This window comes from Strongylocentrotus purpuratus, unplaced genomic scaffold, assembly GCF_000002235.5.
Source record: "Strongylocentrotus purpuratus isolate Spur 01 unplaced genomic scaffold, Spur_5.0 spur5_scaffold_1, whole genome shotgun sequence".
Classification (NCBI taxonomy): Eukaryota; Metazoa; Echinodermata; class Echinoidea; order Camarodonta; family Strongylocentrotidae; genus Strongylocentrotus; species Strongylocentrotus purpuratus.
Window position 1 is genome coordinate 12,261,929 of NW_022145594.1, and position 144,179 is coordinate 12,406,107.

The 144,179-nt window shown below is 38.4% G+C and overlaps 5 protein-coding genes across 8 annotated transcripts; 4 read left to right on the plus strand and 1 right to left on the minus strand.

Annotated features, from left to right (window-relative positions):
• The first annotated feature begins 16,553 nt into the window (after positions 1 to 16,553).
• Positions 16,554 to 27,464, plus strand: LOC584839 (ubiquitin). 2 transcript variants are annotated; one of them, XM_030977701.1, is made up of 5 exons: positions 16,554 to 16,612; positions 20,634 to 20,750; positions 24,835 to 24,921; positions 26,414 to 26,516; positions 27,045 to 27,464. In XM_030977701.1, exons 2-5 carry the CDS (start codon positions 20,648 to 20,650, stop codon positions 27,136 to 27,138), a joined length of 387 nt encoding a protein of 128 aa, XP_030833561.1. In that variant the 5' UTR covers positions 16,554 to 16,612; positions 20,634 to 20,647; the 3' UTR covers positions 27,139 to 27,464. The 2 variants fall into 2 exon arrangements, with proteins under 2 accessions (XP_030833561.1, XP_030833562.1); XM_030977702.1 differs by lacking the exon at positions 27,045 to 27,464 and adding an exon at positions 26,851 to 26,929.
• A 7,265-nt stretch (positions 27,465 to 34,729) lies between these two features.
• Positions 34,730 to 102,623, plus strand: LOC586207 (multiple epidermal growth factor-like domains protein 8). The gene is made up of 44 exons (XM_030978526.1): positions 34,730 to 35,573; positions 40,788 to 40,951; positions 41,350 to 41,565; positions 51,293 to 51,476; positions 62,656 to 62,750; positions 64,645 to 64,861; positions 67,181 to 67,367; positions 68,397 to 68,545; positions 69,129 to 69,290; positions 70,321 to 70,525; positions 71,415 to 71,493; positions 72,485 to 72,665; positions 73,963 to 74,126; positions 74,561 to 74,764; positions 75,591 to 75,809; positions 76,721 to 76,972; positions 77,285 to 77,388; positions 78,072 to 78,200; positions 79,272 to 79,379; positions 80,455 to 80,703; positions 81,371 to 81,528; positions 82,200 to 82,410; positions 83,495 to 83,717; positions 84,241 to 84,376; positions 85,004 to 85,254; positions 85,857 to 86,101; positions 87,038 to 87,224; positions 87,994 to 88,168; positions 88,338 to 88,498; positions 89,052 to 89,196; positions 89,596 to 89,848; positions 90,582 to 90,714; positions 91,474 to 91,681; positions 92,851 to 93,071; positions 93,514 to 93,772; positions 94,561 to 94,738; positions 94,791 to 94,904; positions 95,676 to 95,871; positions 96,518 to 96,682; positions 97,111 to 97,241; positions 98,234 to 98,360; positions 99,469 to 99,580; positions 100,212 to 101,110; positions 101,595 to 102,623. Exons 1-44 carry the CDS (start codon positions 35,048 to 35,050, stop codon positions 101,838 to 101,840), a joined length of 8,928 nt encoding a protein of 2,975 aa, XP_030834386.1. The 5' UTR covers positions 34,730 to 35,047; the 3' UTR covers positions 101,841 to 102,623.
• A 4,099-nt stretch (positions 102,624 to 106,722) lies between these two features.
• Positions 106,723 to 112,280, plus strand: LOC115920923 (neurofilament medium polypeptide-like). Of its 2 annotated transcripts, none has more exons than XM_030977703.1 (3): positions 106,723 to 106,850; positions 107,700 to 107,979; positions 110,107 to 112,280. In XM_030977703.1, the coding sequence occupies exons 2-3, from the start codon at positions 107,710 to 107,712 to the stop codon at positions 111,439 to 111,441; spliced, it is 1,605 nt and encodes a 534-aa protein (XP_030833563.1). In that variant the 5' UTR covers positions 106,723 to 106,850; positions 107,700 to 107,709; the 3' UTR covers positions 111,442 to 112,280. The 2 variants fall into 2 exon arrangements, with proteins under 2 accessions (XP_030833563.1, XP_030833564.1); XM_030977704.1 differs by having other exon boundaries at positions 106,730 to 106,850; positions 107,697 to 107,979.
• A 3,166-nt stretch (positions 112,281 to 115,446) lies between these two features.
• Positions 115,447 to 118,381, minus strand: LOC100890719 (stress response protein NST1). The gene is made up of 2 exons (XM_030978527.1): positions 118,226 to 118,381; positions 115,447 to 116,689 (listed from the first exon to the last, which is right to left on the minus strand). Exon 2 carries the CDS (start codon positions 116,539 to 116,541, stop codon positions 115,447 to 115,449), a length of 1,095 nt encoding a protein of 364 aa, XP_030834387.1. The 5' UTR covers positions 116,542 to 116,689; positions 118,226 to 118,381.
• Positions 118,382 to 124,866: 6,485 nt separating this feature from the next.
• LOC577339 (protoporphyrinogen oxidase) lies at positions 124,867 to 136,998 on the plus strand. Of its 2 annotated transcripts, none has more exons than XM_030977705.1 (9): positions 124,867 to 125,131; positions 127,960 to 128,094; positions 129,046 to 129,294; positions 130,090 to 130,237; positions 131,020 to 131,225; positions 131,621 to 131,693; positions 132,388 to 132,620; positions 134,348 to 134,540; positions 135,312 to 136,998. In XM_030977705.1, the coding sequence occupies exons 1-9, from the start codon at positions 125,006 to 125,008 to the stop codon at positions 135,431 to 135,433; spliced, it is 1,485 nt and encodes a 494-aa protein (XP_030833565.1). In that variant the 5' UTR covers positions 124,867 to 125,005; the 3' UTR covers positions 135,434 to 136,998. The 2 variants fall into 2 exon arrangements, with proteins under 2 accessions (XP_030833565.1, XP_030833566.1); XM_030977706.1 differs by lacking the exon at positions 124,867 to 125,131 and adding an exon at positions 125,273 to 125,433.
• The last annotated feature ends 7,181 nt before the right edge of the window (positions 136,999 to 144,179 follow it).

Below are 144,179 nucleotides of genomic sequence, written 5' to 3' on the forward strand. Positions count from 1 at the left end.
GCGAGAATCTCCTATTAAAACATTGTCGAGTCCAGACGCTAGTATACGTAGATTTGCTGCAGAGCCTATGTTTTTAAGAAAGTGTTGTGTAAACTGGGCACATCACTTCAGCGATAAGGGGGTTGGGGGTAGGGGGAATTTCGTAACTATTACACCCGACCCTTCATAAAAGTTTGTTTAACGAAGACCCGATGAAGCGAGTAAGGCGCCTTTTCTTATAGTGTGAGCCCTATAAATCTGAGTTTGAAATGTAAAATTGATGTGCGTGCTTTTTAATTTGTTAATGTATACCATATCACTTTATCAAAGTGGCGTACGCAGGATCTTTTCAAGGGGAGTGTTTTAATATTTGAAAATCGCACCGAAAATTTCGCAACGACTCAGCCAGCCGGTGAATAAGCGGGGATTTGGGGGGGGGGGAGGGGGGGGGGGGGGTAAGAGCACATTATTTTTATTTTTTGCGTCCCGAAAAATTTGGGGTAATTTGGCCGACCGATATTTTGTTCAGTGAGGGGGGAAGGGGGTAAGGCCATCTCCTTTTTGTTTTCTTTTTTTTTATCAAAAAAAAAATGAGGGGGCGGTTTCTTCCAAAACACACATTAACAAAAAAATGAGTGGGGTTCGACCACCCCCTCCCTCCTGCGTTCGCGCCTGCTTTAGGAGTATATCTTACTACAGTATTTTGTAAAAATCTTCTTTACAATATTTTTCTTAACTCCATCCCGAGGTACAATAATGAAATTTAAATAACTTTCTGTAATCCGTTTTATCCACAAACTTTTTTTTTGATGCTTGTTCGGCATGTGATTGCTATTTTCTGTGTTTTGTTAAAGTTTGTTTATGTTACATGCCCGGCCTCTTTGCCAACAGGCCAAGTAACTGAAACGGAAATGCAAACTGTGTTTTTAATGGAATAATAATCAAATAAATGAATGAATAAATAAATATATTCACACCCAGGACACTCTCCCTCTGCTTCAAGATTATTTATTTCGACTTGGTGAGTAGGCCTACCCTGCTCGAATGTTGATCCATAAGTGATTACGGATTTTCTATCTATTTCTTTTACGACAGAGTTTCTATATGACAGTGTGTGCAAACTTATACTAAAGTATATCTTTTTAAAATGAACAATTGTTTGTGTATTATTTGGTATGTGCTCGAGTGAGATCTTTTTTAAATAAATGAAAAGGTGAGCTTTGATAAGTTCGTGTAAAAAAAAGGTAGTAAATTTCATCTTGACTGTTTTGCAAATGAAAATAATGCTGAACAGACGTAAAATTTGGTTTCATACTTTTTGAACTAAATAATAAACAAAGAATCGTTCATTTTGGAAATAGATCCTTTTGTTTATATTTAAAATGTCCGTCCCTTTTATAATCCAAAATTTCACCGTAAAAGAAAAATGTATATTGTCATTTCGCCAACACAACTCCAAAACTGCAATGCTGAACATTTTTTGCTTTGATATTATTTTATTTTTACGGTTAGGCCTTTCGTGATAGTTTGGGAGGTGTTTGGTTTGGAGGTAAATGAATTACTCGTGGAAATCATCAATTTATGTTTAATTCTTAGCAGCACTGGTAATCTAGAGGGCAGTGTAAGCACAAAGTAATGTGGTAGGGAAAGGCAGTGTCGAGAGGGATGATAAAAAATAAAGAAAATGAAAATAACTTTCAGGTCGGGTGGTATTTAAAAGTGGGATAAAACTATGACAATGATTTAAGAAAATATTTAACCCATAACCGTGCAGAATCGTCATTTTCGAAGCGCATGGTGATTTCTGAATTACATTGAAGAAAGTTAATATTTTTAGTCTTTATCTCACAAAGAAGCTGCAACAACAACAACACAATTAAATGCATATCATTATATGAACAAATCCAAACAATAACAATCAATTACCAATTTTTATTTGCTTTCCATTATTTGATTTTAATTGTGATTTTATTTCTGCATTTTTCCAAATACAATAACTGAATAACAAAGAATTAGGTATAATACAAATATGCAAACAATGATAACTTCGATACTCCTTATAAGTATCGGCTTATGATAACTTCATGTCAAAATGATTTACAAGACATAAACATATAATAACGAACTTTATATCTCTATAACATATTATTAAAATTATAACATATTATTATAAATCTAAAATATTATCCGAAATATATGAGGGCAAAGACCAGGAAATTATTTAAGAACACTAGAACAAGAACAAAACAATTATTTTTACTGGGCCCAAATTATGGAACAGCCTGCATAACGAGCTAGTTTAAAGCCCCTCCATTAATTCTTTTAAACGAAAGCTCAGATGTTTCCTTTTGAGTAAGTACGTATAACATTAATGTTGTTGTCGCGCTGGCTCGTACAGGTGGTTATACAAACTTTGTTTTTGTTGTTTTATAATGCCATTGATTTCATCAATTTGCTTTCTCCTCTTCTTCTTCTTATGCCTCTCCTTCTTTCACTTCTTTTTCGTCTTCCTCCTCTTCTTCCCTCCCTGCGTCACCTTCTCCTACTTATCATTATTTTATTATTTAGGCTACCCACTTTTTACATTGTGTTACCTTGCCTTTCATATCTATATATTTCAAAACTTCGTACTTATTTTCCGTACAGTATACTTGATTCGAAATCTTTATAAAAAAATTGTGTGTGAAATCTACTTTTATACGCTTGTATAAACAAATTACAAAATTAAGAACTTAAATTGTTTTTTGATGTAAATGTGGAATTAATAAACATCAAACTTCAAACTTCAAGTAGAGTACACAAAAGATAGGATAGGCAAATATATAAAAATGTAGCGGGACATCAAAAGCCAAAGGCCTACTACATGCTTGTTAGATATATCAAAAGCAGAAACTTAAAGCTAATTGAACTTGAGCCCCAGGATAAACAGAAGCTCAACGCTTTGTGAGCCTTATAAATGAATACTAGCAGTATTAAGAGGTTTATGGTGATGCAGAGCAGCAAGGGGAGTATGAGAGGATGAGAGGAAACAGAAGAGGGTGAGAGAAAGAGAAATGGGAGAGGGGAGAGAGCGAGATCAGAGAGAGAAAGAGAATAAGGTGTGAAAGAGTTTTCATAGTATTTGCACATACTTCATCATGAGATAATTGTACAAATTTTGTCCACAAATAATTCATCTAATTCATGAACATTTTGAGATGAAATAATCAGTCTAATGAAAAGTCACATTCTTAAAAAGACAAGGTAAAAGGCATGATTTAAATAGCAACTCGAAAGTTCCATAATACCATTATTTCTTTAATTAGCAAGTGACATTGACCCACATGCCAGTGTACTGCGGCAACCTAGCAACGATACATATAGAGAAAGTTTGTAACTAAATATATCATTTTAAATGTACAAGTCATTAATAAGCGTGTTTATCCTGCGTTCTGACTGTTCAAGCTAGAGATAGAACACGTGTGAAAAGCAATACAATTGTTTTACATATTGGAGAACAATTATTGAATATATAAAAAGAAACGATATTTCAAGAAACTTGTTTTTCTCTCTTCAAACAAGTATTAAATGTAAGTGTTAACCTATAATTTTTTTTCTGCACTAGCATGTTTGATGTACTTAATGCAATCAATTTTGAAATATTTCTCTTTCAACGTTATAACCAACATAAAGACTCTCGACGGGTATACATTCAAGACACCTGTAAAAAACTTAACAATTTCACACATTTGGCAACATTGTTTAGTACGTCACATGGATAAAGCAAATTTTGAAAACTCTCTTGGAGTCGGAATGGATTCCGATGAGTCCCCTAGTATTCTGAGTGCTTCGCTTTACAATGGAGGCGCGATAGCTCAGTCGGTAGAGCAGTGGTCTCGTGATTCGGTGACCCGGGTTCGAAACCAAGTCGATGCGCTAGTGCCCTTTGGAAAGGCATTAATCCTCATTACCAGGTCCCTCGAAGAGGAACTAAAGCCGTCGGCCGTCTGGTTGCTTACTTACAAGCATTTATGCTTACTTAGCAGTCAGGGAAAATAACCACCACCACCATTATGGGGGCAGCATCAACAGGGGGCTCCCCCTTCTCTCTGCAAATTATGCTCTCGGCCATGCTGTATGCTTCCCCTTATCACTATCTCCTCTTCTGAGTCATCCGATTGATTAAAACTTGTACTGAACTCACCTACTGGTAGGTCCACCCTCCTAACTGACTGGAACTCATCATCAATGATATGATTAGGATCATCAACCTCACTTCTTTCCCTCGGGTCAATCCTTAACAAACGCCTGCAAACAAATTTCTCCTTGCCACCCTTTGCTGGTTTGATAGTGCACACATCTCCCTCCTCATGCCATATTACAACATATTTGTCACTGGGAGGCCAGTGCTGAGGAGTATGTAATACGGGTTCATTGTATCTTAAGACAAATAAAAACCTACCTAATGACATATCAATAATGGCATATACAAATACATGTACATTCACATATTAACATGTGAGTATAATGCATACACAGTATTGATGAATAATAATATATGATTGAGAACGTACTGTTCAACAATTAATTGTCAAGACAATATTTGTGGTCTTCGTGTACAGTTTGATTATCCACACATTTTCAATCGATGTCTACTCACACCGTAGTTGATTAATGGCGTAATCATGATTGCCAACAGATCTATGAAACCTTTTTCCTTGAAAAGGACTTCATAATCTTTTTCCTAAAAGAGCGGCCCTCTAATTCCCCGGCTCGCCCGCGATCACATACAGCAGCGGACAGAAGCAGAAACTATAGAAGTTATCTGTGTCTCCGGAACAGCATCGGTATGGTGGGCGAAGTAGATCTCTCCAAGCACGACGATAAAATTGGTTTGTCTTAGCGAATATCAGCGCATTGCTCCAGAACGGAATCAGATGAAGGTTAATAAGGCCGTATTCGAAGCCCTTGAAGTTAGAAATGGGTTGCCCACTGTGTGACAGAAATGGAATAAAGGAGGAAACCATGATACAAGGTTGACTGCGCTTATGATCACAATTGTCTTGACGCCCTTATAGTCGATATGACGACCTCTTGCATTCTGATTTTCACCTTGTGGGAGCGCCTTTTCAAGTGCAGCAATTGCCCTCGATTGCCTCATTGAAATAACCATAGATTTAAAGTTCAAAAGCACTCCAATTACGACAGGCAAAATTGACAAACAGAACAGAACAACCAGGACGGCAATCTCACTTCCAGTTAAGCTGGGGAGCGAATCGTCAGTGCAAGAAAATACTTTGTTAACGGGAGAACGCGGAACGAGCCCGATGGTGAAAGATATTAGTGGAGTTGTCAACACGATAGCTAAGCCGATTTTAGCAGAGCGTAGAGTGACAATCGATGGGTATCGAAGGGGTCTAGATATTGCAATGTATCGATCAACGCTGATGCAAGAGAGCGCATTTGCTGAAAGAATCAGGCAGGTGTAGAAAAAATTCAGGAGGCAGTAAGTCCCTTGCCGTGGCCACGATAAATTCCAATAACCCAGCAGTATTTGCAGACAGTACCTGAAACATCCTACTAAACCCCCTGTCAAATCGATCAATCCATTGCAGAGGTAAAAGAATCTCGAGACATCTTCAAAGACACCCTTGTGCCTGTGAATGATAAGCAGGGAACACACATTCGTAAAAAGAATAAAGAGTGCTGTAGACATCAATACAACGAGGAAAAAAACGTCCAGCTCTGATAGAGAGCTGCCACTAATGTTCCCACAGGTTTGGTTAGCAGAAACGGTTGGATCCATTTTAAAGGAATTCCAGAGAAGAATATTTTGTAGATCTGTACACTTTGTAGTGCAACTGTCTGCCGTTATAGCAATTCATCCAATCGCCTGACATTCTTCGGGGAGGTATATACAAGTAGCTTCATGTGGGACCCACCATATAAAGAGATGCAAGTAATCAATCCCAAGTTTGCAGTTCCTCTTCGTAAGACAGGGCCATGATGTTAGACCAGTCTATGTTAAAATGTTTAACAGGAGATGAAAAAATTGTTCACTCTTTCCGTTAACGTGTTTGGGTAGCAAATACGTTCAGAATGATGGATTCTGATCCACCCAAAAGCACGGGATAACATTTCGTACTTAGTAACAAAATAATTAAAATCCTCTCTAGTTTGACAGTACCAAGCAAAAGACAGTGGTGTGTAACTTCTCCAGCTCAGCACATGCTCACCAAACAAATTATCTCCAGGCTCCTCAATTTGTGTGACGGCAGCAGCGAAAAACAAGAGAAAGGTACTCTTAATCATGTCGACGTCAAATTGAAACGATGGAAGGCGTCGATACTGCGACAAAATGACAGGCTTTGACTGTCGATCGTCTAACGAGACAAAGAACCCTTTATTGTAGTCATGTCCGTTATTATTTAAGACGAATTCGAATATTCATTATATCACATTGTCACTTTCATATTGGCATTGATGACGGCCTATCAGGTTTAAATTAAAAGTTTCATTTTTAATGATTTTTTAGCATCAACCCAATATCCTGTAAAGTGGCATATTGCCACGCAATCCTTGTTTAATGATAAACAACAAAGTCTCCTAAATGTTCCCTATTCATTCTGAAAGAAACAATGACACGTACGAGATGTCAATGATATGAAAGGCGCCTGCATGTCCGGATGTCAATGATGCCGAACCATCAGTAAATCTTTGAGGCTGTTCATCACACCGGCAGAGATATCTCTGCGGTTTGGAAGGTACAACGTCGTTTCGGTCGTAATGACAGCGAGCCACGGTGGTCCACGAGAGATAGCACGGTCTAGCGCGCGCTAGAAAAAAGGGGGTGTTACGATAGACCGCGCTATCTCATTGCGGTGTGAACAGCCTCTAAGAGAACTCGATTAAGGTCTAGTGTCTATCAATTCTGAAAGAAAATTATGATATGTCAATACATACGAAAGCTTTCTGCATGTCCCAGTATATATAATGCCGAACTGTGAGTATTCAAGCAGCTGTAGAAAAACGTCAGGAGGTAGTAAGTCCCTTGCAGTGGCCACGAAAAAATCCAAAGACCGAGCACTATCTGCATGCAGTACATGCCTGAGACAACCTACACAGTTCGGAATTCCAGTTGAAACCAGTAGGCAACTGGTACCAGTTAAAACCAGTATTTAACTGGTACCAGTTGAAACCAGTACATTCAACTGGTTTTTAATATGGAAATTGAAACAACGCTAACTGGGATCAGTTGATTTACCAGTTGATTTACCAGTTGATATTTCCAGTTGATTTACCAGTTGATTTACCAGTTGATTTACCAGTTGATTACCAGTTGATTTACCAGTTGATTTACCAGTTGAATTACCAGTTGATTTACCAGTTGATTTACCAGTTGAATTACCAGTTGATTTACCGGTTGATTTACCAGTTAAAAACCAGTTCATTATCCAGTAATCATTCAACTGATAATCAATAGGCCTAATCATAGCATCTGACCACCAACTTGACCATATATACAATCTCTTGCAATTACCCCCATCACAATAATCATTTGAAGTAGATTACAGATGTGTATTATTTAAAGTAGACGTTTACAGCTCGTGCATACATACGTATATACAAATGTATACACTTTGTTTCCTGGTTAGTAATAACATATATCAATATATTTAATTTTACGTCTTAAATTAGATAAAAAACATGATCAGGCATAATATTTCGTCAATGATCGACTAAGAAAATATAAATCACAAAATTGATGTGCATTGTCACATTTACTTGACGGATAATGATAATTATGTTTTCTGTGAAAACATGCAAATTAATCATGAATAGGCATAAGATACATTGAATTGTTTTTTTCAACTGGTTTTTCAACTGGTATTTTACTGGTTTTCAACTGGTAAATCAACTGGTAATCATCTACTGGTTTTCAACTGGTAAAGCAACTGGTAATCACCTACTGGTAATCACCTACTGGTTTTCATTGTGTGCCATTTTGTGAATGAGTAAACTGAATATAATTTTATGTACATAGTTTTTTCTTCCTCTGTGTGGCCATGCCTTGAACCATAATGCATGGCCCTATATAGCCAATTTTTTCTTTTGGGGACCGGGGGAATGCAATGAATTATTGATAATTTATTGCATGTTCTTTGCTTTTGTATTTGTGGGGGCTGTACCCTACCCTAGCCCCCGCTGCGTAAAGTTATGGTTTAGTGGCAAAGCAATGGCCTCGTAACTGTTAGACCCAATGATAAAAAACCGTGTCGATGTGCTATATTAATGCCCTTTTGTGAGGCATTAACACTCATTACTGTCAGTTATGACTTAATGACACACACATGCTTTAGCAGTCACGCGAAACAAACACTCACATATTATTATTTAATAAAATCTGAGAACGTATACTATTATCTAGATCTATTAGGAATAAATCATTGTCTAAATCATTTCATAAATTGGGGTAAAAAGACATTATTCCACCTTTATGACCAACAGTATATTGACCAATGTGTTATACGTAAGCATCAAAGGAAACTATATTTTCACCAGTTATAAACAATTTCATACATACATTTTTTAACGTTTCAACCGGCTTCTAGGGCCTATATTACTAAATCCTTACTATACTTTGCAACTAAAATGCTCTCTATGTAGCTGTCAATTACATATATGCACTATAGGTATTCACATAGGCAGCGGAGCGACTTACAAAGTTGGGAAGGCACCAACAAAAAAGGGCACTTTCTGGGAAAAGGGGAACCTTCAAAGGGAAATCCTCAAATCGAAAATAAACAATATTTTACACATTGGTATATATACCCCTATATTATGATTACATTATCAGGGATGATTTCAGTATTCGTTAATCTTTTTACATCATATAAGATATTGCTTAAGCATCATACTTTGCAGTTGGATATGATGGTCTGAAAATTCATTTGTGAGGTCGCAGTGCGAAAAATTACATCTTATAAAGAGGAAAAACCCAATCCTGATGGGGTTATAAGCACGTTCTCATAACGGAAGACTAAAAAGACCTTTGATAAGTTACATACTTATAACATCTAGGCTATAATTACGAGCGAGCGTAGCGAGCGAGCTTTGGGGGGGAATTGCTCTTAGTCGCTTGAAATTAGGGGCACGTTTAATGATGAGAGGAAAAGGGGACACTTATCGAATGGGTTAAGATACTTAATAGAAGGAAAAAAAGGAGCATGAGTCAAAGTACAAAGGCTAATAATCAGAGGTGAAAATGGGGCACTTCTTAAACCTAAAAAAAGAGGCACGCACCAGGGATAAAAAGGGGACTTTATAAGAACGGGAAATAGGCATTTGTCGACGGAAAAAAGGCACCCATCAGATTTTGATAGGGGCATTGATAAGAAGTGAAAATGGACATTTATGACAAAGGGATAGGTTCCTTATTATAAAGGAAAGTGGGACACATATCATGTTTAAAAGGGTAATTATCAGAGGTAAAAAGGGGCACTTATGAGAATGAAAAAGGGGCACTAATGATAAAGGGAAATGTGCATTTGTTGAAAGAAAAGAGGCACCGATCAGATTTTAATAGGGGCAGTCATCGGATGTGAAAGGGGACTTTTATGAGAAGGGGGAAGTGGCACTTATTAAAAAGAAAAAGGGGCACATGTTATAATAAATTGGGCACTAATCAAAGATGAAATGGGAAAAGGGAAGGGGAAAGGGACACTTATAAGAAGGAAAAAGAGCATTTATTTAGGAAGGACAAGGGGGACGTGTCAAAATAAAAGGGGCATTTATATAAGATAAAAAGAGCACTTATCAGGATGGGAAGGGGCACTTGTCAAAGTAAAACGAGTATTTCTCAGAATTGAATAGGGTCATTTACAAGAGATAAAAAGGGGCACTTATGAGAATGAAAAGGAACTATTTTCATAGATTAAAATGGGCATTTATGAGAAGGGAAAGGTACTCATTTTTAAATGGGGGCACTTATCATAAGGAAAAGGGGCACTTATTAAAAAGGAAGGGGGCACCTGTGAAAATATAAGGTGCGCTTATTAGAGTAAAAAAGGGATAGTTATTAAAAAGGGAAGGGGCCCCTCTCATATTTGAATAGGGCAATGATCAGAGGTGAAGGAGGCGCGTATTAAAAATGAAAAGGGGCGCTTCTCGTACCTGAAAAGGGGAACTTACTAGAGATTTTAAAAAAGCACTAATTATGAGAATGGAAAATGGACACTTATTGCCAAGGAAAATGTGAACTTGTTAAAGGAAAAGGGGTACGTGTCAAAATAAAAGGGGCACTTATCAAAGGTGGAAATGGGAAGGGGCACTTTTAAAAATTAATAGGGGCACTTATCAAAGTAAATAGGGCACTTTTCCTATATAAAAAGGGGCACTTCTTACAAAGTTAAAGGGGCACTTCTTACAAAGTTAAAGGGGCACTTTTCCTATGTAAAAAGGGGCACCTTTTGTGTACTTGAAATAGTGGGGGCACTGTTTCATTTACCATTCACTTTGTTGTACCTTTCACCACTCAAATGGTATTCATATACCATTCATCATTCAGACTACCCTTCGTTTATCCTTACATTTTTGTGTACATTCACCACTCAAATGGTATAATAATTGAAATACCATTCAGATACCCTTTGAGTAATACCATTCACCATTCAGACTACCCTTCGTTTACCCTTCATTTTTTTGGTACTGTTCATCACTCAAATGGTATAATTGAAATACCATTCAAATACCAGTAAGTTACCCTTTGAATTATACTCTACCACTGAAGTACCCTTCAATTTACCCTTCATTTTTTTTTACCCTTCACCACTCAAATGGTATCATTCAAATACCATTAAGATACCCTTTGAATTGTACTCTACCACTGAAATACCCTTCAAATTACCCTTCATTTTTTTGTTACCCTTCACCACTCAAATGGTATCATTCAAATGCCATTAAGATACCCTTTGTATTAAACTCTACCACTTAAATACCCTTCAATTACCATTCACCATTCAGATTACCCTTCATTTACCCTTCACTTCTTTTTGTAAGGGGTATATTCTTGAGATGGTGTCATACGTACATTTAGCTGGAGGGCTGAGATGAACATAAACATAGACACGGCACAACTGCCAGTGATAGATGGTGGAAGCAATAGGTCCAGGTCACAAATATTGTTCAAGTTTTTGCAAGGCAAACACCCGATACGTATATGACAGTATCAGTACACCACCTCAAGAATAACACTTCGTTAACTCCTTGCTTCCTTCCTGGCTTCCTTTGTATAAAAGACTTTAAACTATTATTGTACGCAGATGATCCAGCGTACTACTCTATTCAAATCCTGATCCTAAATATATTGAGGAAAAGCTCAGTGAAAAGCTGTCTACCCTGCCCCCCCCCCCCCCCCCCAGTGTTATTTAGGGTACGCATTATGCTTGTTCCCTCTTTTTGAAAGCATCCCCTTTCTGAGGACTGCCAACATTTCCGAACCCCCCTTTCGCGGGCTTTTCGCGGGCTTTTCCTGCCTTGGAGACCCCGGCCCCTAAATCATGAAAAATGCTCACTGTAACCCCCTAAATTCAGAATAATTTCTCAGGAGTCCAAAGAGATGAGAGAAAAGAAGAAAAACACCCTCTTTTTAAAGAAATCTCCGGGTGAAAAGTTAATACACCCCTTTTTTTACAATTCTCGGGCCGGACTTTGTCGCACGAAAAGTACCCCTTTACCGGACATTTTGGTAACATGCATGGGGTCCGTCCGTTCTCGGAGTGGGGGGGGGGGCGGACTGTCTACGTGTGTCGATTGACTGATAATAAGCTTTCTTTACACTTGGGAAAAACCGAAAGCATTTTGTTTTGTTCTAAAAGTAGTTCTAAAAAGTCATTTGAATTCAGAGTGACACACAATAATCAATTAATCAAGAGGAAAGAATATGTGAAGTATTAGGCATTGAGTTGGCTAGCGCAATTTCATTTTCATCTTTAGTAGAATCAGTTGTAAAAAAAAAGCAAATTCTCGTCTGAATTTTTTGTACAGATATCAAAGTTGTATGGATTTAACAAAATGGTGAGATTCATCAACAGTACTGTTCTGGTCCAAGGTTTCATGTTGGCTACAGCGAACTTTCTAAAGTTGGTTTTCTTGAAGTCAACCAAAGATCAAATCAGCTCGTATTGCATCACGTGCATAAAATATATCATACTAGAAGTAACTGGATTTTTTTTTATTTGATTTATTTACCAACAGCAATACATTTCATACATTTTATACAATAATTACATATACAGAAAGAGAAACTATTGGTTGGTAAAAAGGGGCCAGATAATAGCACATGTGCTAGTCGAGCCTAACCCCTTAAACAAAGTATATTGGTACAAATCAGTTAAGAGAATGTAACAAAACAAAAATTAATGAATTTACTTTTACAATCGATGCCTTAAAAAAAACAAGAATCAGTACTCAACAATGTCTTAAAATATACAAACTAATAATGTAAAATATGAATTATGAATTGTGTACACTTGATATTTCATTCATGACTTGTTCAACAAATGACTTGTAACAGAATTCCGAAACCTATTTCTAGACCTTGTCAGTCTGACACAGGCGCGGATCCAGGATTTCTTAGGGGGGGGGGGCCCAAATTTGAAATTTTGCGAGCCAAATATTCGTACGTAAAGGTGACCAGCAGTGACGTAATGCAGGGGGAGGGTGGGTGCAGGGTGGGGGGGGCGAGTTTCCCCCTCCCTCCTACGCGAAACGCGGAAGCTTTGACGTTTCATTAAATTATTAGAGAAACAAGACGATTCGTTGAACCGTTCGCGAAAAAAAAATCCTCGTCTCAATTCGAATTTTACCATCCCGCGCGAAGCGCGGAAGCTTTTACGTTTCATTAAATCATTAGAGAAAGAAGACGATTCGTTGTTCAGTTCTCGACTCTTAATCCTCGTCTGAATTCAGTTCTTCCCCTCCCGCGCGAAGCGCGGAAGCTTTTATGTTTCACTAAATCATTAGAGAAATAAGACGATTCGTTGTACAGTTCTCGACTCTTAATCCTCGTCTGGATTTAGTTTCCCCCCCCCCCTCCCGCGCGAATCGCGGAAGCTTTTACGTTTCACTAAATCATTAGAGAAACAATACGATTCGTTGTACTGTTCTCGACTCTTAATCCTCGTTTGTATTCAGTCCCCCCTCTCTCCCGCTCGAAGCGCGAAAGCTTTTTACGTTTCATTAAATCATTAGAGAAAGAAGACGATTCGTATTTCCGGTCTCGACTCTGAATCCTCGTCTGAATTCAGTTTCTACCCTCCCGCACGAAGCGCGGAAGCTTTTACGATTCATTACATCATTAAAAAAAGAATACGATTCGTTGTACAGTTCTCGACTCCTTGTCTGGATTTAGTTTTCCCCCCCCCCCCCCCTCCCGCGCGAAGCGCAGAAGCTTTTACGTTTCACTTAATCATTAGAGAAACAAGACGATTCGTTGTACAGTTCTCGATTCTTAATCCTTCTCTGAATTCAGTCCCCTCTTCCCCCTCCTGCACAAAGTGCGGAAGCTTTGACGTTTCATTAAATTATTATAGAAAGAAGACGCTGCGTTGTACCGTTCTCTACTCATAATCCTTTTCTGAATTTTAAAGATGTTCTTTGTCTGCTCCTTTATCTTCCTACGTCCTCTTCCTGTTCTCTTCTCTCTCTTTTTTTTTTGCCGTTGTTTTTGGGGGGACAGCCCCCACCGCCCCCCCCCCCCCCCCTGGCTACGCACCTGCGGTCAGATAAACACATTTTGATACCTTGTCCGACCCCGGAAGCTCAGGGGTTTAAGGCAATCAATTACGGTCAGATAAGAATTCAGGGGCCCGCCTTAGGACCCCTGGTCGAGGGTGCGGAGCCCCCCGGAAGCTTAGGGGTTTTAGGCGTTTAATTACGGTCAGATGAGCAGTTTTTGTTATACCTTATTATTTTGTAACACTGGCAGGACACTATTTGGCGTTGGGTCCTGGGGGCGGAGACCCCAAAATCAGGGTCTTAGGCATTAAATTACCGTCAGATGAGAATCTAAGGGCCCGCCTTAGGGCCCTAGGTGGAATCCAGGGGGCAGAGCTCCCGAAAGCTTAGGGGTTTTAGGCATTTAATCACGGTCACCTGAGCATATTTTGATGCCTCATTATTGTTGACACTGGCAGTTAACTATTTTTTCTTTCTTGCTCTCTTTCTTTCTTATTTCTCTTTAATATACTTTTTTTAAGTGGGGGGGGGGGGGTCGAGGCTCCCGATCTCCCCACCGTTCCTCGGGCCCTGACATGTAGGAATCTCAAGAATCATATTTCTTGCATGGCTGTAAATTCAGGAATTTGTCATTTTCCAACAAACGCATAAAAAGTATAATTTACTAAAAAGTGAGGAAAAATCTCGGAAAATTATGTCATTTCAGCATTATTTGTAATCCACCGTTATGGAATTAGAAATGAAACACGTTTGAATTTGATTTCCCCCAAGCCCCCTCCCCCCCCCCCTAACAGTACGCCAGTATCTCCTCTTTTTCTTTTTTTTCTTTCCCTTTCCCTTTTTCTCTCTTATTTGTTTGATTGGGGGGGGGGCACAGCCTGGGAGGCAAGGCCCATTCGGTCCTCGATCTCCTTCTTCCCCTTTTCTTTTCTTCTTCCTCTTCTTTCTTTCCCTTTCTCTCCTCTTTCCCTTTCCCTTCTTTTCCTTTCTTCTCTCTTTTTTTTTTGCGGGGGGGGGGGGGGCAAGGCCCGCTCGGCCCCCCCCCCGGATCCGCGCCTGGTCTGACATCAACAGGTAATCTATTCCAAAATTCACTGCCCACAAAAGACAATGAAAATTGACCTTGTGTCGTTCTTAATTTTGGAAGACGTAATTGTCCATCTTCTTTTTGTCTTGTGGAATAGCAATGTTCTATAATGTCACAGTACTCTATCAAAATATGAGGCAAATTGCCATTGACTAGATCAAACATGAAAGTAGAAATGGATAAATCATGTAAATTATACACATTTAGGATTCGCAACCTTTTAAATAATGGATCTGAAGGAGTTCTCCATTCACTAAATGTTATGGCACGAACTGCCATTTTCTGTGAATATAATATACTTCTTAGACTAGATCGAATCATTATATTCGATCCAACTTCGATCTTGTTACCGACTTACAACAAGAAATAGAAATGTTATATGATTGAAATTTGTATTCTTTTGCCGGTTATACCTTTTCATTTTGTATATATTTATGTATTTGTACGTTATAGAAATTCTACAAATTCATCATTATTTTCCTCTTCTTCTTCCTCCTCCTCCTTCTCTTTTCTTTTCTCCTTCTTCTTTTTCTTATTGTACTTATTACCATTTCTATCATCAGTTTAATGTTGTTATTATTATTATCTTTGATAAGTAATTGTTTCTTTTTCTTATCTGTCTGTAAATATTACTATTTCAACTTATTAATGTTGTACATGTCTGTAGGGGAACCCACTGGAAATAAGCTCTTGAGCTTTCGTGGGTTATCCTGTTCAAGCTGACTTCATTTTTATCTTTTATTATTGTATATTGTTGTATGTTCTTTGTTGGAAGCTTGGCGAATAAAAATCAATCAATCAATCTATTATTTAACTTGATTCCTGTATGACTGTCACATGTTTTCTTTAACTTTTGGGATGATAAATCCAAGTCTATATGAAGCTATGTGCTTTTTTGTTGGCCCCTGAATAATATTGCTTTGCATCGTTATTTACTTATGATGCTCTTTATATTTTTTTATCTATTTTATGTATGTTTTTTTTCCTCTCTATTGAAAGTGAAAAGTACTGAACTAAACTAATTAAAGCAGATTTGATTAAAGTAAATTGAAATGAAAGTTGTCACATTTTCTACCACCTAATACTTGACAGTCAGAGAAGAGAAGTGAATGACATGTTTAATATATGATTGAAATTTGTATTCTTCTGCCGGTTCATACTTTTTAATTTTGTATATACTTATGTTTTCGTACATTATAGAAATTCTACAAATTCATCATTATTGTCCTCTTCTTCCTCCTCCTCTGATTCTTCTTCTCCTTCTTCTTTTTCTTCTTGTACGTATTATCATGTTGCTATTATTATTATAATCTTTAATAAGTAATTCTTTTAATTTTCTTATCTGTCTGTAAATATTACTTTTTTAAAGGCAGGCTTTACTACTTCAGCTAGAAGGGATTAGACCACCCAGCGAGCCAGCGAGGTCACTGTGACAGGTGGCTATCTCATTAACTCAGCTCTCATTTAACATAAGAAAAAGAGGATCATGGGGGACCAACAGGCACCGATTGGGGAATTAGTTTTCTATACAGGAAAGTAGCTATACAAGTAGGACAGTGTGCCTTTAACTTATTAATTTGATACATGTCTGTAAGGGACCCCACTGGAAATAAGCTCTCGAGCTTTCGTGGGTTATCCTGTTCAAGCTGAGTTATTTTTGATCTGTTATTATTGTATATTGTTGTATGTTAACTTGGAAGCTTGTCGAATAAAAATCAATCAATCAATCAAAATCCTTGACGATTATAAGTCCAAGGATCCTCTATTTAAACATTATGCTGCCCTCAGCGTCGAGCACCTTAGATGCGATCTTTTTCATTGGAGTTCTACGTAAGTAAAAAACGTGTTCGCATTACAGACACAAAATTGCTCTATTCGCATGCAATTTTCAGTGCTTTTGAAATATGTTGAATATATATAAGGATGATATAAATGTCCAAGCCCATTGTCATGTGTGTATTATGAACGCTGATATTAGATTTACTTGTTAAAATGTTCTTGAAGTTGAAGTCGTTGGTCACTCAAGCTCTGTGAGCCGTACACCGGCCATTTACGTACGAATGTTGTGCATGTAGCTCTGTCTGTGCGTGTGCTGTGGCTATGCAATGGCATGGCCAATGCTGTGCACCAATGGCGATGCAATGGCGATGGCCATGCATGCCCGACTGTCGCTTGCCCACTTCTGAGCAGAGTGCTGTGAAAAACACTGTCTAAAATCTTTATTCTATGGCACATAATTAGTAATCGGTCGTCATTAGGGTTAGAGTTAGACTTAAGTAAAGCCAAGGCTGTGGATTCTTTAACTAAATTAAGAATTTGAGACCAAATGATCAAATCAAATTTAGAGTAAAGGAGCCCGTTTTCGGCCACTTAAGACAAAATCCTATTTTTAGGACCCTTTACTTCCTATTTATTATCATTTTTTGTTCAAATCATGAAGCAAATATTATTATTATTTAAACAAAAAAAGAATCCCAGAAAAAAATCACGAATTGCCATGACAATATTCATTTCAATTTTCACTGTTTTGGAGCCAGTTATCGGCCGAGCGTTTCAGTTTACTGCCGCATGTACAAAGTCAATAGGAAGCGTTCGCGCGCGCCGTGCGTTTCCGCGCTGATGTACAGCACAAGCGGGCGGAGCAGGTATCCCACGCCGGAGCTCCCTGGTGCTCGCCTGGCCGAAGACAGGCACAGCGGTGATCGGAAGTTGGAATCTGAATTAGACAGACATATCGTCATATCGTGTGTGCGTGGCAGGGTCCGGCTGCATTGATTTAATACATGCGATGAGATACTTTTGAGATACTTGAAATAAAGCTGATTTTATGGTACCCATATTTCTTACATACACGCGTAAGAAACTCGATTTTTCAGATTTGGGTAGCGGGACCGCCGATTACATCGCTAAAATGTGATATTTTAGGATATATTTTTCATTGCAAATGTGGTTCTTCAGTGACACTGGCATGATATGGTATGTGTGGGATATGTGTTATGCTATTATGCGATGTATTTTAGAGTGATTTTACCTTGCATCCAACCAATTGGCCGAAAACGGGAGCTGGCCGATTACCGGCTCCTTTACTCTAATTATTAAATTCTGGCTTTTGCAGTTTCTCATTTCTGTCCAAATTAGTCAAGCTTCCAAATCTTAAAAATGATTCAAGAAGATAGTCTACTAAAAATCTCAATGCCTCCTTGATCAGTAGGTAGGGTGTCTGATCGCGCACCCGATGTTGTGTGCTAAAATTCTTCCCATAGAGATTGCACGCATCCCTATGCGTAGGGTGTCTGATCGCGCACCCGATGTTGTGTGCTAAAATACTTCCCATAGAGATTGCACGCATCCCTATGCAGTCTACGTGCATTGCGCGACCATGAAAATTGGTCAATGATTTTATGAAAAAAAATTGAAATTCAAACCTTTGGGGCTTGTGATCCTGAAGGTGAAACTCAATAAATGAGGTGTCATATGAAAGAGCAGGTTTTTCTCCATATTCCCCATAGGGGCGCACCCCAGAAATTCTAAAAATATCTTGGTCAAAACAGCGATTTAAATGTTGTTTGCATCCTAGCTCCAAAATTGGCCACTTTCCTGAGCTGCGCCCCCAGGGCTTATGTCCGGCTAGACGTAAGGAAAATATGTATGCACTTATTTTTTCGCTAGCCCCAAGAGATCACTCGCCCCAACAGTTTAAAAATACCCTTCCCACATTTTTGGAATCAGCTAATTAGGGAGGCGTGAGCTCCGCTCAGTCCAAACCATGGTTACATCGCGTAACATGTGCGCTTATAGTGAATGAAAGTATGGATGGCCGTTCCCACCATAAACCCCGGAAGTGAATACACGTTAAAGTCAATGGCAATATTGCGGAGACATCTCCGCGATATTGCCATTGACTATAACGTGCATTCACTTCCGGGTTTTTTGTGCGACGAACGCTAACCATACTAGTCAATGGCACATGTCGCGGAGACAGCGTAGCTCAAGCTTGCAAGTCGTGCATTGGCTTAGCAGCATGCGTACGATATGCATACGCTTGCATATCGCGCGATACAGCTGTTTGGCTAAATTCAGCAAAACAACATCACTCTGCGTGGACGTCTTTTTCGTCGATTTTGACCAAAATGATATGAATATACCAGCATTTTGGAGGGGCTGTATCTTTTGATTGAAACATCGGTGAAGCTTCAAATTTGAAATGTATTATTCTGATTACACTTTTTATTCAAATATCAAACATAAATGGTGAAAAACGATCCCAAATTGAAAATTGAAAAATCGTTCAGACACCCTACAGTAGGGCAAGGGGTGCTGGTCTGTGAATAAGGATCGTCTTAAACGCGTACAGACACGCCCGCAAAAATAGGATCGTCCGCATTTTCGCTGACGATTCTGATTTCCGATCCGTGGGTTGGTTTTACGTTATGAGCAATAAATCCTTTGGGAAGATGGACAACCTATTAAAGTAGAAGTGAACTGGGGGTATTTTTTTACATGGAATCCGTTTTTCGCATCGCCAGAGCGGGAACCAGAAACCTGCGCTGGGAAAAAAAAATGTCCGCGAAAAATGTGGACGATCCTTATTTTGAGGACGCAATTTGTCCGCTTTTGACAAGATTATCTACATTCTCGGACCAGCGCCCCTACTGCTGAAATGATCAACAATGCCCTCTTGATGCAGATGCAGAATAACTAGTCCAAGGTCAACTTTGAAGTTCATTTGGTCAGGAGCTAATTAGAAGAAATTTTCTTTTTAGGTGCTGCAGGCCTACAACCAAATAGGAAGAAAACTGACAGATTTTTGTATAAAAAATTTGTAGATTTAAAATCGTCCTTACTCTATTAAAGTCTAACGCGTAATGTGCATAGTCGAACCGAAATCGTATTTAGCAAACAAATCTTCCGCCACACTCTCTGCAGAACGCAAATGGTCGGAAGCTAGTGGGCTGGCAGTTTGCCCTCAGAGCTACTGCGCCAGCAGCAGATCCGCTGCGGGCAATTTTACCGGGACTCTATGGCCCGAATTCACAAAGGAGGTTTGTCGACAAATCTCCTTTGTAAATTCGGGCTTAAAGGTTTATGGTGGGAAGATAACGGGCTAGTTTTTTGCCAAAAAACCGCTAGATCGGCTGCTGGCAAAACAAAACTGAAAGTAACTACGTCCAAGAAGATCGTAGGTGTTCTTTAATTTTCAGTGAGAGATTTTACAATTCTATTTGAGATGATTAAATATATTAGACCAACAAATGAATCTCGCGAGTGCCCCATGAACATGCTTATTTCAGGACAAAGCAATCCTATTTCTAACAGTGTGTACAGGTATGTACGCTGGCCGAGAAGCGAAGGCATCGTGATATATTAGATTGTTAGTAATGAGTGGATAACTATTCTCTTTTTGTGTATTGGGTTGTAAACATTTCACTCTCTTGTTTTTCATTTAAGGGGGGGGGGGATTATGTGAATGATTATTTATAAATTCTGTTTACCGGTATTAAGTTTTCCTTTCTGATTCATCATCATCAACTTCAGGTGGCGCTGTAAAGCGCTGCTGTGGTCTTCACGAGAGCACGCCATGCAACTCTTTCACCTGCCATTTGTGTTGCACCTTTCATTCCTTGTCCAGACACTTTCTTGATATCATCCTTTCTGATTAAATATTTTTAAAACATAATTTTTTTTAAATTTAAGCCTGTAAATCATTCACCTAACACCCCCCCCCCCCCCCCCACCCTAATAAAAAGAGTTGTTTTATGCTGTGCTTTGTGCATGGCGTGACTTCGAAACTGTCCTTCTAATATTCAATAACTAAAATATCTAATATGAGACAATCTCTTTGCTCTTTCAGCTGCGTAGAGAACCATGCAGATCTTCGTGAAGACCCTGACGGGCAAGACTATCACCCTTGAGGTGGAGCCTTCCGACAGCATCGAGAATGTCAAGGCTAAGATCCAGGATAAAGAAGGTACTTTTATATTTTGTAGTCAACCATGGCCCATTATCTTGTAACCATCTTAACCCTTACTGTACTGGGGGGGGGGGGGCCTGGGAGGCCCCCCCCCCTCGACATTTTCGGAGATTGCGCCGCAACCGCTTGGAATTTTGAATTGTCGTTTCATGACTTTTTTCCCTCAAGTCTTACGCACATTTTGATACCATTTTCGTCAAAATCGGATATACCTGTACGGCGTTACATAACAATTAGTATGCGCATGTCATAAAAAAAAAACCAAAAAAAATTTAAAATCCATCAAAATTTGCATAAATTATCATTATTAATTACATTTAAATAACTTTTTTGTGTTAGAAAAGAAGTTTCATATGAATAATGAGTTTCAACATTCAAAAAGTGGAGTTTGACACGTTTTCTGTAAAATGCATAAAATTAGCGCATTTTGCATAATTAATTAGGCTAACGACAAAAATTTACATATTCGGAAAAAACTAATTATACCATCTTGTTCCTTACGTAAATATCTACAAACATGCAAATTTTCGTGTTCATCGGACAATCGACGGCCGAGATCATAAGGGGGGGGGGGCCTCCCAGGCCCCCCCCCCCCCCCCCCCCCCCCCAGTCAGTGGGTGCTCAAAATAGCCCAGTACAGTAAGGGTTAAAGGTATTACAAAGTTTTGGCGTGGGGTCATGAATTTGGTTCAAATTAACACATTGGAAGCATATGCGTCCCTACAATATTCATTGATCGTCGTTGCGGTTGAAATCGAGTCTAAATTTATGAAATTATAAATAATATACTTTTTATGTTGTGTAGCTCCCTCTCAAGGTCAAGATATTAATTTAGCTATGAAACAATGTTTCTTGACTAAAATTGACCGATTAGCTATTACCGTTTGGAAATTATATATCACAACTACATATTCTGAGATTTTCATGGTCGCACCTACCATTGTACGGCCATAGGCGCTATTCGAAATTTATCAAAATTTACCGGGAGCACCGGTAAATTGTTATATTCAATTTTTCTCGAAAACAGAAGTGTTTTAGGGGCTAAGTTTTTTAGTGCTTATAATACATCCACAGGGGCATCCAAATATATACAAATTGTAAAGATTCACTATCCACCCAATTTTCAAAATTTCCCAAAACTTTGTATTACCTTTAAGTTCGTGCACATCCTGTTGAAAAGTTTATGAATTCTTGAAACATGTGGCTATTACATGCCCAAGAATTGAGATTTACAAAGGCTTTTTAGAAACTAGCCCTGCATTTGCAAGATTTGTAATTGTGTAGCAACTGTTGAATATCCCTGACAAGCTACCGTAAATAACGTATAAACCGCCCTCGTGTATTAACCGCACCCCTCTTTTTCGCCCTCAAAAAAAAATATATATATATATATTTTGTTTTTCTTCTTTTTTCTTCTCCCCCAGAATAAGTGTTGTAACATCCCAGATATTTTCAATTTCGTTTGAACGCTAGTTAAAACAGGACGGTTTTCTGTTAAACGAAAATTAATCACTTTTGCCAAAGTTTGATAGTAAGAATAGTGGTCGGGATTGGGCAGGTGCTGGGCCGACCAGCAGGGGGGATCTTCACCCACCATTCCTGATGAAAAGCACTGCTTTCGTCCGGCACTAATTTCACATGAAAGCGTAATGAAAAAGTGTACTTACATTCATATTCCTGTCCTTAATCATGTTTTATTTGCAAGTGTACATGAATCTTGATTTCAATTTGACATTAAATGATTATTTTGTCAATATTTTGTCGGTGGTGTTGTGTGAAATTGAGACTCATGCAAGCTGCCATATTGGATTTACAATTCAGGCTCTTTCATTACTGTTGTTATAATTGTTTATTTTTAAGAGGTTAAAAAAAAAAAAAATTCTCGTAATTTTCCAGAATAAATAAATTACAATACCGTATTTTCCGGCGTAAAGGCTGCAGTATTTTCGGGTGAGAAAAAATCAAAAAGTCGGGGTGCGGCGTATACGCAACAACAACAAAATTCAGCGGTCAAAACATCACGTCCATTTGCACGTATGGGACTATAGGAACGGTAGCATGACTAGACAACGGTACAGGACAATTCTAGAATAACTCCACACAACTTACCGACAATTTTATGTTGCATAGTTGACATGAAGACGAAAAAACTTTTTTTTCTAATAAAATCTGCCGATAGATCTAGATCTAAGTCCATACCATTGCATCGCCAAAAAGTAAACAAAGGGACAGGCCGTCTTAGGGAGCTAGCTGCCGCGCAACGCAACTGCGCAGGTCGAAAAATGCTCTTTCGGATTACACCGCACATCGAGGAAGGGGTATTGTAGGATACCAAATCTGCGTACGATACAGTAACTAGCTTAAAAGTCGATGAAGATCTGCTAAATTATGATCATTTTTTAGGTTAACTTCTTGTTGATTTATAAGAATATTGATGAATTTGGTATAGTTTGTAAAAAAAAGAGTGTTCTACAAGAAAATTACGATCATTTTGTTTTGGTCCGTTTTTTTTTTTTTTTTTTTTTTTTTTTTCCTCTACGAAATGTCAAAGTTGGGGGTGCGGCCTTTACGCCGGAAAATACGGTACTACAATATATATTTATTTCATCATTTATATTGTAAAATTTGGCCGAAATTCTTACACTTATGTATCATGTAACCAACACACGTACTTACACACACTCAAAATATGAAATCCATCCAATTACCACCACTAGACATATATTTAGAATCAACAAACATCCATCTTCACGTAAGTTAAAATCATCAATCAACCAGAAATATTACAATAATAATAGTTCAAAAAATAAAATATTGCTTATTTGTAGATTTGTGACAAGTATTTTCATACAAAATATCGCTGGAAATATATATATATTTTTTTGGTCACGTATTTCTTAATCTCACTACATGAATTATCACACGTATGGCAATGCAAATTTTTTTTGTCCACCGCACGTACATAATAACAATCCCAACACAATTATGATTGACTTGGCAGTGACAGAGCACAATTCCAGGCCCCAAATTTCATATTTTGCATCATCAGAATTACATGAAAATTTATCAGATTCAAGATTATAGTATAACATTCACATTAGAAATATTTTTTCTAATGTCAGAACTTCCGATGGATGATTTAAAAAACGTTAAAAACGAGTGTCATTTTCAGGACAATGGTATCTAACTAAGCCAAGAACTTCAGCCTCAGTGACACAATTTGCAGCATGAATTATGTCTGTAACGTGTATAAACCGCACCCCCGACTTTTGATGTTTACCGGCGGTAAAAAAAGTGCGGTTAATACAACGTTATTTACGGTACATACAAGTAACCTCCATCCTAAGCTGACCATGACCCTGACTCTTTAACACCCAAACTCATCCCAGAGACTGTGTCATGATACATGATGGGTTATTCTGTAGTTACAAGAGATTTTTTTGTTTTTTTATTTGTGTGAAGAGATTTTTAATAACCAAGCCCAAGTCAAGATTGCAACAATATGGGGCACCAGTGTCATTTTGCCAAACCAGTGTTTTTGTTTAAAATAATTCTTTCAACAACCAAAAAATACTCATGGATGAAAAAAATGTTAATTTCTCTAACTTTTTTCTTCTTCAAATGTTGCCAAAATTTCACATTTTACTCAATTGTGTGTAATATCCTGTCAACATCCATTATTCGTTAGTCTAAAATAATATTTATTAGCTTCAAATGATAAATACATGTAAGTCCTTCCCCAATTCTTGAATCTGAAAACTTGTTGCATCATCAATCACATTTGAGACTGGGCTAAAAATAATGCTCTAATCTCAATAAAGTTAAAATTATATTTTACACCTGTTGACCTCTTGTTGTTTATCACATTGAGCTGTCTTCTGATGGATTTTGTAATTATTAGCCCTTTCGTGGCTCAAAAGTTTTTAAGGAGAAGTAAAAGTGAATGTACATGTGCTATGCTGATGGACCTGGATCTGAATTTTTGTTCATCTAAATCTATAAATATCACCTGTTCAGAATATTAGATTGCAGACTTATGTACCTGTTGTAATATGTTATCTTATGTTTTTGATACTTCAAGGTATCCCTCCCGACCAGCAGCGTTTGATCTTCGCTGGTAAGCAGCTGGAAGATGGCCGCACACTCTCAGACTACAACATCCAGAAAGGTAGGTAATTTGCAAAAGTTATAGCCATCTTAAAGGCCCACTGTACTACTTGTAGCTACTTGCTCCCTCTATATAGAAAACAATGCCTAATCGGTCATCATTGGTCTCACATGATCCTCTTTTTCTTATTTTAATTGAGAGCTGAGTTGATGAGGTAGCCACCTGTCATTGACCGCGCTCTGTGGTCTAATCCCTCCTGGCCAAACTATTACAGCCGGCCTTTTAAGTATTGTAAAACCAGAAATTTTCAGAAGCATAAAATGTAAGCAAAGTTTAAATGATTGAACACTGGGCTGCTTTCTTTGCCTTTCTTCACAGTCACTTGTTTGCCTTAATTGCAATTTTCACCAATTGATGGGAGGATTGCTTTGCAACACAAAAGCTCTCCAAAATTTACCATGTCTAGTTTTGATTAGCTCAATGACAACCCTTTAAATTTATTTCTGTCTCAAATGTCATAAATAATCATCTAGTTAGCTTGCAAGTAGTTACATTTTTCGGAGTCTGTCATGATCATCTGCTTCAAACCCAACATAAAAAAAAATTGAGGTTGCATTGCTAGGACCTAATGCTAATTTTCATTGGAAGGGTGTTCTTTAAAAAAAGGTAAAGTTATGCAACAAAACAAGTGGTACATCTTATTTGCCACTGATTGAAAGCCTAGACTGCCACATTATTCAGAAATGTATGCGACATCAGACATGCATGTCACATTAGTTCCATAGTCAACCAAAACCGATAGTCAAACTAGATGAATTATGATTGATTTATTCAAATCTGGCCTGAAACCCAGTATCCATAGTTGCTACAGATTACTCAGACATACAGGGCTAAGAAGAAAATGCCAAGAAGCACAGTGATAACTAATGTTTACTTAAATTACATCACAAAAACAATGAGTTTACATTTTGCTGTGGTCTAGTAGATTCGTCTCTGGATCGTATCGTAAACCACAAGGTACAGGGTTTGAATCCCTGCCGCAAGACATTAATCGACATTAGCCGGACTCGACCCAGGTGTAGTAAGTGCGTACTGGTAGGATTCATTCCTTGCATGCACGGTGCTACAGTTGCGGGAGCTAAAGACGAAGTAAAAATTTCCAAAGTCCTTGGTAAGGCCATTAACAAAAATATACATGTTTAGCGTCCCCGCCCGCTTCCTTTGGGGGGGGGGCCGCCTCCTTTTTTTTTTTGAAATTTAAAAAAAAAAAAAAAAAAAAAAAAGAAAGAAAAACACTGCTAAAATACATCTTTTTCTGATTTAAAAAAAAAAATGCCAGCGGCCATCTTGAAAAATAGCCAGACTGTCAGGAAAAATGTACCAAGCGGCCATTTTGAAAAGAAAAAAAAAGTGGGGAGGGGGGCTCCCTGTTTTGAAAAAAGTAGGACACTAAACATGTTTTTTTTTTAATTTGGCCTAGTGCATAGAGACGTTATTTTCATGTGATTTTGGCTATAGACAAAATAACATTTGATAATTTTTCTTTGTGCAGAATCTACCCTTCATCTGGTGCTGCGTCTGCGAGGTGGTGTGATCGAGCCTTCCCTCCGTCTCCTGGCCCAGAAGTACAACTGTGATAAGCAGATTTGCAGAAAGTGAGTCAATAAGGAAAATAATCATGTAGACCAAAGGATATTCAAGTATATCTTAGTTGACAAATAGATATATGTATTTCTTTATATTAGGGCTTTCATATATTAAAAATATGAGCTGCAAGCTTTTTTGAAGAGACACTGCAAGTTTAAATACGCTCTCTCCATAAACATAACAGTATCCTCTAAAAAAAAAAAACTAATAAGAAAACTTGACCTTGTATTCTTTTCCCAGCACAGATGCTATGCCTGTCTTCATTTTAGTTTCTTTCATTAGGTAACCTCTATAAAACCCAAACTAATAATGAAACTTGACCTTGTATTCTTTCCCCGACAGATGTTATGCCCGTCTTCATCTTTGTTTCTTTCAGTATCCTATAAAAAAAAAAGGACCAAACTAATATGGAAACTTTACTTTGTACTCTTCCCCAACAGATGCTATGCCCGTCTTCATCTTAGTTTCTTTCATGAGGTAACCTCTATAAAACACAAACTAATAAGGAAACTTGCCTTGTATTCTTCCCCCTACAGATGTTATGCCCGTCTTCATCCCCGTGCAACCAACTGCCGCAAGAAGAAGTGCGGACACTCCAATGACCTGCGCCCCAAGAAGAGGCCTAAGTAACAGGCAGGAGCAGCAACAGCGACAACAAGCAACAGCAGCAACAGCAACAACAGCCTACCACCATTTGTCCAGCGTATCAACCTCACCATTGTTTGGATCCATTCTTCGCTCAAAATTGTTGCCGAGATACAAATTTTCCTCCAGAAACTTTTAATCGGTCCAGTATAAGTCTCTTGACAACAAGTTATGATTAGGCAGAATTTAAAAATCGGCACAGAGTATATATGTACATAAGGAATTGTTCTACATCAAAAGTATTTCTCTGTATTTCATATTAATATTTCCTTGATATTTTGGATAAATGGTGTAAGCTAGAAAAAGCAAAATATCTTGTGTATGTGTGATTTTTTTTCTCCAGATGTTTGTAATGTGTATATCAGGGCTCAACACTAACAGGTGCCCAAAATCCTAGTTGCAAACCCATTTTTTGTTTTACATAGGTAGGGCTCATGTGTACAAACTCCAAAAACTCAAATCCAGACCCCCTTGCAAATATGAAGTGACAAATTTACCCCATTTGTTCAGGAAGGTATGATTCAGGAAGTTTTGTTTTAGAGACCCTTTGATGATATGTTACACACAATATATTTGCATTAGTGCCCCAAGGGAGAAGGGTCTTGGGCGAAAAAACAGAATTTACGGTGGCTCTTTGCTTGGTTCAGTAGGAGTGAATACGACTGGGAAAATGTCAAAATGAGTATGGGTGTGTGTGTGCTAGAGGGAAATTTTGTAATGCATTTGAATTTACTGTCAAGTGCCTTGCAACAAACTTCCATTTATCTGTTACAACTGTCAATTGCCAGAATGCATACTGCATACTCTTATGTGAAGTGCAATTGGGTTGAACAAACCATATGCATGACATGTTATCAAACACTTACAACAAATACACTTTGTATACATTATACAGTCTTTACTATGACTATTGAAATAAAGTAACAGATGGATTTGGTAGTTTGGCATTAAGACTTGTTTTATTCCAATGCATTACACAAATTGCCTGTTTGAACAAGTGCTGTTGATTGTGTGTAATACTAATAGGAAGTTAATTGTGTCAATAATCACATGGCTTGAGAAAGTCCCAAGGAGCATTGTAAAGGTTGGTTAAATCTTAAACCACTTTGTAAATTTTGTTAAAATGCAGCCAAATTTAAATGTTCAAACCATCAGGGTGGAAGCATGCTAGCATAGGGGAGTAGTCTTTGTCTAGCATTCCTTACATATATTCACACAAACAAATCACCCCAAAAAATGGATATAATACAAAATAATTTTATCTTTTGAAACAAGGAGAGCAACACAAAACTATATCTAACCCATTTCTTATCACTTTCTTTTTTGCTTTCAAAACTGTACTAGTGGAATGTTTTGGAATATTATCTGTAATGTCAGAATTAAGGGGATGATTAGAGAGAAAACTAGTAGATTCATTGAGGTGACAGAATCTGGGCTTCCTTGCATTTACAATTGACATATTCCTTCACCCCTCATAAATACATGTACAAAAACTGAAAAGGTCAAACTCTGGGCCCCCTTGTTGATGGTATCAACCGCTACTATGTACAAAAGAGATAGGAGACTGCAAACTTGGGAGTGATTGAAGGAGTTGCGATTGATCGGATCAATTGGAACTTTTTATAAGACGGGTCCCCAGGTCAATCCATTGCAATGTGAAAGGAACTGTGTGGAAATGATGGGAAACATTGATCAAGTAGCACATTAGCGTTGGTGTATACTGGGAAGTTTTGGAATCATCAACATGATTAACAGCCGAGCCTTGCTACGAGTCGCATGCACTCTACACATGAATTTATACCGGTATATGGGACTACACAAACATGTGGCATGAAAATTGTAGTCCACATACCGCCGTTTCTTGTCATATTTCAAATATGAGGGCATATTTTGAAGAACCATCCTTTTCAATGGACATTTTCTCTATGATATTCTTTCATGTACACTAACATTAAAACAAAATGAAAAAGCCCACAAATTATTTTCACCTTTCCCGAAACTGAATATTCTCTTTATATTCTCTCTGAATATGTTCTACCCTTCTTGTCTATAGAACCAATTAAGAAGTCTTGAACAGTGATGCACCCTGAAATTGTCACAACAATGGCATGACCTTTGACCTTCTTGCTATTGTATTCTGTATTAAAGTTTGAACAATACACCTCCACACTTGTACCAATCTACAACATAATACCACCCTGGGCCCCATTTCACAAAGCTTGTCATCGGTGACAAATGACAACTTTTTTTTTTTATTGATAAGCTACTGAAATCCTTGCTTCTGATTGGTTATCAGCAGATTTGTCACTTATTTTTGTCATTGAAAAAGGCTTTGTGAAACGGGTCCCATGTGTAACTACACTCAGTGGCGTTATAAGCAAAAACTTTTAGGAGAGCAGAAAAAATCAGCATTACCACCAGGCGGCACAATGGGCAATTTTGTTTTTATCAGGGATGATTTCTATATTTGTTTCAAGATTTAAGCATCATACAATGCAGTTTGGTGTGATGGTCTGAATATATTTATTTGTGAGGTCACAGTGCAAAAAAATGCTCTTAGTTGCTTTAAATTAGGAGCACATGGTGGAAGGGAAAAGGGGCACATCCAAAGGGAAAATGACACTTACTAGGAGAAAAAAAAAGGATCATGTTAAAATAAAAAAAGGTTATTGTCAGAGGTGAAAATGGGGCATTTTTCACACCTGATAAGGGCACTCAGCACTTATGAGAACGGAAAAGTAGTACTTATTACAAAGGAGAATTAAGGGCAGTTATCGGAAGGAAAGTGGCACTGATACAGAAGGATAAGGGGACACGAGTCCAAATAACGGGGGCACTTGTCAGAGATGAAGAGGGGAATCTCCCAAACATGAATAAGGGCTCTCACCGGAGATAAAAAGAGACAATTATAAGAGGTGAATGGGCACTTATCAGAGTTGATAAGGGGCACTTCTTATACCTGGAAAAGGTCACTCACCTGAAATGAATAGATGCACGTGTGAGATAAGAAAGGGGCACTTATTACAAAGGAAAATTTGCACTGATAGGAAACGGGGTACGTATGAGATTTTAATAGAGGTATTTATTAGAGGTGTGAGCAGGGGACATTTATGAGGAGGGGAGGTGGCTCTTATTTTTGAAAGGGAGCATTTAACACTAGGAAGAGGGGCACTTATCAGAGATGAAGAGGGGGAATCTCCCAAACATGAATAAGGGCACTCATCGGAGACGAAAAGGGGCACTTATTATAATAAAAAGAGGCAATTATAAGAGGTGAACGGGCACTTATCAGAGGTGGTAAGGGGCACTTCTTATTCCTGAAAAGAGGCACTCACCTGAGATCATTTTCAAGTTCTGGCCCTGAACTGTGGAACTCACTCCCTCCTCACCTTCGAAATGAGAATTCTACTCACAGTTCAAGTCTTTGTTAAAAACGTTTCTGTTCTCAACATATTAGTTTGTTTAATTATGTCTCACATTGTACTACCCTTATATAACTGTTATTATTGTAATATGCTTTGTATTTTATTATTCTATTATTGCAAATTATGTCCTGAAGTATGTTAAACTTTAACTTATGTGTATTTTACTTTCTTTCTTAAACTACTTTATGGTCGTATGCCCACAATTATACAATTTCCACACAACTGCGCCAGGAGTGTCATTTTTGACAGACATGGCGCATTATAAATGTTCACTATTATTATTATTATTATTATTATAAGATAAGAATAGGGCACTTAATTACAAAGGAAAATTTACACTTGTCGTAGGGAAAGGGTTACCTATGAGATTTTGATAGAGGTGTGAGTAGAGGCATTGATGAGAAGGGGAGGTGGCTCTTTTTTTTTTTTAAGGGGCATTTATCAGAACGAAAAAGGAAACTTCATAGCAAGAAAAAGAGGGGGGCATGTGTCAAAATAATAAGGGCACTTATCAGAGGTGAGTAGGGGCATTCATCAAAGATAAAAGGGGCACTTATCTGAAGAGAAAAGGGCACTTGTCAAAGTAAAATGGGTACCTCTCAGATTTCAATAGGGCAATTATCAGAGGTAAAGGGGGCACTTATCAGAGTTGGTAAGAAGCACCTATAAGAAAGTGGAACGGGCACCTATTTGAAGAAGAAAAAAAGAGGCGCTTCTCTTAAGTTATAGGGGGCACCTTTCCTATGTAAAAAGGGGCACTTTGCATGACCATAAATTTGGGAATCTCTTAAAAAGAGAACAATTGACCAGAAAGTGTAAAATCCCCCCCCCCCCCCCCGGGAAAATCATATCATTTCAGAAACATTTGTAAATTGCTGGTATCTAATTAGAAAGAAAAATAACCAATGCGAAGGCGAACATAAAATTTGTTATAATGGTAAAAGTTATTGAGATAATATCAAGAATTATATCCTTTTAATGTAATAAATATCCTAACTGAGAAATTGCAGGAAATAGACGAGTTCAGATATTTCCTGTATAATTTATGTTGATTTTTTTAATTTCATGCCTCCAGCACTAGATTGCACGATACAGGTATGTATACGTAGTATTTGCGCGGAGTACATTAAAGGGATAGTTGAGTTAATAATTGTTTAAGAGCGCAAATACCTTAAAAGTAGGGCCTATATATGTTATTCATCTTATATTCTTATCTTTGACATTTCTGGTGCCCTTTTAGAACCAAACAGAGAGTGTGAGAGAGGGGCAGAGCATGAACCTAATACAAAGGTTCATGGGCAGAGACCGAGACAGAGACAGAGAGAGATCGAATTGGAAAGGAAAATATTGATACGAAAGTAAAGTAATAATATAATATTTCTCATTTATATAGCGCTTAATACAAAGCTTAGCGCTTTACAGATAAAAGATGTACTAAAAGGTACAATGTGAAGACAGAAACGGAGGAAGAAAGGAAGTGGGAGAAAAGAGAGGGGAGAGAGTAGAGAGAGGAAGGGGGAGTGGGATAGAAGAAGGTAGAAATGTTTTAGCCATATGAATCTAGAATACATGCAGTGCTGCACATGGAAATCACATTCGCTGAAAAGCAATTAAGAGAGGCGCAATTAGGCTTTATAGACGGATTTAACTGAAAACAATGTGCAATTAGTCAACAAAGGCATCATGGTGTGTGCACATATACAGGCACGTAGCCACGGGGGGGGGGGGGGGGGGTACGTCCCCCCTCCAAAAAATAAATAAATAAATAAATAAATAAAAAATAAATAAAAAATTCAAAGATCGGCTGAACTTTTTTTTACCTCGATCGATTACATGTATGTGCCCCCAAAACATCAGACTCTGGCTACGTGCCTGCACATATATAAGGAGGGAGGGGGGGGGGGGGGTGAGCTGCCGCAGACAACGTTTCCTTCTGTCTGTCTGTCTCTCTCTTTGTATCCCCCCCCCCCCCCCTCCATTGGCTCTCCGTCCTTACCTCCCGGCACAACCCTTTCCTTTTTCCTCCATCTCTTTCAAAGCTTTCAATTTTTAAAATTCACTTCTCCTAATATGATACAGCTCAAAGAATATACTAGAGTAGACATACATGGCTAAATGCAATTATCACACATACGCTTTACATTGCTTCCTTTAAACCTAGATTTATTTCTCACTAAAAAAGATGAAATCCTATATATGTACATTCATATCACTTCCCGGTAACAAATCCATAAAAGTTTAAAACCGGAAGAAATGCCTCGCAATTACGTGTCATTGAAAAATAGTACTTGGTGCATTCATATTATACTGGACATGACCACAAATCCACAGAATTGTTATACAATTTGACAAGACATTCAGATCAATTTCCATACATAGTTTATAACAATGCCCCTTTTGTAGTTTGGTATACAATGAATACCTAGTTTACATATTTCTTTCACAATAAAAAGAAGAAGAAAAAAAAGTAGAAAAAACTGTACATCTACTGGCTCGAAATAGGAAACAAAAAACAGACAGCAGCTCACACAAAAAAATCCTTACCTAAAGCTATGTACTTAGCTAAGCAACACTATAATGGTATTATGATTCAGAAAGAAACGAGGAAAGAAAATGCTACCACTGGCTAAATCAAAGAATACATTCTCAATAATAACGCAAAAGTGACCGTATTATGTCAATCAAATCAAATTGTGGCTTGCAGTTTCATATATCCCTGATATATTTATTTTCACTTTAAACGATTAAATTCCACATCTTATGTCATTGTGTTTTGTTTTTTTCTCAAATGAAATTCCAACTATTTCCTCATTTAGTGTGTTTGTAAATCACTAAAACATATGAATCGCAATGTTTAAAAAAAGAAGAAAAGAAGCCAATTTAGAGTGTGTTCCACACTAACACAAATATCACGAAACTACATTTTAACTGAAAGATGTACATGTAGTATCATTGCATATAAAAACTTGTGCAATGTCAGTTTACACAATTCTCCCAAACACACGTATGCTATTAAAAAAAAAGATTTATAGGCCTATTCAGTAAAAGGTATTACAGAAAAGTAATACAAAATTCATGAAATGCACAATAAAAAGCCTCAAGAACTGAAAGAGACGGAGGAGGAGAGGAGTGGGAGAAGAAGACAGAGAGAGAGAGGGATAGGTGGTGGAGGAGAGTAAGGAGAAAGAGAATAAGAAGGAGGAGGAGGAGGGGGAGGAGGAGGGGGAGGAGGAGGGGGAGGAGGAGGGGGAGGAGGAGGGGAAGGAGGAGGAAGGGGGAGGAGGAGGAAGAGGAGGAGGAGGAGGAGGAGGAGGAGGAGGAGGGGGATCGAGGAGGAGGAGGGGGATCGAGGAGGGGGATCGAGGAGGGAGGAAGGAAGAAGAAGAAGAAGAAGAAGAAGAAGAAGAAGAAGAAGAAGAAGAAGAAGAAGAAGAAGAAGAAGAAGATCGAGGAAGAAGAAGAGGAAGAGGAAGAGGAAGAGGAAGAAGAAGAAGAAGAAGAAGAAAAAGAAGAAGAAGAAGAAGAAGAAGAAGAAGAAGAAGAAGAAGAAGAAGAAGAGAAGAGGAAGAGGAAGAAGAAGAAGAAGAAGAAGAAGAAGAAGAAGAAGAAGAAGAAGAAGAACGAAGAAGAACGAAGAAGGATCGAGGAGGAGGAAAAGAAGAAGAAGTAGGCCGGAACTTCAAGAAGAAGAAGAAGAAGAAGAAGAAGAAGAAGAAGAAGAAGAAGAAGAAGAAGAAGAAGAAGAAGAAGAAGCCAAAGAAGAAGAAGAAGAAGAAGAAAAAGAAGAAGAAGAAGAAGAAGAAGAAGAAGAAGAAGAAGAAGAAGAAGAAGAAGAAGAAGAAGAAGAAGAAGAAGAAGGTTGAAGAGGAGGAGAGTTAAAAGAAGAACTTGAAAAGAAGAAAAAGAAGAAGGAGAAGAAGAAAAAGAAAATATATTAACGTTCATGGTTCAACTATCTGTACAGTCAACGCGGAGGGCGTCAACAAAGAAGTTTAAAAGGCCCAAGAAATATGCCATCTTTTGTATAAGTCGTATACTATGGACACATTAAAAACGGATGCTGCTATAGTAGAACCCTTTATGTCAGAGTTCTAGAGTCAAATTTCGGCATACAATACGACGTGCACGTAATGCAATGGGATATACGGGGTGAAGTGTAGTACAGTGCAACAAAGTGCTAGAATGAAATGGAAACGAGGATAAAGGGAACGTTTTATCTGGATTAATCACGCAATTTCTTCCAACAGCCATCGTAAAATGGAAGCACGTACTCCATATATGATGGGGAAAAGATGGACTTGGAACGAGAGTAATCTCCAGTAGGAAAGTAGACTTTTTGTTACGTTTCTGCGATTCTTATTTTCGCTATATCGAGAGTCGAAACTGCTTCTGTGAGTGTGTGTGGTTGGTTTTGCGGTTGATAAGCTCGTCAGCTGTTTCTGACGAATTTGCCATCGCCATCCACAAACATGGCGAAAGCAAAGCCAAAGCTGAATCCGTGCTCAGACTCAGAGCACCTACAGTCTGGCTGTTATTCTAAGAAGAGTGAAGAAAACTTGGATTTAATCTTCACTCTGGCTGAAAATGTGAGATGTATGCAGCAGCGAAGTCGGGAGGATAGCAGCCTGTCGAGGTCGAGAAATGGAGAGAGTCGAGCAACAGAGATGTGGAAAAGTGGTCGCTTACGGGAAGGCAGCACATCAAGAAGAAGAGAGTCGGAAAGGAACATGAAATTAAAAGGACACCATTTGTCAGGAAATACCAAAAGGAATACGTTGCAGACAGTTCACGGAATTTTCCCATCCATACCGTACTGGAAGACATTTTTAATTACAGTTTTATTGTGTGTGTTTCTGAAGAGCCAGGCATGTTCGGCAAAGTGTTATGGACTTGGTTCGACTGGTCGTGCCATATTGACTGATCTTCAAGGGTTTATCTCGGATCACCCGAACAAGAGTTATCCAATTTCAACCGAGTGTGAATGGCTAATACAAGGTGAGAAATGGTCTGCCGAACTGCATGACTTTTTGTCTTTTTTAACAGTAGGGTCCGGGGTGCTGGTCCAAGAATAAGGATCGTCTGCATAAACAAGGATCTTCTTCCTAAACGTGGAGAGATGCGTCCACAAAAAATATGGATCGTCCGCTTTTTTTGCTGACGATTTAGATTTCCGATCCGCGTTTTGGCGATGCGAAAAAACAGATTCTGCAATGATATTCTGGACACATTTCACGTTGACCTTGCACAGACACTTTCACATTATGAGCAATAAATCCTCGGGAAGATCGACAACCTATAAAAGTAGATGGTGAACTGGGGGTATTTTATGACGGCGCCAGCGCGCGGATCGATCGGGGAGAAAACCTGCAATGCGTCAAAGAAAAAAAACATCCGCAAACATATGGACGATCTTTATTTTTTAGGACGCATTTTGTCCATGTTTACAAGGATATCCTCGTTTATGCAGAGTTGCAGACGGTCCTCATTCTCGGACTAGCGCATCTTTTTTTGTTTAAATACGAATATGCTGTTCTCAACTTTATGTAAAATTTAGTTTGAATTTTAAAGTCCACCCTGATTAAGTTGGTTTTAATCAAATCAATGGGAGCAGAACAATGAGAGGAACAGGTCATTGAAAATTTGAGCATGAAGAATAAGGCCAAATAAAAAACAAAACATGTTAAGCTTCTGTTTTTAAAAAAAAATACATGTACACTGTAGGAAGGAGGAGGCCCTTTTTTTCTTCTTAAAAATTGCCGCTCGGTACATTTTCCCTGACAGTCGGATGGCCGCCGACAATTTTTTTCAAAAATCAGAAATAGATTCATTTTAGCAGTGTTTTTCATGTTTTTTTTCCTTCTAAAAAAAAAAAAAAAATTGCAGGCGGCCCCCAAAAGGAAGCAGGCGGGGATGCTAAACATGTGGATTTTTTATGACCTAAGAAAGTTATGAATTTCTGAAGTTGCTGCCAATAAAATGCAAATTGGCAACCCTGTGACATGTACTGTACATGTACTTCATGTACATTTCGCGAGCTTCCCTCGCATTTGATTTGCCGTACCAACAAATTTCACAAATTTTAATTTTCCCCAGGCCTCTCGCCAAGAAATTAAAAACGCGTGGCGCGACCCGAGGGAAAATTTGACCCCCCCCGGCCCCCCCCCCCCCCCCAAAAAAAAAAAAAAAAAAAAAGTAAAAATTTGATTTTTTTTTTTTTTTTTTTTTTTAAAATTTAAATTTATTTTTTACAAGTATTACAACTAATTTGATGAATTTTTAATACCATACCTGCCAACCCTTACGAATAATTCATAATATTCTGTTTTTTGGGGGATTTCTAGGCCCCGAAAATCTGGAATTTTCTGATTTTTCAAAAAAAAAAAAAAAAAAAAAAAATTGATTTTTTTATTTTTTTTTTATTTTTTATTTTTTATTTTATTTTTTTTAAAAGAACGCGTGGCGCTAGGTCGGGCCCATCAGGAATCTGTGTACGCGAGGGCCATGATTTTCCCTTTCAAAAATTTTCAATCATGAATATTAAATTCATACTTTGTTAAAGCAGAACAAAAATCAGAGAAGTAGACAGTTTGAACCATTCTGTTTCTCTAATTTTTCGGCTTTCATACAAACAAAATTATTACAAGGGTTGGATTGCCTTTACCGTAGTGATTAAACTGCTAATGTTAATGCTATGCACACTGCACCATGATCCAGGGACCTATGAACATTTACAGGTCCCCACATGTATGTGCATTTAAACTTTACGTGTGTAGTTCTGAACACCTGACCCGCAAGGCCACATGTCCTACATGTACATGTTCTGTATACCAGCGTCTCCTGCATGTCTGTGTGTAGAAATTGACCTGCTTTTCAGTGAATGGAATTTCCACTTTCCGCTTCATTTTTGCACATTTTAACACTTTCTTTTAGGCCAAACAAGTAGACTGTACAGGTATAACAACCAAAAATAAATGGCAAAACTATGTTGTATCCATTCATGAGCTCAAGTCTGCACCTTTCTCTGTAAAAAAGAGTTGGCTTCAATTATTTGATTGATGCTAGTCTGAGCTGCAGGACCCTGCACATGTAGACTGTACATGTAGACTACTTTTGATTGTAACCCAGACACAGATAAACCCTTTTGAATAAACAATGGACCGGATCCCTGCATTGCATCATATTCATTCCAGGAACACTGCTCCTGAGCCCTGTCTGTATTATTGTACCAAGAAGTTGTGTAAACAAGGCTCCTTTTCATCATTTACAACCCCAATGCATGTACCATGGCAAATAGTCTCTTTGTAGCCTAACATGTACTGTATACCCAGGAGTATTAAAAGGCTGTACCCAGGAGTATTAAAAGGCTGTACTAAAGGAGTAAAAAGTCACAGCTCCCTGCATACTTAATGCAGTAAATACATCATGAAGACCTACATGTACAGTACTTTGCTGTACATGTACATACAGTACACATGCAATGTACATGAACATGATGTACAGAGTTTTATTTGATTCATACCAGGGGGATGCACAAAATTAAAAGTACTCTGATAGTGAAAGCAGTACCGTACTTAGACTACAGGTCCTTTAATACACAAACATGTACATGTAGTACTGTACATGTACATGTATGTACATGTATACATTAAGGCTGTGCACAACAGTGTACATGTAATGAGGTCCCCGGGTACACTCCCAGGCTTACAAGCGAATACTCGAGTATTCGGACGACATGTTTTTTTATAATTTTTTTGAATTTTTTTGAATTTTTTTGATTTTTTTTTTTGATTTTTTTTTTGGCCACCACCATACCACTGGGGCAGTATCTCACGTCGCCGAAAACGCATGCAATTTTACTTTGAGTTGCAGTTGAAGGCGCCGATTTAATAATAATAATAACAGTAAACAATGCTGTTTTAAAAACCAAAGATGGCAGAATAATCCATTTTCCTCCAAGTCCAAACAGAAATCCAGACATTTGGTCCCAGTTTCTGAGTGGTGAGTTTGACAGTGCTTGAGTTGGGATGCATTTTTACCGACGGCACCATGCCAGTGGCCGCCGCTCACCCAGGCACGGGTAAGCGTCGGCCTGGACAGATTTATTTATTTATTTATTTATTTTTTTTTGGCCGAATATTCGGGTACTAAAAATCGTACCCGAGTAGTTGTCAACCGTGCGGGTACTCGAGCATTCGACTACACGTCGCAGCCCTAGTATACATGTACAATGTATGTACAGTGTACAGTAATTATAACATGCCCAGCCATACACTGTACAAGACATACAGTACATGTGCATGTTTGAGGCCTACAGCAACTGTACACTGTACATGATCATTTATTGGAACAACAGCAATATTTACACTTTACTTTATGAGCTACTGTACATATACAGAGTCTGTGTGTTGAGACTAGTTTTCATATTCATATTCCTGGCCTGGAAGTCACTTTCACAGTGAATTTGGGGCATGGAGCAAGATCACAAACACACACACACCTCAGCTCAGCCATCTGTACTGTGTATACATGTAGATCTGGTACTTGCCCCATGAACAGTACTGGTATTTAATTATTTGCCATAAGAGCAGAGAAGCATATCATACCTGTATTTTTGGGCACTATTAAAAACATGTGGCTTCATGACCGATGAAGGGGCAAGAAATTGAATGCCTATTAGACCCCGTTCTCACTCACTTCGTTGGAACGCTCTGGAGCGCTCTAACTAAGACCCGCTCCTCAGGAGCGGGTCTTAGGTGAGTGAGAACGCTCAAAGTGGTCCAGGAAGCAGACTTCTGGACCGCTCCAGAAGTCCACCTTCCGAGGTGGTCTCGAGGAGCGGGTCTTATTAAGAGCGCTCCAGAGCGCTCTAACGTGCAATGTGAACGGAAGCGTACGTTGAGCGGAAGTGAGCTAGTGACGTTCCGTGCGAAACATGTAGTACGGTACATACGGTTTGTATTCCGCGCGTGAAAAAATTGACCCGCCTACCTGAGCTGCCATAGCAACAAGACCACTTTGACTCGTGGAGCGGTTTGAGCCATAAAAACTGCTCGGAGTGTGAACGCTCGCAAACCGTTCCTCAAGACCCGTTCCTCTGGAGCGGTCTGGAGCGGTCTAACTAAGACCACTTTCAAAGTGAGTGAGAACAGGGTCTTAGTCAGTCTAAAGTAAAATATAAGTAGCTCATGTACAGTATATGTACATGTACGCAACACCCCCCCCCCCCCCAAAAAAAAAAAAAAAAAAAAAAAAAATACCTTCACGTAATGGTTATTATTTAAAGGCCAAATAACATAAATGTTCTCGTCTCCGCCCAATATGATTGGTGCAGCCATGACTACAGGAACAGGTACAAACAATGGATTTAAGAGTTTCGATCCAATGAAACATCTGACTATAAAACTGTGTGTCACAGAATACCTGACCTACATTATCATCCATTTATTAACACTATTATCATTGATTGGTTTCCATTCCAGTTCGATGCTTTCCCATAAAAACCTATTTATCAAACAGTCCATCTGGTACTGTACGCTTTACTGGTCAAGTCTGACATTATTTGTAACGTACGTGAAAATATCAGGCCTACATGTACATGTATGTATTCAGTGACACAAGAGAGACAGAAAAAGGGAGAGAGAAATTTTTACATTTTTGTTTACTGAATTCACTACTACACAGGTATTACAATCAGATCTTTTTTTTGTAAATGTCTGTCTTGCAAACTCATGGCAACAAGATATTCAATACAAAATAAAAAATTGTACATACGTTTACTTGGACATTGTATGGCACAATTACCCCGTCCCCAACCCATGTTATCCTTAATTTGAGGACCTGGGCTGGATGATCTGTCAACAATAAGATTTGTTTATTTTCATAAATATACAGTTCCGTAGTTATGTTTTGGGCGGAAAATTTAATAATGCCTCTAATCTACAAAGTGATATGAAATTATATATTTTTAAGTTAATCATTTCTTTAATGCAGCATTTGCAAAAACTTGCATGTACACAGAAGGCCATAATTACTCCAGTCTACCTTTATACATTTATTCTCCTGCCAAGTTGTGTATTGTGCAATATCATGAAAAGAAAATATGCTATTGATCTCATTAAAGATACATGTACATGAATGACTATGAAGGCTTTTTTTTAATTGAGAGGAATTGCTTTTAACATTTTATAATCGTCTTCTTTCTCTTTCCAGCTCCAAGCTCAGATATGAGGATCATGTTGACATTCACAAAATTTGCCACCGAATGCGGCTACGACTTTGTCAGTGTGTACGATGGCAATTCTCACCAAAGTCCTATGATCGCCGCTCTCAGCGGTGACTCTATTCCGTCCACGTTGCTTGCCGAATCTGGCCAGGTGAGTTGTTAAAGGGATGCAGAGGGCACTACAATGAAAAACTGAGTGTCAAATTTGAAAGAATATACAATTTAAACAAACAAAATCAACTTTGTTTGATATTTGTGGTGCCCAACAAATGTTCAGTAATTTTTAATTTGAATTTTGAATTTTGAATTTTGAATTTTGAATTTTGAATTTTGAATTTTGAACCAGCCATTGATGAAAACGAGATAGCGCCTTATACATTGTATTCCAGCCAATGCCAAAAAGTGGCTGTTTGTTGCCTTTTTGTTTTGGTTATGATAATGTACGCATCACCAGCCGTGATTGTAAGTCACTGTAAGTGGTTTTTTAAAGTGGAGCTGAATTGGTATGATCGTATTCAATTTAAACTCTCCTTTCCCTGTATGTTTCAGATGCTGATATACATGTACAGTGACCGTAATTATAACCTGCTAGGTTTTGATGCGACCTATACCATCGAAGACTGCACGTATGGATGCTCGGGCCATGGGACGTGCGTTGACCATTCCTGCGTGTGTAATTCAGGTTACCACGGGGACGGCTGCGAGAGATTGAGCTGCCCGTACGAGTGCGGCTCGGAATGGAATCAAGGCGTTTGCCAACAATCGGTAAGAACTTTTGCTAAAATTGAGCATTGTGAAAAGCAGGGCTCCACTCTCTCACAATTTATCTCTTTACTAGGGGTCTAGGGGGCCAGAGCGCAATTTGTTAGGCCTGTGTGTGTGTGTATGTGTGCCTATTCATGTGGAGCCCATGTTTAAATGGATCGTTTAACAATGTTAAATCTGAGATACACGGCCCTACATGTTATCAGTGTCTGTGATGTGGTGTAATATTGAAGCCCTAAAAAATTGCGCTTCAAAATGATCAAGAAGTGCCTCAAAAAAGTAAAAAATCTTTGAGTGACCGGTTTTACCATACTCGTTTTCCCCAATAGACTGTAGTGTTATGAAAACCGTCAGGCGAACGGTTTTCAAATTTTGTAATTCCAATCATAAATATCTTGATAATCAGACAGGCGATCGGCTTGTAAAAGTCATGGGCCCGTATTCTGAAGTCGTGTCTAACTTAGCCACGTCTAAAGTTAAACAACTGTTTAGTTAGACACGACTTAGACAGGACTTAGACGTGAGGTCGTGTCTAAGTCCTGTTTAACTAAATTTCGTATTCTGAAGTCGTGTCTAAGTCTCGTCTAACTAAACAACTGTTTAAGTCCTGTCTAAGTGGTGTTTAACTAAACAACTGTTTAAGTTCTGCGCAAGTCGTGTTTAACTCTTAGTCACGACTTCTGGGCATGCCCAGTAGGCGTTAATTGTGACGAAAGACCCAATGCGCATGCGTGCGCGCACCGGATAAATAAATTAACGCGCACAGCTAGCTGTGCGCGTGCTGGTACCATGGTGATGTGATCGTGACGTAATGACTAGACTGCATGTACTTTGTGTACGTACGTACGTAGTACACGTACTGCATGAGATTGACAAACACACTACTCATCGGTGCCTCAGTGCTCGGAAGAACCACAAAAGAAACTTCTCCAACAGAATGGTTAGTTTACTATAGATTATGGAATTTCCAAGATGTCACCAGTAGATAAGAATAGTTAATATTATCGAGAAAAAAAATTAGGCTACACGAGAAAAAATCCTGCAAAACGTATTTGAAATTTTGGAGAATGCACGTACCATCGTTCTCCCCCGCAAGTTCGGGGTCAGCAAGTACAGTGTACCGTCGGCGTTGAAAAGCAGCAGAATCGCGCCCTTAAACAGGACTTAAACAACCCCTCGCAGTTGTCTAAAGTTAAACAGGACTTAGACAGGACTTCGTGTTTAACTTTGTTTAAACACGACTTCAGAATACCAAAAAAGTTAGACACGACTTCGTGTCTAAAGTTAGACGGGACTTAGACAACTGTTTAGTTAAACAGGAGTTAGACACGACTTCAGAATACGGGCCATTGGGTTCCTGACTGACCTAAAGGTTTATAATTATCATTGCATCATGAGCTAAATCCAGAATTTTGTTTCAGAATCCGAGACAAAGTTACCGGATCCCTTTAATAATTTTGGGTACAATGTACAGTTCATGTTACCAATGGGACAGCTGCAAGAGGTTGAGAGCAGCTCTGACTGAAAATGATTTTAAAGGAATAGGCAATTTTACATGTACATGTACATGGAGGCCAGAAAAATTGAAACACATATTGTGGATGATTCATATTAGGTTTATTAGTTTCTTAATTTGCCTACCTGTACGCATACTGTACAGACGTACAGTACAAACAAGAATAAAATAATAGTTTTTGGCATAATGTCACCAATGACCATTTATAACCACAATCGTGATGTACAGTACATGTACATGATACAAGATCAGCCTGTACAAGATAGAATGTAATATCATTCTTATTGCAAGTTGATAATCTGCCAAGAAGGTGCATACATACATGTACAGTTCATCAAAGCTATTAAAGGTAATACAAAGTTTTGGGAAATTTTGAAAATTGGGTGGATAGTGAATCTTTACAATTTCTATATATTTGGATGCCCCTGTGGATGTTTTATAAGCACTAAGAAAATTAGCCCCTAAAACACTTCTTTTTTCGAGAAAAATTGAATATAAAAATTTACCGGTGCTCCCAGTAAATTTTGATAAATATCAAATAGCGCCTATGGCCGTACAATGGTAGCTGCGACCATGAAAATCTCAGAATATGTAGTTGTGATATATAATTTCCAAACGGGAATATCTAATCGGTTGATTTTAGGCAAGAAACATTGTTTCAAAGCTAAATTAATATCTTGACCTTTAGAGGGTGCTATGCAACATAAAGAATTTATTATTTATAATTTCATAACTTCAGAATCGATTTCAACCGCGAAAACGATCAATGAATATTGTAGGAATGCATATGCTTCCAATATTTTTATTTGAACCAAATTCATGACCCATACCAAAACTTTGTAATACCTTTAAACATGATCTACATGTACATGTACATGTAGCTATGATCAGTCCTATGGAACACTCTTGCTCTGTTAGGGAGTCATTTATTTATAGCAAGCAGCATACGGAGGAAAGCATAGAGGCAAAGTGCAAGGAAGGGAAGTGCACTGTGTCTGCTCCTCTCAGAGCAGTAACAGCCCTGTTTACACCCGTGATGATAGACTGGTTTACTATTACAATTATATTCAAATTGTCTGCACACACTTGCTCAATGATTCCCGACATAGCAACACATAATGTATACAGACTAAAATCCAATGTACAGTACATAAACTTGTACTTGTTCCAGTAGCCTTGTTCACTTGTAAGATTTGCAAAACAGGAAAACAGGGGGAAAGTGCATGATCCACAATGTCTGTTTCAAAAAGTAGGAGGCCAACCTACAATGTAAAGTACATGGACCTTGTTTACATCGAAACTTAAAAAAGTCAAGGTACAAAATTTGTGTCAAGGAAGTTATGAATTTGTAAAAGGGAAGCTCAACTCTTGGTTCAAGTGTATGTTTAGTTTTAATGGTGCCTATCATGTTTGTCTACATTGTATTTCTGACTCAGATTTAAATACCTTAAATCCTCGAGGAGGGGAGGGGGGGGGGGGGGGGTGCTTGAATATGTACATGTACGTGTAGATGTTCAGTACACATACATGTACATTGTACATGTTCTTTTAACATATAAATTATATTGAGTGATGATAAAATCCTTTAAAGTGAGGAAGTGAGCATTATTAATCTAGTGATCATGAAACTTGAACCTCTCTGCGTTCATTGTATTACTGCCAGGAGCTTCATGAATTTATACGTGTACATAGAATATGGAGATATACAGAGATACAATGTACATACAGTACATGTTTACCGATTGTTCACACTGAACATCTACAGGTACATGTATGACGTATCAACATCTGCATTATTATGCGTAATGTGAACGGTGCCATGATGCAGTGTATAGAGTTACATTGGGTTAATGGAGACTTGTCGCCACGGCCGGCGCAGACAAACCACTTGTGATATTGAGTGATGATTCAGAATTTGATCTTGGCAAGTCGATAGTCTTAATCCTCAAGACCTCCAAAGTCATTGTCAGCTACAAACACGTAATGTACATTGTACATGTACGTGAAAAGGCCTCTCTAGATTGGCTCTGTGAAAACATTTTGTTTTAATTGGTTCAATACAACAATTTGTGTTGTATAGGCCATTGTTTTCACTTTGGCCCTTTGGAAAACCACAAAGGTTTCTATTAAAGGGAACATGTAAAGGTATTTACAGTATGCATTTAGGGACACTGATTTTCCGTTTCAAAAAATGGCCTTTTCCGTTTCAGAAAATCTGGAATTCCGTTTCAGATGGGCTGAAAAACGGAAATTCCGTTTTGCCATAGACTTTGTACACATGAAAAAACTAAAATTCTGTTTACATAAGATTTTCATTAAAACATGAACTTGTAGGGTACAAATGTTCTATTGAAGCCGCCACCTTAGACAAGCCACTGATAACCACTCAAAAACATACGGACGGGACTGGATAAACTTGATGCAAAATACTAGTGAAAATATAGACCCCTAGGGTCTAGGCTAGACCTACGAAAAATTGTCAAATGTTAAGATTTACCAACTTCAAATTCGAACTTAGACAAGCAGACTAAAGTCAGCAGAATGTGTCAGAACACGACATATTCCTGACGGAAAGTATGAGTACCGACGTCGACGAAAACATTTCAGTCTTGGCTGTCATGTCCGCGATCGATCGATTTTAGGCGCACATGCCAGCCCCTTTTTCGAACTGTACAACAGCGTGTGTACATCCTCGCCGCACGTAGCGCCCGCTGCTGGCGTGTGTGTGCCTAGTATTACGTCTACGTAATACTAGGGGCCTAGCTGGCATAATAGGATCGTTTCGCTGCTATTTGTACCGCGTTTTGTGTCACGATCTCTATTGGTCCAGCGAAACAAAATGGCAGCGCCCGGTCTCCTATTAGAATCTGACGAATATCGCTAAATATTCGGAATTATTAACCATGATTTGAGGCCCAATATTTTTTCACTGCATAACGAGTCACAAAAATAGTGTAAGTTTTACGATTTTCTTCTTGAAAAATGAAAAGTTTTGAGGTAAAAGGGGTTTTCTGCGATTTTCCGTTCGAAATTGCATTTTCCGTTTCAAATGGTCAATTCCGTGAATTCCGTCCGTTTTCCGTGATCGCGGAAAATCAGTGTCCCTATGCATTGTAGGCTATGAAATGCTTTAGTTTTATGGGATGGGGGGGGGGGGGGGGGGGGGGCTGTGTGTCTGGTGGAGGCTTATAGAAAAGTATGCATCAAATGAAGCACTAACTACTGTACGTGTATCAGTAAGTTTTGTTTTTATAATATTGTCTAGAAAAAAAGTCTTAACAGATTTTTAAAAATGTTTCATGTAAACTTCTTCAAATCACAAATTAAATCAACTGTCCGATTATACAACTGTACCACCTGTCGGGACGCACAGCATCTGGGTAAACTGTACATACATGTACAGTACATACAGATCTACATTGAGTTTCTTATTTAAATCTCTATACACCATTTCTTTATACGCTGTTCGACTAGTGTGAACAGGCTTTCAATCTCATGTTATTGAACAGAAAGATTGTTTGTTTGAGCAATCAGAACCACCTCATTCAAACCACTGCAAACTTTGCATACAATTCGTTCATGACGTACAGTACGTGTACAACTGGCTACCAGTCTCTTATTCAACAGTTCCCCCTCCCTCTCTCTGTATGCAAACACTTGTCTGTTGTCAAACAAATGAGTTTCTGGCCAGTGATCATAATTATGTGGAAGTGCTGCTGGCAAGAGAAAAGAGGTGGTTTACATGCAGAGCACCACTATTTCAATAATCATTTTTTTTTTTTTTTTTTTTTTTTTTGGGGGGGGGGGGGGGTAAATACTGTACATGTTAATGAAAGGTCAGTGTAGTAAAGGTCAATATCCCTGAAATCTTAGGGGGGTTTTAGCCCAGATTTGAGCCATGAACTTCAATCCTGGTATTAGCTTGCATCACCTTTAATTAGGGAGACAAATTGATTAGATTTTGGGTGAAAGAAGGTCATACAATACATGTATATGTCAAAAATCAATGTGAAAGAATCTTGTCTGTACTGTGCAGTAAAAAAAGGAATAAAAAAAGAGCTGTCATAATTTACTCTACATGTACAGGTAGCATGTGGCTGTTTGTTAATTTTTTTAGGGGCTGCTTTAATACCAGAATATGGCCATTGTGTATGTTTGTTTCCATGACACCCAGTTATGAAATAAATATTCCATATAGTGAACATTTTTTAAAAATTCATGTTAGTGGCTCAAATTGTTAAGTAAACTTTGAGTACAGTACATGTTGTATTTAGCTCAGTATTTGCACAGGTGTCGTAGTCAAGGATACAGTCCCATTTGCAGTCAACAACAAATTCTGTAGAAATTTTCAGGAATTATGAATATGTCATGTTCATGCACATCCTATCTGTGAAATTTAAACGTGGGCAGTGTCCTAGTATTCAAATTATGCAAGGAAACCTGTTTACTTGCTAGACTTCACTGTCAGACACTATTGAGTGACTGACTGGCTTCTTTTTATCTTTGGATAAAACATACCGTACACAAAATAAGCTCTAAAGGGTACATGAGCATTTGTCCACATTAAACCCACTTCTTGTAATGGCCAAAACTAAAGTCGATTCTACAAGTAGCGGTCTTCCCCCCCCCCCCCCCCCCCCCCCCCACACAAAAAGACATTTTCCAGCTCTTTTGTTTTGAGGGAAGTTTCTAAATTAGTATTACATGTAGTTACTATCTTTCAAATGCCAGTGGATTTCAATCTTTTCATTTTGTTGGCCTGCAAATGTGACATACCGGTAGTACCTTCAAGACTTGTTCATGTTCTGCGGTAAACATGGGGGGCTCCATATTTGTGGATCAAAGTTGTATACACCTTTACATTAAAAGTAGATTGTTGGACCTTTATTGTGCCCTGCTGCTGTACCTAGATTTTTCTAATCTTCACTTGCTATTCATAGAGAGAACACAATAAAAAAATGCTGCTTTTTACCGCAGCATATTGGAAGGAGCCTTGTGACTCTTCACGACAGGGTAAAAAAATTATCTGATGCAGTAATGTAAAAGTGAGCAGTAGGCCTACATGTACATGTATGCTCTGAAAAGCTGGAAAATGCATACTGGTATACCTTTATGCTTGTCGACCCTTTCTCTAGTTTTTGTAAACTGGAAAAAATGACATTGAAAATCTTACTTTTACATTAGGAAATCAATACAAGGATCTTCTGTAAACAAAAATCAAAACAAAACAAACAAATTACCAAAACAAAAGTTAACAACACTGATTTACATGTAAAGTACATGTACTGTGCCTGTACGGTACATGTAAAATAGAGTAATCATTCCGACAGATTTGTTGTTTTCTGGAAAATGTGTACTTTGAAAAGAGTCTGAGTTTCATGATAAAACCTGATACCTTGGAGAGTCTACCTGTAAACACAGGATCTTGCGTGATAATGACACTTTGACAAACAATGCTCAGCGCTTAGCAACAGGGCCTGAGTGTGCGTCAAGCCTTGGAAGTCACACAGTATACAGTCTGCTGAGAGCAAATAAAATGGTGGTGATTATACAAAGATTTATGGTGTTGCAGATGAGTGCACTAGTTTAAAGATGAAGTTGAGTTCTGGTCGTGCGATTGCATCGTGAAAGAAACGGTGTGGAGTCGACCAGAAAAGGTTGATCATCTACAGTGTAGCATATAAGAATTTGTGTGTATTGCAAGGTTCTGGAATCATCAAAATGATAAGAAATTGGCCAAGTCTTGGTAAAGTTACAAACACTGTACACAGAAAGATGTATATGGGACTACACGAACACGTGGCGTAAAAAACTTACCCCCCCCCCCCCAGAGTTTTACGATGTACATGTACATGACATATTTAGAATATGAAGGCATTTGAAGAGCCTTGCTTTTCAAGTTTTCAGGGAACATGTCTTATCTGATGTTCTTCCACACTTGCATAATAAGAATGATAACGCTCACAATTTATTTTTCACCTCTTCCCAGAACTCAACCTTCTCTTTAAAGTTCATCAAATAATATTGTATTTTAAATAAAATATGATGAAGCGGATCCTAACAAATGATTGGTTGTGAGCGTTCACGTGACTAGGCATTTATTTTGTCTAACACATAATTTTACTATATTTGGTCATTTACATGTACATGTAGTAAATGCTTTTTTAATGACCGATCATTAGTAAAATCATGTTTATAATAAAGCATCATTTTATATTCAAACACATAAAACATCATCTTTTAAAACAAATAGCACACACCATTTTGTTTGGGCACTAGTAAAATTAAGTTACCTACACTTGGTACCTTCAAAACAGTCCAAACACCCTCGGCTATCGCCTTGGGCATGTTGGACTGTTCCAAAGGTGCCTTGTGCAGGTAATTCTGCGTATTATTTGTATACTAATGATATTTGAAGAAAAACGATGCACAGAAGCATTGATCAATACAGTCAGCTGATTATAAAAAATGACATGGCAGGTATTGTAATTTACAACTGTACAGTATGCATATATTTGCAGTTTTTATTCCTGTAGTCACAAAAATACCTATCTTTGTTCTTTGAGATATTTTAATTTTCATTGTTGTTATGTCATATGGCTCAAGACGACCTTTGATGTACCGTACATGTACAATGTAAGCTACAGTATAGTGTACATGTATTGACAGTCGGGATCTGTTTCAAAACAGACTGGTTTCACAACAGATTGATTGAAACAGATCAATGGACATCTATGGCCTATTGATAATGTCCTTGTACCTGTGGTAGGTATTGGTTTGAGTTCGGGAGAAGATGATTAGCTCCATTCATGTGCATTGAGTGGGTAGATCATAAGATGGGCAAAAAAAAAGAGAAAAGATTGTGACGAGGAGAGAAAGAGAGTGAGAGAGAGAGAGAGAGAGAGAGAGAGAGAGGCCGAGAGAAAGAGAGGTGTACAGTGAATACAATAATAATGATCAGCATCTGGATTTATAAATACATTTACATGTACAGGTACTGCACATTTTGTAATAAGCCAATGTCTTTACATGCACCAAATGTAGACTTGTACTGTACATGTGTACATTTGGTGGAGGTTGAGCAGTTACAGAAGATAACCTTTGCGTTTATGTAAACATATTACCAGATCATCTTGTCGTGGGTTAGCAAAGGGTCAAAAGAGAATTGATATTTCATCCTGTATTATCATCGATGTTTCGACAACAATACATTTGGCTGCAGTGTTTACATACATGTATTGCAGACGTGTCATAATGAGACATCTCGGAACAAAAGATGATGTTATCAATCGCCAGTAGTTATGTTATGAGACACCTTGGTATGCCAAGAACTACAGCATGAGATCACACATGATTGCATGATCAGTGCAAGTGATATAATGTTGGATTAAAATCATTTACAGCCACCAAACTTTTACATGTCATTAAAAAAAAAAAACCCAAAACAAAGAAGAAATATACAAGTGCAAGATACATTCAAAAGATTCCTTTGTGCATTCTTTATGGTCTTCAATTCCTCTCATACTCTTTCTATCTTTCTTGTTGCTCTCATTTTTTGATAGTGATAATAATTAGATCAATTTAAATAGCTCAGCTACATGTACATGTACTTTATAATATACTCTACTGCACTGTGATGAAAACAAATCTCCTGAGAGTGAGAGTGCTACTTTACAGACAAACAATAAAACCAACTATTCAAAAGCTCTTGAAAACGAGGGCAGTATTCAACAAAACTTTGAAGACAGCAACAGATGAGGCTATTGTTATGTCTAGTGGTGGGTTGCGCAACTGAAGGCGCAATCTCCAAGAATTTTTTCTTTCTCTCTAGTCTCTACATGTATCTCATGCATCTTCCCCCTCTCTCTCTATCTCTCTCTCTCTCTTTCTCTCCCTCCTTTTCTATTAAAATGTATACAATACATGTACATGTATCTTTCAATGGGGGAAAGGAAAACGATACATTTGAGCGTAAAGTGAGTTACATGTACATTGTACATACATTGTGTAGCTCTGGAACACTCATGTAGATTACATAGGTAATTCTAATAAAGAGCTCTGGTAAAATAATACCCCCTCCAAGAAACCCCCCCCCCCCCCCCCCCCCCAGTAATCTCCTTTATTTTATGTGGTGAATCCAGAAAGAGTTCCTGCAAATATAACACTGATATCCTCTTCATTCTTTGATTTGTTCTTCCTTTTATTATCTAGGGTGTCCAACAGTGTTCATGTTCAGCAGGCTTCGTCGGGGAGGGGTGCAGCCTGTCGACCAACAGCAACTTGGGGTGGGGTCAAACGTTCCTCGTCTCAAGCGGCGCCAGTGAGGGGCTGAGCAAGCGAGCCGGACATGCTTCTGTTTATCATGAGGAGACTGATAGCCTGTGGACTTATGGAGGTAATGAAATTGAACATTGTATCTTTAGCGTAGCGAATGTTGTGATTCATTTCAAGGGCCATCCTCATTTGCATGGAGCTGTTTTAAGATACATATTGTACATGTACATACTGTACATGTACAGGTACCTGTAGAAGCTGTATTCGCACATGAAAGTGGAAATGCAGATGTACTGGACTTTCATTGAAATAACAGATCACACGTTTACATGCTCATTCACAAAATATACATGTACATGTACAGGTGTACATGTGTACATGTACACTGTACAGCATAGAACCCCTTTCTGAAGTCATGTGCTTCAAGATGTTTCTTGCAATATAGACTTTGGAAAGACAATAATACAATGGCATGTACATGTACAATACATTAGGTTATTAGGAATCTCAAACTGACACCGCAATCTCCTAAGTGCCTTGAAGCAGAGCTACAGTGTACATAGCCCTGATTCACTGCCATAGCATTATGGAATAAAATTGCTAGATAATTTTCTATTTTTGACGAAGAATATCATAGATATTTTAATTTAAAAAAAATTACATTTTGGCTTCCTATCAGCCATTCATTAAATTCATGAAGAATGTCTTTTTATGTACTTTGTTTAAAATGGGGATTGTCATGTTGTTGAAGAACATATCTTCTCAATAAAAGAGAGAACATCCTTATTAAATAATGTAGCAGGCTTTTACCAACAGGTCCAATTATGGGGGAAATACATGTACTGTATGGTCCAAACACAAACCTCCCATTGCACAACTGTACATGTACATGTAATGTACATGAAGATTATCTCAATATTAGAGCCTGATGTTAATTGAATCGCTTGGGTTCGTATTATTGTCGTGTTGAGCCGTAGCGAAGCCCGAGGGTCATTATTACTCACATTGGTGCATTTATAAATGAGCCTTGTCAGTAGGGTAAAGACTGCATTCAGAACTGTGTATAAGATCTGTTTTCATTTCCTCTCAAGGGGGTATGAAGATGGGGGCATTCACACCGCAAGCAAAAACCCTGCGTTTTCCCCACATTCCAGAGTTTTGTCTAAAGTTGCAAAGGCAACTACCCGTAAACATGACAAAATACTTCAATCTAGTAAAGCCACCTCTGGAGTGTTGCCTTTTGAAACTCTGGCTAGTTTTTGAAGTGTACAATGTACAGGTTTACATGTTAAAGCACAAATCACTGATGGATTAGTCTGGTTTCTGCTCACATGACTCTTCTTTCTTTATGCACAATCGCATGCAGAGCACTCAGTAACGACAGTTTGTTCATGCCTACACGTACTAGTACTCACACGAACAAAAAACATAAACGTTTCAAAACACTACTGGGGGGTGTTTCACAAAGATCCTACATGTAAGTTGAACTTATCTCTAGTTAGACTACAAATTATGGAAAGCTGTTAGCATCTTTGAAAATATTTTGTAAAAGTTATTTTTAAAGGCTTTAAATGTTGATTCAAATCATTCATATTTTCTTTTATCAAGGAGATTACATGTTCTTGATGTGGAATTTATGTAAAGTCTGAAATATCTGCTGATGAATATATTTCATTTTAAGACTACAAATGGCCCTCCATAAATTTTAAGTCCAACTTAGAATTAAGTTCTACTTAGGATCTTTGTGAAACACCCCCCTGGTTATACAGGTTTTTCCAGTAGTGTAAATTGTAGTTACATTGTACCCCCCCCCCCCCCTCAACAAAAACAAACAAAACAACAATAACAACAACAAAGGTTTATAAAATGGTCTTTTTGTAGTGTAAATGAGCCAAGTGTTATATACCCTGGGAAACCTGGAAACAACATTTTCATAAGTGTGTTGTTGTTTTTGGACAACCATGCAGGAAACCGTTTATGGGATTTTAATGGCTGTGCTTAATTTCCTTGTAATATTTCAAAACTTTCTGAGAGGTTCCTTTGGGAAAAATACACAGTGAGGAGAGGATGGGGGATTGTTGTAGACAGGACTTGATGAATCTATGAAATGTAGATGCAGGCATTGGAAAACTTAAAGAAAGAAAACACTTTACCAAAAACACTTATAATTTTTTTTTTAATTTTTTTTTTTTTTAGTGCCCTTTAAATACTTGATTCACAACATTTGCTATTCCCATTAAATTCATTAAAGCGTTTGGTTGATAAAAACACTTTGCCTATTGAATCTTTTAGCCTTAATATGCTATGAACAAAAAGTGTTCTATTAATTACCAACCTACATACATTGTATACATGTAGCTAGCAGGGATGATCTACTTCAATGCCTTCTAAATTGATCTGGCTACATGTACAGTAAGTGAAAGTGTGCATACAGATGCCAGGGTTAGAGCAATTGCGATCAATCAAAATGGCACTGACGCAAATTTGCACTGCATTAGGCGCTTCATCATTAGCCCATGCAAGCTCTAGCCTAAAGCTATTGCATCAATCAGCTTTTCCTAATAAATTTGTTAACCCCCCCCCCCCCCCGAGCACTATTCCATGATGTTAATTTAAAGACAACCTTTCTTTTATACTAGGAATTGATTTTTTTTTAGAAAGTACCTGTACACCAGAGCATGCTGGTTGAATAATGTTAATAAAATATCAATTTATATAGCGCAGCTACTATTTAAATATTCTTTCCTGCACTGTGATGCAAACAAAACTCCCAACAGTGCTACTTTACAGACAAATAATAAAAACTATTCAAAAGCTCATGAAAACAAGTGTGCCTTCAACAAAACTTGGAAGACAGCAAAAGATGAGGCTTTTCTTATGTCTAGTTTTTGGTTATTCTAAAGCTTTGGAGTGGCCGGACTGAAAGAGCTATCTCTACTAGAGTTACTTTATTGTTTGTGTGAGGTAGCTTTTAATAGGGAAGCAGCTTGTCCTGTGCAATCTCTAAATAACATGTATGTGCATACATGGATGTGATTTAAAAAGATATTAAATTAGACAAATAATTTAGGGCTTGACCCTTTGATGCTTTTGTAAACAAGCAATTTAGTATCTTAAATGCAATTATATGCCTTATTGGCAACCAATAATAATTAAAGCAAGGTTTCCACAAGTTCAATTAGGGTGTCTTCCATGTGAATGACCATGCTATATTGCCCAACAGTGGGCGTTTTTATGAATTAGACCAAGAGGACTTCAGATAATAAATTTTTCTTCAGCTAGTTTCCCAAGTTCAGTCATAAATTGAATGAAAGAAAATGGCACAAGAATTCCCTCTTCACTGCAAATTAGTAGGCTACAGCTGTAGGTGGTGACAATGCTAATTCAAGATCAAGCTTTCCCATTGCAGTAATACACTTTTTGAATGATACAATATTTCAACTGGAATCGGATGCTGATTCTTTATTGAGTTTCCCTCCGATACGATGCCCCACAGGTGTTTGATAGTTTGGTGTCAAACTGTCAATACTTTATATGACGTTCAGACCACAACACTTCAATTACTTGTAATGAGAGTTGTATACTGTACATGTAGCTATACTCTGGATTTCAATTGTCTAAAACTCTGAACACAGCGTGTGTTTTATAGTGGGCTAAGCCTGGCTAACCTTGTATTGGGCCAATGACTGAGCCCAGTATCAGTGGGCTAATCCTGGGCTAATGAAAACACTCCTAATGCAAGGCAACAGTCTGCTTCAACTGAAGATCATGGCTTCATTGGATCGCTTTACACACTGGAAATCAGATATGAGATATTATCTACACAGTGGTATTGAATTAATAAAGGCATGGATATCAGATGAGGGAGAGGAAACAAGTGGAAATTAATGGCTAGGATCCAAATAAATACTCTTCCATGGAATGTTTTTTAATCAGTCACAGGAAAGAATTAAGACTAGAGGAAATTTCCATGCAAATTGAATTTGAAGAAACATATGTTATTATTAAAGTAGGGAAATGTTTTAATCCTGCATTTGCAGGGGGAAAAAACGATTTGACAATGAGATAAAAGAAAAGGAAAAAGGATAGGAAAACATTAAACAAAGTATTCATACATCATTCGCCATGACATGAAATGAATTCCCTGATGAAGATATTTTGTTTAGAAGGAAAACCCAAACTGGTAGCATACACTGTAGCAATATGAATCTGATACTGATTTCAATTGATGTACTACATTTATGTGGGGCAAACATGAATGGATGATTCAGATTACATGTACTGCACAAAATTTATTCACAACAGACATAATACGACCATGACAGGATATTCCATCATTAATATTGTATACCACTTTGTGCTTTGCCCAGTAGTTGTTATCCGGTGCAAAGTAGAACCTTGGTTTTTTTGCCAAGGCTTTTTCTCTCTCTTGATTGGAAAACCATGCTGCATTTGTCTGAAGAAAGAGAAAAGGGGCGGAAAATGATACAATGATTTTCTAGATGATAGTGAACAAGTGGGGTGAAAAGGGCAAGACGTGCAAAGCGGGCAACCTCACAATGCTAAGGGATTCGTAAACATGTTATTGAGAGATCATACAAACTTCAGATCAGTGAGATCACCACAGCTAAATCTTGTTTTTATTAAGCCCCGAACAATGGCAAGTTGAATTGATGGCTATTTTTTAATCCCCCACCTTTTGTAAGGCTGCCTCCATTGTTAAAATATAATATTTATATTGTATGAGAAATGAGTATTTAATATGATTTCAACTTCTGAAAAGAAATATTGCATGAATGAAATCTTAGTAAGAAATTGGTGTTTAAATTGTATGTTTAGAGTGGGGGCCTAACAAACATCTCATACATATTAATAACATTAATAATACTAATACATGTCTTCCTTATCCATGTAAACCTAATCAGTATTAATATTGTTCTCTCTGGGCCTGAGGGCCCTGCAATCATTAGAAAAATCTAGGTGAAAAATGGGACTAATATGGGACTTTCCCCATGTAATGGAAGGGCGTTCAAAATTGCAGAGAGGAAATTAAAAGTGATGATTATTTGCCTGAATAAAAGGCAAATTAATGAAATTAGAAAGCACAGCCATCAGAAATAACAACAAGACTGAGATAAACATGTAGGAGATTTATCTATAACCTTTGAGAAATAATAATACCTCCTGATTGCAGATGATGCATGCATGATTACATCCTTTTCATATCAGATTATATCAGATTGCATTTTTGGCCTTTGGTGAAACGTTGTTGACCATGAAAAATTGACATTTAGAAAGCATTGAATCATATTTCATACTCTCTTGCGTCGGCAGATTGTGATGAATGCTTGCATGTTCTGTCCATTGTGAAAGTACATACAGTATACTGTAGTTTATAATGTATTCGATACATGTACAGTATATGGGTGTAATAAGTTAATACCTGACTCTCAAGGTAAATCTTTTAGTTTAGGAAATACTTTGTATATTGAACAATGAACATACATGTACTTGTGAAGTACACAATCGTTGTTTGGGGAATGTTGGTTCTCTGTGTACTGTACATGTAGTTTTTCTATCTGTCATGGTTGTTTTCTTTAAAGACTTTCTTCTCAAATTTTCGTAAATTAATGCAGGGCTGTTTCCTCTTTTTATTCAAAGCTCTTTTAGATCCTTTACATGCATCTACATCACATGTTTAGAGAGAGTTTGTCAATTAAATCGTAATGAACAGTTATTGAAACCAGCAAACCTGCTATAAAGACCACTTGTAGAAAACCACCTGTTTATAAAGACCATTTATTACGTGATCCCCTCTCTCTCTCTGTTTCTCTCTTCCTCTCTCTCTGTCTATCTCTCTTTCTCGCCGTTTCTCTCTCTTTCTCGCTCTTTCTCTCTCTCACTCCCCCTCTCCCTCCCCTCTCTCTCTCTCTCCCCTCTCTCTCTCTCTCCCCCTCCCTCCCCTCTCTCCCCTCTCTCCCTCCCCTCTCTCTCCCCCTCTCTCTCTCTCTCCCCCTCTCCCCTCTCTCTCCCTCTCTCTCCTCTCCCTCTCTCTCTCTCTCCCCTATCTCTCTCTCCCCCTATTTCTCTCTCTCCCCTATTTCTCTCTCTCCCCTATTTCTCTCTCTCTCTCTCTCCCTATCTCTCTCTCTCTCTTCCCCCTCTCCCTCTCTCCCTCTCTCTCTCTCTTCCCCCTCTCCCTCTCTCTCTCTCTCTTCCCCCCTCTCTCTCTATCTCGCTGTGATATACCGCACATGCTAATGAGGGACATGCAGTAACCCTCCCTCGCTACTACTATTTTGATATTATCATCTTCACCATGACAAAGACACAGGATATGAACAATCCATACACTATACAGAGCGTGTTCGGTGACACTGCATTAATTTACAGTTAAACTAATGGAATCGAGGTCCTCATTGCTTCGTTTTAATGGGCAAATTTAATTGATTAAGCTTCGGGTTTTTTATCAAACATGTTATGGTTGGAGAGGAAGGCCTTCTGCGAGATGATCAACAAACTGTATACATACTGTATTTAAGCTTGATTATAATTGATATTTTGGAATCCAACCTGTAGATTGCAATGAATAAATAAATAAATAAATGAATAAATTAACTAAACTGTGCGTACAATTTACGTGTAACAGTATACTGTATAATAAAATTGTTCATTGAAGGTTTGGTTTACAACGTTACATATTAAAATAAATAATCTTCAGCACAAGATATATTTAATTGAAATGTATCAGAGATGTACACATCTACGGTACATACACATTTATGCCCCCACATGTTAACTTCATATTTTTGTGAACAGATCCAATTTGCATTTTGAGTATTTCTGCTTTAAATACAATTTCATGTACATGTAAGCTTGTAAAATGAAATGCACAAATGCCCACATTGCCCAAATGATTACGATATTCATAATCATATGTTTATTACATACCTGTACATGCGTAATGTACATGTACACAAGTTTTAATAAATAGTTGTGAGTTAATATTATGTTAAAGCTAACACCCCCTCTACATGTACAGGTAAATGTACATTTTTATGCCAAGCACATCTCTCTTAAAAAAAAGAGTGAATTTTCACTCTATTTTCACTTTCTTGGGAGTGACGTCCGTGATCACTTGTTTAGGAGTGAAAATCGATTGATTTTACAGTGCTCTCTAAGAAGAAAAGAGTGAATGTTCACTCTATTTTCACTACATTTTCACTCTCCAGAGGAGTGACGTCCGTGATCACTCGATTTGTTTTAGAGAGTACATGTAGGTCCTACATATTAAAATGTTCTTCTCTACTCTGTACCATGTCTTCAAGTTCAACACACATATTCCTTTATTTAGCCTTCTTGGTATTTTATGATTTATCACATGTAAGGCATCACATATCAAAGCTTGCCATTTCCCCTAGCAAAGGAAACGACCCAATTTTCTGATTAGGTTCTCACATTGACTTCCCCTCAAGACCTCCTCTAGACCTCCCCAAGACCCTCACAGTTAACCCATGTCATCCTCTCTCGTCACATTTCTTTTCTTAAAGAGAAGGTTGAGTTCTGGGAAGAGGTGAAAAATAATTTGTGAGCGTTTTCATTCTTATTATGCAAGGATGGAAGAACATCAGATAAGACATGTTCCCTGAAAAGCATGGCTCTTCAAATGCCTTCATATTCTAAATATGTCATGTAACATTGTAAAACTCCGGGGTAGGATTTTTATGCCACATGTTCGTGTAGTCCCATATACATCTTTCTGTGTTCGGTGTTTGTAACTTTACCAAGACTTGGCCAAATTTCTTATCATTTTGATGATTCCAGAACCTTGCAATACACACAAATTCTTATATGCTAGATGATCATCCTTTTCTGGTCGATTCCACACCGTTTCTTAACTCAATTTCATCTTTAAGTTGCTCTTAAAGTTTCTTTCAGCTAATTCAGGGAATAAATTATATAGGGGATATTATTTTGTTTCTTAAAAGTGGCTTTATACATGGTTTTTTGGGGGCTTCAATGTTACACCATACCCTGGATTTTGATTTTTTGAATAACTTTTGTGATTAAAGGCATTGTTTAACAATGTTTCAAGTTTTACAAATATGAGATGCATGGCCCTATACATGTACGTGTTATCAATGTCTGTGATATGGTGTAACATTGAAGCCCCAAAAAAACTGCGCTTCAAAATGATAAAAAAGTGCCTGAAAAAAGTAAAAATCTTTGAATGGCTGGTTTTACCCTCCTCGTTTTCCCCAATAGACTGTAGTGTTTTGAAAACCGTTAGGAAAACGCAACATTTCATTTTGATTTCCATTCATAGATATCTTGATAATGAGACAGGCGATCAGCTTGTAAAAGTCATGGGGTTCCTGACTGACCTAAAGGTTTATCATTATGATCATTGCAGCATGAGCTAAATCCAGGATTTTGTTTTTCAGAATCAGAGACAAAAATACCTTCTTGCAGCCAATCCAGGAAACAAATTATAAAAGGGTTAATTTTTTGTTCCTTAAAAGTGGCTTTACATGAATGTACAGTACCCTGGATTTTTACCGGTATTTTTTAACATAATTTTTTTGATTAGTTGTAAATCTGGAAAGAGCACCAGGTAAACATGAACAGACAAGATAGTTGTTTCGAATAGCTATGAGGGAAATGCCAATTAAATGTTGCCAATTTGTTGCCAATTTGAGAATTTTAATATATATTCTTTTTGATAGTTCTTGGCATTATCAAAAGCTATATTAAAACACAACACAAATTTAGATGGTTTTTGTGGAAATTATACCGGTAGGCCTACTAATTCTACTCTTGAAGGTAGTAGGCCTTTAGCCCTTATAAATTTGTTAGGGGCTATGAACCATAGATTATCAAGCCAGACAAAATAAGCTGTACAATGTACATATCATGTTAATACATCATTATGATTGTTTCCTATAGAAGTAGAAAGCAGAGATTCGTTGAAGAAAATCATGTGTACATGTACAGGTATGTTCAGTGCACACATCTCAAAACTGTAGAAACACAACAGGTTTTTTACTGGAAATCGGTAGACATGTGTTGACTTGTGATGACTACAGTCTCCCCCAGATCTATATGCAGTCATAGTTCACCCCTCTCTCGTCCTTGCGCCCCTGAATTAATTTGGCTCAATCCGATACCGAGTGAACTAGAAAATAATTGTAGTCCTGTTGAAATACATGTAGATCCTTGCCATAGACGGTATTGATTTTCATCGTCTTTTTTTCAGCACGTCTGCGTCAAAGCCGACTTTAATTATGCCTCAGCTCATGCCTGGCTAAAGAGAAAGAAGTTTAATCATGACCAGGCTTGCTTTGAAGATAGATACAGGTGTATAGCCAGTTCAGACTACCGGTATAAGAAATATTGTACATATGAAACTGGTATAAAGAAACATTGTCTTGACAAGGTCAGTTCACATGACAGCCGGCCAATCATTGGTGCGCTGTCATGTTGAGCCTTGCCCAGTTATACAATTTTTGTCCAGACTAGAACGAGATGCTGATTCTTTATTGAGTTTTTGTTTGAAACGATGCCTAAACAGGTGTTTCATAAATACAATCTTTTGTTTTAAATATATGCGACGTTTCTTTATAAATACAACATTCAGACTACAAGTTTTACTTACTGCTACAGTATATGATAGATTGCTGTAGCCTGAACACAGGTATACCGTAATCTTGATTTTTACAGCTCTAGACAATGCAAATGCTCAGGAATGCGTACTTAATTTTCTTATATGGCACTTTATTTTACATATACACTTGTACTTGTAAATATTGTTTGGTAGCTTAGAATTATCAGGAAATTCGCTCATTTAACCCCTTCACTCTTTTAAATATTGTAACCTTATTTCTGCCTTGGCATATTGACTTCATTTATCTCTAATTTTTGTAATAACTTGATGATGCCATGTGAACCAAGCTACACTGTATAGGAAATGCGCTACATGCAGATCTATTATTTGTATTAAACAAATCAGAACTCTGCTTGAGATACTTCTGTAGTTAAACCGAGTGAAAATAAAGGGCTTGCAATATCTGCTGAAAACTCATTAAACATTCAATTGTTCCTGGGTAACAACACACACCTGTCCTACATGTAGGCTCTCAGTATTTTCATTGAATATTGATGAAATATATATTCAAGCGTTACGGTGGTAACAACATGATCAACGTGATGTATACCGGTCGTCAGTTTTATAATTGAAGGTGACAAAAACTCTTACATGGAATACTTGTTTGCAGATAGTCAATTCAAATGTACATGTACAATCAAACCTGCTATTTCAATCATTCTTATGAGCTCAGAAAGTAGACATTTTTAGAAACATATTTTCATATAATTTATTAAGTAATAGTACCGGTAATCTCGAAAATCATTTATGTTGAAAATAACGAATATGTATCATTTGATAATATGTGGAAAAACATACTGTATGTAGTGTTGCTTAAAAAAAAAAAAAAAAAATCTTGTATTTAATCTGCTATATTTGTTGATTCTATTAGTTATATTTATTATTATATTATATTATTCATTATATTATTCATATATGTTTTGTAAAGTCGAAAGCAATATTGAATAAAGTTGATATTAAAGAAGAAAAAAAAAGTCTCGAAAATCACATTTAATACTTTTCAGTTTTTAAATATTTGATTCAGAATCCACTTCCATCTGCAACTTTTGTTTGTTTTGGTGATATGAAGTTCACAAAACAGTCTTCTTTAGATTAACTACTGTATATAATCAGCTATTCAAGAATGAAATGTTCAATGTTATGATGGAGGTTAAAGCTAAACTTTAGTACTGGTAATGCGATTGCATTGTGAAAGAAAAGGTGTGGAAAGGATCAGAAAAAGTTGATCATGTAGAATGTAAGTATTGGTGTGCACTGCAAGGTTCTAGAGTCATCAAAATCATAATAAATTTGACCGAGTTTTGGTAAAGTAACACGCACCGTACACAGAAAGCTATATATGGGACAACACGCATGTTGTCGGGGCTGGTACTACCTTGATTTCCTTGTCTTTCTATGCTCATTACTCAGCCAGTATACATTTTCTTCCAAAATTGTTTGGCACATGACATTTATTTGTAATCTTGAACATTCGGTGTAAGTTTCGTTTGATTCTGTGAGAATTCATTTTCTTTTTTTTACCAGTACTGGAGTTTCTCTTTAATGTAGCTCTTTCATTGTTTGAAAACTATAATGTGTCCTTTTTTCTTTCTTTCTCCCTCTATCTCTCTCTTTCTCTCTCTCACTATATACACAGGTTTTGATTTGAACAGACCTTCAGATGACCTTGTTCAGTACAGCTTTGAGACGGACGAATGGACGCAGATCACACCCAACGGCAGCGTCAAACCGGTAGGTGACTTCTTCAAGTATTTAGGCCTGTCTTCTTGAGCTTGAGTTTGCCAAATAACCGCTATTTTCAGACTTTGGATATTATCCCGAAGCTCGAAATTGCGTCTTCACCAGACCGTGTCGGTCATCACAAACTAGCTTTGAAAGGGGCTTAAGGGGTCTTGGAAACAAGACCAAGATTTCTTGGATATATTCTTGACCAAATATCCCGCTAATTGCAACTGCAGGCTTATGAAGACGCAAATTAACTGCGATTAAATTAAATTTGCGATTGGGATAGTTACATGTAAAATAGCGGGTTATCTGGCAAGCTCGAGCTGATGAAGATAGGCCTATTGAAACATTCTGTAAAACCTGAAACCTTGGTGTCCATGAAATGTTTGCATATTTTGCCAAATGTGTTTTGCAATTGTTTCAGTTTTCAGATTTTGTAAGTGATTCAGATTCCCGTTGCAATTCAACATTTGAATCACAACTGACACGATATTTGTATTTTGCGATTCTGGAATATGACAAAAATAGATGATATTTGCTTGCATTGAAAATGCGGCTATTTTCATAACCTGCATGTTTGTGATTCTGCTAACAAAGGGGCGTAAATAGCCTTGAAGAAACAACAAATATTTAATAATGACAAGAGTGATTGGTGTGTACCTGCAAAATATATCTGAAAATAAAAACAAGATATAATGTTACAGGGGTCATGGGTAAAGGGTACTTTAAATAGTCTGCAAGGCTGGACTCTGTTTATCACTGAAACAAAAGTCCAAAAAGCCTTGAGCCCAACCTATATGTAGCCAAAGTTGAGAAGGTATGATGGCTCAGTGGTAGAGCAGCGGTCTCATAACTGGGAGGTCCTGGGTTCAAAGCCAGGTTGAAGCACCAGTGCCCTTTGGTAGGGCATTAATCCTCATTACCAAGTCCATATGAGAGGACTTAAGCCATCGATCTTTCCCCTTTAACATCATAAAACCCTTGTAGGCCTGACATGTACATGAATGCACAGGTGCATGTCTTGATCGTTTGAACTAGTGCAAGTTAACGATTAAAAATAAAGGTGCCGTCTATCGAGAATTTCTATTCCATGGTGCACAAGGGAAAAAAGAGGTGTAATATACAAGTTTCTAATTGAGTGACATGTGTCAAACAGCGTGTTTCCACAGAAAACATTGACACGGTATTATCCGTGTCATACCGTGTCATAATAATAATAATAATAATAATAGCCTACCGTGTCATACGGTGTCATACCGTGTCAGTTTTCCTGTGGAAACACAAGCGTGTCGGGTCGAGTCGACCGAGATGCAGATTATCAGATCCACCTCTGGGAGGTGGATCTTGACGTGTCGATCCCAATGAACTCCCTGTAAAATCTCTGTGGAAACACAGCGACGAACCGTGTCTGGCGGAGCATCAGAGCGCGCGAAGCCCCAATCACCACTGCAGCGTGATTGGTTGAAAAATACTCTGAAATGCACGTATACAATAATATGTTTATATACGCGCTGTACGTAACAATGAAAAATGTATGTCACGATAGAATAGCGTGGAATCTTGTGTAGATCTGAATTCACGATCGAGGTCAAAGGTTGAATCTTGACTTCCGATTGACACGGCATTTGCCTGACTTGGAACACGGAATCGGGGCGATTCGGAATGCTGCGCTCTGTGGAAACAGATTGGTTTAATACCGTGTCGCGGCGACACGGTATTTCAATCCGTGTTCCACTTTTTTTCTGTGGAAACACGCTGAAACATTGCTAAAGAAGATGAAGTGAAATGTAAGATGTTGTAGCTCTTAACTCCAGAGGTAATATGAACTTTTTCCTTTTTATTCTGAATTAACCAGTGCATTCATGTATCCTTCAATTCATTCTCCCCTTCCATCCAACAGAGTGGTCGGTATCGGCACACCATGGAGCTCTACGAGAACCACCTCTTAGTCTTCGGAGGGGTCCTAGTCAACGGGTCCTGGTCTAACGAGCTCTGGTCCTTTGACCTGGCCACCCTCAGCTGGGAGCTCCTACCATCCGGTACCGAGTCTGTTCCTCCAGGCCTGGCACACCATTCCTCCTGTATAGTGGAGTATTCCTATCTTGTGATCATAGGAGGTGAACATTCTATACTTCTCCTTTAATATTTTAAACATATCATTCATGAGTTACAAGGTAATGTCTCAGATGGCTCCATAATCTTTACCATAACAATGTTAGTTTGTATACAGGTTACTAGTCCAGGGGGGTGTTTCACAAAGACTAAGATCGGCTTTCAGTTGGACTTACTGTAAATATGGCTGACCATTCATGCCACTACTTTCTCTCACCATTTACTGGCATTGGTCTCTCAAGGGATGTACAAATCATGGTCATATATTTACAGAATTCACATTTTTTGCTAGTTCATTATTGAAGGAAAACATATTTCCTAAAGATCACAATGGTGAGAGCAACCAGTAGCATCAACTGCTTGCTGTAGTTAAGTCCATCTTAAAGTTGATCTTAGTCTTTGTGAAACACTCCCTGGGGCCCTGTCTTATAAACAATTGCAATTAAACGCAACTTACTTGCTTTTGATATCATTTGCAAGTATGTACATAAGAGATAGGAGACTGCAAACTTGTGATGGATTAAAGGACTTGCGATTGATTCGGATCAATCTTAGCTCTTTATAGGACGGGCCTACATGTAGAAAACTTGATTATATTTAACTCACAATTCACTACTTGAACTACTTTTAAAGCTTATCTGCCGTAGTTTACAGGAGGAATTAGACCGCTCTGCAAGGTCACTGGACAGGTGGTTATCTCATCAACTCAGCTCTCACTTAACATAAGAAAAAGAGGATCATGGGGGACCAATGGTCACCGATTAGGCATTGTTTGTTATATAGAGGGCGCAAGTAGCTACCAGTAGTGCAGTGGGCCTTTAACTAGCGTAAAAGTGCTTAACTTCCTTGTTTTTAGTTTCCTTCTACTTTTATTGCTCTATAAATATGCGCCATAAGTTTTCATTGCTTTGTGTTTCACAGGGTACATTTTCCTAGCTCCAAGCGACAAAGAATTTTATGGGAGGTTTATGCTAGATTATAAATCATATGCTGGAAACAATGCTATCTTAAATTTTTATAGGGTATCATTGATTAATTTGGTTTCAAACACCAATGGATATACAATCAGGTACATGGACATACACTTATTGTACTATCCATTGTAACACAGAGATAAGACGCATGCAGCTATTTTTTCATCTCCACTTGCCATTCAGTCGGGAATAAAAAAGGAAAAAGAAAAAAGGAAAACTAAAAGGAAAAACAAAACAAAAAGGAAAAAAGAAGAAGAAAACGAAGGTATCTTTCTGCAGCATGTGTGAACAAGCTGTTATGTTCAGAACTCCAAAGTATTTCATACTAAAGGTACATGTAGTCTACATGAATGAGACATTGAATGACCAAATACCATGGATTTGCCAATGATTTTCCTGTACCATAGCTGCCAACCAATGGGCAATTCCACAGTAACGGAAGGACACTCAGACAAGATTTTTGAACTTCAGGTTCATACTAAAAGAACTGTTTTATTAGTATAAGATGTGAAACAGTACAGATATAATACCTATATAAGTGCCTTTAATTCTCCCCAAAAAAATTGTCATTATAGTTAAGTAGTTTAAGAATGTGCATATTAATTATCTCGGTAACGGAAGGACATAAAAATGGACATGGTTTTTCCAGTTAATTAGTGTTTATCCAAACTTTGTGAAGTTGATGAAGCTTTCCACTTGACTGAAACACATTTTGTTCCCCATAGTTTAATACATACTAATAAAACATTTCTTTTAGTATGAACCTGAAGTTCAAAAATCTTGTCTGAGTGTCCTTCCGTTACCGTGGAATTGCCCCAATCCCATTTTGGAGGAATGGTTCCTATGTACACCTGTATGAGTCCCGCCGCGGCACTAATGTCCTTTGTCAAGACATTGATCTACATTTGCCACACTCAACCCAGGTGATGTAAATGGGTACCTGGCAGGAATTAATTCCTTGAAATGCTGGAGCGCTGTATAAAACGGATGCTAGGCTAAAGCCGGGTAATAATAAATGTGCATCGGAATAGAATCTAGATAGATGGCGCTATAGTAATGCCTATTATTATTATTATTATTATTATTATTATGACCCTCAAGTTCAAACCAATGTTACAAACCCCAGATTGCTCTCCTTTTATGAAAACATCTATGTAATAATTATACAAAATAGAGTGTTTGCCTAGTTTTTCCTATACTGTATGGCCTTCAAGCTCAAACCAATGTTATGAACCCTTGATTCTCCTCTTTTTATGAAAAAATTGTTTAAAAAGTGTACAGAATATATTTTTGCAGTGCAATATTGTCAGATATGCTATACTCACTGTGACCATGCTATTCTATTTCCAGGTGCGAGTCAAGAACAGACCTTCCTGGGTTCCATCTACAAGTATGATCTTCAGTTGCTTCAAGGCTGGGAAGAGATAACTCCAAGAGGGGGGCTGGAAAGAGAAGTTCGGCTGAGGGACCACACCAGCGTCTATCACTACGATACAAAGTCTATCCTCGTGTTTGGTGGATTAAAATCGCCACAGACGTAAGTGCTGTAGATGTCAGATGATATATTCTCCATTGATAATACAGTCAAGCCAGTTAATGCCGATTACGGGTAATATGAAAGGCGGCCACTGTAGAGGGGTGGCCTTAATAGACAGGTGCTACAACACAACTTTCTCTCTTGAGGGAGACAAAATGCATGTCCACTGTAGACAGGTGGCCTTTATAGAGAGGGGGATTCCGAGACAGGTTTAACTGTACTCCATGAAGTGTGAATTTTTCATATTTTTAGATATGTAATGCAGATGCAGAAATAGTCTAAAGAAGTCCAGGGGGGTGTTTCACAAAGATCCTAAGTTGAACTTATCTCTAAGTTGGACTTAGCAATTATGGAAAGCCGTTAGCATTAATGAAACTATTTTGTAAAAGTCATTTTAAAAGCCATAAAATGTTGATTCAAATCATTCACATTTTCTATTATGGAGGAGATTTCATGTTCTCGATTTGGAATTTATGAAAAGTCTAAAATACTTGAAATTTTTGTTTTGAATATATTTTATTTTAAGGCTACAAATGGCTCTCCATAAAGTTTAAGTCCAACTTAGAGTTATGTCCGCTTTAGGTTCTTTGTGAAACACCCACCTGGCCTCTTAATGTCACCAATGAAACAATTTTTGGACTAAAATATATGTATACCGGTAGATGTACATGTAGACTTAGTCAAAGAGAAAGGTATACCAAAATATTACAGCTTGTTTCTAGTAATTCCATGAATGAAAATATACCTGTATGCATAAAATTGCACAATGCATTATACAAAGTTGCCAGTTTCTATGTGAAAAATGTATTTTCAAATTCTTTTAAGTTTTATGTGTTGCCATTTTGAGGAATTTAAGGCTTGAATTTCATATTTGTGCCCGTATTGATATCCATGTGAAATAGAAATGGCTTCATATTCTTTGTGATGTTTGCTCTTTCTGCTTATATTCTTTGTACCATTTTTGATGAAAATGACTGTTCACATAATTAGTCGGTTTAATAATCCACCTTTTGTTTCTGTTTCTTGCAGCCATAACACACTTGTCAGTAGCAGGGTAAGCACAGTGTATGCTTTCCAGTTTGAAGACCGCTACTGGACAAAGCTATCCTCCTCAGGGAGTGTACGAGCAAGGTCTTATCATACAGCAAACATCATAGGCAACTACATGGTGGTGTATGGTAAGAAAAACCTACACAAATTTGTACTCCTGGGACTAGAGAAGAATTAATTTCTTCAAACTGAGATGCCAGTTTCATGGCCCTGGCGATATGTTTTGAGGCCATAGTGTAGGCTTTTTTGTGTACAAAATAGCTAATTCTAGGTGATTTTCAGGCCCTGTGATCAATTCTGACTGGCATCCCTGTTCAAAACTTGGGAAGAGATTGTTGGTGACTGTTAGAATTTCGAAAGATCAAGGAATTGCAGTTGAATTTGATGGCTTCTAATGGTCCTTAGCACATACTGTAAATCAGGCAACTTTTGCATGATATGGTAAAGAGAGTGTTCAGTGTTTGATTTGATTCTCTCTCTTGTTTTTGTGTCCTATTTGTACATTAGGTGGCCAGCAAATGTTAACAAATTATGGCCTTTTATGATAAAGTCTTTAAAGGGACATGTCCAATCCTGCATGCTATAGAAGCAACATCCCTCAAAGTAGTGTGGATTTGATGGAGGTTTCATCAGCCATGGGGCATTGATAATGAGATCATTGGTGGTTCTTTGTAGAGTATGGTTTAATCAATTCTGTTTTGATGTTCTTAGGAGGGAACGTCCACCAGCACCTCTCAAACAATGGCGGTTACGTGGATGTGCAGGATGGGAACTACGGGGAACACGAGAAGTGCTTTGAAGATGGCATAGAGCTCTATCACCTAGGCTGTCACAAGTGGGTATCTCTCAATGAGATCGCAGGGGACTTTCAAGGTGAATCTTTAGATACCTTAGGTATCTTAGCAAGATACAGGGGCACAAAAGGACACGCCCAGAACGTAAAAATGCATATTTGGGACTAATAAATATATATCTACTACCTTTGTATATGTTTTTATTTTGCATATCCATTAGCATCTGGCATTGCAGTACACCTAATAATGATGTCAATCTTATCCTTCAAGGCCCACTGTACTACTTGTACCTACTTGCTCCCTCTAGAAAACAATGCCTAAGCGGTGCCTGTTGGTCCCCCATGATCCCCTTTTTCTTATGTTAATTGAGAGCTGAGTTGATGAGATAACCACCCGTCAGTGACCATGCTGGGTAGTCCAATCCCTCTTGGCTAAGCTAGTGCAGACAGGCTTTTAAGGGATCTAAGCAAGCTACAGGGGCATGAAAAGACACGTCCGGAACGTAAAAATGCATATTTGTTGAAAATTATAATTTTATGGCATTGTGATAGAACCATTATTTTAAGGACATGGGACTAATATATATTATCTACTACCTTTGTATATGTTTTCATTTTGCATTTTCATTAGCATCTGGCATTGCAATACACTTTAATACTGATGCCAATCTTATACATAATTCAAGCACATTATATAGCTCAATGAAGTGTTTAGAGCATTCTTATACTTCTGACATAATGTGATTTTCATAGATGGTTTGAAAAGCTAACATTGTGAATGAGTTTCAGTTTCAGTTTCGGGTTCAGTTTCATTTATTCTCCTCAAGAGATCAACAGATAAAAATACATATATAAATAGACAAATGTATGACAATACATAAGATTAATTATAAAAAAGTGAGGAAGGCAGTGGCCAAAAAGAAAACAAACCTTGTAATAGGCCAACCCTTTAGAAAACAAGATATAATACATAACATAAAACACATCAAAAAGGAACACAAGATAAGATAAGAAATGAAGTATGTAACCTGATAAACAATAAGCAACTATGATGTATAGATGTAATAAGGTGATATTCATTTTCCTGCCCCTACCCCTTGTGTGTCTTAGATCCTAGACAGTACAATCCTTACACCGTTACCAAGGGACGCTTCGCCCACACTGCAGTGGTACGAGACGGCACTACCCTGGTCGTCATCGGGGGTTTCAACGGCGTTACTCAGAGTGATATATTCGCTGTCAAGATGCCTGGCTCGGTCGCTATCAATCCTGCAACAGTAAACGAAAGTTTGAATCCATGTGGCTCTCACATAAGGTACAAGTGCCTAGGGTGACGTGACATTCACTCTGGCAACTTTTTCTCTGGGCTTCATTTCATAATAGATATAGGGGTTAGGATTGCACTTGGGTTTTAGGTTAGCGTTAGGGTTGATGTTGGTTGCTAGCATCACACGTTTACAAGTATCAACTACAACGGCGTTACTCAGAGTGATATATTCGCTGTCAAGATGCCCGGCTCCGTCGCTATCAATCCTGCAACAGTAAACGAAAGTTTGAAACCATATGGCTTTCACAAAAGGTACAAGTGCCTAGGGTGATGTGACATTTTTTCTTGGGGCTTAATTTCATGAAAGTTACATGTATAGTGGTTAGGGTTGCACTTGGGTTTAAGGTAAGCTTTAGGGTTGATGTTGGTTGCTAACTATCAACTACAACAGTGTCACTCAGAGTGTTGTATCCGCTGTCAAAATGCCTGGTTCCGTCGCTACCACTCCTGCAACAGTAAGCGAAAGTTTGAGTCCATGTGGCCCTCACAAAAGGTTCAAGTGAATAGGGTGATGTTACATTTGCTGGGGTTAGGGTTGCCATTGGTTTTACGTAAGGTTTAGGGTTAGAGTTAGGGTTTGTTCTGGTTTTGGGTACAGAGTTGAACTTAGGTTAGTGGTAGCAATAAACTGCAGAGTAGTTGTGCTGGAGCATGTGCGATACAACTATGCATTGCTAGTAATTGAAAGGAAAAAATTACGTACAGAGACGCAAAGCGTAATTTACCCACTAAAGCATCTTATAATGTGTTATAACATTAATTGGGAATTGTTGGAGATATTTGTATATGTATCAAGTTTTTAAGATCATTGTTTAGGTAGATTTAAATGGACTGCCTGTTCTTACAGATGCTATGTTTGATCAATTGTCTTCCACAGTGTGAGTAATTGCACCCTTGATCCAGCCTGTGCTTGGTGTCCTCAGTCTAGCACCTGCTTTGGCTTCTCTGATAGTCAGGTAAGTCTCATTCAACACCAGCCAATGGTGGGTCTGGTGTGGAATCTACACCAGACAATGGTGGGTCTGGTGTAGAATATACACCAGGCAATGGTGGGTCTGGTGTGGAATATACACCAAACAGTGACAGGTCTAGTGTAGAGACTACACCAGACAGTGGTGTATCTTGTGTAGAAACTAGACCAGATAGTGGTGGGTCTGGTGTAGAGACTACACCAGACAGTGGTGTATCTGTTGTAGAATCTACACTAGACAGTGGAGAATCTGGTGAAGAATCTACACCAGACAGTGGTTGGTCTTGTGTAGAAACCATTTCAGGGGCATGTTGTCACACTTTTCCTTATGACGGTTTCATGAAAAAATGCCCAGGGGGTCTAGAGAGAAACATGCATGACTTGGAATACACTTGAAAGTACACTGTAGCCTATTGTCTGTTATCCAGGGCCCTCTCTTATAAAGAGTTGATATCAATCGCAACTTATTTACAGATGATATCAATCGCAACTATGTACATAAGAGATATAAGACTGCAAATTGGCGATTGATTGGATTTATTGGTTGTATAATTAAAGATTAAGTTGAGTTCTGGTCATGCGTTTGCATTGTGAAAGAAACGGTGTGGAATCAACCAGAAAAGGTTGATCATCTAGCATATAAGAATTTGTGTGTATTGCAAGGTTCCGGAATCATCAAAATGATAAGAAATTTGGCCAAGTCTTGGTAAAGTTACAAGCACTGTACACAGAAAGATGTATATGAGACTACACGAACATGTGGCGTAAAAATCCTACCCCCCGAGTTTTATGATGTTACATGACATATTTAGAATATACAGGCATTTGAAGAGCCATGCTTTTCAGGGAACCTGTCTTATCTGATGTTCTTCCACACTTGCATAATAAGAATGATAACGCTCACAAATTATTTTTCACCTCTTCCCAGAACTCAACCTTCTCTTTAATATTACTTTTTTTTTTTTTTTCTTCTTCAGTCTTGTTCTGGGGCCCTCCTCCAGGCTGATTGCCCGGGCATATGCAGTGCTCTGACCACATGCGAAGCCTGCATGCTATGGGGCCAGGGAGCTCAGACAGCGACCTTTGACCCCGAGGTCACCCATGTCAACGAGCAGTGTGGATGGTGTGTGCAGGATCGTGCATGTTACCCTCTATCCGGTGAGTGATCAAAGTGATAACGGTCACATAAACAAAAAGAGAGCAGTAAATGTAAAGACATTGAATATTGAATTATTTTTGTTATGAAGCATACATTTACCTTTTAAAGCTTATCTGTAATAGTTTATAAGAGAGATTAGACCGCCCTGCAAGGTCACTGTACAGGTGGTTATCTCATCAACTCAGCTCTCAATTAAAGGTAAAGACCAGTATTGGAAACGCCCCAATTTAAAAAAATGAAATTGAAGCTCTTATTACCAATCATGTGAAAGAATTTGTTTTGAATATTACATGACGATAACAATTTTGACGGGAAACCGCCTACTAATTGATATATTTGGTAAATTAGTATATCTATATACTGTTGAGAGATACAAATGCACATTTTGTGCATGTGTGTGTAGTCCCATATACATCTTTCTGTGTACAGTGCTTCTAACTTTATGAAGACTTGGCCAAATTTCTTATAATTTTGATGATTCCAGAACCTTGCAGTACATCTATGCTAGATGATCAACCTTTTCTGATCAATTTAACAACGTTTCTTTGACTATGCAATTGCATGACCATAACTGGTCTTTAGCTTTAACATTAAAAAAAGAGGATCATGGGGGACCAATGGTCACCAATTAGGCATTGTTTGCTATATAGAGGGAGCAAGTAGCTACAAGTAGGACAGTGTGGCTTTAAATTGCTAATAAATAAAAGAATATTGGAGGGAAAAGGGACATGAAATAGTGTTTCAGTAAATTTTTGATCCAAACGGTATAAACAGCTTCTTGAAAGTGAAACTTTCTTCTTCTGTCTGATACAAGCAGGATTGGTTCTTGTCACAACATTACACTTCTCAGAATTAGTATACTTGGAATTTTATTTGCATGCATGCCCAAAGTCTTATCCAATAGGGTCATTGTTACTACCTGTGGGCTGTCTGGGTGTACATGACCAACCAGAGATTGACTCATTATAAACAAATTGTTGCTACGGCAGAAAGTGTATCTGCTGACCAATAAACAGTAATCATACTTTTTTTGTGCAACTAATTCATGGATAATTCCTATTTAGCCTGATAGTCTTCAACTTCAGACTTTTTGTACTATTTTGCTTTCATTCCGCTACATACACATTGCATCTTAAAAAACAGTTGAAATAATGTTTGCTTACACAATGGTTCATAATACATAAAACTTTCATTCTTAAACAGCAATAGTCAATCTAAAAAAATTTATAAAGGTATTTCACATGTGTGTTATATGTCTAATATATATTTTTTAAATATCAATATTTCATCACACAGCTCCATCTGGTACATGTGACCCCTCTGCCAGTGACTCTGGTGCATGGTGGGGCCCTTCAGGGACCTTCATCGCGAACTTTGACCAATGCAAGACAGGGGATTTCCCTCCTGGCATGATGATGATGAGATACACACATCCACAGAACCTGTCTCATCCAGACCAGGTATGAGGTCATTATTAATCATATTCCATACTCTAATAGTGCATGGGGTGTTTCACAAAGACTAAGATCGACTTTAAGTCTGACTTAAATATGGCAGGCCATTTAGCCACTCGTTTCTCTCAGCATAATGATCTTTAGATAATATTTTTTCCTTGAATAATGAATTATAAAAAAATATTTAAAAAATTGTAGAATTGAGACCATGGTTTGTACATTCCTTGAGAGACTCTTGATTAGATTCATTGTAAAATTCACTGCCATGGAAGATCTTTTATCATATTACAGCAATGTCTTTCAGCTGAAACTTTCGTGATAGCTGTTCACACCTTAGGGCACCGAAGGGGTTAGATTAGGTTCAGCTTGAAATGCAGAACTCAAGATTTGCTTCAAGACACCACCATTATCTTTCCTTTTGTTTTAACTTCTTCACATAGATATCCATAGTGTCGGACACTCTGGAGAGGATCACCTACTACCCTGTCCTGCAATCATCCGAGGTGGCTGCTGCTGGGTTCTACACCGTAGTCATGAAGGGATTCATCCACCCGCAGGGCGCAACGTCTCCATCAGTCTGGATCAGGATCACTAAGGCTGAGGGCACCCTAGAGATCAGCTCCGATGACAACCCTGCCAATGCAGTGAGTGTTTCTTGCTCTAAAATGGCGATCCACTATTTGGTCTAGATATAATCAGTTCATTTCAGTTTATTTTATTTTTGCACGGCACTAATTTCAGCCAAAGGCTGTTCTTCTGCAGGTTTGTGCAGATGATGAATCATCACATGTTTATGGATTGAGTGTCAATTGGGTTTAAAGGTAGGATTATTGTGAGGGTTAGGGTTAGTAATGTGCGCAACCATTTGTGTGATTGTCTAAGATATGAAACCGATTTGACAGTTACTCCGACTAGAAAACTTGTAATGTATTAATTCTTTGTTATCTAAATCATTTTTCAAAACCTCATTCAGGAAAGATGTATTAATATAAATTCCCATATTCAATGCAATACAAATTTCTTTGAAAATCAGATCGTAGTGGGTTCGTATAGTGTGTGGTGGGCTTTAGTATTAGGGGTACAACCCTTAAAGTGACATGGTAACATTGCCTCAGATTCTGAAACAAAATCCTGGATTTAGCTCATGCTGCAATCATAATTATAAACATTTAGGTCAGTCAGGAACCCCATGTTACAAGCCGATTGCCTGTCTGATTATCAAGATATGTATGATTGGAAATCAAAATTTCATTCTATTGGGGAAAATGAGTATGGTAAAACCGGTCACTCAAAGATTTTTACATTGTTGAGGCACTTCTTGATCATTTTGAATAGCAATTTTTCAAGGGCTTAAATATTACACCATTTCACAGCCACTGATAACACGTAGGGCTATGCATCTCAGATTTAATATTGTTAAACGATGCCTTTAATAACACTCTTCCATCTCTGTTAAACTTCTCTTCACAGGTGAAGTTAGCTGAACAAGCTTCGAGCAGCACGATCGAATCTCCCATCCAGGCCAAACGCAGCCCAGCCTCGGCCCCTATCTTCCCGGACACCAGCCCAGGGACCAGGTACTACGCCACCTTGGAGGAGAGGAAGCCAATCACAGCCAGCATGCAGTACTCCAGCTCAGCCATGGAACTCCTCTGGGATGGCTATGTTGAGAGCGGACTCGTCTACCATGTAAGTAATAACAAGTGTTGATGAGTGATGATTAGGTTGGATTGAGTGCTGGGGGTGTTTCACAAAGATCCTAAGTTGAACTTATCTCTAGTTAGACTTACAAATTATGGAAAGCTGTTAGCATCTTTGAAAATATTTTGTAAAAGTTATTTTTAAAGGCTTTAAATGTTGATTCAAATCATTCATATTTTCTTTTATCAAGGAGATTACATGTTCTTGATGTGGAATTTATGTAAAGTCTGAAATATTTGAATTCTGCTGATGAATATGTTTCATTTTAAGACTACAAATGGCCCTCCATAAATTTTAAGTCCAACTTAGAATTAAGTTCTACTTAGGATCTTTGTGAAACACCCCCCTAAACTCATGGTGATTATATACATGTACATTGTGAGTAGCAATGCGTTCAAAGTACTGATGATTATCTAGTTGGATCGATAACAAGTTAATGATGATTTAGACCAAGTATTATCATAGATAATATGATAAAAAAAAGGATGCAAATATCATCAGATCCACAGTCAATGATTGCTGACTGCTTTAGAAATATTAAATGTTTAGAGTGAGATGGTAAAGTTTATTTATTTAATTATAGATGAAATATCGATGCACACTCCATACTCCATACTTGATGAAATATTGATGCACACTTTATACTTGATGAAATATCGATGCACACTCCATACTTGATGAAACATCGATGCACACTTTATACTTGATGAAACATCGATGCACACTTTATACTTGATGAAACATTGATGCACACTTTATACTTGATGAAATGTTGATGCACACTTTATATTTGATGAAATATCGATGCACACTTCGTACTTGATGAAACAACGATGCACACTTCATACTTGATGAAATATCGATGCACACTTTATACTCTATACTTTTCCTGCACACAGAGCTTCACATCAGATTATCTTCAGCCGTACAAATCGGATTCCTGCACCAACTACTCTACCTGTCGAGGGTGTCTGACGGACGCTGCGTGCGGCTGGTGCCCCCTGAGCGATACCTGTGAGCTACGGGACGGACCTACCTTGTCCATGGACCGATGCGGGACCTCTAATCGACCTATCGAGCATTATCTGGTCTTGGATGAGGGCAACTGCGGCAATTGCAGCCAGCATTGGAACTGTGACTTGTGCACTACGGTGAGTGTCTTTTATTTTGATTGGAGGCTTGCAATTTTTTTTTTTATTTGGTGATCGTAATCATCATGGTAACTGATTCTTAATTTCTCAATCATAACAAACTCTTTATTACCTTGATATTTTCAACAATATTATAATCACCCCAACCAACAATTTTTGTGGTAAACACTATCATTATTTGGGGAAGTGCAAAAAGCTCAGTGGTAGAGCAGTGGTCTCGTAACCAGAAGGTCACTGGTAAGAATTTGCTCAGTGGTGCAATACCCTGAAATGAAGTTTGTAATCAATTGTGTCTCTGTCCATGCATCCCAGGATCCCTTGTGTGAGTGGATGAATGCTGACGTATCGTGCACCAGGCGAGGGCGCTTTGAGACCGCTCTAAAGGATCCAGCGCAGTGTCTACCAAAGTGTCAGGAGTGAGTATAATAATAATAATAATAATAATAGCTCACATTTCTAATGCGCCTTATACTTTGTTTCTAGGCGCAGTACATATTATTACTCCGGTCATAGGATTCAGGATTACCCACACACAATGTTTGCACATTCTCCACTCCCTGGGGAGCATTCCACATTCATATTCCACATTCATATTCCAATCTTCAGCAAATACAGTATAACTTTGTTAATCATGCGATGGCTCAGTGGTAGAGCACTGGTCTTGTAACCGGGAGGTCCTTGGTTCGAACCCAAGTCAATGCTTTTGTGCCCCTTTGTTAATTGCCTCGTTACAAACTATGTCATTCGCCTGATACAAATAATTGTATTTCAATGGTCAAAGTGCGAATTGCATACATTAGGTGTTGTTATGTACGAAAAGCCATCATGTTTGTCCTACCCAGCAACAAATAATGTATGCTACTATTATAAGAAATGCAAGTTGACAGCAATTCAGGGCCCTGTTTCATAAAACGTGTTATTAATAACAAGTTACAATAACTGTTGAAAGCTACTGAAATCGTGGCATCTGATTGGCTGAAAGCAAATTGTAGACATTTAGCATTTGTTATTGATATCAAGTTTTATGAAACAGGGCCCAGAGATCTCACTGTGTGATTGCCTCTCATCCATAACAATGTATTTGTTTTTGTTGTTACAGAATCACAGACTGCACTGGTTGTATTGGAATAAAGAACTGTGCATGGTGTGCTGACACTATGACCTGTCTGCACTTCCCAACCTACATCTCTTCCTTCATCCATGGGGAGTGTTCACATTGGTATGATCAGTAAGTATTACGAAAAGATGATTGGTACTACGATATCGGAGAATCACGTTATTTCGGCTTTCTGTTTCATTCTTGCGTTTTACTCTGATGGGTGCAAGACATAAAGCTTAAAGGACAAGTCCACTCCAAAAATAACTTACTCTCAATAAAAGCAGATAAATCAGACAAACCAATCAAAACAAGTTTGAGCAAAATCGGATAACTAATAAGAAAGTTAGGAATTTTTGAAAAAGTATGTAAAACTATGGAACAATGAGAATCATAACACAATTTGCCAACATGGTTATCAGTTTGTGACGTCATGTCCTTACAACTTATCAATTGCTTTATATAGTTTAATCACATTAATTTCCCTTTTTATCCCCCAAAACTTGATTTCCCCATGCCTTTGCCCAGGTTATATGATTTGTATCATATTGCGTGCATGACATTTCCCCAAAACTTTTATGAATTTTGAAGAATTGATACTATTTTCTGAATATTGTATTTCATAATTATTGATTTTTTTATAAATAGTTTATCAAAATTCAATTTTTCTTAATTTAATAATTAATAATTCTTATTAGTTATTCGATTTTGCTCAAACTTTTTTTGATTGGTTAGTCTGAATTTTCTGGTTCTATTGAAAGTAAGTTATTTTTGGAGTGGACTTGGGCTTTAAGTATGGCTCTTTTCAACGCGATTCTCTGAGTAAGTATTATGGAAAATCCATTCTAAGATATTATAGTACTTTGTCATATCATATCACAGTGTATAGTAAAATTGGTTATACACTTCGCTTTCATCCATGGGGAGTGTTCACATTGGTATGATCAGTAAGTATTATCTAAAATCCATTCATAGATAATACATTTATGTCACAGAGAGTATCTAATTTTGTTTACTTTGCTTATTATATCCATGGGGGCAGTTCATACTAGTTTGATCATTAAGTTAACCCTGAAGGATTATTTTCATATGACAAGATAAACTGCAGCTTTTTTGCAATGAGTGGTCGAGATATCAGCTGCCATTACATTCATTGTCGCCACCCCCCCTCACTTTGCCATCTGTTTGTGCTTTGTTTCGCAGGGAGGACACTGTCTGCCCGACATGTTCCGCTCATCAGACCTGTGATGACTGCTTGGATACCTTCCAGTGTGGATGGTGTGGAAACACAAACGATCCAGACATCGGGATGTAAGTTGCCCTTTATTTCTCTTCAAATTGGCAATACTTGTTGATATGTATGATTATGTAGAATATATATCTCAAAACTCTCCTCTTCTCTTAATAACATAACTGTAAAGCGCATTTGAACATTTATGGAATATGAGCTATATAATACATTGTTATTATTAATTGCCTTTTTTCTACTTTTAATTGGCAATACTTGTACTTGTGTAGTAGGATGTCTGTATTACATGTATATGCTATATCAATGCAACATATACTATTTTCCTGTTGATAAGCTACATTTCTCTGACAAAAAGTCGTGTATCGGAAAATGAATATAGAATGTACATTGATATACATGTAGACAGAAGTTTTGAATTGTCAATGCACATGGGAAAACAAATAATCTTGAATTTGTCAAAATGTTGCCAATAGACTGATTTTTACAGCATCTTCTTTATTTAAATGCTGTATGCTATGCATCAAATGCCATAACGGTTGCTCATCTAAGATGGATCCAGATATTTTGATTGTACGTATTTAACCGCATAATACCCTTCATGAATCAACCCCTGTTATAGTTGTTTCCCCAAATTTGATGGTGTTTGCAGGCACAAAACGCACCACATCATTTGGTATATACAGTTAACAACTAAATTATGCATTTCCTTATCAAGTTCTGTAATGTTTAAGTATGCAAAAAACTGATTTGTCCCCATTTGTGTTTCTTGAGAATATCACATGTTTAAAGCTTTACATCTAAAATTATTAAACAAACGTCCTACATGTAATTCGACCAGTCCATCTTTCATTCTTGATGTTGGAAAAACGAGAAATATCTAATTTACAAGGGGTATGAGTAATTTAGTCATTAACTGTACATTTACACCACTTATTTTAAAACAAAAATTCATTTCCTTCTTCTGCAGTTGTAATCTGGTGACTTCAATGGTCCGTACGCAAATATGAACCTTCAGAAATCACCCGTTGGCCTGATATAGTTATTTGCCCGAACTAATTGTCAACTAAGTGGTACACCATTTATTAGATACATGTACGCAATCTCGTTATAACAACAAATTATTTCCTTCCTCTGCAGTTGTCAATCTGGTGATTTCAACGGTCCATACTCTAATATGAACTGCTCAGCTGTAGTGGCTGAAGCCAACGAGACATCGGTTTTATCGCCCGCTGATTGGTCGTATGAACAGTGCCCCGATGTTGACGAGTGTCGCCTTGGGCGCCATGATTGCCACGGTAATGCCACCTGTCTCAATACCTACGAGGGCTTTGACTGCAGATGCAACTATGGATTCAAAGGAGATGGAAAGATATTCTGTAATAGCACGTGAGTATTAACCCTTTCAGGACACGTTGTATTTGTAGGGCTAAATTGATCACACTTTGTTCTTCTAATTGGCAACAATAATTGTTTGTCTTTTATTGCTTAATTGTTTAAATAAAATGTGATGTCTCTGACAAGGATGTTGTCAAAAAGTTGAAAAATGGGAAATTTGATCGAAAAACAATAATATTCAATCTACCAAAAAGTTGCCACTTTAAAGATTTCATAGCTTATTTTCCTTTTTGACATTCCTGGCATCAAACAAATATAGTCATGAAATAAAAATGGATGCAGTTTCTCAATGGCATTAACTCATATACTTTAACACAGAGTTTTCACTGTTCTGGCTCTGAACAAATGATATGCCATGGTTAACAGCAGCTGTTTGTTGTTGGCGTGTGTGAAAAATGATTGGAAAGTTGGGTTGATGAAAAGTACCTGCATGCAACAAAAGTATACTGCATACTTGTATTGATATACAAAGCTGTGAACTGCAATATGCTTAGAACCCCCCTGTAATATACCACTGCGTTTTTCATGGAGCATATGTAAACAAGCCTTAACCTTGCATTTTTTAATGGTTCTACTGACTCAGCAGAGGGTTAGAATCTTACTTCATACTGACAGACTGGTGAATAACCCATCTCACTCTTTATTTCCCCATACCCAGGTGCTTTCATACGTGTGAGCTTGGGTACTGCAGTGGGATGCCAGACTTTGAGTGTGTCTGCGATCTGGGCTGGACCGGGGTGAGCTGCAACATCAGCTGCGGGTGCAACAATCACAGCACCTGTGTCAATGGCGTGGGTCTGTGCGACGAATGCCAAGGTAATCAAAAGCTTTCACAAATATCCTGGTTTTCGCTCCTGCTTTAGATCATAAAGTACGTTTGCAAATCGCATAAATGCCGTATTGTAATTCAACTATTTCATCAATCTAGATAATGTCAAAGTTTTCTGGTTTCTACAGTATTTCTTGATTGAATTAGTACCTGTGTCAATGGTGTGGGACTGTGCGATGAATGCTAAGGTAATCAAAAGCTTTCACAAACATCCCGGTTTCTGCTCCTGCTTTAGATCATAAAGTAAAACGTTTGCATATTGCAAAATGCTGTATTGTAATAATGCAATCAGCATGTGCCAGCCACTAGAGATCATATAGAAACAACCAACCACTCGATAAACAGGAAAGAGTACAAAATATTGACCAAAGAGGACCCCAAGCCGACAAGCTGGATACAGGAGTCTTATCTGCTACTGCATTGGCAACACGCTGGGAGACGACTACAACACTATGAACAGGGACGGTGTGGCTGACACATTCTGTCAAATGTATTCCACCCCATTCTTTCCAAGCTGTATAAATGACATCTACGACAGCCTCGATCTGACAAAGAACGCTGTTAGTATTCGAAAATACAATGTTTTAATAATTGATTGTGTGAAAAGAATTTTCAACACTCATCACTTCCCTAATCCAATTGTTCCTCTCCCCTGCAGAATGGTCTACCGGCTCACACTGCCAGTACTGTCTACCGGGTAGCTACGGTGATGCTACCACGCCCACTGGCTGCGTGGAGTGTGACTGCCATGGGCATGGCAATGCCAGCATGGGTAACTGTGACGGGACGACGGGCCTCTGCTACTGCACCGGCAACACGCTCGGAGACAACTGTGAGACGTGCGAAGAAGGCTTCTTTGGAGAACCGCAGTAAGTGGGATTTAAAGCTTATCTGTACTAGTTTATAGGAGGGATAAGACCGCCCTGCAAGGTCACTGGACAGGTGGTTATCTCATTAACTCAGCTCTCAATTAACATAAGAAAAGAGGATCATGGGGGACCAATGGTCCCCGATTATGCAGTTTTTGCTAAATAGAGGGAGCAAGTAGCTACAAGTAGTACAGTGTGGCTTTAAGCTGTTGACTACCAATTTCTCTAATTCCCATATGCTTAGTACATGGACCACCCAGTTCCAGTATTCATTGGGTTAAAAAGATATATTGTTGTAGTAGAGGTGCCTTGGTCTGGTAGATTCCTCACCGAACCGTGGGTCACATGGTTCGCGGTTCAAGTCCCGACGCGGCACTCATGTCCTTTGCCAAGACATTAATCTAAATTTGCTGCACTCCAAACAAGTGAAGTTAATGGGTAGCCAGTAAGAAGGAATTCCCTGAATGCTTTTGTGCATTATCATGGTTGCTCAGCTACAGAAGAGTAATGAAATGATGCTTTGTATTAAGTGCAGTAGATTACATGTATATTCAAATTAGTAACTGTGCTATAAAAACGGACATATTATACAGTACTTATGTCTGTGCAGCGCCCTTGGCTACACATACGCATAACTGGAAGATTCTAATAAAAAAAATTATGCAACAAATACATTTCAATCTCTATTAAAGTGATGCGTTGAAATGCAGAAAAGAGAAAGAAAAAGACAGAGCGAGAAAGAGTAAGATAGAGAGAGGGAGATGGAGAGTAAGGTAAGAGAGAGGGTGGAGGGTGAAGAAAAGAATTTAAAAAATGGATTGTATTCCTCATTTGTTTTGTTCTCTTTGATTCTATCAGGGGCTGTGAGTATGAAAGAGGGGAAGAGAGAGAGATGGAGTGAGAGAGAAAGATGGGAAAGATAAGGATTGAGAGGAAAGAAGAAAAAGAGAGAGAGAGAGAGAGAAAGAGAGAATAAGAGAGACAGAGAGAGTAAGAGAGAGAGAGAGAGAGGGGGAGGTGCAGAAAAGAATAAAGAAAAGGGATTGTATTCCTCATTTGTTTTTTTTCTCTTTGATTCTATCAGGAACGAGGGCAAATGCTACCAGAAGTGCAATGGACGATCCATCCTAACCAATGTCCATTCCTCAAGGCTGGGTTCCTACGAGGGTCTTGGGGTACAGGATCCCAACCATGGGTACTGCCTCTGGGTCTTGACCACCTTCGGCAGCCTGGTCCAAGCTTCTGGGGCGCTCAGCTCTCCTGGAGCCATTACACTCACTGTAGATACCCTGGATGTAGAGTGTGGGGTAAGTACCAATCAGATAATAATGATAATAATAATAATAGCTCACATTGATAATGTGTGTGATACCTTGTTTCTAGGCGCAGTACGTATCATTACCCTGGTCATTGGATTCAGGCTTACCCGCACACAATGTGTGCACGTTTTCCACTCCCTGGGGAGCATTCTGGCCAGTCGCAAGGATCTGTGACAGTCGGAGTTGATCATCCCAAAACACTGATTCCTACTCCCACTTGCTTACAAAATATGTCTTTTAATCATTTATTTGTTGTTTCATACAGCCAGTCAGCATACCACTATCTGTTACGAACCTGCTTTCTACTAGGGCCCTGTACAATTAAAAACCATTATACAATAAAAATATGTTTCTACAAAATTTGTTGGTATTCCGGCAAGATATTTCATCAGATGGGTGCATATGAAAATGACCGTTTCCTGTAAGATTTTTTCATAGGTTGTGGGATGTAAAATGAAGACTTTTTACTGTATTTACAATTCATGTGTCTGTTTTTTCTTGCCCTTTTCAGCGAGATTATGTTCATGTTTATGATGGCATCCCTGAGCATCTCTGGGAGAACTTTGGCGTGTCTGTAGCGAGCCAAGAGATTGGGGCTTTCTGTGGACACTCTTCCAGCGCAGCCATCAGAACAACTGCGTATTCAGGTATTCATCTTTGTATTACCTTTGTAATGGATTCTGTAAGATATTTAGAAGTAGGTTTTAAGTATGGCGTTGCAATACATGGACTTAACACAGAAAAAAACAAAACATTGTATGACATTGCCGCTCTGCAGTTGTGATTAGTTAGAAAATAATTATTCATATAATGGGGATAATACACAGTGTACATGTACATACGTACAGGAGACAGGTGTGAAGCAGGATTAGATGTTTAATATTAAGAAACTATGGTTGAGATGGATTTGAACTTCACAGACATTTCTTCATAATGATAATATCCCACCTTACAATGTCCTGTGTTTTTAGGCAGTAGCCTAGGCTTGAAAGATCCTTTTTTACAAGCTTTCTCTTGTTATTTTCAAAAGATAAAGTATGTGGTTTTAAAAAAAATAAAATGTATTGGTTACTGTATCATCTATTTTTTCATATAGAGCAAATTACCAGTTACACTGTAACTGACCAGAGCGCTTACATTATCATTAACCAGATCACTAGATTCAATTACCAGTCTCCCCCTTGTTAGTACATGTACATGTAAAATTCCAAGTGTCATTCAAACCAACATGAATATTGAATCAAATTAAATCAAACCAACTTTTCCTTTAATAGGTGTGATGACCATTGCCTTCCAAGCCAACGTCAGCGCGACGTCGCCGACCCAGGGCTTCACCGCGGTCTACGACGTCCGTACCTGCCAGGAGGATTGCGACGGTAACTGGCACTGCGCTAACGAGGACGAGGATGAACTGGAGGACGATCAGGTGTGCGAATGCAGGGCGGGATACACAGGAGACGACTGCGAGGAGGAGATATGCCCCGACGACTGCGGAGTGCTGGAGGGTCGTGGTGCATGCAATGATGTGAGTACCTTGAGAAATATGTAATAGTAGTAGTAGTAGCTCTTGGTGAGAAAAGAAAATGTTCGAGTCGTCAGCAGGACAGGGTTGTTGAAGACATGTAAAAATCATTGATATAAACAATAAAAAGTAACAGACCTAAATTAGAACCTTGAGGCACGCCACTTTCAATGGTCTTTATAGAAGAATGTGCATCGTCTATGAGAACGTATTGCTTTCTATTTTGGAGGTAGTTCATAATCATTATTCTTTTTTATAATAGCAGATTCAGAGGGATCTCCCCAAGCATGGGTGGTTTGAAGGCACTCATTAAGTCCCACAAAGTTTTAGAGTATAGAATAGGTAGCCAAGAGTAAGAATAGACTTGCTCTTCACCTTTGAAAGTGGATGATCAGATGATGTATCAACAATTTTAAGACATATTCTTGAAGCAATTTCATTGTGTTTGTTTACATATTCATTTCTCCATTGCCACCTGCCTATATTATCTTGTCATAAACTCTCACAATTTTGAGTGTTACTAGAGCTCTGAATGATGAATCATATGAAATATAATTCTAAGACTCCAAGTAATCAACAACATAAAATTTCCATATCCATTCCAGCATCTTCTACTGTGCATCTGCAATGAGGGGTACAGCGGTGCTGCGTGTGACATCATCACAGCGCCCTCTAAGTCCCAATCAAAAGCAGTCTGGTCACTGCTCTACGATGCCGATCGGCTGAGCTCTAACGCCAATATAGGCCCGACCAGTCGTATGGGCCACACCATGGTTGCTGACGGGGGTGGTAAATTCTGGCTGTTTGGCGGATACTCGCAGGACAATCAACGCTTGAATGATGTCTGGAGGTATATATTTTTATGAAGATTATTAGTTTTTGTGATTTTGCCGTGACATTCTAAAATGTCATTTATACCAACAAATGAAAGAATATTTGCATCTTTATAAAGTTCTACTAGTTCTGAGCAAGGTTAATATGTGGGATAAATTCCTATATTTGTCATCTTTTATATTTTTTTCATTCATTCTTGTAATAACTTTTCAGATATAGTCTCAATTTCATTGCGTCAGGGCAAACTGATTTAATTTACTTTACGAGTACAGTTTCTCAAGTTATTTGTTGGTTGTGGTTAACTTCAGGCACTTGCCAACTTAGTTTCAGGGTTATTAAATGAGTTTCTACATGGTGTACCGTGTAAAACTTATCGTTGCCTTTTCCTTGGTAATCAAAAAGTGGTAGGACATGTTTATCCTATTAGCTGTCAGTTTATATTATTCATGTGTGTCCAGAATTTCAGGGACAGAATTGTCAAAGTACAGTCAAACCTGCTCTAGTGGCCACCTGTCTATAGCGGTCACCCATATGTTCTCCCTCTAGAAGGAAATGCATATGGAAGAATCTGTTGAACAAAGCCACTTGTCTATAGTGGCTACATTTTCCCTCGGGTGGCCTTAAAGGCCAGCTGTACTAGTTCAGCCTGATGGGATTAGACCACACAGCGAGGTCACTGACAGGTGGCTATCTCATTAACTCAGCTCTCAATTAACATACGAAAAAAAGGGGGTCATGGGGGACCAACAGGCATCGATTGGGGAAGTTTTCTATTTAGAGGGAGCAAGTAGCTACAAGTAGTACAGTGTGGCTTTAATGGACAGAATTTGACTGTATATGTACTCTTTCATAATCAGTGCAATGAGAAAATCTGTAAAAATTGTGATTTTCCAGCACACAAACACATCAACAATTTTTGCATTACATGTGTACCTCCTTCCTGAATCACCAGCTATGATGCATCTGCATCCCAGTGGACGCACCACCCTTCAGGAAACTCACCCTCTGCACGTAACTACCACGCAGCTTCGTTTGTGGCTCCGGATAGGATGATCATCAGCGGAGGGCTGTCCGATAGCGAGGTGCTGAGTGACTGGTGGATCTATTCATTGACACAGCGCACCTGGTTGGAAATATCGGTGAGAGTATGTCGTCTTTTAACCCTTCTGGCTCTTCACAGGCGCAGCGTTGTCTATTTGGAGCCAGAAGGACGTTGACTTTTATAATTTAACGAAGAGTTAATGCCCTTCTGGCCTTGGAACAGTTTAGGTGGAAAATATAACACATGGGGCAGAGGGTTGAATTTTGAACCCCAAATATCATGGTAGCACCCCACTTTTTTTCTTAATTTTTTTTTCTTAATTTGTTTCTTTTTTACATTTCATTATTGTTCATGTTGATGACAGTTATTTAGCTGAGTCCGTTTAGGCGTAAAAGTAGCTTTTATATTTTTCACTTGTAATCACTACAACAAAATGAAATAACAAGAGAATTGTGGACTTCACAATTAAGAGTACACTGTACATGTAGGGGCCCCTTTTTCATGCATCTGTGTAGCTTTTCACTTCAACTTGCCATTCTTTTACACCTGAAATACCCTAACACCCATAAAGTTGGAATACATTTTTCTCACATCTTTTAATGAAATGATTCTGACAGTGTGGTTTATTCTTGATGGATAAAGTCAATAGCTTCTCAAAACCTTATAGATCATTCTCTATGACTGTTTAGATTGATCTATAGAGTTCTAAAAGGATGTAAACTTTATGTACCAAGAATATATCGTGTTTTCACAAATTTATCCCCTCTTTACAGGCAACTGTAGTCTTGTTTTGCCACTGTTTATTTTTTAGGCGGTCTACTTTGGTGTCAACAAGGTTTTAAAGATGATTTTATTTCTCTTTCCAGGCTCCCATTGACGATCTCCAGATTGCAGGCCATACAATGAACATGGTCGATGACACCACCCTGATCGTCATCGGGGGTTACTCACCTACGATGGGCCTCCTGGAAAAGATCATCAACTTTGACATCTCCACACTGACGGGTCATTTCAAGTCATCTCAAGGCACTCCACCAACAGGTAATAAAGCACGGAAGAAAGATAGAGAGTTGATATTGATATTGTTGTGTACTATGCAACATGTATTAAGCTATTTACGTACTCTCTTGAAATAAATAGTTTAGACCGTATGCCTATTTTCAAATGGTATCATGCAGTTTTTAAACCAATCTTGTGTATTGTTTTACAGGTCTGTTTGGCCATTCGACTGTCTGGCATAATGAGACTAGTTCTCTCTATGTGTTTGGAGGCTACCGATTCCACTTGCAGGCCCTGGCTATCTCTGACAAACTCTACGCATTCCATGCTCCGTCTGCAGGCTGGAGTATACTGCCTTCAGAAGGCTACAAGGTAAGTTTACAAAAAGGAGAGGAGAGGAGAGGAGAGGGGGAGTGGAGGGAGGGGTGGAGAGGGGATGAGAGAGAGACAGATATTGATACAGTTTGATAAACTGGAGAATGGGAAAGGATCAGATATAGGAGAAAAAGAGGGGGAGGGTGAGACAGACATAGAGAGAGAGAGGAAGGAAGGAAGGAAGGAGACAGATTAAGAGAGATCGATATATGTTGAGACATAGAGATAGATGAACAGAGAGAGAATGAGCTCAAGAGACAGAGTGATAAGAGGATGTAATAAACTATGGTAGAGATACAGACAGACAAACAGACTTGAGACAGAGAGACAGATAGAGAGCAAGGTAAGTTAATCAAGGAGAAAAATAACAGCAAGAGAATCTGTGCATTTGACTGGAACAAAATTGTGATTGCTATGTTAAAAAGAAAAGATATTGCGAATAATTAGTGACAAAGGACATGAAAGCAAAACCAATTATATTGTATCCATCTACTTATCTGTGCATGCATCATATGGCACTTCAAAATTCTCTTTTTCTTTGCTTTGACAGCCGGAAGCACGCATGTTTCACTCTGCGGTTACTTTCTCCAAGTACATGCTTGTCCTGGGTGGCTTTGCAGAGGGAGAGGAAATCAATGATAACGTACTGGTCTACCACTACTCCTGCAACAGATGGCAGTCACTGGATGGACAAGGTACTGTACCCAAAGATAATCCAACATTTGCTCCAACCATTCCTATTTTTTGGTCTTCAAGCTACTGTTTTGAACCCTAGTTTCCTTTCGTTTTCTGAAATATTATGTGTGAAAAGTTTACAAAATAGACTACATTCCTAATTTTGGCTTGAGAGACTCATAATGTTTGCTGTGAAAGATTGGCATGTACGCATTTAGTTTGGCAACATTGCAAGGCTTTATCTCGTCAAAGCTATAGGGTTAGGGTTGGAGTTGGTGGCATATGTAGATGAATGCCTTGCCATTGTACATTAATGTTGCGACGTGACTCGAATTGCAACTATGTGATACACCCACAGTCTGGCGACATATTCACTAGACCATGACACCTCAACATCAATGTGTTTCTCATTCTCCTAGGATGGTCTACTGGAGCACAGCCCAGACCTCTCCACAGCCACGTTGCCACAACGAAAGACGACATGGTCTACCTCTTCGGGGGCTACGACGGCTCGACCTACGGCTCTATGAGCACGGCCGACATGCCCTCTGACCTTTGCACCCTTCAGACCACCAGTGATGGATGCAAGGCCACGCCCGGCTGCTCGGCCTGCGTCAGGAGCAACTCAACGTTGGTGGCATGCTTCTCAATTGAGGAGGATTCGTCTGTCAGGTGAGGGCTATTTCCTGTCACAAGGTTATACAGTGGCTTCCTCAAAAATGTGGATTAATGTATTCATTGTTTTCAATCTCTTCTCAGCTGCGAGTCTCCCAACCAACTACTGAATGGAACTGTGTGTCAAAATGCTTTCATTGAACGTAGAAACCTCAAGTTTGAGTTATCATTACATGTGGCTGTAAATGGCTAGCAGTGATGAGATTCACCAGCCAAAGGTACTATCAACTTGATATCCTTGTTTCAGCCAATTCTGCAAAATTAATTTCCATGCTATTACATGTACATGTATATCCGTAATCGTCTGAATTTTCAATCCCTCCTCAGCTGTGAGTCTCCCAACCAGCTAATGAATGGGACTGTGTGTGATAATGCTTTCATAAAAAAAAACCTCAAGTTTGAGATATCATTACATTTGGCTGTAAATGGTTAGCAATGATGCCGATCACCATCCTTGTTTCAGTCTCTACTGCAAGACTAATTTCTGTGCTTATATATCCGTAATTGTCTGAATTTTCAATCCCTTCTTAGCTGTGAGTTTACCATTCAGCTCCTGAATGGGACTGTTTGTGACAATGCTTTCATTGAACATTGAAATCTTATCCTTTGAGTTATCATAAATGGTTTAATAGCAATGATGAGGATCAGGCACTATCACCTAGATATCCTTTTTCAGCCCGTTCTGCAAAAGTAATTTCTTTAATTGTCTGAATTTTCAATCTCTCCTCAGCTGTGAGTCTCCTAACCAGCTATCGAATGGGACTATGTGCGACAATGCCTTCATTGAGGGTAGAAACTGTAGCAAGCTATCCATCTGCAGTGAGTGTGTGACGGTCTACCCCTCCCACCCCTCTGCTCAACAGGTAAGATCTCATAAGTATCTAGCATATTGTCTGTTTTACCAATTATAGCGAGAAGGGAGTTAATTAACTCATATAAATGAATACAATGTCATGTAATTTTGCATTGAGTTAATAATAATAATAATAAATAATAATACATTATGTTTATATAGAGCTTATTACAATGTTTCTAAGCGCTTTACAAAGTTGTACTTAGATAATAATACATTCAATAACTATAATTAATATATACTAATCAACCTACAATTAATTCAAAATACATACATAAGCACAGATACATCTAGTCAATACATATAGATACAATAGAATACAATTAATTTTAGGGCGAAACATTACAAATTCAAATTAAGGCAATTATATTACATCTACCGTGAAAAACACATTAAAGCTACAGACTAACAGGGAGGATTAACAGGGAGTTAATGTATTTCTGACTTCACAGACCACACAGGTAATATTATCTGCTAATAGCTGGAATGGCATTAACTCATATACCTGTAATTCAATGATTTGTGTCCTTTTTGCTCTAAAGAGATAACATTTTCTGCTTTGAGCCAGAAAGGCTTTAACTGTCATTTTTTTACATTGAGTAAAAAGGGTATGAATGATATAGTTTTTAACTTTACATATGTTCAGTTCGATCTTGAAATTGAAAGCAACTTTTTGTTGTTAAAGGGAAATGCCAATGAAATAAATAATAAGTTGGTAGTTATAACAATACACATCCTTTTGTTTCTGTTGTATCATTGTTCCTTCCAGACATGCAAGTGGTGTTACAACTGTCCTGAAGGAGCTTGCATCCCAACGGCTGCTAACTGCATGGAGGAACATAACTGTCAAGTGGAGACGCAGAAAGAGTATCATGATCGCAGTGTCTGCTCAGAGACGATCTGTGAAGCCAGTGATTGTACCAAGTGTACCTCGGGTAGTAGCCCCTGCGTGTGGACCAGGCAGTTCAAACGCTCGAGTAAGCCTCTCACTTTTCTTGATGATAATCTTGAGATTATGCAAAATCAAATGTTACATAACTTACTTGGCAAACTTGGATGCACAGTATGATCCTTTGGTCCATCTTTTGTACACACTGTAACATGCAAAAAGTTGCTGTATTGCACGGTCATGCACAACTTCAGAGCTGCCAACCATTATGTTTTTCCTGGAATTATTTTTGTTCTCCAAATTAAGGTAGTACGTTTTTCTTCATAAATTATGATTTTTTAATTGTTGTTTTGTTTTGTTTTTTGTTTTTTGTGCACATACCAACCACATGTCAACCAAATGCCCTAAAATGTTGATCAGTACTTCAATAGAGATTTATGAGGAGTACAAATTTACAAACAGTAAATTAGTAAATATTCTCAAAAAGAATGAAACTCAGATAAAACCCCCCAAACTACCTACTTGTAAATAAACTATAGATCCTATAATATGGAAATAACAGCATGAGGAATGGACATTTCTGAATTGGAAGTGTGTCGCACGTGGTTGTAAGTTTTGTTTGAATGAATTCCTTTTTTTGCTTAAAATTCCTTTTTTTTTACCATCATGGGTTCTTTTTTTGGTTGCACAATGTTGGCAGCTCTGCAAATTATCAAGTCAATTCACACCATTTCCAGACCTGCCAACCCGTACGATTTAGTTGTATTTAGTATGATTTTTAGAAGCAAATACGACAGTACGATTTTCCTTAATAAAATATGATTTTTCCAAAAAAAAAAACCAAAAACGATTTAAAAAAAAAAAAAATTGTATTAATATTTTGTGTGTGCGTCCGCCATTTTCAATGGCGAAATGTCCATTCTGTCCTGTAAAGTATCCTACAAGCATCTCACATTGGCAATTTGGGGATGTTTTATTGGTTCATCGAACACACCAGTCGTGACGAAATAATGCATATTCAACCAATGATCAATAAAAAAAATTCTTCCTGTAGGTAGAAACTGTAAGAGGCATTGATCCGCGTAACAATCCGTGTTTATTTTCAAGAATACAACTTTTGTCAGTAAAATACAACTTTTGACACTAAAGAATGCAGTTTTTGAACTCCAGAGGTTGGCAGGTCTGCATTTCAACAAATACTGCAGGGATACCAGTCTTCCTAACAAATACCTATGATGATTCACTGTTCTGTAACAGGTGAAACAAGGCGTCTGCTGAACTACCGTCCCATCTACGACTGGAACTGCTTCAGCAATCACCTCCTCACGGTAGCTCCCAGTCACTATAACATCTCCTCTGTCCCTCCCCTCTCCTGCCCCACCCCATGCCATCAGCACACCACCTGCGGGGATTGTTTGACCTCACAGGGGTCGGACGGGGGCTGGCAGGAGTGCATGTGGAGCCCTTGGCTAAACCAGGTAAGACAACACGTCTTCATTATCTCTCTTATTGATTCAAATTTATTCCATTTCATATCAATTGTTTGTCCAATAAAGGTTAGTGGACAAAGTAAGTTCAAAATTATGAAATGAAACAGGAACTTGATTTTTGTAGGTTCCCAAGGAGAAGGGGAAGTCCACCTTGATATTCAGCTGTTTTTGAAGGACTATTTTGAAGGAATATATTTGCTTTTTTACTGAGGTTGTGTTAAAACATTTTTGCAGTGATTATACGTAGAATGGGTGCACATGTATCATTGAAAAGTTGTCTTTAGAAGATAATTCACCATTAGTTTACAGCAGTAAACTTTTATGAATCTTGACAACTCGCGAAAGTTTATGGTGTACCAGTAGTCGTCCATGAGATCATGAAACACAATTTACTCCGTACAAATTACCAATCTCTCTTACTTTCCTCCAGTGCATGTCGCCGACGTTCCTGCACCTACGCTGCGCCGTGGGCGAGTGTGGACCGGTAGCCCAGGGGGCCTCGGACAACTGCCCCACCCAGTGCTTCGCCAACACCCAGTGTTCTCACTGCCTCCACCAGGCGTGGTGTGGATGGTGTCCCGTGCCCGGTGTCAACGGGTCGGGTATCTGCCTGTCTGGAGGGCTGCTGGGTCCGATCGATGGCGTGTGCTCGAGCCAGGAGATCAGCTCCATCCATGGCCCTCTGCCTCGTAAGTCTCTGTCTCATTTCCCAATCTCATTCCCTGATCTCATTCTCTCCTTTCCTCTCTTTCTCACTAGCTCTTGGTCTTTTCCTTTCAGTGACACAAACAAAAGACACATAGAACAGACCCGGCAAAGGACAAAATTGTCCAATAATTCATCATTAATTTCTCAAATTAACTACAAAGGGATTTAACACTTACAATTAAAAAAAAAAAAATCGTTTATGTGATATTTTTCTTCCACCTGAATACTGGTCCCTATTTTGCTGTTCTTCACTTCAGTCTCTCTGTAATGTTATGCCCACAGAACCCTTTTTTTTTGGGGGGGGGGGGGCGGGGGTGGTGGTGTCCACTTAAACATAAACTTTGTAATTTTCCCTTTTGTATATCAGCTATTGAGAAATATTCACCATCATTTGAGCACCATCAGAAGTTTCTTTAGGACTCCCTTTACAAGGAATGCTGGCTTGGGAAGTTTTTAAAAGTTGTTTCTTGGTTAACTTGTTGTGGTCTAGTGGATAAGTCACCCGATTGCCGATCACAAGGTACAGGGTTCAAGTCCCGCCGCGACACTTATGTCCTTTGGCATAACGTAATCTACATTTGCCACTCTCCACCCAGGTGTAAATGGGTCCCTTATATGCTTGAGCTATAGTTACTTAGGCAGCTCGGCTACAACCAGGGTAATATGTGTAAAGCGCCATGAGAGTCAGAGCCTGGCGGATACCGGCGCTACATAAATATCCATATTATTTTTTATTATAAACAAATATATATGTTTTTGCTCTCTGCAGCTGCCGTTGCTAATGCCACCATGGGGGGCATCTCTGGAACGCCGCAGTGGAAGTACCTCACATGTCCTCCAGAGGATGAATGCGTGAACGGAAACCATGATTGCGGGGAGAACGAGGATTGTACCGATACATACACATCATTTGAATGCAACTGCAAGGCCGGATACGAGAGGGAAAGGTAAGTGTATTGATGATGATGGTGGTAATGATGGTGATGGTGGTGGTGATAGTGGTGATGTTGATGAGAATGAATGCGTAAACGGATATTGCGGGGAGAACGAGGACTGTACTGATACATACACATCGTTTGAATGCAACTGCAAGGCACGATATGAAAGAGAAAGGTAAGCACTTTGATGATGATGATGATGGTGATGATGTTGGTGTCGGTGGTGATGGTGGTGGTGGTGAAGGTGGTGGGGGTGGTGATGAATGTGATCGTGATGGTAATCATAGTTGTGGTGATGCCGTGGTGGTCATGATGATGATAATTACGGTCGTGATGATGACAATTACGGTCGTGATGATGATAGTTATGATGAAAGTGAAGATGATAGTGATGATAAAATGGTGATGATTATGGTGGTGATGATGATGATGATGATGATGACGACGACGATGATGATGATGATGATGATGATGATGAAGACAGTTATGGTGATATTGATGATGGTGGTGACGATTATGATTAGGGTGATGATGATAATTATGATTATGGCGATGATTTTGATGATGATTATTATTACAGGATGATGGTGGTGGTGATGACAATATTTATGATTATGGCGATGATTTTGATGATGTTTATTATTACAGGATGATGACGATATCTATGATTATGGCGATGATTTTGATGATGTTTATTATTACAGGATGATGGTCGTGGTGATGATGTTAATTATGATTATGGTAATGATTTTGATGACGGTGGTGGTGGTGGTGGTGATGATGATGATGATGAATATGATTATGATTATGGCGATGATGATAATTATGATTATGGTGATGATTTTGAAGATGTTTATTATTATGGCATAATTGTGGTGGTGATGATAATAACTATGATCATGGTGATAATAATGATCTTATGAATTATTTGAATTTCTTTTTATCAGTGGGGATGGCCCCTGCAAGCCAGTCTGCACCCAGATGTGTGGTGAGCACGGTGTGTGCGTAGCCCCTGAACAGTGCGAGTGCTTCTTTGGATACGTGGGACACAACTGCAGCACAGAGTGTCTCTGTAATGGTCACAGTAACTGCCTCAGTGAGAGCGCCAAGGCCGTCTGTCTGGAGTGCCGTAATAATACCATGGTGAGTTAAAGGTTGATTTAATATTTGTCCCATTTTGCTTTTAAAGTCACTATAATAATCAAGTGTCCATTAAATACGCAATTCAGAATTTTCTGATTTTATCCAATCCATATTTGTTTTTCTTCTTGTTTTTTTAATTCTTTCCCTTTTTCTTCTTCAGATTTGTTTTCATTTTCTTTTTCTCTTTCTTCTTCTTCTTCTTCCTCTTCTTCTTCTCTCTCTCCCTCTTCTTCTCTTCCTCCTCCTCCTCCTTCTCCTTTCACGTCCTCCTTCTCCCTCTTGTTCTTTCTCCTCCCTCCCCTCTTCTTCTTTCTCCTCCCTCCCCTCTTTTCTTCCTCTTCCTCTTCTTCTTTTTCCTCTTCCTCTTTCCCCCCTTCTCCTCCTCCTCTTTCTCCCTCTTGTTCTTTCTCCTCCCCTCCACTCTTATGCATCTTCCTCTTCTTCTTCTTCTTCTTCTCCTTCCTTCTCAGTACATCATTATCATCATCATCATCATCATAACTATTATTATCTTGCATTCCTGTTTTTATGCACATTTTATGTAAACATTGCGTTATTGGTCCTTGGACTACTACATCGTACATTGAATATTTTGAAATTAATTACCAAATTTGAATTGAATTGAATTGAATTTCTCCTTGTGCAGGGTGAGCATTGTGAGCATTGCCTGCCGTTGTTTGTTGGTAACCCAGAAGACGGTGGTTCCTGTACACCCTGCATAGAGCACTGCAATGGCAACACCAATCAATGTCTCTCAGTGCAACAGTATCAGGAGTATCGCAGCGAGTATCCGACAAGGCCAATCCACAATGTAAGTATTCTTTGTTGCTGTTGTTACGTTGCTCTTGTTTCAAGGTCTTGTACAATATTTACCGAGACTCATCACATTTCTTTTATTAGGATGATGAAGACAAAGTGTATAGTAGTACAGTAAAAGATGCTTTAGTGACCACCTGTCTACAAAGACCACATTTTTTGGTTTCCATTGAAAATGGTTTCTTATTGAAACATGCACTTCTCAAGGGGAAATTGAAAACAGGAACAGTATTCTTTGAATTCTACATGTATCACAACATTTTAAAGGATTATGTTTAAGAATTGAAGTTTTTAAACATTTGCGATGGCTGAAAATTTCTGAGGTAAATATTCATCAAAAGATCAAAATTTTAATTCTCAAACACAGCAACAATTTAGTAAATATTTCTCTCTTTCTTTCAATGGTTTCCTACTGGGCCTCAGATATCACAGCTCTTTAACAGTGGTCCCCTGACAGACGATGTCTTCTGTATCGGCTGCAGTAACTTCAGCGAGGGAGAACGCTGTGAGTCGTGCATAGACAGCTACTTCAAACTGGAGGAACACTGCCAGAAGTAAGTAGAAATATGTCAAAGTTCAAAGGTCGAAGTTGGGCATGCTTTACCCTTACAACCAGAATAAGCTGTATTCTTAAAGAGAAGTCACTCCCGAGCCCTGTCTTACAAAAAGTTGCGATAGATCCAAATCAATCGCAAGTTTGCAGTCTCCTATCTCTTATGTACAAAGTTGCGATTGATATTAATCTCAAATGAGTTGCGATTGATATCAACTCTTTGTAAGATGGGGCCCTGGGCTCAGTCTTATATAGAGTTGCGATTTCTATCGATCACATATATCTATGTACATGAGAGATAGGAGACTGTAAAGTTGCGATTTTGGAGGACTTGCAATTGATTTAGATCGGTTGCAAGTCATTATAAGACAGGAGCCCTGGTCAAGATGAAAAATAATCTTTGTGGTTTCTCATTCTTTCATTTGTTAGTTTTGAAGAATATGATAGTAGAAATCTCCAGTTGAAAAGGATGGCTCTTCAAATGCCTTCTTACTTGAAATATGACAAGAAAGCTGAAAATGTTGGTTCAGACTTTCATGCCACATGTGTGTGTAGTCCCTATATCCACTTCTTTGAGCAGTGCATGTGAGTTTCAGCAATACTAAATGAATTCCTTTATATTTAATGCTTCTGAAACCTCACACATCCAGACACTTTCTTTCGAATTGCATGACAAGTCTTCAACTTTATTTTTGAAAGGGGAATAACACCCTGATATTAAGTCTGTTTTTAATAGAAACAGAAAAATGAGAGGAACAGGCCAGTGAAAGTTGGAGTAAAATACCAATTAAAATTAAGAATGTTACAAATTTTTGAAGTTGTGATCAATAAAACATAAATTGGCAACTCTTTGAGCTCCCCTCCCTTTTGCTCTGTACTAAAAAAGATCAGAAATTGTCCATTTTCTTAGTTATCTCAGTATATGTAAGTGTATTGTATAAGTAAGCATACAACAAATTGTATAACATAAAGTTTTTTTGTTTGATTTGTTAGGTGTGACTGCAATGGCCATGGAGATATGTGTGAGAAGACCAGTGGAGGATGCAAAGAGTGTCTGAATAACACCATGTCGCCCCAGTGCCCCTCCGATAAATACCCAGAGCCATGCTGGGAACATCAGGTAAGATACTGACATTGACATTGACCTTCAGGGTGATGCCATGAAGGTCATTGTCAAGGACAGTCATGAAAGTCAGTGGCAATGTCATTTGAAGTGATATGGTCAATGGTAGAGTATTGGAATTGTGTGTCAGCACAAATCTCACATTAGTGTCCCTCCGATAAATACCCAAAGCCATGCTGGGAGCATCAGGTATGATACTGACATTGACATTGACCTTCAGGGTGATGCCATGAAGGTCATTGTCAAGGTCAGTCATGAAAGTCATTGGCAATGACATTCAAGTGATGTGGCGATTAGTGGCAAAATTATGTGTTGAGATACCATCTCTCCTCAGTGTCCCTCTGATAAATACCCAGAGCCAGTTTTGAGCATTGGGTAATGTCCCAACAATGACATTGACCTTGACCACGACCTCCAGACTTGCATCAAGAAGGTCATTGTCAATGTCATTGAAATGATATGGTCAATGGTAGAGTATTGGAATTTTATGTTGGCACAAATCTCACATAAGTGCCCCTCTGATAAATACCCAGAGCCACTTTGGTGCATCAGGTCATGTCCCAATGCTGTCAATGATATTGACTTTTAGGTCAATATATCAAGAAGGTCATTGTCAATGTCATTGAAATAATTTGGTCAATGGTAGAGTATTGGAATTGTGTGTCAGGACACCACCTCACCTCATACTTGGGTAGCACCATGCAAATTCTCTTTTACCGTATACACCACATGTTAAAGGGAGTCACTCGTCAGTTTCCATGTGCAGAAGGCCATAATTCGCTGACACCAGACATGGTTGATAAAAATCATTATGTACAGGTAATACATTGTAGGTCTGCACACAGCGAACCCGTAGGCCAATCAAGAAATACCCCCTTATCTTTCGGATCTTCGGGCAAGGGAAAAGTGAGATAATGACTTTACCATGTGGGGGAATGGGTGGAAATGCAGTACGTTACACAAGGCCTGCTGGCCATAAAACTGGAGGTCAATTCTGGTGCTTGACAGCACCTCTTATTGGGTAAACACCCGAATGGTGTTAAATTCCCCATGAGAGCTAACTACTGAGTGTCTTTAATGTATTGCCTTTCATGATTTCTTGCAGTGTTCGCAATGCCTGAATGATCTGTTCAAAGGCACACCCACTGACAGTCACCAATGTTACAGACAGATGCACGTTGATAATGATATCTGCTTCAACCCAGAGAGTCAAGATGGTATGTACTTCGTCACAGCCTACTTTTTCTCTCTTTCTGTTTTCCTTATCATTTATCCTCTCTTTTAACTAAATTGTATTGCTTGAACTTTCATTTGTGTTCATTTAAAACTATATTACATGGGATACCTTGTCCACAGGCCCCCAGAACTTTGAAGATTTGATACTATTTTCTGAATGTTTTTCATAATCGTTGATTTTTGATTCATTGATAGTTTATCAATATTCACATTTTTCATGATTAAACTGAAAAAAATTACTCTATATTAGTGCATCCACTCAAAAACATATTACTATCAATATAACTTGGATGCTGGTGTGAGGAAATTAGATTTTTAGGGGGAAACTTGGATATTTATATTATCAATATATAGAAAACAATAAGTGGATAGTGGGTCACAGACTCATGAGTGAGTTGCCAACTTGTCTTGTGATTTTCAAAGTTTTTCATGTCATTAAAAATTCCTGACTTTCTTATTAGTTATCCAAGTTTTCTCAAATTTTGTTTGGTTGGTTTGTCTGATTGTTGTGCTTCTAAATAATTTTTTTTTGCAGTGTCCTTCAGAGAAATAAATTTCACTACAATGCTTACAAAATTAAGAACTTACCAAAACCTTTTCTCTTTGTTGTAGATTGTCCAATCAATCCTGTACCCCTACCAGATGGTGCCTCGTCTTTCTTCGTCATCATGCCCAAGTACTCAGACCTTGATATCAGGTTGACGGTCGATATTACATATGGCTCCCTCAACGTTTACGTCACGTATGACTCGGACGTCTTCATCGTGGAATACGACGAAGAAACCCAGCAGCAGATCATCAGGATCGATGAAAACTACGTCAGCGCGTCAATGCAACGCAAGAGGAGATCGATTCGAGAGTTCTACGCACCAAGCAGGGGGCGGCGATCATCGAACTCGTCAATCTCCACGACCATAGACCCTGACCAAAGCGAACTGACGGAAATCGAGTCCCACGGTCTGAACACGTTCATCAGTATAGATGAGGAGCATTTCATCACACTGGTTCAAGACTTGCAGAACAGACTCGTCATCACGTTCCCGCGGCGATACCACACCCTGACGTCGCGCCGCTTCTACATCGCCCTCATGGGGCGGGGCGTGGAGGACCTGAATGCGACCCAGGGCATCATGTACTTCCGTCAGGACCAGCCTCACATCGATCTCTTCATCTTCTTCTCCGTCTTCCTCTCGTGTTTTTTCCTCTTCCTGGCGTTCCTGATCGGGATCTGGAAGGTGAAGGTGGGCGTTGAGGCGCGGCAGCACAGACGCATGCACCTGCTGGAGATGGAGCACAGGGCGAGCCGACCGTTCGGGCAGGTGCTACTCTACTACGAGAGCCCCAGCATCCAGACCCATCCGGCACCCACGGGGACCACCAAGAGCTACTCCCTGCCCAAGAAGCACCACAGACTTGGCAGGATGAGGGCAAAGGCCGAGACCATGGGAGGGGGAGGAGCGGCGAACAGGGACACGGAGGAAACTGCTCTAAACTCTGCTGAAATCATTAATGTAAGTACAATGCTAATTTTACGAAAGTCAAGCTAATCTTGAGCTCTGATATGGGCATTGTATGTCGAGAGAACATGGCTATAATTCTTTCTGGATTGTTTATACTGCAGTAGACTGAATGTTTGACCAGTATAATATTTTTTAAAAACTCACCAAAACTCGCTGGAAATCATCTTCAATAAAAACCACAACTCTCATTTGCACATAGTGACCTGTGTTAAGCACATGGTGTCGGGCCTACTTGTTTTGATTCCCTTGTCTTTCTATGCTCATTACTTGGCCACTATAGTAGTTGTTGTGGGAGTAGTAGTTGTTGTCATTGTAGTAGTGGTAGTTGTAGTAGTAGTCATTTTAGTAGTAGTAGTAGTAGTAGTAGTAGCAATACATTTAGTAGTAATCTATAGGAAGTATTAGCAGTAATATCATAAATCATTATGATCATCATATTCATGATTATTTCCTCTCTCTAATCCATGCCAAACAGGAGAGATTCACACCGGGTCTCATCGCCTCCGAGCCGACAGACGATGGAATGGCCACCGTAGGTACCGTCGTCTTTGCACTACCCGGCCAAATGAGGGCGCCAGTCAGAGCATGTCTCGGGTCGGCCCTGGTCACGCTTAAGACCGTGGCGAAGCAGACGCAAGATACGCAGAACACGACCAGGCAACAGAGGCAGGGCAAGAACCTAAAGTCAAGTATTTTGTGCAACACAAATAACAGAAGATAGTAAAGCATATTATATATATATATATATATATAATGCAGTATTTTGTACTACGTGCATAATGTAAAACATCTACAAAGAATTGAAAGGATATTAACTCACTCTGTAGGCATGGCTTGGAGGCCTCCCTGCTCTTGACAAATCAAAAGATGTAATGGAAATATGCACCGTTTAAAACGTTTAACTGCCCAGCACCTTTGTAGAGCAAAGGGGATTCATACAGAAATATAAAACCTAGAAGTGACGTTTGTGTATACCGGTAGTGAGATAAGGGTCCTTGAAAAAGGGACAGAATATGGAGCAATCCAAAACACTTGAGCTACTTTTATCACCATTTTGAAAGACCCCAGGGCCCCGTCTTATAAAGAGTTGGGATCGTTTCGAAATCAATCGCAAGTCCTCTAATCAATCGCAAGTTTGCAGTCACCTATCTCTTATGTACATAGTTGCGATTGATATCAATCTCAAATAAGTTACGATTAATACCTACTCTTTATAAGACTGGCCCTGGCCTCGTAATCCAGTTCAATTCATGTTGGTGTTCAGGTCATGGTATGTTATGGGGTCATTCAAAACAGTTAAGTCTGAATGATATTCATATATGTTAGTGGCAGAGTGTATAATGTAGACAGGATATTGATAAAAATCAATGAAATTGGGGAAATACCCATCAGAAGTAGTGTATATTATAGTAATTCAATGTGTTTTGATGCATACAAAACCCCACTATTCAAATCGTGATGCACAAATCATTTTTATAGGTACCTTTCCTGGGGGGGGGGGGGGGGGGGGGTGTTTCTCAAAGATCCAAAGTTGGACTTATATCTAAGTTGGACTTAACAATTATGGAAAGCCGTTAGCATCTTTGTTGATTCAAATTATTTGTATTTTCTATTATCAAGGAGATTTCATGTTCTTGATGTGGAATTTATGAAAAGTCTAAAATACTTGAAATTTTGCTTTTTAATATATTTTATTTTAAGGCTACAAATGGCTCTCCATAATGTTTAAGTCCAACTTAGAGTTAAGTTCGACTTAGGATCTTTGTGAAACACCCCCCTGAAAGAACAGAGACCCATGTTGATCATGGAGATTCTCTTTTCTTCAGGTCAAGAGTACAAACAAAGTTAGTCTTGTAGATGGAATATTTTTGTATTCATAGCAGAGATATGTATGTAGAGATCATATCAGAGACAATATGAGATTTATCTCCATAATAATTCAATATATTAAATAGGGTATTTATCAGTGAGTATCCTATTGGCTGAAAGGGTGTCACATGACACTTAACAATTTGTTATATGTGCATGAGCGCGCAAAATATTTTTTTTTGCATGTTAAAACGAGTACGAAAGTGAATACGACTGCCTATCTCTCGTCCCTCTACTTACCCAATTTATGCATCGTCTTAGCTGTGCGCGTTTGAGGTTGACGTTAAGGCAAGTAATCGAGAGAGACGGACTCTCAAAGAGTTTTGTTTATTCTACTGGTTGCTTTATGACACATAGGGTATTGTTGATAAGTTAGTAAATTAGATGAAGCCTGTATTCAAAGGCCACCTTAGGCAGGTGGCCTTTCTAGGCAGGTTCTAAATCACGCATTTCATCTCAGAGGGACACATTAAAGGTGTCCCTTATAGGCAGGTGGTCTTTATAGAGAGGTGCCCACTTAGAAAGGTTTGACTGTATTGTATTAAGAGCCGAGAGGGTATCAACTCTGGGTTAAATGAAACCTTTGTAAATCACAAGATGCAAGTTTGAAAATATCACATTTTTAAAGTTTAGTTTTAATCAGTTAATTGAAGTTACTGCCAATTCGATTGCTTTGGAAACAAAGTTCTGATCATCATTAGTAAGTAGTGAAGAGGTTTCTTCAATCTAATTATCCCGACGTAGATATAGTTTGTCATGCACAGGAGATCATTCATTATATTGTATTATCTTTCTTTTTATTTGACATCTGAACGAATCGTGTTTGATCAATTCAGCATTAGGTGTAAAGTGCAGATGCTTGCAGAAAAGCTATACATATTTTTTATTCAGGTATTTGGTATATGGTTTGAGACAGGTCCAGTGCCAGCGACAGGGCACTTGTATATTGATGTGCATATTATATTTTATACAAACTACTGCAGAATGATAATGAACACCCCCTGTATACTTTGTACATATGTAAGATATCGACTGAATTCCAGAAGAAATGAACAAGATTGAGATTCCAGATGTTAATACGCACTCAGTTCAAATGTGTGCTGAAATTGTTGTATGAGGAGTGTACAGAAAGTGTGTGTTTTGGTGATTAATTGCATGCATAGCTAAAATACATGCTACAAACTAGTGTAGTGGTTACTGTGAGGAGTAGAAAACTGAAAATGTGTATGACTGCTTAATGGCTGGTATTCAAAGACATGATGATATTATCTTTTTGTTATATATCTGTTAATGTTAGCCTCCAGAATCACTTATTTCATGCCCAATTTTCGCCTAGGACAGGCAAATTTTACCCTTTTTTGGACCAAAAACCTACAGAAACTAATTGTGAGAGCTGATGAATATAATAACAACAAAAATGATAATTACCCCAAAAACAATACAAAGACAATTCTCAGCCTTCTTTGTTTTAGGGATTAAGGAGGAAGTTTGACTGTGTTCTGTAATTGTTTTATTTTATTTTTATCATCCTTAATTACTTTTATGATTCTTAACAATTAACCCACTGAATGCTGGGTAACACTTTTAGCTTCCTTTTTTCTGTTAATTCACTACTTTTCTTGGTGGTGGGTCCTCTTCAAAGAGTAGGGTTCATTTCAGACATTTTTTTTAAAAATCATTGATTGCTGTTGACCATAGCCACTATGTTGCACAACCCCACCTAATTTAATGACAACTTGAAGGAATAATTCATGGTCTTCGTTTGTGGTAGAAATAGACTTTACAATACAAGATAAGGTCAAAAAAAAAAAAAATACTAACTTTATCTTTTTGAGGACATAATTTTTTTAATATTTTCATTTTTTGTTGATTTTCTAATTCTTTTTAATTCCTAAAGGCTGAAAATTGCTTCATTATAATGTAAAGATTTGTATGAAATCGTGGCTTCTTTCTCCCTCACATTACTACTTTTTGTATTGGTAGTCCACACAGTCTCTTCAAAATTATTAATCTTTCTTCAATTAAAGTATTTAGGTGTTAGTTTGAAGTACAGAGTAATATGATAATTTAAATTATGAACATCATTCGAGTAGTCGATTATGATAGGAACCTACACTTTTGCAATTGAAGGGAATCATGCTTTTTCATTACATTGCTAGTATGTTACATAGTTAGACAAACACCGCTTTGATACAGTTGATGTAACCTCGATTGGTTTTGCTAAGCTTTATTCTGGCACAAAGTAAATCATGCAGCTATTATTACACGTCCATCTAGAATAATGTACATATCATGTTATACTCAGTGTAACTTTACAGTGTTAGATAAAAAAAACCTGTATGACCTTTAACCTTCAACAGGCACTTCTTCTTTTACCATATATACCTGTAGGTATATCAACATTTGATATTACAACCAAGGAACTTTTCTGTCATTAGTTAAATAATATCCACATTTGCCTTTGAAAAGGTTGATTAAAATATGTGTGCCAGAGAAGAATGTACATCTATTCTTTACAAATGTAGTGTTCATGTAGCTGGCCAATTCGAATATAATTTGCCTGTTCACCAGATGTAGGACTTTTGTGTCATTTTATGGAGCATGTAGTTTGGACATGTACGGTAAGAAGAAATACAGCAGGCATGCATGTCTCTGTAACATTGCTTGCTGTAAAGTGTTAATAATGGAAATTGCCAGTACAGCACTATCGGTTCGGTTGAAGCTCACTTGCATGTATTGTAAATGGACGTCTCCAATACTGTTATTATTTTGTGGATGTGATGATTTTATGAGATAATTTTTTTTAAATTTCTTAATTGTTGTGTGATTTTAGAGTTTGTTTTCTGTTATTATTGAGAAGAGATCTATATTTTCTATTCATTTTATTAAATGCATTTGAAATCCATTGATTATGTACATGTATATGACTTGATATCAATCCTTTGTTTTGCAATTCTTTGTCTAATTTTAATAAAACATCTCTGACATTGAAGATTGATTTGTTTGTCACTTTTGTCGGTCAACAGCGTAATAGATTTTGCACCAGCATGCAGCAAGGACTTGAAAGGAGAAAGACGTAAAAAAGCAGAGTTAGGGACAACGGACAGATTTTAGAGGTGGGAAGTTAAAGAGAGATAGAGAGAGAGGGGGAGGGAGAGAGAGAGAGAGGGGGGGGGGCAGCTAGAGAGAGAGAGAGAGGAGACATAGTGAGAGAGGAGGGGGAGAGAGAGAGAGAAAGAGAGGAGACATAGTGAGAGAGAGAGAGAAAAAATAGAGAGAGAAGATACGTATGGTGAGAGAAAGATCGAGAGAGAGAGAGAGAGAGAGAGAGAGAGAAAAGAGGCAAGATATATAATACAAACAGTTGCATGGTACCACTTTTTACTAACAATTTTGAGAATATCTACTTTGAAAATAAATTTGTTGGAAATTTGCCTATCTTTTGTCAATATTTTCACAATTTCGCACCCAATTCCAAAGAAAATATCGACTCTGGTTAATTTTATGTTCCTCTTTCCTGATTTTTTGAAATAGCGAACTATGGTCACATTTCTATACAGTAGATGCGCGAACTATAGGCCGGTCGGCGACGGTAAACCAGCCCGATTGGATTCTTACGGGCCAGAATCGCCTTCGCGCTCTGTGAGCTAGCTGAGCCGATTTGTGTAGTTCAGCAGTGCATAGGGAATTTAATAGTAGTAGAATTCAGTGAGCAAAGGGCCGGGTGCACGCGCGTCTTTACGTGGCCGTCCATCTTGAATTTAACACAGTAGCTTATACAGCACGGAAATTAGAGCACACGGAGCGAAAGAGCCGGGAAATGCACAGAAATACAAATCTTTGGAAGTTTGTTGCATGAAATGTAAGTATTCACTGGTATATGTACTCAAGCATGGAAAGCTCTATTAAAAAACAAAAACTGTGTTTTTCATTGCGAAATTAACTCCTGTACGAACGGAACGTAGGCCTACATGTTGTTATGTTTGCTGTGACTGTGTGAGTGTGATGTGCACAAGATAAGATCACCAATGCAATGCAATTAACTCTGACTCGACTCCGATCGAGATCCGGCGAGGCCTGGTGGCCGCGCCGGGGTCAGTCGGCGCTCGCCAACGATTTTTTTGGGTTTTTTGTTTTGTTTTGTTTTGTTTTGTGTCTTCCCCCCACTTTTTTGGTTGGGGGCGAGTGTCCCCCCCCCCCCCCCACTTCCGGCTCCTATGATCTTAGACTACCAGGGATGAAGAACCCCCCCCCCCTCCCCCCCCCCCCCAAAAAAAAATAAATAAAAAATAAATAAATAAATAAATAGGTCTAGAGGTCTAGTCTAAATAAAAAAAATAGGTCTAAATAAATAAATAAATAAATAAATAAATAAATAAATAGAAAAAAAATAATAATAAAAAAAAAATAATAAAAAAAAAAAAAATAATAATAGACCTAGTCTAGAGTCTAGATTTCTAGTTCTAATAAATAAAAGAAATAAAAATAGGTCTAAATAAATAAATAAAAATTAAAACAAATAAATAAATAAAACATTAAAAAAAATTTTTTTTTTAAATTCAAAGAAATTGGACTGAATATAATTACCTAAAATATGTAACAAAACTTTGTTGTTTTATTCAATGTCTTATTAAACCAAGTGTGTACATGTTGCATATTAATTCATGATTATAGGGGTCTATTCAGCATGTTACCATTTTTGTTTAAGTAGATCTGTGAGGATGCCTCGTAGACCCAAGACTTGGGAGGCACAGGACATAGTGGCGGCTTTACAGAGCATCAAAGCCAACGGACTCTCGTTGAGGGCAGCAGCCAAGATGTATGGCATACCAACGAGCACTCTGCGGGACAAGTTCCACGGCAAGAGAGCCATCTTTGCCCGGTGCGGACCCTCCCCATTCCTGACCGCAGAAGAGGAGCAGAAGATAGTCAATTGGGCAATCAAGATGGGAAACGTTGGGCTCAAGCAGACTCGAATTGATATTCAAAATGTGAGATGTATGTATGTGTAAAGGAAACTTTGTAAAGCTAAATTAGATCCGGGGGGTGTTTCATAAAGCTGTTTGTAAAGTTATGCATGACTTTATTAACGACTTGAATATGAACAAAGTGCCAGATAGGATGCCCAAAGTTTTGCCTTACGTTTTCACAAAGTGTGACTATATTTCCAATAATCTCAACTAAATTATGGCCAAAAATATTCTTTGTATTAAAATTGTTTGTTATGATAAGAATGTTGATCTACATCTGCACAGTTCAACTTAAGGTGTTGCAGTTAAAAAATGATTGAGCATTCCATTTGGCTTTTCATATATACCGATAAGTCATTTGTAAGGTCATGCATAACTTTACGAACAGCTTCATGAAACGCCCCCCTGGGCCCTGTCTTAAAAAGAGTTTTTGGGAATTGATATCAATTAATGAACAAATGAATGTACATACATAAGAGAAAGCAGACTGCAAACTTGTGATTGATTGGAGCTAGACTTGTATTTGATTTGATTTGATTTATTTATTTCTGTTTGATTTTCTTTTTCTTTTGCATTTTTACAAATATATAACAAACAAAACATTGCAAATTTTACACATTTCAAAAGAATATAATGTCAAACGAAGTAACTAATTGAAAACATCAAACAGGAGGGTTGACAAAGTAAGCAAAGCTTGATAGCATGACTACCCTCAATGGATACATAATAATACTAATATGGTGGAACAAATATTGGTAAAAGGGCAAAGAGAGAGAGAGAGATCGAGAGAAGGACAAAAAAGAAAGAAAGAGGGGGGTGTATATCAAGATTCACAGATGTATGTGGTACAATGTAGTTTGATTTCAATTTGATATATGAAGATAAAAAAGAGGATGCACATTTGAATATTGGGTGGCCAATTTGGATTAATCACAACTCTGTTTAAAGGGAAAGTCCACCCCCAAAATAAGTTTGTTTCGATAGAGGCAGAATAATAAGAAAATCAGGTGAGTGAAAGTTTGAGCAAATTCTGAATGAAAATAAGAAAGTTATGAATTATTGAAGTTGTGATCAATCAAATACAAATTGGCAACTCTGTGACTTATCATACAAGCTCTCCTTCATTTGCTTTGTGCATAATATTCCATAAAATCATGTTTTCTTCGTTATTGATGACGGAATATATATTTGTTCCTTGCAGGGGGAGTATAGAAACATATTTGCAAATTGCAATTATTATATTTAGGGTGCATGTATGGTTGAAATTTTTCTTGAGGGAAAATGAAAATTTTAGATTTTTTTAGTACTGAGCAAATGGAAGTTGAGCTCGCATGATACGTCATAGAGTTGCCAATTTGTGTTTGATTGATCACAACTTCAAAAATCCTAACTTCCTTATTTTTATTCGGAATTTGCTCAAACTTTCACTGACTTGTTTCTCTCATTTTTCTACTCCTATTAAAACTAACTTAATTTCAGGGTGGACTTCCCCTTTAAGACGGGGCCCAGAGGTATTATATTTCCATTAGGTGTTCTACTAAACAACTATCAGTTAAGACAACAATCAAAACATTGTATTACATATGATTTGTAAATATTTCTTGTCTTCTTTTGTATCAGCATTGCAGATTTAATATTGTAACAAGAAAGTTACTAGCAACTAAATGTATGAAATGGTGTACAATGAAGACAAAAGACAAAAACTGAACACCAAATGAAACAGTATTAAACTTGTGAATGTAAATACTTGTATTTCTAGTTTTATCTTGTATCAGCTTTGCAGAGATTTAATAATCTTTCTGGGAAGTTACCAGCAAATAATTAATGAGATTGTGTACTTTTTTAATTATAATACGAAGGAGCTGCCACATGATTCTTCTCATCATATTGATGTTCCTTGAAATAAATGTATAAGGAAATAGTGACCATGGCAGAACATAATGCCCTTAGCGTTGACTCGTGGCCATGGGTGTCGATCCGTAACTGATACCTATTCATCAGGGGGGGATGATCTATTCATTCATCCCCCCTGATGAATAGGTATTACGTAAGTATCGACACCCATGCTCGTGGCAATATATTATGATATTCCCCTCCAGGTCACCTGATATTTATATTCGTCTGGTTAATATATTTCTTTGTTTGCAGGTTGTGAAGACATTACTTGACAAGGATAGTAGAGAGCATCCCTTTGTGAACAACACGCCTGGCAGAAGATGGTGGCGAGGCTTCGTAAAGAGACACCCTAATCTAAAACATCGAAAGCATCAACTAACGGACAAGGCAAGGGTCATGGTGTCTGAAGAGAGGATTGAGACGTGGTTTAAGGAGTTTGAGGCACGTCTGCAGAAGGAGAGGGCGCTGTCCATGCTGAATGAACCCCATAGGCTGTTTGATGATGAGATAGGATCATCCATAGATGGGATACTGAATGGCTTTCCTGCGTCATCAACATCGGCACCATCAACACCAGCTCCAGTAACAGCACATCCAGCACCGTCCACACCATCACAGGCAACACCTTTGCCAGGGCCACTTCCAACAGATGTTGCCCAGACACCTCTAGGTAATGAATCCTCTGCTTCATGCTCTGAGTACTTGACCGCTCTTCCAGGCATGTCTCAGAACCAACAGAAGAAGAAAGGACTACCTCCTGCAGCCATTACAGTAGCTGAATTCTTCCGCTATATGCGTGCAAGAAGAGCAAGAGAAAACCAAGAAGAGAAGGTGGAACTGAGGAGAAAGGACAGAGAGCTCAAGGAGAGAGAAATGGGAGAAGATGAAAAACGGATAGATGAAGAGGACGAGGAAGACGAGGAGAAGGAAGAGGAGAAGGAAGAGGATGAGGAACAAGAGGATGAGGAACAAGTGGATAAGGAACAAGTGGAGGTAGCAGAGGCAGTGATGTTGTTACAGGAGGAAGGAGAAAGACTGGCTGAAGACATCATGGTTACATGTACTGAAATGGGACAAGAGATGGAAGAGAAGAAGACACAAGAGGCAGAAAGAAAAAGAAATAGTAAGAAAGTAAGCTGGGAGGTTCAGCAGAAAAATAAGGAACAAGTTATGGAGATAATGAACAGTGCACATGAACCAGACGCAGAAGAATTGAGGAAGAAGTTGAAAAGAGAGCACAAAAAGAAGGCAAAGAAATTGAAGCAAGCAAAAAGGGAAGCAAGGAAAGAGAAGAAACGAAAGGCAGCAAGCAGAAAGAAGGAAGAACATGAATATGATGCTGACGTCTTACGAAAGGATACAATTGTAGAATCAAAAGCCAAGGACAGAGCAAAGTCGAACATAAAGACCCTAAGGAACGATCAGGAAATCTATGTGTGCCCTGCGTGCTTGAAACCCAGTGGAAACGATGAAAAATGGATCAGCTGTGATCATTGTATAAGATGGTTACATCTGACCTGTACTAGTATGCATTTGTTACGAGGCATCGACCTAGCAGGCTTTGATTATAGATGCAAATTTTGTTGAAATCTCATGGCACATAATTACATTCCATATTAACTGTAATGTAATCCCTATATGCAATCCAATCCAATCAAAAAGATATTTGATATACGGTAGCGCCTTCTCCTTACAGCTAGCAGAAGAACATTAGCGCCTTGCGCTGTTATGTTAAACGCGATCACACACTATTGCATCCAGTAGGTCGTTAGCATTGAAATGCCATAACTTTTAAAAAATGTACACATGCTTATTTGATACAAAACTAGTTAAAGGTAACTAGTCCTTTTCTCTTTTTGTTATTGGGAATGCTTAAAAGTGAGTTGTCAGAAATTTGCCTTGTGACATACTCATATATGCAAACAACCCCCTGCCAACGGCATGACATGTATACTAGTATCACAATATTTGAAATTGCTGTCCTTTGTGAAGTGGTTCATTAAAATATTCTTGTAAACATATTTTCAACAATTTGTAAGTCATATGATAACGAGTTACTTTTTACTCATAAAAGCATGTTTCTACTTTGGTAACAACTTTTTTACAACATACTTCATGTTTATATGGATTTGTTGCATCCACTTATTTTAAATGTTCAATAGATTTGAATATTTTTAAAGAATTTCAGAAGGAAACTTTCTCGGTTTTTATTTTTCAAATTTTATTTTATTTAAAAATTTACCATTTAATCGTTTGGTATCCTTTAATTTGTTTTAATATATACTTTTCAATCCTTTTAAAACTTAAATGATTGGTTTAAAATATAAATTCATTTTCTAAAGTAAATATAATATTTAGATATTATGCAACTACATGTATATGTACAGACAATATCTCATGATTTATGTGTATTGCTTTGACGAAAAGAAAAGAAAATGACCCCATATTATGTAAATTAATGTGCAAACAAAATAAGTTTGTCACTCCAAGCCTTTGTACAGGGGTTAAGCAAAGTGGCAGCCGCCCCCCCCCCCCCCCCCCCCGGAGAAAAATATCATGTAAAAACACGTAATTTTTACCTTTTTTTGGGGGGGGGGGGGTGCAAAACTGCAATTTTTTAAATTTTTGAGGATAAAAAAAAAAAGAATGTGCTCACTACCCCCCCCCCCCCCTTCTGAGCGACTTTTCGGTCGGCGCAATTTTCAAATTTTCCGGAGCAAAAAAAAAGAAAAAAGTTGGGCCCCCTCCCCCAAGAAATCCTGGATCTGCGCCTGGTTAAGCAACTCTTTTATGGTGTCTTATATTTAACGGGGGTGTTTCATAAAGCCGTTCGTAAAGTGATGCACGATTTACGAATGACCTGAATATGAAGTGCCAGAGAGGATGCCCAAAGTTTTCTCTGATGTTTCCAATAACCTCAATTAAATTATGTTAAAAAATATACTTTGCATTAAAAGTGATTGTTATAATAAGAATGTTAATCTGCGTCTGCACAGTTCAACTTAAGTTGATGCAGTTAAAAATGATAGAGCATCCCATTTGGCTTTTCATATTCAAGTCGTTTGTAAAGTCATGCGTAACTTTACAAAGAGCTTTATGAAACACCCCCCAGGTGTAGGACAGACCAGGTTCCGTTTCATAAAACCTGTTATAGTTTGTTTTCTGTCATTATTGAAAAGAGATATATATTTTCTATTCATGTTTAATATGGCATTTGAAATCCATTGATAATGGTACATAATTATGTAGGCCTACTACATGTATTACTTAATATCAACTTTTCGTTTTGCAATATTCTCTGTCCAATTTTAATAAACATCTCTGACATTTAAGATTGATTTGTTAGTCGCTTTTGTCAGTCATTAGAGTAATGGCTTTTGCACCAGTAGCAAGAAATTGAAAGGAGAATGACGGGAAAAAGCGGAGTTAGGGACACTAGACACCAGACAGATTTTAGAGGTGGGAAGTAAGAGACAGAGAGAGAGAGAGAGAGAGGAGAGAGAGTCTTGGTTTGGTTTAGTTTTATTTGCTGTATAGAAATTCAAATACATACAAGATTACAATTTACAAATATAACACAAATCAATAATTCAAAACGGCTGGAATGCTCTATTCAGAGCCATAGTGAGAGAGAAAGAGAGAGAAAGAGAGAGAGAGAGAGAAACAGAGAAATACTAAATAGGGCTGGAAAGATGGGGAGATTGAGGGGGGGGGGGGGGGGGGAGGTCGTGGCAGCTAAGATAACAGAAAAAATGGTGATTACAATATGTGAATGACAGGAGTATTGTTTTAATTTTCATGTCAATGCATTGAAATATATAACAAATATGACATACATGTACATGTATACGTTATACTGATCAAAATCACATGTATTTTTTACATTTCTTACAGTTTACTTCCAAAGCAACTCAACTCCTGTTAAAGATAAAGACCAGTTATATGCGATTGCATTGTGAAAGAAACGTTGTGGAATGGATCAGAAAAGGTTGATCATCTAGCATATAAGTATTGGTGTGTACTGCAAGGTTCTGGAATCATCAAAATGATAAGAAATTTGGCCCAGTCTTCATTAAGTTACAAGCACTGTACACAGAAAGATGTATATGGGACTACTCACACGTGCGCGACATGTGCATTTAATTGTATCTCTCAACAGTATATAGATATACTAATTTACCAAATATTTCAATTAGTACATGTAGGCGGTTTCCCGGCAAATTTGTTATCATCATGTATTAGTCAAAACATATTCTTTCACATGATTGGTAATAAGAGCTTCCATTTCATTTTTTGAAATTGGGGCGTTTCCATTACTGGTCTTTACCTTTAATAACATAGTCCAAATACATAAAAACATCTTCTCTAGGGCAGGGCCCTGAGCTGTTTCATAAAACTTGTTATCAATAAAAAGTGCCACAGATCTATGACACATCTTCTCAGAGCCAATCAAATGCAAGGATTTATGTAGCTTATAACAATCATCATATCTTGTTATTGATAACTAGCTTCATGAAACGGGGCCCTGGTCTTCCATGCCCCTGTAAATGTAAGACACTATAACAGAGTTGCTTAACTCCTGTACAAAGGCTTGGAGTGACAAACTTATATTATTTTGCACATTAATTTACATATATGAAGTCATTTTCTTCATTTTTTTCTTTTCGTCAAAACAATACCGGTACACACAAATCATGAGATATTGTCTGTACATGAAGTTGCATATCTAAAACCATAGTAGTGTCTACTATATGAAGATGAATTTACATTATAAACCAATCACTTTTAAAGGATTGAAAAGTAAACTTTTAAACAAATTAAGGAGGAATTTAAAAATAACTGCAACTGAATCGTAAAGTTTTTCAGCTGGTAACAAATGAAATTCAATTGGTATATTTGGTAAATTATCATATCGATCCGGCCTGAATAGATATCGCGTAGTTCCATATACATGTACATCTTTCTGTGTACAGTGCTCGTAACTTTACCAAGACTGGGCCAAATTTCTTGCAGTACACAATACTTATACGCTAGATGATCAACATTTTCTTATCGATTCCACAACGTTCCTTTCACAGCAATTGCAGTAGGTGGTTTCTCGGCAAAATTTGTAATTTTGTATCATCATGTATTAGTAAAAACATATTCTTTCACATGATTGGTAATAAGAGCTTCCATTTCTATTTTGAGAGGGGGGCGTTTCCAAAACTGATCTTTACCTTAATAGATTTGTATAAAATAAGCATGAATACATGTTTAAAAAGTTACGGTATTTCATTGCTAACAAGCTGTTTGATTCATGTTCGCATTTAGCAGAAGAGCGCAAGGCGCTAACTTCCTTCTGATGGCTGCATAGCGTTATATATATTACATTGCAGGAAATATGGAATGTAAGTGCTATGATGAGATTTCAACAAAATTTGCATCTATAATCAAAGCCTGTAAGGTCGATGCCTCGTAACAAATGTAAACTAGTACAGGACAGATGTAACCATCTTACACAATGATCGCAGCCAATCCATTTTTCATTGTCTCCACTGGATTTCAAACATGCAGGACAGACGTAGATTTCCTGATCGTTCCTTAGGGTCTTTATGTGTTTGCTCTGTCCTTGGCTTTTGATTCTACAAGTGTGTCCTTCCGTAGTTCGTCAGCTTCATTCTCATGTTCTTCCTTCTTTCTCGTCTTCCTGCTGGCCGCCTTTGGCTTCTTCTCTTTCGTCATTTTCCTTCTTTCCTTTTTCACTTGCTTCACTTGCTTCACTTTCTTTGCCTTCTTTTTGTTCTCTTTCAGCTGCTTCCTCAATTTTTCTGCGTCTGGTTCATGTGCATCGTTCTCATGTTCTGTCTTTGATTTCTTCTCTTTCCTTGCTTCCCTTTTTACTCGCTTCAATTTCTTTGCCTTCTTTTTGTGCTCTCTTTTCAACTTCTTCCGAATTTCTTCTGCGTCTGGTTTGTGTGCACTGTTCATTATCTCAATAACTTGATCCTTATTTTTCTGCTGAACCTCCCAGCTTACTTCCATACTTTTTCTTCTCCTTTCTGCCTCTTGTTTCTTCTTCTCTTTTCTCTCTTGTTCCATTTCAGGGGTACATGTAACCATGGAGCCTCCAGGCCATCTTTCTCCTTCTTTCCTTACCATCACTGCATCTGCTACCTCCACCTCTTCATCCATCTCCATCGAATCTTCGTCTTCTACCATTTTTTTCTCCAATAGCTCTCTGTTCTTTCTCCTTTGTTCCACCTTCTCATCTTGCTTTTCTCTCGCTCTTCTTGCACACACATAGCGGAAGAATTCAGCCACTGTAATGGCTGCAGGAGGTAGTCCCTTTTTCTTCTTATGGTTCTGAGACATGCCTGGAAGAGCAGTCAAGTACTCAGAGTATGAGGCAGAGGATTCATTACCTAGAGGTGTCTGGGCGACATCTGGTGGAAGTGGCTCTGTCAAAGGTGCTGCCAGTGATGGTGTGGACGGTGTGGACGGTGTGGATTGTGTTGTTACTGGAGCTGGTGTTGATGGTGCCGCCATCGTTGATGCAGGAAAGCCATTCAATATTCCATCTATGGATGATCCTATCTCATCATCAAACAGCCTATGGGGTTCATTCAGCATGGACAGCGCTCTCTCCTTCTGCAGACGTGCCTCAAACTCCATGAACCACATCTCGATCCTCTCTTCTGATACCATGATCGACCTGTGCCTTGTCCGTTGGTTGCTGCTTTCGATATTTTAGATTAGGGTGTCTCTTTACAAATAATCCCCACCATTTATCTCCTGGTTTGTTGTTTACAAAGGGATTCTCTCTACCATCCTTGTCAAGCAATGTCTTCACAACCTGCAAAAAAAGAAGAAATATATTAACCAGAGTACCAGATAAGTTATAACATTTACATGTATAGATACATATCAAGTGACCTGGAGGGGGATATCAGAATATATTGCCTGGGGAGTGTTTCACAAAGATCCTAAGTTAAACTTATCTCTAAGTTGGACTTAAATGTTATGGAAAGCCGTTGGCATCTATAAAAGTATTTTGTAAAAGTTATTTTAAAAGGCATAAAATGTTGATTCAAATCATGCACATTCTCTATTATCAAGGAGATTTCATGTTCTAGATGTGGAATTTATAAAAAATTGAAAATACTTGAATTTTCGCTTTTGAATATAATTTATTTTAAGGCTACAAATGGCTCTCCATAATTTTTAAGTCCAACTTAGAGTTAAGTTCAACTTAGGATCTTTGTGAAACACCCCCCTGGAGTCAACGAAAAGGGCAATATGTTCTGCCATAAGGTCACTTATTTCAAGAAGCATTAATATGATGAGATGCATCATGTTGTAGCTCCTTTGTAAAATCAAAAAGTACACATTCATTTATTTGCTAGTAACTTTCCTGAAAAATTATTAAATCCCTGCAAAGCTGATACAAGAGAAGACTTGGAAATATTTACAAATAGTCTGTACATGTATACATTTTCTTGGTATTTTGTCTTAAAGGGCAATTCAACCCTTGCAATAAGTTCAGTTGAATGAAAGCAGAAAAATCAGAAAAAAAGACGACAGTTTGAAATAAGTCGGACCACTATTATTGTTACGAGTGTTTGAAATTTGAGATCACTACAGTATATGGTAGCTATGCGAATCTCAAATTGGCAATTTTGTCAGTGGATTGTAACGTAGTGGCGGATTACTTTCCCGTTAGTCGTGTACAAAAATATTACTTATTTTAGTTTTTCTCCAAAGTGCCTTCACCCTCGGGGCACAATACTCAAAAGATGTCATGGAGAGTACATCATTATACAGGTCCTCTATTTTAAAAAGAAAAAGACCATCCGAGTCATACACATGATACATTTATGAAAAGATCACATTTTAGTCCTTTTGTGTATTAGAGCAAATGGGAAAGTTGTCCGCCACTACGTCATACAGACATTATCAAGTCAGCCAATTCAAAGGGCCTATACCTATCTAGGGATTGCAACTTCAGAAATTTGTAACTTTCAATTTTTTTGTCCGATTTCATTCAAACTTTCATCAGTATATGCTTCTTTGATTGTTCTGCTTTATTCCAGACAAGCTTTAGCTATCAAGCTTTGAATTCCCAGAGTTTATTTGATTTTCAGTAGATTACCTACCGTTAATAGAATTATAATACCTACATGTAGGCTGGGCCCCGTCTTATACAGAGTTGTGATCCAATCAATCACAGGTCCTGCTGTCTCTTATACATGTACATACATTTATTTGCGATTGATATCAATATCGCTAAAAAGTTGTGATTAATATCAACTCTTTATAAGACAGGGCCCACGCAGATCTACTGTATTAAGAAGCTTTAATACAAAGTTTCCTTTATACGTGTACATCTCACATTTTGAATATTAATCCGGCTCTGCTTAAGCCCGACGTGTTCCATCTTGATTGCCCAATTGACTATCTTCTGCTCCTCTTCCGCGGTGAGGTACGGGGGAGCGTCCGTTGCGGGCAAAGATGGCTTTCCTGCCGGAGATCTTGTCCTGCAGCGTACTGGACGCGCGTTTCCGTTTTACACCCTGCCCTAGGCTTTTCTCCAATAAAATTTTACAAACCGACTGGTATTCGGAGTCTAGTCGTCCACATCTTGCCTCGGCGCTCTGCACACCACCAGAACTCTGAAAACGTCACGTAGCGCTAGCTAACTCTCTATACTAACTAGTTGATCTTCCTAGTCGTATCATTTATTTTTATCCATTAATACGCAATACTCTAAGAGCGTGAGGATGCGTGATCAGCTCGCAAAATTTAGCCCAGCGATAACAAAACAATAATATATCGGGAAAACCGTCTTGAACAAGAAGACCCTCGCATCCCCAATTGAAATTGTACATAAGCTTTGGCTTCGCTATTCTTGACGTCGATATAAACAAACTTAGACTTCGGATACAGCATGTTTCGTGTAATTTCTTGCCGAAAAGCCTAGGGCAGGGTGTAAAACGGAAACGCGCGTACTGGACGGTATTCCATACATCTTGGCTGCTGCCCTCAACGAGAGTCCATGGGCCTTGATGCTCTGTAAAGCCGCCACTACGTCCTGTGCCTCCCAAGTCTTAGCTCCACGAGGCATCCTCACAGAGATCTACTTGAACAAAAAATGGTCACATATACAATGAATAATAATTATTATTAAAGACATTGATAAGACAACAAAGCTTTGTTACATCAACAATTAATTAGGGTAAGAGTAATTGTCTCACTCCAAGTTCTTTGTATATTCTATCATTTTTTTGGATTTATATATTTTTTTTTTGTTGGGGGGGGGGGGGGGGGGGAGGCGGGGGGGGGGGGGGTTATTTTTTTTCTTCATCCCTGATATACTTTTAGTTGCATGATCGAAAACAAGGTAATTCCGATCCCAGGGGGGTCACACAAATGCTACCCACCCGCGTCCATCAGCCTCTGAAATAGACCCTATTTTTAAAATGAACTTTTTTAAAGAAAACGTAGAAACATATGAACCTAAAAAAGTACATGTTTAATGGTTTTTTGTGCGATCAGTGCTTGAAAAACGCATCTTTTTATGGAAAAACGTCAATGACGCCCAAGTTGTGAATCTGAAAAGGTAATACCCTTTTTGTGGTTTTTATTGTGCGATCTGTGCTTGAAAAACACCCCTTTTTAATGTTGACGCCTCCGCTTTCGCTGAAAAATTAATTAAGACACCCTTTCGAAGCTTTTTACTGGACGCTATGGTGCGTTATGTTGGGAATGACTCCCCTGTGATTCCGAGTTCCTGGCCATGACAAATTAAACTACATATTTATTATAGAATATAGATCTAGTCTACACTGCCGGCCTCTTGACTAGCTACTATAGGCTAGCTCTGTAGCTAGCCTATCATAGGCGCCGGAAGTGGGGAGGCAGGGGGGGGGGGGCAGTTCCCCCCCCCCCCCAAACAAAAAAGTGTGGGGGGGGGCAAGATGCATTTTTGCCCCCCCCCCCAAAAAAAAAAAAAACAAAAAAAAACGCCCTCCCTCCCCTCCCCCTCCAGAAAAAAAAAAAAAAAGCAGTAAAGGAGTAAAGATGGTTGTATTTTTAACCAAAAGAACATAACAATAATAGAGACTTTAATTAAATCACATATAAAATTCCATTCAAAGAAAAGGAATGTTAACAGGGATTAAATTTCCTAAACATTGCGCATGCCACCTACATCAATGGAGGTTTTTATGATAGCGATACGCGCATATCGTGGGCATATTGTGAGAGAATGGGAAAGCGTGTCTATTTTTCGTTATAGGGGTGAGAAGAAATGAGCCCCTGAACAATGGCGTACTGATGGGGGGGGGGGGGTATTTCTTATTCGATACCAGTGATTTACAACTGTTGCTGAAATGTCATGATTTTCCAGTATTTGTTCTCAATTTTGTTGTAAGTCATACATTTTAATGCTTTTGTTTGAAAATTAGAAATTCCCAAATTTACAGTCGGGCGAAAAATATGCTTATTTAGAAGCCTTGGTCATGTCATGGTCTGAGCCCCCTCACTTTTTGAAAAAGTATGTTACAGAGAAAAAGAAAGGAAGAGAGAGAGAAAAAATAAGTGACCTGCCAATGTCACAAATGAGGTATCAAAATATGCTCATCTGACCATAATTAAATGCCTAAAACCCCCGAGCTTCCGGGGGCTCTGCCCCCTGGACCCCACCAAGGGCCTGGAGGCGGCCCCTGCATGGTTGCTCATCTGACAGTATAATTAATACCTAACACCCCTGCCTAACATGTAGAGGCCCTGGCCTGTACGCTCATCTGACCATAGTTAAATATTAAAACCTCTGAGCTTCCGGGGGCCTTGCCCCCTGGACCACATCTATGGCCTTAAAGAGGGCCCCTGGATGCTCGATCATCTAACCGTAATTAACCAAAACCCCTGAGCTTCCGGGGGCTCTGTCCCCTGGAACCCTACCAAGGGCCCTAAGGCGGCCCCTCGATGCTCATCTGACCGTAATTAAATACCTAAAACCCCTGAGCTTCCGTGGGCTCTGCCCCCTGGACCCCACAAAGGGCCCTACAGCGGCCCCTGTATGCTCATCTGACCGTAGTTAAATATTAAAACCTCATATGGAAAACTTACGCGCATCTGCTCTGCGCCTCGTCGCTTATCCTGTTAAGCACGGGGAACGTACACCAAAAAAGCCACGTTTTGATATAATTGCTGGTATTACAGGAAAATGGAAATTTGTTAAAAAAATCTTCGGACGGTTTCTTATAATTTGAAATGTCGTCTTAAAAATGATACTAAATTTGGGATTATTCTTTCAGGGGAAACGGTAGCCATTTTCACCTAAAAGTTTTGACTTTTTCAGCCTGCCTATGGAGATTGCACTGTTTTTCCCCTTTTTTGTCGGGTTTCGCTCAGTCAACCAGTCGGCAAATTTTACACGAGTGACGTATAAAAAATCTTCGGACGGATTCAGAAACCTTGACATCCCACCTTTACGTTGGTATAACGATTGTTTTCTTTCGTGGAGAGGAAACGGTAGCCATTTTCCAACCAATAAAAAGTAGCTTTTCATACTAAACCAAGGTGACTGGGATAGTGTAGCGCTATAGCTACTCACAACGAGTGCGCCCGTACCGTACAAACAATGCACAGTTAAGTTATAGCTTCCGTGCAATCGCTGTAGAGCTAGAGGTCAGTGTGTGTATTTAACGCAGTGCGTATTATACAGAGTGTGTGCGTTGCGCTCAAAATCTCGGACACCGCATCATGTCTATACATGCGCACCCGAATGGGTCGTTGCACTCCAACTAGAGGGAAGTCAGTATAATCATTGGAAGAGGGAATGAGTTCGATTTCGTCTACGGTGTGATGGCAAGCCTCTGCTTATGTAGTCTACCGTAATTTTGCATTTATTTAACTAGGTGAGTTTTATTTCTAATTCTAGTTTGTTAGTGTTAGTAAGTAGTCAACGAGAGCAAGCGCTCGCACCCCCGCTTTGTCGCATTGAACTAGTCCAATCAGTGTACTTTCACGCAAGAGTGCACTTGAGCGCGCTCTCTTTGTGAAAGCGGTTGTTTAGTGCGTATTCTTTTATGCGCGTTTAGGGCTAAAAGTTTTCCATATGCTGAGCTTCCGGGGCCGCGGGGGCTGCCCCCTGGACCACATCTATGGTCTTAAAGGGCTGGATGCTCATCTAACCGTAATTAAAGGCAAAGACCCGTATTGGAAACGCCCCAATTTCAAAAAATGAAATGGAAGCTCTCAGTCTCATTACCAATCATGTGAAAGAATATGAAGAAACCACTTGAAATAGGCCAAGGATGTGTTTGTAATCGATATATTGGCGGCTCTAACACCTTAACTCCCATGTTTATAACTTTTATAAGGGACTGTAAAAATCTAGGTAACCTGAAATCTGTCTCTGAATTCGATGTTTTTTGTGAGTTTTCCTGCAGGATAAAGGTTAGTAGTCGAATCAAATGCATGCAAGTTACCCGCCTGAGCTAGGCTCATATTTTGCGTTCGAGCCGTTGAAGTAATTTTTGTCCGAAGCTTGGCAACGTCCGGATCTTGGCGGTCTTACTCTACACTAAAACTTGAGTTGATTTCACAATGAACAAACAAATTGTTTTTAAATAGAGATTTCCTCGCTTGAATATACCAGTGAATACCGGTGTCATAGGCGATTTGTTCCGTGCAGGCGATCGGTTCCTCCGGAACCGATCGCCTGGATATGTACCCGCCGATTTGTTCCGGATTCGTAGATTCGTTCCGCTAGTCACAGGCGATCGGTTCCGGCCAGGCGATCCGTTCCGAATCTCATCGGAGAGCGTGCGTGCTCACGTATTATTGAATACACGCCATGGTACACCCCTAAAGCAAAATGAACTATTCTGGTCGGCCTTTGCAACCAATCAAACTTCTCCAAATTAGCTACACCAACGATTGCCAATTTGAGAACTTTGTATAGAAATGCAGATTCCCGTTGTTCAAATATGTTAATAATTGCGGCCAATGATTGACCACAAACAGCGCCGTCGCGAAGCGACGGGGACTGGGTGGTCTAGCAAAAAGGGCAGTTGTTGCCATAGGCTTAGTTTGCCTGTAAAAGCAGATGTCGGGGTGTTTTCTAATCAGGCCTTCTAATTTGGTTTGAATGCTGCTTTATATGATATCGTGTTACGTCAACCACCTATTACCGGGCTTCAATCACCACAGAATCTAATTATGCATGTGGGCTGCATGCATGATGTACATGTAGACTCTAGTTTAAATGAAAGAGATGCGGGGTGGGGTGGGGGGGGGGCGGGGTCAACACAAAAATATTTCAAAAAAAATAATATTGGTTTTCATTGCAACAATAAATACAAAAGTATCAAGATAAAGCTAAAATTTATTTTTACCATGTTTATTCGACACAAGTAATAAAAATATACGCGATTATATAAGCAGAAACGTTCGGCCAATGTCGGATACCACACCGGCCGTGCTGTGTTAAATTCAAGACGGCCGGTGTGGTAGGCGATTTGTTCCGGGTTCCGCGGAACAAATCGGCGCGCCGATTTGTTCCTCGGAACGAATCTACTGGATCGACTCGTTCGCAGATACGTTCGAAAGCCGCCGTTCTTATCCGACATTGGCCGAACGTTTCTGCTTATATAATCGCGTATATTTTTATTACTTGTGTCGAATAAACATGGTAAAAATAAATTTTAGCTTTATCTTGATACTTTTGTATTTATTGTTGGAATGAAAACCAATATTATTTTTTTTTAAATATTACTTAATAATAAGGTTTATAACCTCGTACGGAATTACCCGCGCGCGGTACGAAAAATAAATAAATAAATAACCTACTGACTAGTATATGCGCATAGAGTACATGTATATCATATGCATGCACGCACGTGCATACTCGGCACGGGGGGGGGGGGGGGCAGGCGATAGTTTTCTGATATTAGGCCTACATGTACGTGAAAATGTACGTGAAATTAGTGGTTTCCAAACAAGGTGGCGCAACAGATCTGCCACTGTATGTAGCGGAATGGGGGGGGGGGGTATAGACACACTATGCTATGGCTCTGTTTAAACTAACTTTTGTCGGCTAGTACCAAGGGTTGAAAATTCAACAAAATATGTCGGGTTTTTCTTTTATTTCTTTTTTTTTTATTCTGCCGGACACGTCTTTACTTGAGGAATTTTCTTTCTCTTCTTTTCTTCTTCTTTTTTTTTTTATTGGTCCTTCTTAATTATCAGCTCGACCACTCATTTCTTTTTGTGTTGACCCCGGCCCCCCCCCCCCCCCCACCCACCCCGCATCTCTTTCATTTAAACTACATGTACATCATTCATGCAGCCCACATGCATAATTAGATTCTGTGATGAAGCCCGGTAATAGGTGGTTGACGTAACACGATATCATATAAAGCAGCATTCAAACCAAATTAGAAGGCCTGATTAGAAAACACCCCGACATCTGCTTTTACAGGCAAACTAAGCCTATGGCAACAACTGCCCTTTTTGCTAGACCCGACCCAGTCCCCGTCGCTTCGCGACGGCGCTGTCTATAGTTACTGTTTGTGGTCAATCATTGGCCGCAATTATCAACATATTTGAACAACGGGAATCTGCATTTCTATACAAAGTTCTCAAATTGGCAATCGTTGGTGTAGCTAATTTGGAGAAGTTTGATTGGTTGCAAAGGCCGACCAGAATAGTTCATTTTGCTTTAGGGGTGTACCATGGCGTGTATTCAATAATACGTGAGCACGCACGCTCTCCGATGAGATTCGGAACGGATCGGCGGCTAAATATCCCGCCGATTGGTTCCACGGAATGAATCGCCTGGCCGGAACCGATCGCCTGTGACTAGCGGAACGAATCTACGAATCCGGAACAAATCGGCGGGTACATATCCAGGCGATCGGTTCCGGAGGAACCGATCGCCTGCACGGAACAAATCGCCTATGACACCGGCCATTTAAGATGCGAGTGCACCCTGTATGTGCGCACAGTTCAGCTCAATGAACTCTAGCTACCGGTACTAGTAGCTAACGCTAAGACGATTCGGGCCGTTCCGATCGGGCCAGTTTACTGTCACCGACCGGCCTATAGACCGCGCACGTCCGTATACTTGTACAGTAAGTAAGCCTATTGTATAACATTATCAGCAATGGCGATCAGGCAAGCGGAAACATTGGTGCTAGGCGGCGGAATTTCTGGTCTTGCTGCTGCCTTTTACCTCAGAGCCTCCCAAATAAGAGAAAATAGATTAGAAAATCATACTGGTCAAGGGAAGGTAAGTTCCTCAGCCGTTATTAGTGATTCTAGGAAAACTTAATCAAACAATTTTGATTCAATGACATTGTTTAGATCCGCGAAACTTGGCATTGCTTTCCCCCGAAACTCTGGCGTGCTAATCTAGCGTCCGTATACTTGTACAGTAAGTAAGCCTATTGTATAACATTATCAGCAATGGCGATCAGGCAAGCGGAAACATTGGTGCTAGGCGGCGGAATTTCTGGTCTTGCTGCTGCCTTTTACCTCAGAGCCTCCCAAATAAGAGAAAATAGATTAGAAAACCATACTGGTCAAGGGAAGGTAAGTTCCTCAGCCGTTATTAGTGATTCTAGGAAAACTTAATCAAACAATTTTGATTCAATGACATTGTTTAGATCCGCGAAACTTGGCATTGCTTTCCCCCGAAACTCTGGCGTGCTAATCTAGCGGTATCGGTGAGACAAGAGGTAAGGTAAGACTAGCTAGATTCTACAGTTAGTCTTGCCTTGTCGATACGTACCGCTAGATTAGCACGCCACAGTTCCGGCGGAAAACAATGCCAAGTGTTGGGATCTATTAATGTCATATCGTGTCACTGTTAAAGGTATTACAAAGTTTTGGTTTTGGGTCATGAATATTGTGGCGTACGTAACCGGGCTTTGCTGGGGTAGCGTTCTGCCTTGCACAGTAGGGGCGCTGGTCCGAGAATGAGGATCGTCCTCATAAACAAGGATATCCTCATAAACGCAGACAAAATGCGTCCTCAAAAATAAGGGTTGTCTGCATTTTCGAGGATGTTTTTTTTCATCGGCGCTCTGGGGGTTTCATGTTACAGAACCGCCCGCTGGCAATGCCAAAAATGGATTCCCCAGGGGAAAATAACCCTAGAATCTAGTTCACTGTCTACTTTTATTGGTTGTCCGTCTTCCCAAGGATTTATTGCTCATAATGCGAAGGTCTCTGTACAAAGTCAATGTAAAATGCATCAAGAAAATCATTGCAGAATCCTTTTTTTTGCATCGCCAATGCACCGATCAAAAATATCAAACGTCTGCAAAAATGCAGACGGTCCTTACTTTGAGGACCCATGTTTACAAAGACGATCCTCGTTTATAAAGACGATCCTTATTCTCGGACCAGCGCCCCTACTGTTGCAGTCTCTCAAAACCCGGTCCACGCTCTCGACAATCATTCAACTCACGTGCTCTCACAAAAGTATATCGTGTAAGAATAATGTGGACTAGCTCTCATTCACTTACTCCCGCAATCACTGAATATCTGACAGGACTAAAGAAACAACACTTGCACAGTATCTGCAGTTCAAGTAACTTTACTTGTTCCTGATAACGGACCTGTCAAAACGACAGGTCAACACTGACTGACTGACACGACAGCTCAACGGCGACTCCCTGACATCTGACGATGTACACATATATATTTCACAATTAACTATAACGCCCTCGACGTCTTACTAAATTACTGGGCTAGTTATGCTACAATATGGTTCGAATGAACATATTGGAAGCCTATGCGATCCTATAATATTCAGTGATCGTTGTCGCGGTTGAAATCAAGTCTTAAGTTATGAAATTGTAAATAATTAACTCTTTATGTTGTATAGCTCCCTCTCAAGGTCAAGATTATTTAAGCTATGAAACAATGTTTTTTGAACAAAATCGACCGATAAGCTATTCCTGTTTGAAAATTATATATCCCAACTACATATTGGGAAATTTTCATGGTCGTAGCTACCATTGGACAGCCGTAGGCGCTATTTGAAATTCATCAAAATTTACCGGGAGCACCGTTAAATTTTTATATTAAATTTTTCTCGGAAGTAGAAGTTTTTTAGGGGCTAAATTTTATAGTGCTTATAATGCATCCACAGGGGCATCCAAATTTATCAAAATTGTAAAGAATCACTATCCACCCAATTTTCTAAATTTCCCAAAACTTTGTATTACCTTTAAAGATAAAGTTGGGTTGTACAAAAGGAACTCTTACCTGCGATAGCATTGTGAAAAGAAAATGTGTGGAATGGATCAGAACAAGTTGATCATGTAGTCTAAACCTACAATTACAAAAGGCTTTGTGCTTTATAAAGTGTTATTTCATGAGTTTTTGTCTCAGTCATGGCCATGGGGCTGTTGTACGACCAGAAATTCCAAGTGCCATATGCCCGTACACCACACATAGCCTATGTGTGGTGTACGGGCATATGGCACTTGGAATTTCTGGTAGGAGCATCACTATCCTGGCTAGGCTGTGTAGTAAAAACTGCTTTTGATTCCCAACATTTCAAACACCACTGTACAAAACTCAACCGATTTCACTCAAAATCGATGCTTTAGTGACAATTGATGACACCTTAATAGCAGTAAAATACTTTTTTTTAAAACTTACTGATGTTAAGAAGAATAATTTAAACATTCAAATTGTAAGTCTAGTGTCAAACTTTGCGTGTTGAGTAAGAAGAAAACAAATTTGAAGTACTACCCCCCCCCCCCCCCCCCTGTTGAGCAAAAAAAAATCATACGATACGAGTACGCTGGTTAATTTTACACGTCTGCCGGGAGGTTCTTTCATAAGCCAGGAGATTGCAGGAGATCAGGAAAAAGGGCGTGGTGGCGCGCGGTAGTCTCCCGCTACGAGCTGGTGGGACGGCGGGAGAATGAGCCTGGTGGTGTGAGACTCCCTTCCAATGCGGGAGGGTTGACAGCCCTGTTTACATTGTATCAATTACTAAGCTTTGAGCGAAGTGGCCCATAAATTGCCCTCTTTTATTAACCTACTCCCTGTGTGATAAAATATCACACAACTTCTAATGCTCCATTTTTTAAATTACAGATTGTTGTTTTAGAAGGCAGTCCTCGAGTGGGAGGATGGCTGGACTCTTTCCAAACACCAGAGGGAGCTGTTCATGAAAGAGGTACACGCAGCATTCGTCCTGTTGGAGTTGTGGGCAAAAATACTCTGGATTTGGTATGCACATGGTCAAGTTGATGTAGACTACACTAATTCAGATTTCTTGATAGATTCAAGTGTTTAATTTGAAGAAAAAAATGTGTATGTACTTATTATATGTTTGGCTATAATATGCTAAGAAGTTGTTTGTAAGGGCATCAGTTTATCCCAAAGGATTTAACACTCAAGCAAGTAAACCACTTTCACCCTTTGACCCTTCTATTTATCTATGATGCAATCATCCCCATCACCCATAGCAACCTTGCCACACAAATCCAGTACATCTATAAAATTCTATACCCGAAATCCAGGGTAACAATAATCTATTCTAAGTCCCTGTTAATCTTGACATTCGACCCCTAGATATTGGCCATAGTCTTCTGCTGTGATGCAATCATTGATGGAAAAATTCCTAGCCCAGTAGCAACCCTGACATACCAAAACCAGTATATACAATGTATCTACTATCTAGTATCTACACTTGAGATCTAGCTAGAGTAAAACGTTTAAGTTCTTTCAAAATCATTGGTGATCCTGACATACATGTATGACCCTTAGTATCATCCATAGGCCTACATGTACATACCGTAATGCAATCAACCCAGTCACCCGCAGCCACCCTTCCACACAAAAACAGTGTCCATGTACATATATCTACAGCTGAAAGTCTAAAGTTACGATTATTTATTGCAAGTCATTGATAATTAGCATTTGACCCCTAGGTATCAGCCGTAGGTATATAGAGGTCTAGAGTAAAACATAATCTCTTCTAAACATCGTTGATAATCTTGATATTTGACCCTTAGGTTTCGGCCATAGGGCTGGATGATGTAATCATTCCTGTGACCTGCACCATTCCGCCACTTGTAGCCAGTATACATGTACATGTTTGTATCTACACTTGAGGTCTTGATTAAGATATAATTTCTGCTATTGTCATTGCTGGTAATCTTGACCTTGGACCCCTAGGTATCAGCCATAGGCCTGGATGATGCCGTCATACCCGTCACCCGCAGCCACCCTGCCACTCAAAACAGATTCATCTACACTCAAGATGGTCTCCACCGCCTCCCCTCATCCCTCTCCTCCATCCTCAGACGGCAGGCCCCGTTTTCTCAATCACTCCTGTCCAGACTGATCAAGGAACCGTTCGCTGTGAAGTGTAAAGAGGATGATGAGAGCATCCATGATTTCTTCTCGAGAAGACTTGGGAAAGAGGTGATTAGTCAAGTTATTATTATTTTCATTCAAATAAACAGCACATGCTCCCTATGTAGTGGGTTCATAGCTGTCGGATGATAAATTAGATATTGCTATTCTTTTTCAATGAAAGAAATATATATGTTCTATTGCAGACAACTTATACATGTTTAAACCAATGTATTTGTAATAATCTGTGGAATCCTTTGTGTGACAGCAGGACTGTCAATGATACAGTACAAACATGTATACAGTAGATATTAGATAATGTCAAGGGAATCTATTCTCTCTCTCTCAAATGTGCAATTCTGCACATGTACCATATGTACACTGTAGTATGTAGTATGTAGTACGACAGACGAATTTGTCACAACTTAGAATTGTGAGAATCTTATTGTTTATGCATGTCCAATGGAATAAGACATTAATTACATTTTACTTACTGTATATAATGTACTAAAATTTTCTATGACTGTGAGGTTTCATCACTTTTTTCTTCTTTATAATCTTAGGGTCGATTTACCTTACGAACGTTATTTATTGATTCATCTTTATTATGAATTATTTTATTTATATATTTATTCATTCATTCATTTATTCATTTATTCATTGATCCATTCATTCAATAATTCATTCTTTCATTCATTTAGTCATTCATTTGTTAATGTATTCATCTTGATATTCCCAGATAGCTGATTACCTAGAACATGATTTTTTTATATTTTTTGTGTATGTTTATTCATTTACTTATTCATTCATTCATTCATTTATTCATTTATTCATTTGTTAATGTATTCATCTTGATATTCCCAGATAGCTGAATACCTGGCCAACCCATTCTGTCGAGGTATCTTTGCCGGGGATTCCAAGCAGCTGAGCATGAGGGCTTGCTTTCCTGCAATATTTGACGCTGAGAGGAAGTATGGTTCAATTATCATAGGAGGCTTTCGGAGCAAGCCAGGTGAGACTTGTAGCATGTGTAAAAAACATCTCCAGGGATGCCAAAATATTGAATTCAGGCCCTGGCAAGTTATTTTTGGGCCATAGTTTAGGCTTTTTTGTATACAAAATAGCTCATTCTAGGTGATTTTCAGGCCCTATGATCAATTCTAACTGGTATCCCTGCATCTCACAGGCATAGAAGCAGTGGCCTAGGTACTCCCCATGATACGGCACCAAAAAAAAAAGAGTAAACGAATGAGAATAAAAGGGAAAGAAAGAAAGGGAATGTGACCAAAAAAAAAACCCAACAGAAGTGGCGTGGTCTAGTGGATATGCCACCAGACTGTGTAGTATTGCATGTTTCACAGGTCGAGTCCCACTGCATCGCTAGTGTCCTTTGGCAAGACGTTAATCCACATTTGCCACTCTCCACCCAGGTGTAGATTATGGGTACGTGGTAGGAAGAGATTCCCTGAATGCCTTGAGCGCCTCAGGGCAGCCGGGCTAAAGGCAGGTTCTTTGAAGTACTTTATAGGCGACTAGAGTATCCCTTTGAGATGTATACGTGCAAAGTATAAATGTAGCTATTATTACTATTATTACTATTATTACTAGCATCCTTGCCTGTCCGCTTCAGGCAAATAACATGTTTCCTTTTATACCAAACTTGTCTAAAATTTGTGTTTCTTCTCAAATCCATTTCCCTCATAATGTGTATTGTATGATTATTTTAAGCAGTAATGTATAATAAGTACTTTACATACTTGGATTGTGTGCTGATTTCAATATTCTTCTGTGCAGAAAAATTCCCAGATATTGGGACAAGCAGTATCGCCCAGAGGGCCAAAGAGCAGAAGTGGGCCAGCTGGACAATGACCGATGGACTGCAGACGTTTCCTAACAAGCTCTCTGATTGGCTGGTTGAAAACGGGGTTGAAGTTCGAGGGTCAAACCCATGCAGCAGGATTGAATTTGTCCAAGAATCAGATCCAGATGATGGCCAAAAGGTAAATGTGGGCTATCATCCTTTCAGGGCCTCCATATTTTGGACAATTATTTTAATTTAACATTTGAGAGTTGCTTTTTTGACTTCTAGTACTTAAAATTGGTTTCAAAATATCTTTCATGCATATGACCATCATGATGGATTAACTATTATTTTTTTGGGGAAAAAAAAACTGTCTTGACTGTTGACACTCACATTTTAGGCACCTTTTTCTGAAATTGTGAAAAAAACATTCTTTAATTGAAGAAAAATTAGTTTTTTGACACATCTGTCCGGTTGAAGACCAAACTGACCATGAATTGTCTATAATAATTAGAAGGAACACATGCCTCCGAGCCCCCTTCCATCACTGTCCCTTACCTTTATGTTTTTGCTTTCCGTTATTTTTTGTTACAGAGAGTCAGGGTTGTGACAGAGAATCAGGATGTTTGGGAGGCTGATCATGTAGTGTGCTCTACCCCAGCACAAGGTATGGAGACATTAAAGTTGTTCATGCGTGGGTAAATAGAGGGCGGCACACGGACGTACGCACGGGAGCATAATACTCGTTGGCTCAGTGTTATGTAGTGATTGCCAAGTTGCCTACTTCACGAACAAATATAAACTCATGCATGAACATCTTTGAACTTTTCACTTCAATACTATTCTGATTCAAATGCCATGTTACATAGAATTATGTAGGTACTTATGAATTCCTATGAAAACCTGGCAGGAGATTTTTCCTTAAATGCATCGAGTGCTACGGAGCTAAAGCTGGGGTAATAATATTCAAAGCCCTTTGGAAGAGCATAAAGATGTTATATAATAATGTGATATGCACTTTACATGAACATCTAAGTCACTAGTTCACAGTGACCGAATTAATCAGTTTGAAGTTTCATACAAACAGATACGACTACTTTTAAAAATTCATAACTTTCTTATTTTGTCCGATTACGCTCAAACTTCCAGCAGTGTGCTTCTCTAATTTGTATGCTTTTTATTAGATCAGTTTGCTCATAAGGTTGGATTTCTCTTTAAGTTTACATCAGACCTGACAACAAACCTGGTAGTGATGAAAATGTGTACTTCTCTTTAATAATGATTTCTTTGGTCTTGGTCATGTGAAAGACACTGCTGTTTCTAAACCAAGAGATCCGGCTTTCTTCCCTTTTTTTTAACAGTCACCCAGGGACTACTTCCACCTAAGCATCAAACACTATCCAACCTTCTCCATCAAATCACCAGCAGTAACGTAGCAGTGGTTAATCTTGAGTACGACAATCTGCAGCTCCCTGTGACGGGCTTTGGTTATCTGGTACCTTCATCTGTGCAATCCAAGATCCTTGGTGTGGTCTTCGACTCCTGCGCTTTCCCAGAACTTGATAGGAGGAAAAACCCTACCACAAGAATGACTGTAAGTAGTACGAATAGCATCCATGAATAGCATCCATAATTATGTGATATTGGATATGGGTTTGGCTGTGATATCTTCATCGGTGCAATCTAAAGTCCTGGGCATGGCCTTCGACTCCTGCACTATCCCTGAACTTGATAGAGGTAAAGAACCCTACCACAAGAATGACTGTAAGTAACAGGAATAGATGTAAAGCGTACATAAGTATGTGATATTAGATAGGGGTTTGGCTATCTGGTATCTTCATCTGTGCAATCCAAAGTCCTTGGTGTGGTCTTCGACTCCGGTATATCCCAGAACTTGATAGGAGGAAACACCCTCCCACAAGAATGACTAATGCGTCAGTCACACCTGTGCGTATTTAGCTTGCATATTGCTGCGTATTTATGGCAAGCCGTTTTAACATTTATTCCTTTATCTTGATCTCAAGAATTCAATTCAATTGCTTTACAACAGAAATACCGGTATATTTTTTGATATAAAGAAATAATTTCATTGGTCTTGGTCATGTGTTGGACACAATGACCAAATATCTAGGATGTGCCACTGCTGTGCCTAAACCAAGAGATCCGGCTTTCTTCCTTCTTTTTTTAAACAGTCACCCAGAGACTACTTCCACCTGAGCACCAAACACTATCCAACCTTCTCCGCCAAATCACCAGTAGTAACGTAGCATATCAAGAATTCAATTCAATTGCTTTACAACAGAAATATATTTGTTGATATAAAGAAATAGGAATAAATGTTAAAACGGCTTGGCAAAAATAGGCAGCAATACGCAAGCTAAATAGGCATAGGTCTGACTGAGGCATTAGAGGCTGATTTATATTTACAATACATATTATCTGCTGATTGCCAGAAGGGTGTCAGCTCACTGATTTATGAAGATTCAACACTCTTTTGGCTCTATTTGTCAACTTCATCGGTGCAATCCAAAATCTTGGGCATGGTCTTCAACTAGTGCACTTTTTTAAAAACTAGATAGGAGGACAATGCTGACTATAAGTCGCTGGGGTTAAGATATTGTACTGTTTCACATATTCTCTATCTTCTGCAGTTTTTTTAAAGGGGTATTACTAAGCAAATAACTACCGTTCGTGAAGGTGATGGTACAAACTATCACTTCCGAGGTGATCTGGATGTAGCGTATAAATTCAGATCGCCAAGGAAGTGATAGTTTGCCATCGCCTGAAACCAAAAGGTGATTATTTGCTTTATATTCCACATCGGAAACATTTCACTTCTTCCGTCATTTTAGAGCAACAAGTCATCAATTAACAGCTAGCAAATGGTGTACAATATGTACACAGTGCATGCAGTATGGTGGTGTGACCATATAGTTCGTGCGTCGCCAAAGTTTGCGGACTAACACTAAAAGTGCTTAAAGAGGAGAGCAGTACGCAGCGTATACAATTAAAGTTTGTTGCACTGTGTAGATAGGACTTCTATTTGAAACAAACTGTAACAAACTTTTTGATTCTCCCAGCAATGATGGGCGAACTATCTTTCATCACGTGATTTACTTTTGACCAATCGTAGAGCAAGATTCTAAGTATGTGGAATATAATGCACTCTAAAAACCATTTGCAAACACTTCAGAGTTGACAACCATAGGTTAAAGACCAAATTTAGAAGATAGTAGAGCTAGCCATTTGACTTTAAAAAAAAATATCCTTGAAACTTCATTACTGGTAAACTATCTTTCATTTTGAATTTGTGACCTGCAGTGTATGATGGGAGGTGCGTGGTTCCATGACCTCTTTGGTGACCCACACAGTGTTGACCCCAGTGACCTCTTATCATGTGCCTTGACCTCCATCAAAGACCAACTTGGGATCAGCCAGAAGCCGACCTTCACAAAGGTCAACATTCATCATGATTGCATACCGCAGTATAAACTAGGACACACAGGACTTGTGGGTAAGTGTTGAATTTGATGCGGAGGGCAAGTCCAGTGTATTTGGTCATTTTGCGGCCCATACGTCACCAGGGGGGTGTTTCACAAAGATCCTAAGTTGAACTTAACTCTAGGTTTTACTTAACAATTATGGAAAGCCATTAGCATCTTTGAAAATATTTTGTAAAACTTATTTTAAAAGGCATACAATGTTAATTCAAATCATTCATATTTTCTATTATCAAGGAGATTTCATGTTCTTAATGTGGAATTTATTGAAAGTCTAAAATAATAAAATTTTCGCTTTTGAATATATTTTATTTTAAGGCTACAAATGGCTCTCCATAATGTTTAAGTCCAAATTAGAGTTAAGTTCGACTTAGGATCTTTGTGAAACACCCCCTGGTATTGGAGAGTTCTGAACATAAATTGATATCAAATGTGTCTTTTCATTTCGATGAAAACTCTTGTTGGGCTATTAACTTAAAGTGTACCAATCACCTCAAAAAATAATTTGTGTATAGCTAGAATGTATACAATCAACCTAACCATGGAATTATATAGGTAAATTGTGAAGGTGTATGAAGAAAATAAAGGATAACATGAAACCCCTCTATAGGGCCCACATGGAACCAGCTTACATTTAAGCCCTTTAGCCCTATTTTTTGCAATTACTATGATTCAATCATGTTGTTGTTTACAATGAACATCAATGCAAATATGTGTTGTAATACATGTATAACTCCCCCCCCCCCCTATCCCTCTCATCCCTCTCTCTCTCTCTTTCTCTGCAGATGATATTCACCTATACATCAAGGATCACCATCTACCCATGTCCATCGTTGGGTCATCTTATAAGGGGGTCAGCGTCAATGATTGTATCTTCCAAGCTCGCCAGGCAGTCACCTCCCTTTGAAAGTGACAAACAAATTTCAAGAAAACACTGGTATTCGCTTATACTTCAAGGATCACTATCTTCCCCTGACCATCGTTGGGTCATCTTACAAAGGGGTCAGCGTCAATGCTTGGATCTTCCAAGCTCGCCAGGCAGTAAATTCCCTTTGAAAATGACCAACTCTTCCCAGAGAACACTGATATTCACTTTAATATACATCAAGAATCATCATCTTCCCCTGACCATTATTTGTTGTACTCCCCAAACCATCGGTTCATTCTAAAAATTACCAAAGAACAGTGGTACTGTCAAACCTGTCTAAAGCGACCGCCCAAGGGAAGAAAAAAAGAAAGTTGTCTTTGTGGACAGGTGGTCTTTGTAGACAGGTTCCTTTAGTACATGTTTCAATGAGAAACCATTTTAAAGGGAAACGAAAAGTATGGTCTTTGTAGACAACTGGTCACTAAAGCAGGATTGACTGTATATAGACCTTTGACCCTGAGAGGACTGCAAGTTTGCCAAATCATTACAAATTGTTGTTTGTTTGTTTGTTTTTTCAATATTTTTATTTGATAATTAGTGTACGTACATGTATATCACATGAAGTATTTATATCAGAAGTCTTTCATTGGGCACGGTCATTCGCTAGTAACCATATATTTGTTACATTTACATGTAGTACTATTATGCGCTTGTATGTGAATTTTCTGCACTGAAGATCATTCCGTTTAATTTTCCCTGAAAATAGTTTAAAAGAGTCATTATTAAGAAAAGGTGTTTTGTAATTGAATATCAAGTGTTCAAAGCCAGAATGATGCTATTTCTGTATTTGACACACCCTTTTGGCTTCAAAAAATGAGGTAACCTCATTGAGAATCCTTGTCTGAGAAACAAGATGAATTTTTTATCTCTTGTTGACTTGACATGGTTACTGTGCTTGAGAGTTAGTTCTTAAAGATGTAAGCGAGTACTGGTTAGCACTTTCTTTGTTAAAGAAACCACCAGAAAGTAATTTGGGAAAGGATATTTAATTATTTATTGATTCCAAGTATTCGCAGATCTTTTGCACCTGGAGACGGAGAAGTCCCACTTTGTGCATTTTAGGATAATCACTGCCAATAAAAAAAGTAATGGATGTGCTTCATAAACATCTGTCGATAGCCGTCAGGGAAGAATAATTCCACCATAGAATGTTCCGTCTGTGCATAAATGAAGAATGATTACGGAACATTCATGAGCACGTACCTAGTGGGTTTAACAAATATTGGTATAAATTACCTTTATTTGCCCATGCGCAGATTGTATCTATGTATTGGCTGATTGATTTAGTACCAATCATTCAAGCAGAACTAAGAATTGTTTTCACCCTTTTTCTTCTTCTTCACCATTCAATACAACTCAATGGAATTTGTTCACCATTCAATGGAATCCGTTCACCATTCGATTGAATTCATCACCATTCAATGGAATATCCAGTGCATTATGAAAATATACACCAATCAATCTTCAGATTCAATCATTAGGAAAAACACAAGAATAATTTGAATGATGAATGAAAAAGTGAATATCAAGTACATGTATAATGTATAAAGCAGGCCTTCTCAACTGGCGGCGCGCGCGCCACTTGTGGCGCTTGCGGTCAGTCGGAGAGGCGCGCGACTGTTGCAACAACAAAACAAAAAACAGAAAGAAAGCAAATAGACCAATACTCAGCGAAATCAAGAAGTTGCAGTCGAATTTGAGCCCAAAATGCCTGCTTAACAAACAGGAAGAAAGGGGAATTTATCGTTTTCTACCATTTTATACGAATGTAAACCTAGGGTCTGAACAACAATTAGCTTACGATCAATTCGATGGGATACCAATTTTAACATTACGTATCTCTGGAAACATCTTGTTTTTGTTTGTTTAATTTTCACTTTATTTTGCATTTCTCCTGTTTATTGGACACCAAAAACTACATAGAGAGTCAAAATATACCTCCAGTGTAATTGTACCCAGGAATTGTACTAATTTTTTCACATCAAAATGAAATTATGATTGATTATATTGTGGAATGAAATGGTGCTAAAAATGCCCCATTTGGGCCTTTAGAAAGCCCTAAATCCACCAGCTTCAGGGGGCTTCGCACCTGGACCCCAACGATTTTCGGCTCGGTCGCTACGCTCCCTCGCAGCACAGTCAACCATACAAGGGTGGCACTTCAACTACAAATTATTTTCGTTTTGGCACTTCTAATAAACTAGTTGAGAAGGCCTGGTATAAAGGATTGTCACTTCATTAGGTTTTAAAATCATCATACTTTCTAGGCCCCATTTCACAAAACTTGTCATCGGTGACAAATACAGTTTTTGTTAAAAGCTAATGAAATCCTTGCTTCTGATTGGTTATCAGCAGATTTGTCACTGATATTTTGTTTTCATTTGTCATTAAAAAAAGGCTCTGGAAACAGGTCCCTGGTATTAACAGTAACTACACATATAACCAGGCCTTAATGTGCTGGTGGGTCATAGACGGACAACTCAGTACAGTAAGAAAATTGTTTAATGGAAATGTGAGAATTATTCATGAATAATCATGTCATTTATTTGTAAATTTATTTTATGCGAGAGAAATGATTTATATTAATGTTATATATTGTATAAGATATGTATATTTGTTAGCTACAAGCAATGATCTTTCCTCTTTCGTTTACAATAAATTCTGTAAATCTGATTCAGATATAAATGCATTTAAAATTTCTCATGTTCATTTTTTTTATGCTCAGAAATATTAGAGAGTATGAATGTTTAATTGCTCATGAATAGTAAAATCAGATGTTAGTGATGCCATCAGTTTATTCAGCATACATCAAGCTATTGAACATGAACATTTTTAAACTTCATTTTTTTCCATTTTTCGTACTTTTACCAATATAATTTATCATAAGAGTTTCTTTTCGATGCCATTTGAATATAAACATTGTCGATGTGAATGTAATGACCATATCCCTTAAGTTAATAGTCACAACTGAGAAAATCCCAATAATATAATGTGAAAGAAGAGAAGACAAAGAGGTTGAGAAAGAGACAAGTGTCATTAGGTAGGTGGAGAGAGACGGAGAGAGAGACACAGAGAGAAAGGGAGAGGAAGATTAGGTGCATGATAATGAGGTAGTGAGAGACGAAAGTGAGAGGGGTGGATATACAGCGTATACGGAAAAGAGAGAGACGACTAGAGGACCTAGAGAGAGGTAGAGAAAGAGAGGAAGTGCAGGAGACTGAATACAGGGGGTAATAAGGGAGAAAAGAGGGTCATAGGGAGAGAGACGGAGACAACGAGAGAGACTAGAGAGAGAGAGAGAGAGTGCAGAAGAGTGGGATAGTGAAAGAAGAAAGAGACAAGGTGGATATACATTGGTTACCAGTACGCCAGAGAATAACATTCAAAATCTTGCTGATTGTATATAAAGCACATCTTGGTCAAGCTCCCACTTATATCAAAGAACTGTTGAATTTCAAACCTAATAAACACAATCGCAACTTGCGCAGTACCCGAGATATTTTGTTGCTGCAGATTCCATCTATCAAAACAAAAATAACGCCATGTGATCGAGCATTTGCTTGTGCAGCCCAAAAACTCTGGAATAACTTGCCATTTGAAGCCAGTAAATCACCATCTGTAAAATCTTAAAATCGAAACTGAAAACATATTTTTTTTTAAATTAACTGTAAATCTAAGCAAATCAGGAGCTCTTGTAGCGCAGTAGAATATATACTTAATGTTGGATAGTTTCTGCGCTCTATAAATGTACTATTATTATTATATATAGGGGAAAGAGAAAATAATAATTATCAGGTGCGTACGCAGGGGTGGGAGGGGGGGGGGGGTTGAACCCCCATTTTACCTCTTTTGTGTGTGTGTTTTTGAGGAAACCCCCCTTTTGTAACTTGTTTTAATTTAAAAAAATATTTAAAAATGTGAAAATGGATGACCCCAAAAAGCTTACCTTACCCCCCCCCCCCACCCCACCAACGATCGGCCAATTTTTCAAATTTTGAGACACACACACACACACAAATGTCCTCTATAATAATAATAATAATCTTTTAAAGTCCACTCAAAATTATATTAAGTTAAACCAAAAATGGAAAATCTTTTTGCCCAATTGATCGTGAGCCCGACAGACACTGAGGAACTAGCGAGAGAGAGAGAGAGAGAGAGAGAGAGTGAGAGAGAGAGAGAGAGAGGGGGAAGTACTGGAGACTGAGCAAGAGAGTGGGGATAATGAGGGAGAAAGGAGAGTCTTAGGGAGGGAGACAGACACAACGGGAGGGGCATAGTCCCTTTCCCAAAAGTGCCCTTTTTACATAGGGAAAGTGTCCCTTTTATTTTGACACGTGCCCCCTTTTTCTCGACAAGTTCCCAATTTTCCATTCTCGTAAGTGCCCTTTAAATCTCTAGTAAGAGTTCCTTTACAGGGACGAGAAATGCCCCTTTTCACTTTTGATAAGTGCTCCCTTCTCTTCTGATATTTGCTCTATTCAAATCTGAGAGGTGCCACTTTTACTTTGACAAGTGCCCCTTTTTCTTTGTAAGGAGTGACCCTACTTCTTTTAATAACTGCCTTTCCCCTTTCAACAACTACCCCCTTGTAACTCGAATAAGCGCACCTTATATTTGAACGTGTACCCCTTTTCCTTCTAATAAATGCCCCCTTTCATTTCTGGTAAATGCCCCTTTCCGGGTACGAGAAGTTACTCTTTTTCACTTCAGATAAGTCCCCCTTCATCTCCAATAATCGCCCCTATTATAATGTGATCGGTGCCCCCCCCCTTTTTTTTTTTTTTTTATAGCTAATACATATTTTCCTTTATCAAAAGTGCATCTTTTTCATTCTCATAAGTGCACCTTTTCATATATGGTCAGTGTCCCTTTACAGGTGCGATAAGTGCCCCTTTCACTTCTGATAATTATCCTTTGTACTTTGACACGTGGTCCTTTTCTTTTCTAATAAGTATCTCATCCCTTTCGATACGTATCCCCACTTTCCTCTCATCATTAAACACGCCACTAAGAGCAATTTCCCCCTCGCTCGCTACACTCGCAAGCATTTATAGGTGATATAATAGGTCTTTTCAGTCTTCCGTTATATGAGTGTGCTTATATAACCCCATCAGGGTTGGGTTTTTTCCTCTTTATACAATGTAATTTTCGCACTGCGACCTCACAAATCTTAAAATTTGTCCTCCTTCGTTTTGCTCACTCGCAAATAAAATTTAGACCATCACACTCAGCTGCAAAGTATGATGTTTAAGCAATATCTTGTTGGTATATAAAGAGAAACAAATATTGAAATCATCCTTGATAATGTAATAAAAATATAGGGGTATATACCAATGTCAAACAAATTGTATATTTTCGCTTTAAGATTTCCCTTTGTAGGTGCCCTTTTTCCCAGGAAGTGCCCTTCCCCCACACACACATTGAAAGTCACTCGGCCGCCCCTGTAAATAAATGTTAATGGTTTGGTGAAGTTTGTGAAACTGAATCGGACATCATGATTTTTGTTTCACTTCTAACGATTCCTCCATACTCCTTCATTCTATTTGTTCAAAACAAACTATGTCGTACTGTCTGCTTGCGTTCATAACCATCGACCGCATTGTGTAATAAGCTGTCAAAAAGAACTTCTTCGAAAGGCAAGATTCGATTACTGAAGGATGATGGCGATTTGTGCAGAAATTCTTCTTTTTCTCGCCGTTGTCATCTCCAAATCTGGTTAGTTTTATTTCATGTTAACTTTATATAAGTCGTTCTCTAGGTGGAGACAGTGAGAGATGTAACAGTGCAATAAACAAGATGTATATATTTTTGCCTCAAATGAGATGTTTATTTAAAAAAAGATATGGATGAAGTACAATGTTATCACTACAAAACACACATTTTCTCGAATGTACAATATTTGGTTACTTGTCTAAAGTGATCTGAACAGTTCTCTGGTAACTTTTTGTCTGGCATGTTGAGCTCCTGACTAACTTAAATCTGTTATGAATTCAATATTATTTCTTTACTGTGAGAGAAGAGAAGAGAGAAAAGGGAGTAAGGGGAAAGGACCACCTCCCCTCATCAGTAACTTTGTAAATTTGCTTACTAAGGCAATTCCTTTATAGATTATGGTCGAATGATGATTGAGATCCATTCGGATTCTTAAAAGAGGTACTATTGGTTACCAAACATTTTTCTTAATTCTTATATCCATTTTTTTTAAAGGAATCTGTCTTTTTCCAAAAGAGATCGGATAAATGGAATGAGATTTTTAATGTATAAAAGGATAGTGAGTAGTGGTTTTTGGTTCATAAAGTAAATGTTAAATGCACCATTGAAACGCAGTTGCGTTCCTTTTATTTTAAATTATTCCACAGAGCTATTGCCACAAATTACTTTTTTTTTTATATAAGATAAAAGGTCTGCCACTGAATTATGCAGTCTGTGTAAACGATTACCAGATTACCAGATGGTATAATACATTGTAAAGTTGTAAAGCCACTTTGGTCTGTCGTAGAAAAATTATCTATCTTCAAAATTAAAAAAAAAAGAAGTTATTTTCTCGGATTTTGAAAGAGGGTTGTCCCAAGGACTATCAAGATTCGATATGTATACATTTCTTCCTATTGTGCACCAAATTCTACAAAGGCCTACACTGCTGCAAATTTGAAAGAGAAACCAAATTTTCATGGTCTTTTATCTTTGATAGAAATTAAGTCTAAATCTGAATATGTAATCGCAGCTAAGCATGACAACTTAAGCCCCCATTTAATAACAAAAATTTTATATGAGTTGTAGTGGACTACATGATGTTTTTGTCATTTCACATTCTTGTACATGATTGTAAATAGCCAGTTGGCTTTTGTGTTATCCTTGTGTACCACATTTCATTCAATCGTTCCATTACACCCTCGATGGTTGGACTCTATATACGTCACCGTATTGGATGCATGATATTAGCAATTTACTCCGTATCCTGACATTTGATTTTTTTTATTTCCCCTATACAGGATACCATGCATTTGAAGTATCTATTCAGACATACAATTCCCTTCCAGTCATTGGTGAGGATTTCACGATGGTCTGTACCTTCACGCCACAAACTAATAGTCGACGGGTAACTTGGGAAAATGGTGATAGCATCATATTACTCAGTCAGGCTTGTTGGTTTTATCCTGGATGCGTGGATACGGTTCCCTACCCTTCAAAGTACAGTTTGTTGGCAGACCTTTCCAGTGGAAATCTCACAATAAAAAATCTGACCAAGGATGACAGCAACAGTTACCAATGCACAGTGAGCAGCGAATTTGCATCAGAGACCTCAGGATCAAGCCATGTGCAAGTGACAACATTGCTACCAGGTATTACTGCTGATCAAAATATCATTTACATGTCAAAAATTATGAGTAATTGAGGGCAAACACAATCCTTACAACTATTTATAAAAACATGACATACATTTAAGTTCTACTTTCACTGCCTGTAACGATCAAGGAAGTATTAGATTACAATCTTGCGGTAATTGGTAGTTGTTTGCGGCTGATGTCAGGTGGTTCTTTCTTTATTTATAAGGTGGGTCATGATTATGTAAAAAAGGAAATTGTCTACAATATTTGGCAACAGACCAATAACCAATACCACCCGATAAGTAATTAAATCAATAAAACATCTTCTTATTATTTTCATGTTATCGATAGGGCTTAAGACAATAATTAATTCATAATTCATGCGAATTTAGTATAGGAACAATCTTTGAAAGTAAGTAATCAAAGTCAAAATCGTTAATGTATTAGTGGACAAAAGTACTTCAGGTGTGATTTTCATTGTTATGAATATTCAATCTTCAACAGCTCCGCCAAATCGTCTTTCCATTAGTGATGACAATTTTCAAGATGATGGATACCTCAACGATGCACATGTCAATGTGACATATGGGGTGTTACATACTATAAAATGTACAGCACGAGGTGCCAGACCTCCCGCAGTACTGGAATGGCGTATACCAGATGATGTAACCGTCGTTCTTCAAAATCAGTCTGATGTCGTTGAAGGCGCCAGCTATGTCTCTCTGAAGGCTGTTACAATCACGCCCTCTAGGAATGACCAAGGAAAGAATCTCCGCTGTGTGGCATCACATCCTGAACTACAAAATCATCTTCAAATTTCAATTTACTTAAATGTTCAAGGTAGTCATGATTATTTTAATGCATGCCCATTCATTTCACGGACTGACGATATAAGCTTTGAAATAATATGTTGCCGATGTCAGTTCATTTCGGACGGTTTCTAACTCTTGCCTCAGTAAAATTGCAAATAGAAAAAGATGATGGAACAGTATTTCTTGGCATCGGATTCAATTCTGAAGCAATTATCAGGAAGTAATTGTATTATTTGGAGAGCAAAATGGTTTGAAAGTGAAAGAAATGATTATTATATTCAATACAAAATAGATTACTATTGTATGCCAATAACATTTGAGGTGCGTGTTAATCATATATAGTTTCAAGACCGTTTGATTATGAGGGAATTCAAACTAAATGTCATTTTTTTGTTTTATTATTGTGAACTCGTACGTATTATTTTGCTTACTAATAACTATAAGCCATCCTACTCGAAGAAATAAATTTAGCTCTCGTGACATCAATATATATACATTGTATTTATTTACTTAACATGGTTTCGTATGTCATTCTATATTAGTTCTACCGACCAACATGGTGCTTTCATCAGCTGGAGACAC

Coding starts and splice junctions, on each gene's coding strand:
- LOC584839 (XM_030977701.1), top strand. CDS start 20,648: ATGCAGATCTTCGTGAAGACCCTGACGGGCAAGACTATCACCCTTGAG. Junction 20,751..24,834: donor TAAGATCCAGGATAAAGAAG/GTACTTTTATAT, acceptor TGATACTTCAAG/GTATCCCTCCCGACCAGCAG. Junction 24,922..26,413: donor AGACTACAACATCCAGAAAG/GTAGGTAATTTG, acceptor TTCTTTGTGCAG/AATCTACCCTTCATCTGGTG.
- LOC586207 (XM_030978526.1), top strand. CDS start 35,048: ATGGCGAAAGCAAAGCCAAAGCTGAATCCGTGCTCAGACTCAGAGCAC. Junction 88,169..88,337: donor TCAAGGCACTCCACCAACAG/GTAATAAAGCAC, acceptor ATTGTTTTACAG/GTCTGTTTGGCCATTCGACT. Junction 91,682..92,850: donor CAGGCAGTTCAAACGCTCGA/GTAAGCCTCTCA, acceptor GTTCTGTAACAG/GTGAAACAAGGCGTCTGCTG.
- LOC115920923 (XM_030977703.1), top strand. CDS start 107,710: ATGCCTCGTAGACCCAAGACTTGGGAGGCACAGGACATAGTGGCGGCT. Junction 107,980..110,106: donor CTCGAATTGATATTCAAAAT/GTGAGATGTATG, acceptor CTTTGTTTGCAG/GTTGTGAAGACATTACTTGA.
- LOC100890719 (XM_030978527.1), bottom strand. CDS start 116,541: ATGGTATCAGAAGAGAGGATCGAGATGTGGTTCATGGAGTTTGAGGCA.
- LOC577339 (XM_030977705.1), top strand. CDS start 125,006: ATGGCGATCAGGCAAGCGGAAACATTGGTGCTAGGCGGCGGAATTTCT. Junction 128,095..129,045: donor GCAAAAATACTCTGGATTTG/GTATGCACATGG, acceptor TTGGACCCCTAG/GTATCAGCCATAGGCCTGGA. Junction 131,226..131,620: donor ATCCAGATGATGGCCAAAAG/GTAAATGTGGGC, acceptor TTTTTGTTACAG/AGAGTCAGGGTTGTGACAGA.